The 121,896-nt window shown below is 43.4% G+C and overlaps 1 protein-coding gene and 1 long non-coding RNA gene across 2 annotated transcripts; one reads left to right on the top strand and one right to left on the bottom strand.

Annotated features, from left to right (window-relative positions):
• Positions 1-1,805: 1,805 nt before the first annotated feature.
• On the bottom strand, positions 1,806-74,823 carry ube2g1a (ubiquitin-conjugating enzyme E2G 1a (UBC7 homolog, yeast)). The gene is made up of 6 exons (XM_078225182.1): positions 74,437-74,823; positions 25,896-25,998; positions 12,338-12,435; positions 7,974-8,152; positions 6,679-6,797; positions 1,806-3,767 (listed from the first exon to the last, which is right to left on the bottom strand). Exons 1-5 carry the CDS (start codon positions 74,480-74,482, stop codon positions 6,711-6,713), a joined length of 513 nt encoding a protein of 170 aa, XP_078081308.1. The 5' UTR covers positions 74,483-74,823; the 3' UTR covers positions 1,806-3,767; positions 6,679-6,710.
• LOC144501435 (uncharacterized) lies at positions 73,851-100,970 on the top strand. The gene is made up of 3 exons (XR_013499106.1): positions 73,851-74,347; positions 82,255-82,575; positions 100,502-100,970. It is a non-coding gene; the product is annotated as an uncharacterized LOC144501435 (long non-coding RNA).
• Positions 100,971-121,896: the final 20,926 nt, after the last annotated feature.

Here is a 121,896-nt window from a genome sequence, read left to right as displayed (position 1 = left end):
TACACCATGTAAACAATTAAGCATTTACTGAATTGGCAATCTTTTAAACAAAAGAACCTGTTGCAGTCAAATAAAAAAGGAAAAGATGGATCCATTTGACCCCTCCTCACCTGATTCTAATAATACACACACTGACAATACCAAGTTCTACCTCACCTGTAGATCCCTGCCCTCTCTCGAAAGTGTCAAACTGCTTATCCAACAGCCAGTCATGGATAAGCAGAAATTTCCAACTAAATGTCTTTGTTCCCCATCACAAGGCTTACTCCCATGCTAATAATAGGGGCAGCTCAGTGCCACAGTGGTTAACCTTAGTGCCAGTGCTGGTTCGATTTCCAGCTCAGGTCACTGTATGGAGTCTGAACATTCTCCTCGTGTCTGCGTGGGTTTTCTCCGGGTGCTCAGGTTTCCTTCCAGTCTGAAAGACATGCTGGTTAGGTGCATTGGCTATGCTAAATTCTCCCTCAGTGTACCCAAACAAGCGCCAGACTGTGGCGACTAGGGGATTTTCACAGTAACTTCATTGCAGTGTTAATGTAAGCCTATTTGGTGACAATAATAGTAAAGAAAACATTCTTCTCCCTAGCACCTGTGGCTTGTGTTTGACCAAGGTAAGCTTTCTACCACATCATCTCCACTTGGACTGTCCTTTTCCACATCTGTAGCATTGTCCAACTCCACTCTTTCTACAGCTCATCTGCTGCGGAAAACCTGATACATGCTTTCATTATCTCTAGCTTCTACTATTCAAATACATTTCTGGCTGATGTTCCAAGGCATACCTGCTGCAAACTTGAGGTCATTCTGCTTACCTGTCTCCTCTGTGCTCGTTGACATACGCTGTATTCTGTTTAAGCAATGTTTCCACCTTAAGATTTTTATCCTGGTTTGCAAATCCCTCTATGCCCTCGCCCCTCTATATAGGAACCAAATATCCTCCAGCCTTCCACTCCAATATGTGGCTTAATGACAATTTTTGTTTAATAATGTTTGTAAGCACCTTAAAATGCTAGTTATTCTTGACATGCTGAAACTAAATGGCAACTAGTAGATTAACTACTTACTGTTTGGGGTGGTTAGTCATTAAGTTGCCTGGCATTGCTATATGTTAAAATGCAACGCAAAGTTGGCTAACAATATTAAAGTGCAATTGTGGTTTCCAGAATTGTGTAAAGTTACATCTTAATGAGCTTTTTACACAAAAAAAACCAGTAACTATCAGCAGTACATTTTGCAGCAAAAGTTTTTAATATACACCTTCCACAGGCACAGTTGTACTTAACGCATAATGAACATAGGAATGGCATATTCCTGGCTCAGGTAAGATGTGTTGATGTCTCGGATCACTTGACACATGCACTTTCATTTCACCAGATAGGATTTTATTCATTGGCTCTCACAGATACTTCACAGTGACTGAATAGCATCAGAAATTGTAGACCTGATTAGTCCCTATAGTCAGCATTGAGCCAAACTCATCTTGGAGCTTCAAATCTTGATCTTTAACAGCCATGCGAGTTGCACAGATACAGAACCCAGAAAAATCAGACCATTCAGTGCAAAGAGTTTGTACTATTAGTTCATTAGCAAGGGCACCTATTTTGTGGTTGTATTCATATCCCTTCACCTCAATGCATTTTGAATCTATGGTTTTTAATTCCATATTCTCAGCATCAGCTTTTCTTGGATGCATACACTTTTAAACTAGTTAGCTCAAATTGTCAGGGTTATCCCTTATTGTAGATTTCCCAGAGAGAGAACAGTTAACCTCAATACCCTGCCATTATTTCAAATTTCTTTTAAAAAAAAAATCAGTTCACCTCTTAATATCCAAGGGATAAAATTAAAGGTTACCAACAAAAGCTCCATTCAATCTATACCTTGGGGTTTAGTCTTTGCTTTGATAATACTTTGCATCTTAATAAGTTGTGTATGTACAGCCCTAAAATTCCTCTCACCAACCTTGCATTTCATTTAGATGATACTCATCTGTCCTTATGTTACCTTTACGTCATTACATTTGCCATTAGAATGATTACTAACAGAATGATTTTTGCAATTTTTATTTGTTATAACGCCATCTCATGTCATCCTTATGCAAATTGAAAAGCCGCAGCTCCAGCATTCACCCTCGAGGGCACTATAGTCACTGGCTACCAATTCAAGAGTCTCTTAACCCAATACTGCCTTCCACATCCCAGTTTTCTAACCAGCCTTGGCACAAATGGGAGAATAAAGTCTGTTTAAAAATCAAATAAATCTGTTGCATTTTTCTGCCAGTTCTAAGAGGTTTTAAGTCAAAACCACATATCTGCCATTTCAAAGGCTACTGGATTCAAGGCTATGGTGCGTTCTGATATCAGCACTAACAGCCCAGTGCAGCTCCATTTGAAACTGCACTAGATCCTAAAAAAGGTCACAACATCAAGATTAGAATTAAGCAATGCATTGAAGAGATGAAGGGCTCACTAGTGAAGTGAATCGCAGGAATTAACCTCTTTTCTTTTCCCCAGCCCCCAACTTCCACTGGCCACTGCACAAAGCCCAAAGAAAACCAGGTTTAAACAAAAATAAAAAAGTGCATTAGCACATTTAAAAACAACTAGTATTCATGAGAACTCCTCAGTCTTATGATTGCATTTAAGTGCACTGTAAGCAGAACCTACAAAATACTACAGTGAAGATCTTGTATAGAGTATAGTTTGCATAGAGTTTGATCCATTTGCATTCCTATTTTGTGCAGGCGTTTAAATTTCAACATTTTAAGTGCAATTGAGAGGCTTTACACAATTGAAACTGACAACTCATACTGGAAAACAATTATATTTTGGAAGAACTTTCACTACAGGTGACAGAATTCCAAAAATCAAATTACATGAAAATATACATCACCATTTGTCTTTGTACATCAGGCAGAAAATCTGCAGTATAGCTAGAAAGAATAACACACACACACAAACAGCTTTTTAATATCAAAAGTCCTCAAACTCCCACTTAGAAGGGTAAAAGCCTACACCTAAACACCGTGAAGCCTACTTCAGACACTCCCCACAAAGTCAAGCTCAAGAAAACAATTGCTTCATCAGTTGGGCAGTGAAGACTAATGAGGTCACCTTGGCTAATTTCAAATTCAGGCATAAACTTTAACCCCTTGCTGTAGAACCAAAAGTATCTGCATATTAAATTTGAACATCTGCAAAGTAGTAGTATTTGCGCCCAAAATATTTTAGGCCACAACAGAGTGTTAATGCAGCATCAGAATATCTGGTAATATATTCTCACTATGGAATCTTTCTCACAAATTAATAGATGCTACTTTTAGTTTTACAGTGCAAGATACCTTTTACAAGACTTGTTTGTTTTTTAAATGGTAAACTTAAGATAATTGAATGCACAAAGCCCCCTTGCTAAAATTTCTCAGAATTTACACGATTCTAACTACAAGCAAGCTTTAATTTGGTACAATGCATATTGTGGGTGTCTAAGTACAGTATATAGAATATCCAGATAATGTTGTGCTATGTACAGATCTTTACAATTCCTCCTGAAGATCAAAGCAGTTCACAGGAATCCTGATGCATCATTTTGTTTCCCCCCTCCCCAAGTTGGCACGATAGGCTTTACTCCACAATGAGGATGGCACAATTCACTCACAGCTCCATAATGCCAATCCAGGATTACCAACTTGTTATAGTTTGAAGAGGTCCAACAGTTGGTGGGTTGAGTGCAGAAAGTCAACAGTGCCATGTTGGTTCTTAATTGGAGACCTGTAACTCAGAAATTTTCCATTAGTTATTGCTACAGTTTCGCCAAATACTCAAAATCAACCTCCAACATCTTTCTGCTACGCAGCAAAGAAAATCAGATGTGGCCTCCTAACCACATCAGGCACAATCAAACACAAGCAAGCCACATCTCTCACCAGGAGACCTTCAGAAAAATGTACATCATGGATCTCGTTATTCGGATACTTTTGATTCATTAGTAAGGGACAATGTGGAGGAGAAATGAAAGTCATGGAAATCTACTGTCCCAGCGCAAAAAAATAAATCAGTTAGTTGGATTTCGAACATTGTAATTAATGCATAATGTGATCCAAAGTACATAATTTTTGGGTCCAAAGAATCCAAGTGGCTCCAACTTGCCTGAAAATCACACTGACTACAAGACAGAAATAAAAACGATACCACATTTACTGTTGGAAACTTCAGCATGGCAACTTCGAACTTCCATTTCCCTACAAATAAAATTGGCACTTGCCAATGCTTCCCTAACAGAAGATACCCAGCTTTCATTTACAGGTTTTATTCAAATTTGTTCAATTGGCAATCAGGATTACATCCCATCACCAACTCCAAATATTATTCTTCTACCCTTCCATTGATCCGGGGTGGGCACAGTAAGAAGTTTCACAACACCAGGAAAAAGTCCAGCACGTTTATTTGAAACCACGAGCTTTCAGAGCGCTGCTCCTTTATCAGGCAAGTCCTGAAGGGACAGCACTCCAAAAGCTCGTAATTTCAAATAAACCTGTTGGACTTTAACCTGATGTTGTGAGACTTCTTACTGACCATCTAAGCAGCCTTCAATGTTTACCAGTTGCATGCACAAAATATCATGATGCAAAAAAATATTTTGCTTTTGTGTTTCCAGTGCTTAGGAAAAAAATTACAAGGGGGAAGTGCAAATATGATGGTATTTAATAGAAAAGTGCTGTAACAATTGAATAAAATGCTTTAGAAAAGATTTCACATTTATCTATAGATTAAAGTTCTATTACAAAGGTTTTGGAAGAGTGTGGGGGAGGTAGGGAAGAAAGAACACTAATAAACATTAAGATTTTTCAGTAACATATACATGCATATATCGAACAGTGCACTGGAGGAAGCACTACAAAACAAACATGAAGTCAATGCAGAAAAATGGCATTAAAAAGCAATTTGGCTTTGAACGTTAGTTCATGAACAATATGTCTTTAACAGAACATTTTTCAGATTGTCTCCCATATATTCATTGCCCGTGTCTCTTAGTTAAGTCATTCTGAAGTATTAAAGGAGTTAGCATCCCGATTATGGTGGCATTGAGGTCACATTACTAGACCAGTAATCCAAAGACATGAGTGAAATCTAGAATTAGTTTTGGTGACCATGAAACTATCCAGCTGGTTCACTAGTGTATTTTTAGGAAGGCAATCTGCCATACTTACCTGGTCTAGCCTATGTGACTCCAGAACCACAATAATGTAGTTTCTCAGTGTGGCACTCTCTCAACGTGGTTGCTCTCTAAAATGGTTCTGAAAGCCACTTGGATATATTCAAGAAAGGCAGCTCACCACCACCTTCTCAAGGGCACTTAGGGATGGGCAACAAATGCTGGCCTTGCGAGCACCATCCACATTGTGAATGAATTTTTAAAAATCCTCAACAAATATAGTATTAGTGGAAGCTTTAAGGGATTCTAGTCTCCTAACATGCACAAATTACTTGGATTAATTCACAGGATTGCAAAACATGGGTGGAAAAGTTAAAGGTGCCATTCAATCGCTTGCTCTCAACATTCAAACATGACGTGGGTAAGGTAACTCACATTAGCTTTAAAGAAAAAGTGGCCATTACTTTAAATGTTTCTTGCCTTAAATGAATTATGGTAACCTAAACAGTGAAACATTAGTCAAAAGATTTTTACTTTGGAAGATGCCATAATTTACAGGAATTAAGAAAAAAGTTAATCCAACAGAAAAAAGGCAGGAGTACACTTAGCTTGAACATGTTATCTTAGCTAAGGCCAGAATTCCTTCTCTGTTTTGGAAGGGAGGAGAGTTCAGAGAGCAAAGTTTTGAAAGTACACACTTTCACATGTTGAGATTCCATTGGATTTTAGTCAAGAATATTTGGAAATGTGACATTTTCAATGTGCACACTGCCTGGAAGAAATATCCAGCGGTGCAACTATAACAATTGTTCTTCAAAATTTGGGCTGTATCTAAAAGATTGAATTGCATATCAGAACATTAATAGATGCACACATTGGGAGCAATACATAAATGTACCCTATGGAATCATGTAATGACTTAAGTGCTATTTATATTATAGCATATTGATGCCAGCCAGTATGCTGCAATGATCAGGAGCACGGTAAAGCGAACTTAGTGTTCAGAGATACAAATTTACACAGCACTTCAGTTTTTTTAAAGCTATAAGAATAACTTTCCAACACAAACTTCAGATACTGGAATGTTTCAATCCATGCTAAGCCTGGCTACTGTCTCATCCTGAAAAATCAATGTTGAATAGAAGTTTAAGAGTATTGATATGATTAAATACAATAACGCATACCAGTGAGCTATACTTTGATAATCTACTGTTCGAGCCAAAAGATTAACAATATTCAATACCAAGGTTGTCTGTTTCATTACCCTTCAACGTACTTGCTGTATAATAGTTCGAAGGATCGTCACTAGAAATCAGTGAGTTAGGGCTGTAATTCTCTCTGCAATTCCCCACGCACTTTGAGATTTATACGTCACTAAAGCAAACTTAATCAATTCATAACATCAGGATTGTAACTGCTGTTCAACTCACTCCAGCCACTCAACATGACACAAACCAACCTGCTGATGGTAGAAAAATACCATTTAATCAACATTGTGCCAGATTGACAGTTTTCTGTTTTGCTTACCCAGAAAGTGAAGCTTCCTGGTGAATGAAGTATCACTCGAATGCAGTCTCTTGACTTTTTCTTACACAGCGTGCAACTTTCCTTTTGAATTCACCATTACGGTCTTCCCTCCATTCTTTCTACAAATTACAAGGCAGAACAAAGTAATGGACTCAGCAAAAGCACATCTGTCCCCACAACTGAAGCTAGTGAGCTGCTGCATGATGAATGCAATGGCCCTCTGCTTATCCTTTAACACTGGAACTTCTTTCCTACGGAAGAACTTTTATTTGCACAACATTTCCAAACGTCCAAAAACACTTCAAACAGCATTTAATTTTGGCAGTAACTACAGCCAGTGTTGATAAACAACTGGTATATAGCAAAGCCCCAGTAACTGCAGTGAAATGAATGATCAGATAATCAGTGATGCCCTAATCCCACGAATGAATAACAAACAAACAAGACACCATTGGCGTGAAGTTCAAAGACACAGACTTCAGTGTAGGTGAATTCTTCCCAGGTGTCATTCACAGAAATGTGTGGAAAACATTAGAGATGTTGCAGCATATGGCCCAATAATTCTTCTATTGTCACTGAGGGAATATTGGGAGGTTAACTGCATCACCAAAGCAGGCATTCCTCAGTATGAAGGAATTGAGGAACACATCATTTTTATCTATTTGAATGATGGAACAGCTGATTCCTGTTTCCTGTCATGTGATGGCGAGTTTTCAGACAGCAATACCCCACAATAGCAGGCAAAACAACCACTTCTTAGAAAAAAATATTGCTATTTATCAAAGGTGACATGCTAACTAGGCCTCTAGTCTTTGAATGGTGCTATCTAATTATTAATAGCCACCTGAGAACTCAATTAAAAGATGTCAATTTTAAAACTCCGAAATATCTAATGTTCATGATTTCTAAAATGTAATGCAACCTTAAGTAGTAATGCTGCTAAATTATATTCAAACATTACTCAACCTAGCTGCACTGCCATATGCAAAGCAGTTCACTTCATCCTGCTTATTTTTGATTTCAGATTTTTTAAACTGCTTGGCTGATTTGACCTGGTATGTGAAAACTCAGCAACTTGTTGGTTTATTTCGACATCTAAGCAGGCTCTACTACCAGCAGTTTTGGTTTTGCTGCTACTTATAGTGGAAGCCAATGTTAGTCAGTAGTTTCAGATTTATTCTTTAGTCTGAAAAGGTTTATAAACGACATTTAATAAAACAATAATTAAATTGCTTCTCTTGATCAAATTCCTGATGTTATGTTGCTGAAGCCAAAGTTTCAAACAAAAATCTTACCGCTGCATCTACATTGGCCGGTGAGTCTCCATTTGGATCTGCCAACATTGAAATCACACTAATAAGAATAGTCTCTACAGTGTGGATTGGCAGCCAGCGTTCTTCGGGCTTTTCATATCCATACTTATCCTCCCCAGGTTCATGGAGGATAGAGATGCACACCTCACCATTCTTATCAACTATAGCAGAAAAAAAAGACAGGTTAACTCATGTTAAGGGTATTTCATGGCTGCCAATTATATTGGCACACAAAAAGTCTTTACAAAACAAAGTGTCCTCTTCTTCAGCCACTCAAACCATCAGAACTTCACCAGCACAATCTATTAAGGAATCAAAGCAGAGGCAAATAACATGAAATAACAATCCTTACAGCCAAGTCAGTCTTGCTTCATGAACAGCTGCAGAATACTGTTGCACTGGCTGAATGGACATAGGAAACAATTCCAACTGAAGGTGAAGTGAAAAGCAATTTTTAAAAATGATCTAACATTTCCGTACTGGTTAAGAATGTTGAATTGCATTGTGTAGTTTACTCCTCTAAGAGGACAAAAGACCAATTCACATGATAGCAGCACTCTCCTGAAACCAAGATTGTACAACCTATTTTCTTTATTGCAGGTTAGAGCCAGACACCTGAAAAGGGACATCTTCAACTTCCAGAGGTAGGCTTTGACAAGTGCTGCCTAGTGAACAGTTAGGGCAAGCACTCAATATTGCAAATATTGCAGTAATTTCCCATCTGGTCAATGAAGTAGCAATACACCAAGATAGAACTCAATTACATGCAAACTGAAGTCTGCAATTCCACTCATGCAGTGAGAATGGGGCCACTGTATAGAGTAAATGTGCCAATAGCATTAAACACATTCACAGCGATATAGAAAGCCTCAGCCTGTTGGGCAGGGCTCCAGGAAGAACTGCTCTAAAAGCCAATCAAGTGACTAGATGTATCATTCTATTACTTTTACTGTTACAACAAACAAAGGACAGAATTTTCACAAAAAAATCCAAAGTGTCACAAAAGTCTGAAAACCGGATATTTTGACGCTTAGAAGTTTTTGGGGAAAATTCCACCCAATTGTGGACAAGTCCACACAGTATATGGGAGATCTGTCACCCCCACCCCATAGACACCTCCTGATTGCCAGCCTCCTTATTGCTCCCTGCCCTCTGATCGCCAGCTTCCCAAATCGGTGGCCCCACCACTAGCTCCTCTTCCCTCCCCCAAAACCCCAGTCTGGCCCTGCCTGTAATGCCCCTCCCCTTGGCACTGTCCAAGGGGCACTTCCCCTTCCCCCCGACCTCCCGGGAAGCTCAATGGTCTCTAGCCCTACCAGCAAGGCTATCACATCTGGTTCCCATTGCTGGGGACCACCTGTGATCCTCGCTGGTGTGAACCTTCACTGGTGAGATCAGAAATCTAAGTGAACCAAGATGATAGCGTCCTGGGCTCGCTAAACAAATTTAAACCAGCCTCTGAAAATCAATCTCACGCCGATTATGTCAATAAAGCGGCCTGGGAAGATTGCGACCGGCCGGACACCAGGCAGGATTCCCATTTTTGGCTACCTATTTACATTTCCTGCCCCACTACGCTACTCAACCAGCATAGAAAGGCAGGAAAATTGTGCCCAAAAAGTGTTTGGGGTGGAGGCAAAAGAATGGACAGGAAACAAAAACACAGGAATAGAAAACCAGAAGATTATGGAGACAAGCACTGTGGTCTACTCAATAAATGGCCAAAATGGCTTTGTCAATGTGAAATAGAGTATTTAACGTTGGCCAACTATTTGGGTATGCTAGTGCCCTGCAATGCAAATCGCTTTGTTTCTTCTGTCCTGGTACTCAATCTCAAACATGGCTACAAAAATGGTCAGATCACATCTAACAGCCACTAGATTTCCTGGTGCGCCTGTCGATATCCACTATGTATCAGCGTTTAACTCCATTATATTCCTAATCCAGATTCAAGAGACAGCCAATTGCATCGGTAGTGCAAACCAATTAAAGACTGTTACCAATACCAGTGCCTTCTTGCGTTACAGTATAACTTAACATGGGCCCCCTTGCAAACAGTCTCATCAGTCCTTAATTAATCAAGGGGTGCAGGACCATATCTGTACAGATAAAGGTTAGTTACAATAAACCAATCAACCTGCACTGTGGTGATGTGAAGCTGACATTACATCCCAATATTGGAAGACAGCAGACTGGTATTGAACTTGTAATTGTAAAGAATGGAATGTGACAGATTTAGATTGTAGGATCAGTAGTCACTGGCTTAGGAAAGGAATTGGGCAAATGTGACCATGATAAGTCAATACCCAAGATAAATAGCAAACCTGGCACCAGGAAGCAATTTTTAAAAAAAATCAAAATTCATCATAAAAGTGGACTGTTAAATGAAATCAAGAAGTTAAAACAACAATCTCAATTTTGATTTTGATAATATACATGCGCCACCTGAGATTTGTTGCCCGAAGCAAGTTGTTCTGCCTATAATGTCTGGTGGGAATTAATAGCAGGGTAATCAATAATGGAGACGATGTGCCTTTACTCCCCATTAATAAACCACTAAGTTTCACCGCTCCAGGAACAAGATTGGGGCCTGGTAAAAGAATGGAAGGGATGAAGCGAAAGGGGAAAACGCTGTTGCTGCTGCTTGGGGTGAGCTGGTTGGGCAGTCTCTGGCCAGTGTTGATCTGCTCTGCTTACTCAGTCAGTTTTCATGTTTCCATTCCTAACTGCCGCACTACCTCAGCCTTTCACACATCTTTTGCCTGCAAATGTCTCCATTCAATTATTTTACCCGCTCTCATCTCATGCCAAATCTATTCAATCCTTTAATCAGCCCATTCGCTACTTAAACATTTTACAAGCCCATGTTATTTCCTCTTGCACATTTCACCTGTTGTCTCATTTGACTGGATTGTTTTTATTTCAGGCAGAATAAGGGCCAATGAAAACATTTTCCAGAGGGCCAAGTAGAAAGCTGTTATCTTTGCTTCAATGGTAGTAAGATGTCTAGCTTCAACGCACAAGCTACTGAATATATTCAGAATGCAAGCCAGCCTTTATCATTTTAAGGACTGCGCTGTTTCTCTTAGTACTTCAATAAATTAAGGACTTCAAACCATGAGGCTAATCCTTTATTTTTCACCCCCACCATCTTTGAGGAGTTAGGAAATGGCAATGCAAGAGGGAGTTAGCACTGCTGCCTCAACTCCAGGGACTCGGGTTCGATTCCTGACCTGGGTAAGTCTGTGTGGAGTTTGCACGTACGCCCTGTGTCTGCATGGGTTTCCTCCGGGTGCTCTGGTTTCCTCCACAGTCCAAAGATGTGCGGGTTAGGTGGATTGGCCATGCTAAATTGCCCCTTAGTATCCAGGGTTAGAGGAATTAGCAGGGTAAATATGTGGGGTTACAGGGATACGACCTGGGTGGGATTGCTACCATTGAAGTAGACTCAATGGGCCGAATGGCCTCCTTCTGCACTGTAGGGTTTCTATGAAATATTCTAAGAAGAGTCTCAGTATCAACATTAAGATCAGATAGCTCAAAGTTTGGGACTGGAGCTGCACCTATATCCGATATGCGTGCATCTGCCCAGGCTCTCTCTCTTTGTGATTGCTGGAATGAAGAACAGGTATAACAAATGAACTGTGGCACTGCATGATATACCATTCCAATATATAATCAGTTTTAAACAGCCATGAGCACAAAATCTCCAGCCAGTGATCAGCTTCAGAAAACCATGAACTTGAACTGTGTTCCAAGCTGGACCATGTGCTCCATGATTCTATGAAGCAAAGGTGAAACACAGTGTACTCAAAGGAGCCAAATACAAAGATGCAGCCATTATGGGGAATTTAACAAAAAAAAAGGGGGTTTTGCTTTTAATATTCCCTACCTTCCAGCCTATTGACAGACCTTTTTTTCCTTCCCAGCACTGCACATGCTGAAAATCACTTGCATTAAACTTATTCCAGTCCAGATAAAAGGTTAACTTGAAACATTAAGCTTTCTTTCTCCACAGATGCTGTGCCTGGCCTGCTGAGTATTTCCAGCATTTTCTGTTTCAAAATTCCTGCATCTACAGGGATTGCATGCTTCATTTCTCAGCTTGTTTTTATCTGGTTTCCAAGAATTTAAGTATTTAGGCAGTAATGTGCTGCAGGGCACAACTCACCTGACATATTCAGCACACCATGTGCCAATCTCCCCACACAAAAGGACTAAAATTACAGGAGATTTACATTAGCAGCCTTTGCTAAAATGCAGGGTTGTGTTTTCCCCACATTACCCTCCCGTTTCTTTCCCGTCAATCTCTAGCCAAGCATTGCCAACAACCACTTTATTCTCACCATTTGGATGCCAGATTTCTGTGATGAATTTCATCTTTGGCGGCCTGAGGGGATAGTCTTTGGGGAAGGTAAGATGGGCTTTGAACACACCGCCTTCACTGTGAATAAAGATAAACAGTTACTTTCCATAACACAACAGTCACACTTACTTCAGAAAAAAATATATCAAACTGGGCAAGTCTGAAATTAACCAGCGCTGAGGGAAAACAGGTTAAACCTACTAACAAAACTTTTTGCACAGGTACAAATATAAACCAAGAGCTGGCAACACAACAGCAATTTCACTTTCATGCTGCAGCCAAACCAAGCTACCTTGCTTGTCTGGAAAACAACGTATGCCGATGGCACCACCCCCACCCTTTAAAATAGGCTTCCAACTCCAGCTTTTCCCACCTCAAAAACAGGACAACGAACCAACGTCCTGAAATATGGTCAAGAGGACAAGCTGTTGACAACTATATGGTTGCATCTGTGCAGGACTGCTGAACACTTGCAGGCATTTGGAGATACTCTGTACAAATTTTCTCCATCTGGGCAGGGGGTGGGGGAGGATCAATGAGCAAAACATACAAGCAGCTGAATGTGGGCACATTGGTCCCTAGTCTGTAGTCAGAATAGTGTACACTTTTGGGGGTGTTAATTTATAAAGCATGTCAAATTCTTTCCACCAAGGACGAGGGGTTTTAATTAATTAGAGATGAGCAATGAAAACTAGAAAACCATCTCTTTTCTAGTGGGAAGTTACAGGAGCTCAAAATAGAGTGCGAGAAGGTATAAAAGAGAGAAAACAGCTTTCACTAGCCAACAATTAGAGGAAAATAATTTGACTGACAACTGTGGCTTAGTGGTGGCATTCTTACCTCAAGAATACTGTGGGTTCGACTTGGGACTCCAATTATGACCACATAATCTAAGCTGACACTAAGACATACTGAAGGTGTGCTTGCATTGTTGAAGATTCTATCGGTTGTATAAGATGTTGAACAGTCCTGCCTCAGGAAGCTGGAAAGATCCCACAGCATTATTAAGGAGTTTTCCCAATGTCTGAGTCAACATTTATTCCTCAACCAACAGACCGAGTTGCAAAGAAAATGTTGGACTCAATGTTAACCCTTTCTTTCTCACCCCACAGATGCTGCCAGGCCCGCTGCATTTTTCCAGCACTTTTATTTGAAGTTTCACAAACAGATTATCTGCTCACTATCTGATTACTGTGCATAAATTGATAGCTGCAATTCCTCTAGCAGTAGCTACACTGTGAAAAGTACTTCATTGGCAGCAAAGTGGTTTGGGAATTGGGGTTGTGAAAGGGGCTCCATAAAGAAATCTTTAACTTAAGTCCACAAAAAAGGGAGCAAAGGAAATGTTTAAATTGCAGCTTGCAATTAGAAACAAAATAAGAGGATGGGATTAAGTTGATGGTTAAAGAATTGGTGCAGATGAGGGCAAGATCGGTTGAATGGCCTGTTTAACATCACAAAATTCAAGAACAGAGGGGATGCAAAAAGGAGGTTTATAAAAACACTCAGAATAAGAGTACATGGCATTGGGGGTAATATTAAAATGCATTTACAAATGGAGGAAAAGTGGGCCCACATTGTTTCTGATAATCCTCCTTCCGCAAACAATTGTAAAAGCCAGGTTGATCCTTGCAAGTTTCTTCACATTCTCCTCTTACCATCCAGTCTCACCCTTGTGTTTTTCCTATTGACCAGAATCTCTGCTATTTTGTATTAATTTTACAATGTCTCTTACCTCTTAATCTGTCCATGTTTTTTGCAAACTGGAACTCTTGTCCTTTAGGAGTATAAACTGATTCTCAAATTACATTGAATTCTTTAAATGCCTCCCACTGATCCTTTGTCTTTTTACCCATGAATAGATTTGTTCAATTTACTATGGACAGTCTGTCTCATCCTATTAAAGATGTGGAAATGCCGGCGTTGGACTGGGGTAAACACAGTAAGGAGTCTAACAACACCAGGTTAAAGTCCAACAGGTTTATTTGGTAGCAAACGCCATTAGCTTTCGGAGCACTGCCCCTTCGTCAGGTGAGTGGGAGTTCTGTTCACAAACAGGGCATATAAAGACACAAATTCAATTTACTGAATAATGATTGGAATGCGAGTCTTTACAGGAAATGAAGTCTTAAAGGTACAGACAATGTGAGTGGAGGGAGCATTAGCACAGATTAAAGAGATGTGTAGTGTCTCCAGACAGGACAGCTCGTGAGACTTTGCAAGTCCAGGCAAGTTGTGGGAGTTACAGATAGTGTGACATGAACCCAAGATCCCGGTTGAGGCTGTCCTCATGTGTGCGGAACCTGGCTATCAATCTCTGCTCAGCGGCTCTGCGCTGTCGTGTGTTGCGAAGGCCACCTTGGAGAATGCTTACCCGAATATCAGAGGCCGAATGCCCATGACCGCTGAACTGCTCCCCAACAGGAAGAGAACAGTCTTGCCTGGTGATTGTCGAGCGGTGTTCATTCATCCGTTGTCGTAGCGTCTGCATGGTTTCCCCAATGTGCCATGCCTTGGGACATCCTTTCCTGCAGCGTATCAGGTAGACAATGTTGGCCGAGTTGCAAGAGTATGTACCGTGTACCTGGTGGATGGTGTTCTCATGTGAGATGATGGCATCCGTGTCGATGATCCGGCATGTCTTGCAGCTGTTGCTGTGGCAGGGTTGTGGTGTCGTGGTCACTGTTCTCCTGAAGGCTGGGTAGTTTGCTGCGGACAATGGTCTGTTTGAGGTTGTGCGGTTGTTTGAAGGCAAGAAGTGGGGGTGTGGGGATGGCCTTGGCGAGATGTTCGTCTTCATCAATGACATGTTGAAGGCTCCGGAGGAGAGGTCGTAACTTCTCTGCTCTGGGGAAGTACTGGACAACGAAGGGTACTCTGTCCACCGTGTCCCGTGTTTGTCTTCTGAGGAGGTCGGTGCGGTTTTTCGCTGTGGCATGTCGAAACTGTCGATCGATGAGTCGCGCGCCATATCCTGTTCTTATAAGGGCATCTTTCAGCATCTGGAGGTGTCTGTTGCAATCCTCCTCATCTGAGCAGATCCTGTGTATACGGAGGGCTTGTCCATAGGGGATGGCTTCTTTAACGTGTTTAGGGTGGAAGCTGGAGAAGTGGAGCATCGTGAGGTTATCCGTGGGCTTGTGGTACAGTGAGGTGCTGAGGTGACCGTCCTTAATGGAGATGCATGTGTCCAAGAAGGCAACCGATTCCGGAGAGTAGTCCATGGCGAGTCTGATGGTGGGATGGAACTTGTTGATGTCATCATATAGTTGTTTCAGTGATTGTTCGCCATGAGTCCAAAGGAAGAAAATATCATCGATGTATCTAGTGTATAGCATCGGTTGAAGGTCCTGTGCGGTGAAGAAGTCTTGTTCGAACCTGTGCATGAAGATGTTGGCATATTGAGGTGCGAATTTGGTCCCCATGGCTGTTCCGTGTGTCTGGATAAGGAACTGGTTGTTGAAGGTGAAGACATTGTGGTCCAGGATGAAGCGGATGAGTTGTAAAATTGCATCTGGAAACTGGCAGTTGTCAGCGTTGAGTACTGAGGCAGTTGCAGAAATGCCATCATCGTGGGGGATGCTGGTGTAGAGTGCCGAGACATCCATTGTGACAAGGAGTGCTCCTGATTCAACTGCTCCACGTGCGTTGAGTTTCTGTAGGAAGTCCATAGTGTCGCGACAAAAGCTGGGGGTTCTTTGTACAACGGGTTTCAGGATGCCCTCGACATAGCCAGAGAGGTTCTCGCACAGGGTCCCATTGCCCGATCCGATGGGACGGCCGGGTGTGTTTGCCTTGTGTATCTTTGGGAGGCAGTAGAGATCTCCAACGCGGGGAGTACGTGGGATGAGAGCACGGAGGATGTTCTGAAGGTCCGGATCAAAGGTCTTGATCAGAGTGTTGAGTTGACGGGTGTATTCTTTGGTCGGATCTGCGGGTAACTGTCTGTAGTGTTCCTTGTTGTTCAGTTGTCGGTACACTTCTTTGCAGTAATCCGTTCTGTTCAGTATGACGATGGCCCCTCCTTTGTCTGCTGGTTTGATGATAATGTTGCAGTTGGTCTTGAGAGCGCGGATGGCCTTGCGTTGTGCTTGGGTGATGTTCGGGGCTGTCTTGTGAGTGCGGCTGATGAATTTGGTGTTGACGCACCTCCTGATGGCTTGGGCATACATATCAAGTAGAGGGCAGCAGCCTTCCGGAGGGGTCCAATTCGACTCTTTCCTCTTCGGATGCACTGCGGATCTCTGTCGGCTGTTCCGGTTCATTGGCTGTCTCATTGTGTTCGCTGTTGGCCTCTTGGGGCTTGTGGAAGATTTGCCTGATGAATTCCTCTGTGTCTGCTGCGAGACTGATGGGGTCTATTTTGGTGGTGGGGCAAGAATTGAGCCCTTGGCTGAGAACTTCGATTTCATCTGGTTGAAGTATATAATCCGACAAGTTGACAATGGACTTCCCTGTAGTGGTACTGTTTTCTACTGTGGTACCCGGGGAGGCTTGGTTGCTGCTGGTGGAGATGCCAAGTTTCTCAAGTTTCCTGTTCTTGGTGTGCATGTAGATGGTGTAGTTCTTTTGTCTCGTCTGCTTGGCAGAGTTTCGCAGCTGGTCTGTGTCCTGAGCGCAAGTTGAGAATATGGATTCTATCTTGGTTTCCAGGCTGCGGCGTTTGCTGTAGAGCTGGTGTATGAGGTGTTTGAGGAGTGTGAGCGAGGTGCAATGGCAAAGTCTCTCAGCGTAGTCTGTGTTATAGGTTGACCTGAGTGGGTTTGTGATCTGTAGTCCTTTCGGTATCTTGTCTGCTTTCTTGCATCTGTGTAGAAACTTGATGTCTGTGGCGATATGCGCGATCTTCTTGGAGATCCTCTCCACTTGCAGCCGGCAGTTTGCGGTGTCGATGGTAGTCATGATGTGGAAATGCCGGCATTGGACTGGGGTAAACACAGTAAGGAGTCTAACAACACCAGGTTAAATAAACCAACAGGTTTATTTGGTAGCAAACGCCACTAGCTTTCGGAGCGCTGCTCCTTCATCAGGTGAGTGGGAGTTCTGTTCACAAACAGGGCATATAAAGACACAAACTCAATTTACAGAATAATGAATAATGATTGGAATGCGAGTCGCTGAGCAGAGACTGATAGCCAGGTTCCGCACACGAGGACAGCCTCAACCGGGATCTTGGGTTCATGTCACACTATCTGTAACTCCCACAACTTACCAGAACGTGCAAAGTCTCACTGGCTGTCCTGTCTGGAGACAATACACATCTCTTTAACCTGTGCTAATGCTCTCTCCACTCACATTGTCTGTACCTTTAAGACTTGATTAGCTGTAAAGACTCGCATTCCAATCATTATTCAGTAAATTGAGTTTGTGTCTTTATATGCCCTGTTTGTGAACAGAACTCCCACTCACCTGACGAAGGAGCAGCGCTCCGAAAGCTAATGGCGTTTGCTACCAAATAAACCTGTTGGACCTCACCCTATTAAAGTCATTCTTACCCAAATCTAGTACCCGTTTCACATTTTTCCCTTCCTATTTTGAACACAATCATATTACGATTGCTATTAAAAAGATCCATGCATTATTAGGCTGTTAAAAATTTGATTCATTGCTTGCAATTCAACTGAGCAGACTGGCTTAAAACTAATTCTTAAAGTGCCAAACAACAAATTTCCATTTTGCTTTAGTATAATTACTGCATTCCAAATTAAACACACTGCTAGGCAGAACTGGTGTCACTGTGAAAACTTTTAATATATTCTGTGATATTAAGTTGTTAATGAAACAATCGGACCTCCAGCTCTATATCTGACTAATTCCCAACATACAGTAGCAAGAAATAAGCAACTTGCCAAACCATATGCAGATTCTAACTTTTTCCTGCAGATACCACATTATGAAGCAGCAAGAACCTAAGATGAGGCTACCTGCTGGCTCTCTAAATTGGGAAACGGGTAGGTTGCAACACTTAAATAAAATCTAATTGCATCTTAAAAGATAACAGCATTTAAGCGATTGTTATCGTGGCAGGCTGCTACATACATGCAAAATGCTACCTCCTCCAGGAAAATCAAAAGGGTATTTGAGGACCAAGATCTCAAATCCATTGTTTACTCGGCAATGATCCCCATGACCCTACATGCTTTGAAGAGGAGATAATTGACAACAGGCATCTCTGACAAGCATCATCAATAGCGCTGTCGCAAGACCCTCAAAATCTGGTGAAGCAACCGTTCTATCTTGGAACTCTTTTGTGGTAGGAGACTCCCAGGTAGACAATAGGGTGTCCTCAAAAGCATCCCTGAATAGATCAAATATTCCCACCAACCAAAGTAAGTCCCTGGTTGGAAACAAAGAAATGGCAGAGGAACTGAATAGTTACTTTGCATCAGTCTTCACGGCTGAAGACACCAGTGGGATGTCCAGGAGAGTCAGGGGGCACAGGTGAGTATAGTGGCCATCATTAAGGAGAAGGTTCTGGGGAAACTGAAAGGTCTGAAGGTGGATAAGTCACCTGGACCAGATGGAATACATCCCAGAGTTCTAAAAGAGATAGCTGAGGAAACTGTGGAGGCATTGGTAGTGATCTTTCAGCAATCACTGGAGACAGGGAGGGTCCCAGAGGACTGGAAAGTAGCTAATGTAACACCGCTGTTTAACAAGGGAGGGAGGCAGCAGACGGGAAATTATAGGCCAGTTAGCCTGACTTTGGTCATTGGTAAGATTTTAGAGATGTGGAGATGCTGGCGTTGGACTGGGGTAAACCCTCTGCTTAACCCTCTCTCCACTCACATTGTCTGTACCTTTAAGACTTGATTACCTGTAAAGTCTCGCATTCCAACCATTATCTTGTAAATTGTGTCTTTATATGCCCAGTTTGTGAACAGAACTCCCACTTACCTGATGAAGGGGCAGCGCTCCGAAAGATAGTGGCTTGTGCTACCAAATAAACCTGTTGGACTTTAACCTGGTGTTGTACAAGATTTTAGAATCCATATTAAAGATGAGATCGCGGAATACTTGGAAGTGCATGATAAAATAGGACTGAATCAGCATGGCTCTGTCAAGGGGAGGTCATGTCTGACAAATCTGTTAGAGCTCTTTGAGGAGCTAACAAAGTAGTTAGATAAAGGAGGCGGCGATTTATTTATATTTCCAAAAGGCCTTTGACAAGGTGCCGCATAGGAGACTGTTAAATAAGTTAAAAAGCCCATAGTGTTAATGGTAAGATCCTGGCATGGATAGAGGATTGGCTGACTGGCAGAAGGCAGAGAGTGGAGATAAAAGGGGTATTTTTCAGGATGGCAGCCAGTGACGAGTAGTGTGCCTCAGGGGTCAGTGCTGGGACCACAACTTTTCACAATATACATTAACGATTTGGAAGAAGGAACTGTTGCTAAGTTTGCAGATGATACAAAGATATGCAGAGGGACAGGCAGTATTGAGGAACCGGGGATGGAGGGGGCTGCAGAAGGACTTGGAACGGGTTAGGAGAGTGGGCAACGAAGTGGCAGATGGAATACAATGTGGAAAAGTGAGAGGTTATGCACTTTGGAAGAAGGAACAGGGGATTTATTTTCTAAATGGGGAAATGCTCGAGAAACACAAAGGAACTTGGGAGTCCTCGCTCAAGATTAAGGTGCAGTTTCAGTCAGCAGTTAGAAAGGCAAATGCAATGTTTGCATTCATGTCAAGAGGGCTAGAATACTAGAGCAGGGATGTACTTTGGAGGCTGGATAAGGCTCTGGTCAGACCCCATTTGGAGTATTGAGAGCAGTTTTGGGCCCCGTATCTAAGGAAGGATGTGCTGGCCTTGGAAAGGGTCCAGAGAAGGTTCACAAGGATGATTCCTGGAATGAAGAGCTTGTCATATCAGGAACGGTTGAGGACTCTGGGTCTGTACTCATTGGAGTTTAGAAGGATGAGGGGATCTTATTGAAACTTACAAGATACTGCGAGGCCTGGATAGAGTGGATGTGGAGAGGATGTTTCCACTAGTAGGAAAAACTAGAACCAGAGGCACAACCTCAGACTGAAGGGACAATCCTTTAAAGCAGAGATGAGGAGGAATTTCTTCAGCCAGAGTGTGGTGAATCTGTGGAACTCTTTGCTGCAGAAGGCTGTTGAGGCCAGGTAATTGAGTGTCTTTAAGACAGAGATAGATAGGTTCTTGATTAATAAGGGGATCAGGGGTTATAGGGAAAAAGCAGGAGAATGGGGATGAGAAAAACATCAGCCATGATTGAATGGCGGAACAGACTCGATCGGCCGAGTGGCCTAATCCTGCTCCTATGTCTTATGGAGGCTGACAAAAATGGAGAATATTCATTTAGGAAGGCACCAAACGCATTGAAAGCCTTCTTCGGGATCAGATTTTGGATTTTTTCAGCCATCTCAGAACCCAAACTGGAGTGCAAGTAATTCATATTCATAATTAATGCCATGGACTGCCCAAGAAGAAATGCTACCTACAAAAAAAGCAGGCAATCACTCACTATATTCACTTCCGGCTCAATTTTTAAACCAAAACCTGAACAAAACAAAAAAACAACAAGATTCACAGAGAATGGACATTGCTCAATGCTGAAATGCAGCAAATTGCACAGCACCAACACAAAACTAATCACACTACGAGTCACTGCCTTACAACACAGAAGTCAATGCTGGATTCAAGAAACTCCTCCGCTGCACTATCACAATATATTCAAGATATTTTCCGCATAATAGACTAGCAGTTTATATCTGACTAAAGGGCTTTTAGGTTGTCTGTATCGCTCCAAATAGATTTCCACCCTTTGTCAGACTTTTAAAAAAGCACTAATCAACATAAATGACTCTGTGGCTGATCAAGGTGCACAGCGCTTCACCCATCTTCCCTGCTCTGCACCTCGCTGAAGAAAAAATACTGCATCTTTCCTCATCAATACATCTGAATGAGTGGCATTGACCGTATCTGGTTTTGTTCTTACTTATCTAATCAGTCAGAATATCCCACATTAACTTCTAGTCTTACTCCCACATATTTATTTCTGGAGTCCCAAGAATCCTTAAGACTTTTCACACTTGTGCTGATGGCACTCTGCCACACATCACCAGCACCACTTTAAACACCTCCAGTGAGAAAAATAACCAGTTCTGGATAAGCCCACAATTCCCTGCAATTATAAAGGAGACCAAAACCATTGTGCTTAGTTCCAGTCAAATATTGTCCCCTATTCCACCTCCTCTCCCTGGATACTCCAGCTAAACCAGATTGTTTTCAACTTTAATGCCCTATTTGACCAAGATTCATATATGTCCTCCATCACCACCTTTCATCTCCATAATATAATCAGGTGCTGCCCCTGCCTCATATCATTTGTGCCTGAAATCTATACTGTTACCACCGCCACTATTTGAACGTGCTTGGGTGGCCTTCCATCTTCTACCCGTAAAACCTTTAAGGTCATCCAAACTCACTATTTATAGCTTAATTAATGCATATTTATCCATCAAACCTGTTCTCATGGATCCAAATCAGCTCTGGGTCCATCAACAGACCAATTTTAATTTATCTTTTGTGTTCGAATTCCTTATGACCACATCCCCTCCTCTTTTCGAAGATTTAAGTCGTCAAACGCTGGCCACAGGGTTTTTTTCACCTATTAGTAGCCATGCTTTCAGTTGCTTGGGTCCCGAATGTCCTACCTTTCAGGTTTTTGTTACCATCTCCTTTGGTTTTGTATAATTTTTGTTGGATCACACTTTGAATTGCTTTGAGGGGTTCTTCTACGTTTAAAAATTCTATATGAAGACATTGCTGTTGTAGTTACTACTTTGACTGACCTCTAGCTGGATAGTAGCTGCTAGATGTTAAATTGCTCGCCAATGTTACATATACACAAACACAACATACAATATAATACAACTTCTGCTTGTATTTCCACTCCTTGTGACTGGAAAAGTTAAACAGTAAGACGGCGTATTATATATATGGTCCATCACTCACTCAGAAGTATTTAATTAGTAGTGAAGCACTTTATGCTACAGAGTGCAGCCATGCCTGTTCTAAAAACACAGCAGTGAATGAAGTTATCGGTTTGGTGGCATGTGCCAAGGGAAGAGCAATGATAGGGGCACCATGAACAACTGGACTCCTGCAGATTCGTGAAGTGCTGAGTCAGCTCCAACTGCTTTATTTTATCCAATTTGGAAAGCAAGTTCCTTAGTTGCAACAATGGAATTCCATATAAAACAATCGAGCGAGAAGAAATGCTCAATCTAGTTTGCAATATGTATTTGATCACCTGCAGCATTGCTAATAGTGAAGGTTATGCCGTTTAGAACACAGTTGTGCAAAATATCAAAGATCTCTTGGTCGAACTGCACAGCATTTGAGGGATGGACTTTCACACACATTCTGCAATTCAGTTAGGGGTTTTGCCAAGTTTTTTTATTACATGCTCCTTTATCTATGTGTCCAGATTTTTTCCAACTTCTAAAACCTTGGTAAACAAAATGTGCCACCTTAAAATTACATGTTTCTGGAAGTTGACAGTCTGGGAACAAAAAGAAACTTCATCCAAGGAAAGTGAGAATCAATAGCAGAAAAGCTTGAAAATACAAGATGATAATTGAGCACAAACAGAAGGGAGAAAATTACATCAAGTATTTTCCAAAAATAATTTTGGCTGCCATCTTTGTTTCTCCACCAAGCTGCAGTTTAGAATTAACAATTAAATTTTGCCAGACAAAAAGGGACAGACCTTGCTAATATTTCTTGTGCTTCAGGTGTACATTTTTTGTGCCTGTGAAAACCAGCACAGTAGAAAACACTGAAGTGCAACAAATAGCCATTCATTTTAATCCCGAGAAATTAAAGCCAAAATCAAAAATTAACCTGAGTATTTCAGTTTTAACCCCCCCCCCACCAAAAAAAACCTTCATGCATTTTGGCCAAGGTTTCCTAGATCTTGGGAAACTAGACAGGTAAAAGGAGGGTTGGATCGCTAAGCCTTCACAACATGCTTTGTGGCTCAGCAAGAATAGCAATGTTTCTTCCAGGCCCAACAAGTTTTCCACTCTGCAATTAGTTAACCCTCACCACAACAATCCCTCCCTCGACAATAATAAACAACCCCATCTCTGATCTTTTGGCCTTAGTCATATACACCACAGGAGATGGCCATTCAGCCAATCAAACCATACTTAGTCTCTGTCAGGTAAACCAGTCAGTCCTATTCCCCTGCTTTATCCAAGTGACCCTGCAAGTTTATTTCCTTCAAGTGCCCTCCAATTTCCTTTTGAAATCATTTATTGACAGCTCTGCTTTTAAACTGCATCCTTGTCACAGGCTGCCCCCTGCCTGGCAGGAATTTTAAAATTCAAAATGCTGGTATTTTCAGCAGGACGAACCCATTTTCTGATCCATTCTGTCACAGCACAAATGAACTCTTGAATGATCAGCTTGTGTTTTTTTGTGACTCCTGCATTTAGAACTCTGTCAGACCATGTGCATTTGAGTTACTATTTTGGTTGCTAATTAAGGGTGCATCTAGATTGCAAGCTCAATGTCTGAAGTAATTCCTGGACTCAACCCAACTAGAGAAACTCTCTAGGGAGAAGGCAACCTTACCAATTAAGCTCGTCATTCAGTAGAGTATAAATCCAGTGCATTAAACCTAGTTTATGAAGTACTCCAAATCTAATGGACACTTAATTCTCATTTTAGTATGGGCTGCGTGTATTTACGCTTATTATGAATATCTACAATTGTAATTTCTGGCAACAGTCCTGTACATATCCAGCATTATAAAGAAGCTAGTTAAAGTTCCAGCTAGTCTGTCTAGGAACCTTAAAAAGTCACAGGTCAGTCTTCAATATAAATACATTGCAAAACAGCAAATATGCTAAGTGTGAAGTAATGCACAACAGGAATTAAATGGGCTTGATCTAGAAATCTTACATCCTTAAATCCGAATTTGGCTGGTTTTGTCATAGAAACTGACCTGAAGGTGCTGCTGAATGCTACAGGCCTCAGTTATAATCCTTATCATAAAATCCCTATAGTGCAGAAGAAAGTCATTCAGCCCATCAAGCCTGCATTGACAACAATCCCACCCATTTATCCTGCTAATCCCCCTGACACTAAGGGGCAATTTAGCATGGCCAGTTAACCTAGCCTGCAATCTTTGGACTGTGGGAGGAGGAAACCGGAGCACCTGGAAGAAATCCACTCAGACATGGGGAGAGTATGCAAACGCCACACAGTCAGATATCCAAGACCAGAATTGAACCCAAGTCCCTGGTGCTGAGGCAGCAGTGCTAACCTCTGCCATCGTGCCACCCACATGTTCTCCAGTTTCCAAAAGCTGCTTCTGTTGAGTCTCCTAACCCTCTATCTCCGTACTTCTCTGTTGTTGCTTTATATTGCTGGCCATCGCCATTAAGGTAGGAAGAACCAATGAAAGTGCCATACATCTTTGTAGCATAGAGGTGATATTTACAACACAGTGAAGTTGCAAAACAAAGCAAAATGGAAGAACCTGATTAGGGTACACAACTGGAGGCTAGTTTACTGGAACTAAAGATGTGGAAACAAATTCAATTTCACTCAACTTCATTGGCTACACAAGGATCAAGGAAGGGATTTTTTTTTAAAATTCAGTCTTGAGGGGAGAACCAAAGAGTGTGAAAACAACCTCCCTTCCCCAAAATGAGCAAGATTAGAAGACAAAGCAACAAAGAACATTTAGTGTCACAGCACCACAGTCTTATGATTCCATTTGAATATAATATTACAACTCTTCTGCAGAATTCATCTAACATACCAGCACCATATTAAATAAATCATGTTCATCAATTAATACTCTATATTGGAACAATAACTGCCTTCAGATGCACAGGACCTTGCTTTACAGACCCAATTTCACCCTCCCCCCTGGATGGAGGAGCCACAAATCTATTCATACATAGACATCAATTTGTATATATTAAGGAACAATACAAGCCAGAAATTTTCTCTTCTCTCCACCTTCAAATAAAAATCGCTATTACTACATTAGCTAATAGGGCATTTGGAATGGTTTTACAGTACACATCCCCGAGATGGACCAAAAGGAGTGATTTAACTAATTCCAAAGAATACAGTTTCATCCCCTCAGGTCTTGGCTAGACTGTGTATGAGCTGCTGAAACCACTGGCTTGGTTACAACCGAAGAGGGACAATTTTATTCGAAAGGCTCCTTACAAAACCAGAATTGGTTTAACCAGAATTTTGGTTAAACTAGTGCATTTTAGAGTCACCCATTTGTTATTCCTCCATCAAGAACCCACTGCAAAGCAGCCTAGAAAACCAAAAATGTAAAGCTTTAGCAAGAGTATAGCTCTCCCCGCTCCCACCCCCTCCCCCAACCCACCCACCCAATCTGACAAAAATGCAAACAGGTTATCAGCATGCCTAGGTTTTGCAAACAGTTTTGTTCAGCCTTTTGCAAGACTTCTACGACACGAAGCAAAGCATAATCACCCACCCTAAAATAGGCCATAAGAGCAATACTTACTATAGTGTGTCAGGTGGGCCTATGATAAGCACTTCCCATCTGTATAGGTCATTGTCATCGATCAACCCCGCTGAAAAACCATCAACAGGATTCTTGTTCAGCTCTAGAATGATAAGTATGGAAAAAGGTTACATTTCTAGCAATTTCTAATATTTAATATAAAATTGTCACAGAATACTGTTCAAAAAGGACCCACACCATCATTTACCCTTCAAGTTAACCCTGCAGATGACACTATAAATCAAAAGTCAAAGTCTATTTATGAAAACATAGACTTCAAAAGAATAATATTGTATATGAAGTTATTTTTAAATTGCAGAGATAACAATTGTGGCATGAGAAAGAACCAGCTCAATGCAATTGTATTGTAATGGCCTGGGTAAACATGAATTTGTTTCTCCTATGCTCTTAACCCCAGTATAGACCAAATAGAAACTGCACCCCCAAAGGAAGCATACAAAAAGCATTGGAACAAACCATTCGCTCTCCATCACCCTCAGATAAGAACATAAGAACGTAAGAAATAGGAGCAGGAGTAGGCCATCTGGCCCCTCAAGCCTGCTCCGCCATTCAATAAGATCATGGCTGATCCGATAGTGGGTTCAGTTCCACTTACCTGCCCGCTCCCCATAACCCTTAATTCTCTTATTGGCTAAAAACCCATCTGTGACTTAAACACATTTAATGAAGTAGCTTCTACCGCTTCATTGGGCAGAGAATTCCAAAGATTCGCTACCCTCTGGGAGAAGAAGTTCCTCCTCAACTGTTCTAAATTGACTCCCCCGTATTTTGAGGCTATGCCCCCTAGTTCTTGTTTCCATTGTAAGTGGAAACAATCTCGATGTTTCTGCCCTGTCTAGCCCCTTCATTATCTTATATGTCTCTATAAGATCTCCCCTCAACCTTCTAAACTCCAAGGAGTACAGGCCCAGTCTACTCAATCTCTCTTCATAAGCCAACCCCCTCATCTCCAGAATCAACCTCGTGAACCTTCTCTGCACCCTTTCCAAAGCCAATACATCCTTTCTTAAATAAGGGGACCAAAACTGTACACAGTACTCTAGGTGCGGCCTCACCAGCACCTTGTACAGTTGCAGCATGACCTCCCTGCTTCTATACTCCATCCCTCTCACGATAAAGGCCAACATTCCATTTGCCTTCTTGACCACCTGCTGCACCTGCAAACTGTGTTTTTGTGATTCATGCACAAGGACCCCCAGGTCCCTCTGCACAGTAGCAAGTTGTAATTTTTCACCGTTTAAATAATAGTCCCTTTTCCTATTATTCCTTCCAAAGTGGATAACCTCACACTTACCAATGTTATACTCCATCTGCCAGATCCTCGCCCACTCACTTAACCTATCTATAGGGCGGCACGGTAGCACAGTGGTTAGCACTGCTGCTTCACAGCTCCAGGGTCCCAGGTTCGATTCCCGGCTCGGGTCACTGTCTGTGTGGAGTTTGCACATTCTCCTCGTGTCTGCGTGGGTTTCCTCCGGGTGCTCCGGTTTCCTCCCACAGTCCAAAGATGTGCGGGTTAGGTTGATTGGCCAGGTTAAAAATTGCCCCTTAGAGTCCTGAGATGCGTAGGTTAGCGGGATTAGCAGGTAAAATATGAGGGGGTAGGGCCTGGGTGGGATTGTGGTCGGTGCAGACTCGATGGGCCGAATGGCCTCCTTCTGCACTGTAGGGTTTCTATGATTTCTAAATCTCTCTGCAGACTGTGTCTTCCACGCAATTTGCTTTCCTACCCATCTTAGTGTCATCCGCAAACTTTGTTACCCTACACTCGGTCCCCTCCTCCAGATCATCTATGTAGAAGGTAAATAGTTGAGGCCCCAGCACCGATCCCTGCGGCACGCCACTAGTCACGATTGCCAACCAGAAAAGCACCCATTTATACCTACTCTGTTTTCTGTTAGATTGCCAATCTTCAATCCACGCTAACACTTTACCCCCCAACTCCGTGCACCTTTATCTTTTGCAGTAACCTTTTCTGAGGCACCTTATCGAAAGCCTTCTGGAAATCCAAATACAATACATCCACCGGTTCCCCCGTCAACCGCACTCGTCACCTCCTCAAAAAAACTCCAGTAAATTAGTCAAACATGACTTTCCCTTCCGGAATCCATGCTGCGTCTGCTTGATTGAACCATTCTTATCCAGGTGTCCTGCTATCTCTTCCTTTATGATAGATTCCAGCATTTTCCCCAACTACGGATGTTAAGCTAACTGGCCTGTAATTACCTGCCTTTTGTCTGCCTCCTTTTTTAAAGTGGCGTTACGTTAGCTGTTTTCCAATCAGCTGGCACCTCCCCAGAGCCCAGTGAATTTTGATAGATTACAACTAATGCATTTGCTATTGCCTCTGCCGTTTCTTTAAGTACCCTGGGATGCATTCCATCCGGACCAGGGGACTTGTCTACCTTTAGTCCTATTAGCCTACCCAGCACTACCTCTTTAGTAATAGTGATCGTTTTAAGGTCCTCTGCTATAAAAGCAGAGATGTCTTGCTGCATCTGTACAGGGCATTGGTGAGGCCGCAGCTGGAATACTGTGTGCAGTATTGGTCCCCTTATTTGCGCAAGGATATATTGGCCTTGGAGGGAGTGTAGAGAAGGTTCACTAGGTTGATACCAGAGATGAGGGGTGTTGATTATGAGGAGAGACTGAGCAGATTGGGTTTGTACTCGTTGGAATTTAGAAGGCTGAGGGGGGATCTTATAGAGACCTATAAGATAATGAAGGGGCTGGATAGGGTAGAGGTGGAGAGATTCTTTCCACTTAGAAAGGAAGCTAGAACTAGAGGGCACAGCCTCAAAATAAAGGGGGGTCAGTTTAGGACAGAGTTGAGGAGGAACTTCTTCTCTCAGAGGGTGGTGAATCTCTGGAATTCTCTGCCCACTGAAGTGGTGGAGGCTACCTCGTTGAATATGTTTAAATCATGGATAGATGGATTCCTGATCGGTAAGGGAATTAGGGGTTATAGGGATCAGGCGGGTAAGTGGAACTGATCCACTTCAGATCAGCCATGATCTTATTGAATGGCGGGGCTGGCTCGAGGGGCTAGAGGGCCTACTCCTGCTCCTATTTCTTATGTTATGTTCTCACCTCCTACAGTCCCATGACCGTCTATTTTTGGTATGCTATTTGTGTCCTCCACTGTGAAGACTGACACAAAAAACTTGTTTAAGGCCTTAGCCATTTCCTCGTTTCCCATTATTAAATCCCCCTTCTCATCTTCTAAGGGACCAACATTTACTTTAGCCAATCTTTTCCTTTTTATATATTTGTAAAAACTCTTACTATCAGTTTTTATATTTTGTGCTAGTTTACTTTCATACTCCATCTTTCCTTTCTTTATTGCTTTCTTAGTAGTTCTTTGTTGCTTTTTAAAGCCTTCCCAATCCTCTAATTCCCCACTAATCTTGGCTACTCTGTATGCATTGGTTTTTAGTTTGATACTGTCCTTTATCTCCTTAGTTATCCATGGCTGGTTATCCCTTTTTTTACACCCCTTTTTCACTGGAATATATTTTTCCTGAGTACTGAGAAAAATCTCCTTAAAAATCCTCCACTGTTCCTCAACTGTCCCACCAATTAGTCTGTGTTCCCAGTCTACATTAGCCAACTCTGCCCTCATCCTATTGTAATCCCCCTTGTTCAAGCAGAGGACACTGGTTTGGGACCCTACTTTCTCACCTTCCATCTGTATTAGAAATTCAACCATATTGTGATCACTCATTCCAAGAGGATCCCTCACAAGGAGATCATTTATTTTACCTGCCTCATTACACAGGACCAGATCCAGGATAGCTTGCTCCCTCATAGGTTCTGTAACATACTGTTCGAGGAAACTATCGCGACAGCATTCTAAGAACACTTCCTCAAGTGCACCGTGTCCGACTTGAGTTGACCAATCAATGTGGAGGTTAAAATCCCCCATGATTATTGCTGTTCCATTTCTACGTGCATCTGCTATTTGTTTGTTTATGGCCCGCCCCACCTCAAAGTTATTATTTGGGGACCTATAGGCTACGCCCACCAGTGACTTTTTCCCCTTCCTATTCCTTATCTCCACCCACATTGATTCCACATTTTGCTCCTTAGAGCCTATATCGTCTCTCACTACCTCCCTGATGCTATCCTTAATTAACAGAGCTACCCCACCTCCTTTTCCTTCCCACCTATCCTTCTGAATTGTCTGATACCCGTGGATATTTAGTTCCCAGTCCTGGTCACCCTGCAACCACATTTCTGTAATGGCCACTAGATCATACCCATATGTATTAATTTGTGCCGTCAACTCATTCACTTTGTTTCGAATGCTACGTGTATTCAGGTAAAGTGTCTTTATGTTAGTCTTTCCTACCTGGACCCGATTTGTTAGTGCATTCCTTTGTTTGCATGCTCTGTCCCTTCCTGTCACAGACAGGTTATTCTTCCCCAGACCATCTCCTTGCACTGTGTTGACCACCTCCCTTCTCATACTTGTCACCTTTTTTACTCTGCCTGAGATTAGATTCCTGCCACCTTCTATACTCTGTTCTATTACGTGGTCTGGAAACTTTACAATCCTCTCCTGAGCTCTTATCTCCTTTAACCAATTGAAAGTCCTCATTATTAACCTGCACTCCTACCCTCTCCTTTACCTTTGATTTTCTAATTCTCCATACCACTGAACCCTCCTCCCCCCCACTATTTAGTTTAAAGCCCTATCTACAGCCCTAGTTATACGATTCGCCAGGACTCTGAAGACCATCCCGTCGGTACAGGTCCCATCTTCCCCAATACTGGTGCCAATGTCCCATGAATTCAAACCCCTTCCTCCCACACCAATCTTTGAGCCATGCATTTCCTTAATCTTCTTAACCCTGTGCCAATTTGCTGGTGGGTCAGGTAGTAATCCAGAGATTATTACCTTAAGAGCTAGATATTCTGCAATCAATCATTTACACCATCCACATCCTTCAAATCATAAACTCCTTAGTAATGAAAACAGAAAATGCTGGAAAGACTCAGCAGTTTAGGCAGCATCTGAGGAGTGTTATGATTCCAGTTGGCAGTCACTGAATGGAAAGATCCCAGAATGGAACTCTAGCTCGAAATACTGTAAACTTCTCTAAACAAAACATGGATGAAGAGTGTCACAGGACCGCTAATTAGCTTTGACAGGAGCAAAATTAAACATGAAAAAATTGGATGATACAATGTTCCTTTACTGCCCCCTTAGTTTAACAATTCCACACAAAGTTCCTTTTAAGCACACAAGATGACTGTCATAAGTCATACTCCTCTCTGAAACCAAGTGAATGATCTGTGGATTTCTCCTCAAAATCCCCCCAGATGATTCTTTTACTGAGAGCCACCTTGTCTCACTGAACTCCAGCTTCCACACGAGTGATTTCAAATTCTGCTTTCAAAAAGTCACACTTTATGTTTTCCCTCCGCTGCTTCTATCCAGGTTTCACTTTCAGGTTTTACACCCCTTTCTTCAGGTTTCATTTACCTTAAAAAGGTTTTTACACAAAATCTGAGGTCCAGCTATCGATTTCTACAATTATTTCAAACAACATCTTAAAAGGTGTAGATATCTTTCTGGCCTCATGATCCATTATCTTTTCAACTCTGACTTTACTGAACAGTAATCTGTCTGGTTCGCAGTTTCCTCTTTTCTGTTAACTCCAGATTTCTTGGAAATTTCTCTTCATTTTTCTAGTTTCCTTAACCAGTGGAACTTTAGATTTCTAGCATCTGTTTTCTTAATCTCCACTCCATAATGTGGCTTTCCTTCTAGGTTGAAAGAGATGGCTTCTCTTTAGCCTTCTAAAACCAAATGCTTCCAGCAGAGCTGCCTTCTCTCATTACCTATCTCCAACTGCAATCAAATTAGCTAAACTAAAACTTAAAAACTTCTCTACAAGGCCCCCACAGTTGCTGATATTTACTCTTCACGCTGTAGCCTGCATAATAAAATCACATTTGGAATTGAAACCAACCCTCACAAATACAAACACATTTGTCCAGCATGAATCTAATCTAAATGTCTACCGTTACAAATATAAATCCCTTAAAGTTACCTTTATTTTCCTAACTGGAGAGAGAAACTGAGCAAACATAGAGTCTGTATCATACGGTCTCAAAACATTAACTCTGTCTCTTTCCACAGATGCCGGACCTGCTGAATCTTTCCAGTATTTTCTGTTTTTAATTTCATATTTCCAGCATCCATGTATTGTTTTGTAAACTCCTTCGGATGGGCAACATATTCAGGTATGTTCCTGACTCAAAGGCAACAATCTAGAGAGACTGGAGTTCAACTTTCCTCAATCTTAGCCACTGAGCAATTTATTCCCTAAATGAAAATCTTCCTCTTCTTTTAAAAATAACTGTCAAGTTCTCTACAGATAATCCACACCCACTACATTTCAGCAGTTTGTTCTAGAGGGAAGTTAACTTGGCCCAAAAGTTAAAGATTTTGTTAGGGAAATGCAGACTTTGAGGCTACAGTCCCAGCTAGCTGCTAGACAGGGAAGAATGCATACAAAAAAAATCATAAAAGCCAACACAGGTGAAACCAAAACTGCCCACAAATTTGTACAATATGTGCGACCATTCTCCCAATTGCGCACAATCCCTCCCAACCATACTTTAGCTTAGAAAGTTCAACCATGTCATAGAAATCATAGAAACCCTACAGCACAGAAAGAGGCCATTCGGCCCATCAAGTCTGCACCAACCACAATCCCACCCAGACCCCACTCCCATATCCCTACATATTTTACCCATTAATCCCTCTAACCTACGCATCTCAAGACACTAAGGGGCAATTTTAGCATGGCCAATCAACCTAACCCACACATCTTTGGACTGAGGGGGGAAACCGGAGCACCCGGAGGAAACCCACGCAGACACGAGGAGAATGTGCCAACTCCACACAGACAGTGACCCAAGCCGGGAATTGAACCCAGGTCCCTGGAGCTGTGAAGCAGCTAATACATGTCCCTTCCATGCATTCATTTTTCCAAACTAAATCATCAAATCAGCCTTACTGTTGCAGAGTAGAGCTTTTGGTCATCATTCTTGTCACTTCTCTGCAGTCTCCAGAATCTAGACAGCCTTCATGTGCATGGACGCATATTATACTGATGCCCTGTTGACCAATACACACGCCACATGTGGTGAATTGGCAACAGGCAATTGATACTGTTCAATTTTAGAGGCACATAATACTCAGACATGTTAAACTTACAATGCTGGGTATGAGTATGGGTGTAACTCCAGACCACGACATATCAGTCTCTAGTTAAACAAGGAAAATCAACCACATTGCTGTTAGGTAAGAATCATATATCAGAGAGACTGTAATTATGTTTATCAGAATATTTAGTCATTGGGTTTCTAGTGGCTCAGAAGCTGAAGGGCCATGTGTTCAATGAAATAAGGAAAATATTCCACTTGGTTCCTTCTCCATTCCTGTTCTAAGTGCTTCTAAATTATGCATTTAGATCCGCTGGACTGTTCTGTGAAATGCTGTGAAAGCCAGCTTTTGGGAGGTCAGCAGTCCGATTATTTACAAAATTTTCTTTGGGAATCTAGTGACACAGGATGCTAACTAAAGAACTTGGTTTTGTTTAGCTGGTAGTTTTCACGAAACAGATGAGAGAGTAGCGAACAGCATTGCATAGATACCGATTAGGGTGAAAATATGCAATTTTAGCAAGCTGCGGCGATGCAGCAACATCCAAATGCATTCAGCGATCATAATAGATCTGTTAAGCGGCTGAAAAGAATAGGGTGCTTTTGGCGTTAAAGGAGAGATTACAGGAGGTTGGCCACAAGCCAACAGTTGATTAAATATCCAGATGCTGTGATGGAAATGGCAGGTGACAGAGCATAAGCAACGCGAGAGTCAGAGTGCAGAAATCAATACGGAGGATCTGTTGATTCTTCTCCTTCCAGAGTCTCCCAATATCAATTCTGCTAAATGGAGACAGTTTTTTTTAACTTCTTAAATAAACTGAAGTACAGTCAGAAACAAAACACTTCAGTTAACAGATTGTCACCACCCTTTGAAATTGTGTACATCAGGCTTGCTGAACACATGAATTGCAAAACCTTTTGAAGCTACTCCTCTGGTTCTGGCAGTGAATATATTGGTCTTGATTGCTAATGGCTTAAAACTTCAATCTTATTTTTAAAATATTGCCCTTTTGTTTTATTAACATTTCTATCTTCTGTCAAGTGGTGAAGTTTGGCAAGTAACAAAATCCAATTCGACAACACTGCTCAAATATAAGCATATAAAAGTCATACCTAAACTAGCACTCTTGATACAAGACCAAACTAAATGTCCTGGAAATACAACCTGAAATTCCATATGCCTTTCCTAGAACTCGCGTATGGTTTGAACATAAGGTCATCATGATCCCCACAATAGTTAGGTACCAGAGCATTTACCCCTTTTACCAGTCTTCCACATTAAGCATATTTAAACAGCTGAGTTTGATGCTTTAGCTTTCAATTACATTCTCCTGTTAATAGTAGGGCGGCACGGTAGCACAGTGGTTAGCACTGCTGCTTCACAGCTCCAGAGACCTGGGTTCGATTCCCAGCTTGGGTCACTGTGCGTGGAGTTTGCACATTCTCCTCATGTCTGTGTGGGTTTCCTCCGGGTGCTCCGGTTTCCCTCCCACAGTCCAAAGATGTGTGGGTTAGGTTGATTGGCCATGCTAAAATTGCCCTTTGTGTCCTGAGATGCATAGGTTAGAGGGATTAGTGGGTAAAATATGTAGGGGTATGGGAGTAGGGCCTGGGTGGGATTGTGGTTGGTGCAGACTCGATGGGCCGAATGGCCTCTTTCTGTGCTGTAGGGTTTCTATGATAATACAACAGTTTACAGGAAGAAAGCGCTCAGGATAGACCTCGACATAATTCAGTGTCTCTTTAGCAAAGATCACAAAATCAGAACAAGGAAGAATAAGTTAACTGCTATTTGATGGTATTGCACTGGTAGGAGAGCATAACATTGAGCAGAACATTCAATGTAGAATCTCTACAGTGCAGAAATAGGCCTTTTGGCTCATCGACTTCCGAAAGAGCATCCCACCCAGGAACCCCTCCCCATAACTCTTTGCATTTACCATGGCTAATCCACCCAACCTACACATCTTTGGAGAAAACCAGAGCACACACAAAATCCACACAGACAGTCACCTAAGGCCAGAATTGAATCCAGGTCCCCGGCACTGCAAGGCAGCTATGCTAACCATTCTGCCACCCTGGTTAGTAAATATTGTTAAATTGGTCAGACAAAGTAATCTTAGAAGCTATTATAAATAATCATTTTCAAGTTGATAAACTGGTGGTTTTTGCAACAATGCCAGCAACTCATTCTGGCAAGAAATCAACTTGAACTGCAGTACGTGTAACTCATCTTCATTGTGAAACTACGCAACAGTGCGATGGTCTGTACAGCCTACATAATGGACTTAACATTCACAGGTTGGTGGAAAATTATCATCCTTTAACAACTTTAAGAACAGCAAGTTAATTTCAGCGAATGACTGCCTAACTTTCTGGAGAACCTCCACTGAAAACATAGTTTTGTCAGAGAAACGCAGCCAAGGAATCAAACCTCGGCTATGTGCCTGAAAAGGTTAGGCTTGCATCTGGTTAATGTTGTTCTTTAAAAAGTCACTCATTCCCATAGGTTTCAGATGATGATTAAATTCCTTTAGCGAGAGAGCGCACACACAAAAGTGTATGCAATCATCTGATTGCCTTATTGCGAAAGAACTTTGCACAAGGGACATTTGGGGAAAATATTTAAGAGTTCACAAGTTTTGCAAGTTGTGCTGGCAGGCTAAACTAATTTTAATGCAACACTTGGCTGGCAATGACATGCTTTCAGTGTAAGAGTTTCATTATCTCAGTTTAACACCACCAAATTATTTGCAGCATAAACTGAAAGTAGCAAATTGATTCTAAAATCAGGTTAAACATGTGAATTGCTTAAAAACGACCATTTTTATCATTGGTAGCAACAACCCTATTCCAAACATAGTACATGGTATTGCACTCTGCAGCATTGCACATGTAATTATACGATAACATAATATACAAGCCATGTCCTCTGCATTTCATAAGCATGTTTACATAATGAAAATTTTTGTCAGCAAACTTTGGAAGGGTGTGGCTTCGGTACATTGGGAGGATAGTTTTCATATAACAAATCATCTGATGTGACCACCATTAGTTTCATTTATAACCAATCCACACTATGATAATTCACCATTACAGATAATTTTCATATCACATTTTGTTAATTTGAGTCAAAATGTAGAATCAGTTGCTGTGAAGCCAGAATGAATGATTTACAGGCCACCTGAACCCCTGCAAAAAATAGTTAAAGCGCCAGGCAGAGAAAAAGATCAGGAATTTAGAGGTATATGTAACATGGGTAATGCCATAATCATGGGGGACTTTAATCTTTATACGGACTGGACAAACAAAGCCTGCAATAATGGTGCAGGGTAGGACTTTATGAAGTGCATTCCAATAAGCTTTCTAGACCAGTATGTAAAAGAGCCAACTAGAGAAAAGGGGTTATTTTAGATCTAGTAACCATTTTTACATCTTTTATTCCCCCTTTATTGGAATAGGAGGCTCCAATGTGGTTGAGCAGAAGTAAAGCATCAATGCAAAGCCTTTGAAAGTGTTCTAAAAAGAGCTTTTAAAGTCATTCTTGGCCCTAATTGCTACTCAGAAGCCATACACAATTGTATTTGGACCACATGAGAACAGTTGTGATCAAATCTGTCACTCTTTTGTGCCAGTGCTGCCAACCTCTAAACTTCATTACTATTACCTGAAGGTAGATCTCACAGCAGCTACCAGTTACAGACTTCAAAACAACTAGCTGAATGAAGGTCAGAATAATCCAATTCCATACCACAACTGCAAAACAAACTCTACTGTGTATTAGACTTTGAACTTTGATAATGTAAGACACTAATATGGTAGGTACATTATTCTATTCTGCTTTTTCTGCATTTTTTTGTCTTTTGCTTGTAATGACTGATTGTAAAAGCCTGCTTAATGGCCACAACAGAAGTTGATTTTCACACAAATAAACCTTTGAATTAAGAAAAGTTTGTTCATAACTTGAAATAAAAGACACTCTTGGATGGGTGATGATGAATTATATAAATCGGGTTTGAGAGTGAATTTATCAAGTCCAAAATTAGGGTCTTAAATCAAACAGAGCAAACGACGTATTGCTAATAAGGGAAGTTAAAGATAGTATTAGCTTAAAGGAAGAGAGAATGACAATGGTACTAAAAATATAGTAAGCCCGAGGATTGGAAGGATTATAAAATTCAAAGATGACAGCAAAGCTGATAGAGAAAATAGAATACAAGAGTAAATTAGCGAGAGAGAGACCACAAATTTCAAAAAGACTTCTGCATCTTACTTGGGAGGAGGTATTTGCAGCCTTAAAGCACAGTAAGGGGGATAAATCCCCTTGGCGTGACCAAGTGCATCCTCAGAGCTTGTGGGAGGCTAGGGCAGAGATATTTGCTTCATCTCTTTCCACTGGCAAAGCTTCTGAAGACTGGAGGGTGGCTAATGTTGTTCCACTGTTTAAGAAGGGTAACAAAGACAAGCCAGGGAATTACAGGCTGGTGAGCCTGACATCAGTGGTGGGTTACTGGAGGGGATTCTGAGGGACAGGATCTACCAACATTTGGATAGTAAAAATCTTATTAGTGGTAGTCATGTCTGATGAATCTTAGAGTATTTGTACAATGTACAATTCTGGTTTCCTTCTCAAAGGAAGAACGTGCTTGCCCCAGAGGCATTGCAGAAGCTTCACTAGATTAATTCCTCGGATGAGGGGAATGGTCTATGACAGGACTCTGCCAATATCCTCTGGAGTTGAAGACAGACATAATCTTGGAGAGATACACGATTCTGAAGGGGTTTGACAAGGTAGTTGCAGAGAGTATGTTTCCCCTGGCTGGGAAATCAAGAACATGGGAATCCAGTCTCAGAAAAATGAGAACATTTGGAATTCTCACCCTTATAGGATGCTCATAAGCGAGCAGGGGTGTGGGGATAGCATTGGAAGGTGCAGCCAAAGTAGAAAATCTTACCAAAAATGGTAGAGCAGGCTCAAGGGGCTGAATGGCCTACTCTTGCTCCTAGTTTTTGCACTCATACAGCAACACAATGCAAATTTTATCTAGATTTTACTCATTATTCAAACTGTTATTTTTCATGCAAATTTATGGTAAAGCAGCAAATCAAATCAGCCATGCAGAACTCTTCCATCTCATCTCCCTTTGCTATCCGCCAGTGTACTGATTACAGATTTAAACAACATACTTCAGAATACGATTGACAGCTTCTCCGTAAAATTGAGAGAAAATCATGGTCAGTAGGTAGTACTCTCGCTCAAGTCAGAAGGCCAGAGGTTCAAGTCCCACTCAGTGACCTGAGCACATACCTGGGACAGGACTTCCCAAACTGGGGTCACAGGCTCTGCAGTAGCAATGGCTGCTAAAAAAACTCCAACAGCTGAGAGGCCCCTCTAAATGCTTGCTTTTATTTTTAAATGGTGGGATGATTGAGGCCTGAGACCGGCTTCAGAAAACAAGCGAAAAGAAAAGTTTCTAAAAACATGAAGCTCAAAACCTCTGCCACCTCCCCCCACCCCGATCCTTTGAGGGTGGCCACGTTAATTGCGAAGCCTTGAAGTGGGGTCCCAGTGGGGAAAAGATTTGGGAAGCACTGATCCGAGAAGATATTTCAGTGCAATGTTATAGATGTGACATGACCCTGTCTGCTTCCTCAAGCGAATGTAAAATTTCCAAAGTATCATTTGAATAAGATCTGGGGAAATGTCCATGGTATCCAGTTAATATTTAATTATAGAATCTCTACAATGCAGAAGGAGGCCACTCAGCCCATCAAGTCTGCACCAATAGCAACTCTACCCAGGGCCTATCCCCCTAACCCCACATTTACCCTGACACTATAGGGCAATTTAGCGTGACCTCGCCTGCACATCTTTGGAGTGTGGGAGGAAACCGGAGCACCTGGAGGAAACACAAACAGACACGGGGAGAATGTGCAAACTCCACACAGGCAGTGATCCGAGGCCAGAATCAAACCCGGGCCCCTGGCGCTGTGAGGCATGATGTGGAGATGCCGGCGTTGGACTGGGGTAAACACAGTAAGAAGTTTAACAACACCAGGTTAAAGTCCAACAGGTTTATTTGGTAGCAGAAGCCACACAAGCTTTCGAGGCTCTGAGCCCCTTCTTCAGGTGAGTGGGAATTCTGTTCACAAACAGAACTTATAAGACACAGACTCAATTTACATGAATAATGGTTGGAATGCGAATACTTACAACTAATCCAGTCTTTAAGAAACAAAACAACATTAAGGACGGTCACCTCAGCACCTCACTGTACCGCAAGCCCACGGATAACCTCACGATGCTCCACTTCTCCAGCTTCCACCCTAAACACGTTAAAGAAGCCATCCCCTACGGACAAGCCCTCCGTATACACAGGATCTGCTCGGATGAGGAGGATCGCAACAGACACCTCCAGACGCTGAAAGATGCCCTCATAAGAACAGGATATGGCGCTAGACTCATTGATCAACAGTTCCAACGCGCCACAGCGAAAAACCGCACCGACCTCCTCAGAAGACAAACACGGGACACAGTGGACAGAGTACCCTTCGTTGTCCAGTACTTCCCCGGAGCGGAGAAGCTACGGCATCTCCTCCGGAGCCTTCAACATGTCATTGATGAAGACGAACATCTCGCCAAGGCCATCCCCACACCCCCACTTCTTGCCTTCAAACAACCGCACAACCTCAAACAGACCATTGTCCGCAGCAAACTACCCAGCCTTCAGGAGAACAGTGACCAAGACACCACACAACCCTGCCACAGCAACCTCTGCAAGACGTGCCGGATCATCGACACAGATGCCATCATCTCACGTGAGAACACCATCCACCAGGTACACGGTACATACTCTTGCAACTCGGCCAACGTTGTCTACCTGATACGCTGCAAGAAAGGATGTCCCGAGGCATGGTACATTGGGGAAACTATGCAGACGCTGCGACAACGGATGAATGAACACCGCTCGACAATCACCAGGCAAGACTGTTCTCTTCCTGTTGGGGAGCACTTCAGCGGTCACGGGCATTCGGCCTCTGATATTCGGGTAAGCGTTCTCCAAGGCGGCCTTCGCGACACACGACAGCGCAGAGTCGCGGAGCAGAAACTGATAGCCAGGTTCCGCACACACAAGGACGGCCTCAACCGGGATATTGGGTTTATGTCACACTATTTCACATAAATATTTCTGCTTTTTTCCTCCTGAGTCTTTATCATGCGATCCTAGAATCAGAATTTATGTCACACTATTTGTAACTCCCACAGTTGCGTGGACCTGCAGAGTTTCACTGGCTGTCTTGTCTGGAGACAATACACATCTTTTTAGCCTGTCTTGATGCTCTCTCCACTCCCATTGTTTTGTTTCTTAAAGACTGGATTAGTTGTAAGTATTCGCATTCCAACCATTATTCATGTAAATTGAGTCTGTGTCTTATAAGTTCTGTTTGTGAACAGAATTCCCACTCACCTGAAGAAGGGGCTCAGAGCCTCGAAAGCTTGTGTGGCTTCTGCTACCAAATAAACCTGTTGGACTTTAACCTGGTGTTGTTAAACTTCTTGCTGTGAGGCAGCAGTGCTAACCACTGTACCACCATCCCACCTTTATTTATTCTTCAACCAGCATCACTGGTTGAGTTAACCATGAAAGCAGCTTGTCCACTCATGCAATGCATAAGCCTGCAAATGGTGGATAAAAAGCAGCAGCTTGATCAGCATATATAAACTTCATACACTACAAGGGAAACACAGCATCTGCCACATTCTGCCATTTGTAGTGGATAAAAGAATATGCCACGGCTACGGGTGAGGTGGAATAATGGGACGCAGAGGGAAGAGGCGCAAGAAAAACATCAGTACTTCCTATGGACAAGATTCTTTTTAATGATGTGACCAGCATTTATTGACCATAAATATTATGACTGCTGTTGGCCGACGTATTAATTTAAATGACTACACTTAATAACTGGTCATTTTATTGGTTGTGAAGCAGTGTGTCTATTTCATGGCCTGAAGACACCCAAAGTACAAGCTCTTGCAGAAAAGCTGGAACTACTGTTTTTGTCAATTTTCTGAGCAAAATTCACCAATTTGACTTGGAACCTGAAAGCAATACAGATTTTAGGTTGAGAGAACATGCATAACTATGCCTCAGAATATATATTTTTAAAAGTCACCAGTAAACTTTTGCTCAAACTATAACATAAATATCACAGTTTCTCCGGAAGGAGGAAAATACTGAGAATAGAGGGTGATAGATTCCAGCCCACCTTACAGCAATCTCCATATTTCAAAGCTAAAAGCTTGCACATCCCATGAACTGTCTAAAATTGAAGGTAGCAAGCACATTTGGAGAGATAAGACAAGCCAAACCTTGTCTTCAGATTAAAAAGTATGATTTCTGCTGTACACCAAGTCAGAGCAGAGGACAATTTGGACATCACACGAATAGACTTTAATCAGATCATGTTAGCAGAAACCAGCAAATTAAACAAAGTCAAATATAGAGAATCCTTGGTACAGATATATTAATGTATCTAGCACTTTGCATGCCATCTTCATTAGGTCCTTTCATCACAAAACGGACTGCCATCATACTGGAGACTTTTTAAATACTGCTTTATTCAGGGATGATGAAATCAAGTGCAAATTGAGGTTATAAAGTTCTCTTGCTCAGATTCTGCTGCTTTAGTTGGACGCGCCCTTGGAGTGATCAGTAATATTCCAATCTTATAAACAAATTGCATTTTACCTAATTTCATAGCTCATTCTGGAGCTATGGCAGGAGGCAAGCAGAATCTGAGGGGTCAAGTTGGCCCCAAGATGACATGCTTGTCAAGAAGGCAAGCAAAGCCTCTGTCAGACTCAAAAGGTAATTACAGGTATACATTATCTGTATGATCAGCCAAGCCAGTTCTGATTCACAAATGTCTAAATACCCAAAGGTTTAGTTCAAGATTACATCATAAACTAAACACACAGGATTAATACTCTTATGTTGGTGCTCAAACTTCTGCAGTGCCTATATACAGGATCCCACAGGCCTTGACACCAACACATTCAAGTGTCAAATACAGTGGATGAGGAAAAATATAGTCCATTATCAGATAAATGTAACCTGTGGATAACTTAGTACGACTGAGTGTGATTAACGAGGCTAAGTGTGGGATAGGTATCCATACACATCAAGCAGCTAATCAAGTCAAAACATCTCTGGCACGTGCTGAGTGGCCAATCTCGGGTCCGGTCAGGGACTTGCAACCAGCAATGTTAGAGGATATCCAGTAACATCTGCTGAAATTTACTGACCTGGAGTAGACACAAAAATCTTGCTAAGCGGTAGTACTTTAACTCAAGTACCTACTGAACACTTTATTCAGCCACCAATAGAGAACCATGGTTTATCATTACTAATATCTAGTGGCCTGAGAAAGCACTGCAGGCATTTAGCAGCTCACATGGTGGCTTTCACAAGTTATTATTGAAAATAAGTTACTAGCACACTTCTAATATTGAAGTGGTTTGTCAAGAATCAGAAACTTGGCAATACACCCAGCCACGACATTGCAGGAAAGTGTGGTGTAACTTAAAGGAAGGAAGAGGTAGGAAGCAGGATTCAACTAGGCAACTCCAATGATACAGGCCTAATGGAGACTGGAGGAGAAAGTGAAAACTCACAGCAGGGTGCACGCTATGGCATTCACAATTCCACTTTCACTGCCAAATGCCCTTGGATTCAATACTGAAATCAGTACTTAGCAGCTATGGCAGGCAACAAGACATCTCTCTGGACATTAAGTAACACCATGATGGATACAAGAATAATCTTGGCTGAAGACTGTAACAAGCAATATTTAAAAACTTGCTATTTTATGTAAATATCTTGTGAAACTAAAAAGGAAATTTGTTCAATCCATTCCGACCTGTTCAGTCCATTCCAATCAAAGGCTGACATTGGAATTTTGCCTCTGACGTTTGTATTCAATGCAGATAAATTCAAGAGGTAGCAGGAAGCGGGATGGCATTTAAACATTGTACATGTGCTACAGAATACATAGGAGGAGGCAGTGCTGAGTGGCATTGTCGCTGGACTAGTAATGCAGAGACCCAGGGTAATGCTCTGGGGACCTGGCAGATGGTGAAATTTGAATTCAATAAAAACTGGAATTCTTACCTAGTCTGGCCTACATGTGACTCCAGATCCACAGCAATGTGGTTGACTCTTACTACCCATCCCTGAGGGGGGATTTAAGTGCTGGCTCACCCAGAGTTACCCGCATCCCACAAACAAATTTTTTAAAATATACACATCAGCAGCAACTGCAATATAGTATTTATTTCCTTCTTTACAATATAAAAATAAATGGTTAGAAATTAGAAAAATAAGCTAAAACTGCACAGCATCATATATTAATCTACTGTTGCAATAGATGAAGATGATCTAAATATACTGAAGGCTGGCTTCAGTAGATCAACCGATCATGTGTTGATTACCAAGTTAGCAACTTCATCACCAAAACTCAGCAAAGCAGGATTGGCACTCAAAAGTACAAAAAAACTCAAGCAAGTGTTACTCAAAACCAAGAAAATGGTCAGAATTAAGAACATTGCACATCTCAAACTCCATTTTCATCAAAATATTCAACAGCCCACCACATTTTATTTCAATTAAGTTTATTTATTAGTGTCATAAGTAGGCTTACATTAACACTGCAACCCCCTAGTCGCCACACTCTGGCACCTGTTTGGGTACACGGAGGGAGAATTTCGCATGGTCAATGCACCTAACCAGCACGTCTTTTGGACTGTGGGAGGAAACCCAAGCAGACACGGGGAGAACGTGTAGGCTCCGCACAGTGACCTAAGCCGGGAATCGAACTCAGCCCCTGGTGCTGAGAGGCAGCAATGCCAACTACTGTGCCACAATGCTGCCCATTAGGAGCCCTTCATCCGGCTGATTATGTTCTGTGACAGATCAGCACAAGAGGTAGAGAATAAAATAAACAGCCCAGTCTCTGCACTGTACCCAGCTGGTGTTACTGCATGCCAGAAAGTAACACAAGTGGAAAAATGCAGGTAAAAATCCAAACCTTACTGTATCAAAAATTTGCTACATTTAATGCAGGCAAAAATCCAAACCTTACTGTATGAAGAAATTGCTACATTCAACTTTGCATTCGCAAGAAATTGCACAAGCAAACTCACGCTGGGATCCATGTCTCCTTTCACCATTAACATTTTGATTAAAACCCAGCCAGAAAAATGATTCTGGAACAGCTCCAGAGTTGATTGCATGGAGTCAAAACATTCATTTCATAGTAGTAATCACTAAACACTCATTTCAGGAAATAAAGCCAACCCAATGGGAAACCAACTGCAAAGGAGGGCAATGGTAGGCTCCAGTAACCATTTATCATCCATCCCTTTTCAAAAGCAAACTGCTCCTCCAAAGATGGTCCAAGTTCCAAGGATTACAACTGCAAAAAGTTGGAATATTTCAAATGGGCCAAATGAGTTTTATACTTTTGTAGGACTGGATGTTCTGCCAAAGGGAGTGAATGACTGAAAGCCTCAAATTGTATGAAATATTGTGGGTGGGAAACCTAGCTTTTGGACAAAGCAGAAAAGCACCATGCCTGAAAGAAGCTCTCAGATAAAGCAATGAGAATCAATACCAACATTTGAGATAGGATTATATTTTACAAGGTCAGTTCAGGTCATCACTTGCAATGGGGCAATACCAAATAGTTCCTTGTAAATCTGAGGTGCAGAACGCCTGTGAAAATTGTAACAGGCAGTCCTATCTTGGTAACCATCTAGATTTATCTTTCACAGTGTACAGTGTTGCACAGAATGCTGCTAAAATGGTTATACTGCATTTGTACAGCATTAAATCTCTCCAGGTTTGTGTTACCTGAAACTACCATCGTAGAATTTTACCTAGAAATCATAATTTTCCAAAGGTGTGGGGATTTGATTTCACTTATATATCCGGTTTTGGGCTTAGATGTCCAAAGATGTACAGGTTAGGTGGATTGGCCATGTTAAATTGCCCCTTAGTGTCAGGGAGATTAGCAGGGTAAATATGTGGGATTATGGGGATAGGGCTTGGGTGGGTTTGTTGTCGGTGCAACTTGATGGGCCAAATGGCCTCCTTCTGTACTGTAGGGATTCTATGAGATCGACTTGTTAAGTAGATAACGGTCCCATTTGTTCATCAAACTTAACATATGGCCAGTCACTGATGTAGCTATGAGGAATGGCAGATGGTTATCATTTTAAGTCTAGATTATAGGAGCATGACACTTTTGGGAAGAGAGTGATCATTATTTTACAGCTAGCTGGTACTAAGTTATAGAAGGAAGATGTTCTGCTTTCATACCATATCATTCAGCAAAGTTCCTGTTTTGAATTTGTTCACAATATCTGCTTCCACTGAAGTGCTACAAATGACCAGAGATGCAAGGAGAGGTGAATGGATTTAAATGATTTACACAGCCTTGGTGAAATACATTCCGTATGATTCATTTTGTTAAAATAATGTTTCTCTTTTTATTGTTCTGTAGACCAACACTATTTTGGTACCTTTCATAGTGGCTTTTCCATTCCCAACACTTGAATGTACTATTGCCAAGTTTGTGGACGACTCAAAAAATAGGTGGGAAGGCAAGTTGCAAGGGTGACACAGAGTTCTATAGAGGGATATAGACAAGTTAAGCAAGTGGGCAAAAAAATGGTAGTAAAATGTGAAGTTATGCACTTTGGTAGGAAGAATAAAGGAGCTGAATATTATCTAAATGAAGAAAGACTGCAGTAAGCTGCAGCACAAAGGGATTTGGAGGCTCTCCGACAGGATTTGGAGGTATTAATGCATACATCACAAAAAGCTAGCATGCAAGTTCAGCAGGTAACAAAGGCGGCAAATGGAATGCTAGCCTTTATTTCGTGAATGAAGTATAAAAATAGGGAAGGTCTTGCTAAAACAATGCAAGGCACGAATTAGACCACACCTGGAATACTGCGAACAGTTTTGGTCCCCTTATTTTAAACTATACTGATATTGTGGGCAGTATAGAGAAGGTTCACTATATTGATCCCAGGGACAGAAGGATTTTCTTATGGAGGAGAAGGTTGGTTCGGCACTCATTGGAGTTTAGAAGAATGAGAGATTACCTTATTGCTTTCCCTTGTGGGACAGTCTAGGACCAGAGGGAATAATCTCAGAATAAAGGGTCGCCCATTTATAACAGAGATGAGGAAGAATTTATTCTGTGGGTAGCGAACCTGTGAAATTCTTTACCACAGAGGGCTGTAGAGGCTGGGTTATTAAGTATGTTCAAGGCTGAGGCAGACAGATTTTTTAATCAGCAAGACAATCAAGGGTTATGGAGATAAGGCAGGAAAACGGAGTTGAGAATGATCACATCAGACCAGTCATGATTTTCACCGAATGGCGGAGCAAACTTGATGGGCCAAATGGCCTACTTCTGCCCCTATGTCTTAGGGTGGATTAATTGTTAAATTAAAGCTAACCAATGTGATACAGCCCAAGACCAAAGACATTTAATTTTTAAATCAAACTTCCCATCTTAAATTTTTAGTTTATCATGATTCTTATCTTCACATCACAAATGGAAAGTGGTCTTATGTATAAAAAAAGGTACCATAACATTCAAAAGGCCATTTTAAAAATCTTAAATATGTCAATAAACCATATAATGAATACTGGCAACCATGGCAATACATGAACAAAAAAAAAATCAAGCAAAGAGAAATTAAGCTCATGACAGGTGGATAAATACAATGGAGAACCAGGCTGAATATAGAATGTTCAGAGGGGAATTGACAAAGCAAATAAGAGAAGCCAAGAGGGAGTATGGAAAGAGACTGACATAGCTGAGATATTAAATGAATGCTTCTCATCAGTCTTTCCCAAGGAAGATGCTGCCCAGGTCATGGTGACAACCTGCACCTAGCTATAGTGATCTCTTGTGATTTATAAGACACTTCAGGAGGGTATTTAAGGGTCACCACTTGAATCCTATGTAAATAACAGCTGGTGCACCTCTGCAGTTGACTGATTCATAGAAACCCTACAGTGCAGAAAGAGACCATTCAGCCCATCGAGTCTGCACCGACCACAATCCCACCCAGGCCCTACCCCCATATCCCTACATATTTTTGATTTACTGGACTTGAATAAGGATTTTACTGGACATGAATAAGGATTTTACACTGCATCAGTTAAATATAAATAGCAGGAGTGGACCATATAGCCTATGGAGTCTGCTCCACCATTTAATAAGATCATGGCTGATCAGATGTAGCCTTAATTGCACTTTTCTGCTGGCACCTCATAATTTTCTGATTCCCTTGTAGATCAAAATTCTGTCTAACTTCACCGCAAATATATTCAATGGCACAGCTTCCACTGCTCATTGGGGAACACTAATGGGTGGAGAAATTCCTTCTAGTCTCCATCTTAAACGTATCCTAGTTCCAAATTCTCCGACAAAGGAAAGCATCCTCTCAGCATCTACCTTTTAAGCCTCCTCAGAATCTTATATATAGGACAAGATCACCTCTCATTCTTCTAAACTCCAATGAGTATAGGCCAAACTTGGTCAACCTTTCCTCATGACAAATCCCTTCATTCCAGAAATCAGCCATGGGAACCTTCTCAGAACTCCTTCCAATACAAGTATATTCATTCTTAAGTAAGGCGACAAGAACTGCATATAGTATTCTAGGCGTAATCTTAATGTCCTAACTGTAGCAAGACTTGCTTATTTTTATACTCCATCCCCCTTACAATAAAGGCCAGCATTCCATTTTCTTCCTAAATACCTTCAGCCATGATCTTATTGGATGGCAGGGGAAATTCCAAGGGCCAAATTGCCTATCCCTGCTCCTATTTCTTACTTAATCCTTGAAATCTTTCAATTTATTTGCTTCATTTCACAAGGTGAAAACCATGAGCTTTCCAAAAGTTTGAAGGGCCAATACTGGAGATAAATAGCATGATTATTCATCCAAGATGACAGAAGGAGGCAAGAAAATGAAGTGACAATAACAGGATTTTAAAGACTGAATCCTATAAAACCAAAGTTTTGACAAGAATTAGAATGTGTTAAATGTTATATTCCTGTTCAGAAGTGCAAAGGACAGACCCAGAAATTATGGGTGGGATAGACTTATTTCAGTTGTTTGTGTGAAGGATAAGTTAAGATATGGGCGAGATTTTCCGGCCACGTACGCCCCAAGACCAGAAATCACTGCCCGAGCTTAGTGGACCTTAAAATGGTCCACCGAATTTTCCAACTTGCCTGCTGCAATTCCCACAGCAGGAGAGATGGAAAATTTTCAGCCATGGGTTGATAACTTAGCCAAGCACAACTTAGCTTTCTTGAGTCAGCTTAATTTTAGTTTGAATGTGCAATCCTAAATTCAATTCATATTTTACAGCCCAGTTGAACGTTTAGAGCAAGCTTATTTTTCCATGATTCAAAAACTTTTGGAGGGTTCAATTTAACTGTCAGGTAAATCTATGTTAGCAAATAGTGCCAATAGCTCCAGTTCATGGAGACTTAACACACTTTGATAAGTTATCTTGGGAAGTTAGGGGCTGCATATGTACGTAATAACCTGTAAATTGAACTAGTCAGGATTGCATCCTCTGCCAAAATGCATTACAGAATTTCTAATACAACTGAGGATGCTTAGACAGCTGTCTGAATACAGCCTCAAAGTGAAGAGGTATATAGAATTCAATACAGAGCTACTTAAGTACAAGAAGTTTACTGATCACCATGGTAAAAGTGAGGATGTCTACCTTGCTGCCAAGTAGCCAAGTATAGAAAAGTATTATACTAACTACAAGTAGTCACCTAAGCAGGAACTAAAGTGACAAGCATATAGGGTACAACGAAACAGGATCAGTTCCAATTGACAACTAACAGTGGTCAAATTGTCTCTTTTTTGGCTTCCTCAAGCCCAAATTCCATCTCCTCCACATTGTACAACTCCCAGTTTTGGCAGATTATGGCTACAATCCTGCTACACCCAGTGATGAATAGAGGATGACAATTAAACAAAGAGGCGGCAGCAGTGACTTCACAAACATCTCCATTCAGAATGGTGGTAGAGTCTAGCACATCATTACAAAAGGCATTTGCAACCATCTACAGCCAGGAATGCAGAGTGGATGATCTATCTCTGCCAGAGATGTCCAGTATCACCATATACACGTCTTCAGCCAATTCAATTCACCCCATGTGATAGCAACAAACAAATGAAAGCACTGAGTAAAGAAAAGGTTATTGGCCCTGGCTGTAGTGCTGAATTCAGTTGAATGCAGTAGAGGGAAAGGAAGCCGCATCCCCTTTTTACAGCACTATCATAAAGCAGGTAAGTTTTACAAAAAGTTAGGAAACTGGAGGGGGGTTTCATTCTTCTAACTTTTCCTGGGGACTATTCCTATTAAAACAGTCGAAACCATCCAAAGACTGGTGATTCAAGTTGGAGTACTGATTGTTCCCAATGCAGGGCAATTGCTATGTAATCCTTATACAAGGACTTCTGGGGAGGATCCCCCAGTCAAATCTTTGGGATTTCCTCTCCATGGTACAGAGATCAGAGGTTATGGGCTAATGACACTAAAAGAGTGGATAGTACAGAGCTTTGTCCCCTGATTACACAAGATTTAATGGTAAGCATAACGATCCTCCATATGAGTCAAAAACTCCATTCCTGTGATTTGACAAACTTCCTAAATTTATATCGATGCGTATCCCTGCCCAGCAAGAAAGTAATCTCTGGCTCACCACTAAATAATACCGTATGATAACATGTAGCTATTACAATTTCGAGTCTAACTGTCACACCTACACACACTCAAGGACCAACATTTTATAATGTTTAAAATCTTTTATACCAAATCACAGTGGAAGCTTCCTTGCCTCCAAATGGTTCGAACAGTTTGGGCGTAGCTCTTCAATCTATTAAAGCATGGCTTCCTCAACCTTCACACAGCTACGTAACTTACCTCTCGAAAAGCATGAAGTATATAAATCATTAAGTACATTACTAAAGTGGTAATTCAAGGACAGATTAATTGAATCATTAGGTAACCAAGGTCTTACATTACAGCTTTGTTCCTCAACATTAAAGCTGCAGTTCTGTGTTTTGAGCTTAGTGCCGACACAGAGCATTACTACAACTGAAGAAGCTGCTCCCAGATCAGTCACAAAAGAGTCACACAGACCAGAAAGAATCAAGACCTCAATAGATGCAGGGCCTAGGTGAAAGGAGGAACTGATAGCAGTTGGGAACAAAAACTAAAACTATCCTGCAAAGCACAACAAATATGACTCAGCTTCACAGCAATACTTCCCAACAGGATGCAAGTAAGTAGGAAGTAAGCAAGCATGAAGGTGGCAGTTCCTGATTGAGTGAAGCATGGAAAAAGAGGTAATATTGGATAGTGAGGGAGGTGATGCTGGTCTGACCTTTTACAAGATGTTGTCCGAGAGAAGGAGCCAGAGACCAGCAGCGGGACACGAGAACTGAAACCTGGAAGCATTAATTAGGTGAGCAAGCATGGGAATGGGACGTGATTTTAAAGGTTTTTTTCCCTCTCTGTGAACACAGACAGTAGTTACCGAGGAGGTATGCAAGCACTATATTAAATTTATAGTTTAATAGTAGCACAAGTTCCAAAGGTTGTGTTGTCAGCGTAGTGCCAAGGTCAAGGACACCTCCTCAAGACTGGAGATAAATTTGGGAGTGGGAGGGTTCTCATGGTCCACAATGTCAGGTAGGACTAAGAAAAAAAAAGGTTCAGCCAAGCAAGTACAAGCAGATAGGGGTGAAATTGCAGAACCACAAAGAAGATCTGGAGTACTACCTGAGCCATGAGCGAATTGGATGATTGAAAGATGATCAGAGTGTTGAATAGGTGGGAGAAATGGATTTTGATTCACAGGGCACTGGGGAAAGTGGAAGCTGTACTGTCGGGCCAGCCGTCAACTGATCAAACTGGGACACAGTACTGGCAAACCGTATAACTAGGGCTGCAGATAGGGATTGAAAATTAAATAGTTGGGCCCGGAGCAGAAAGAGGGTTCATGTGAGAGGAGAATTGGAAAGTTTAATGGGGATATCAGGGCAATAGTGCAGGATAATGATGACCAGATTATGACAGGAAGGCACAGAATATAAAAACATAACTGTGCACCAGAAATAAGATCAGAGTAGGCAAAAACAGTAAAAAGACAGAACTTTAAGGGTCTTTACCTGAATGCTTGCAGCATTTGTAACAAGATGGATAAATTGATTGCACAAGTAGAAACAAAACAGTATCATATGATGGTTACCTTGGCAACCCTCAATATTCAAGAGTATTTGACATTTTGGGAAGGGAGGTGGGATAGCTCTTAAGGATGAGATAAACCAAGATATTATTCAAATAGTGATAAATTATCTTGGTTCGGAAAGTCAAGATATAGAATCAGTTTGGGTGCAGGATAAGAAATAGGAAAACAAAAAAAAAGGGTAGATGTAGTTTATAGGTTCCCTAAGAGCTACACAATAAATCAAGAAATAACGAGGGCTTGCAAGAAAGAATCAAGGGTGACTTTAATCTTCACATCGGACAAATCAAATTGGCAAAGGTGCCCTGGAGGATGCGTTCAGAGTGTATTTGGGACAATTTCTTAGAACACCACATTCTGGAACCATCCAGGGAACAGGCTATTTTGGACATCATAATGTATTGCTGAAGAGACTTTTTTGTCACAGCTTTTCATGCACTCATCGTGTTCAATCGTGTCATGGTGGATACTCTGTTTTCAGTTGAAACAAGTGGCAGCCATTTGCTGGTTCATTCCTCAGGGCAATATCTTGCCCAGAATCAAGCTGCCTGGTTTAAATCTCAAACAATGCTTGGCAGCTGTCAGTCACCATCAACTAGTGTATTCTCCATAGCAATGCTTCGATCAATCAGAATCCACTTGCAAACCAATCAGCACTCTCTTTTCATATAGTATACATTTATTGATTTCTCTTATGTTGTATCCTTACAAATGTCACGAGCTTTGACAAAAAAGTTTTTTCAGCAAAACTACCAAATCTCATTGGACATTAGATGGCATTTTACAACATCGACAATGGTTTCATGGTCATCTTTAGACTTTTAATTCCAGATTTTTATTGGAATTCAAATTCCAATCTCTGCCATGGTGGGATTTGAAACCAGATCCCCGAGCATTGCCCTGGGTTTCTGGATTACTAATCTAATAATAGCACTGCATAATTGCCTCCCTTAACATGAATTCGGTGAATAGGTGAAAATGGAAGATGGCAGAGAAGCAGTGATCGAAAGGAGTTATTTCATAACTCTCAATGAAAATATATTCCATTGAGAAAAAAGCCTGATGCACCCACCATCCATGGCTAACCAAGGAAGCCAAGAATGATATCAGATTGAAAAAGGCATACAGTGCTGTGAAGATTAGTGGAAGGTCACAAGAATGCGATGACTAAAAAATGGGGAAAAAATTGGGAGTGAGAGAAAACTAGCAAGAAACATAAAAATAGGCAGAAGAGTTTTACTAGTATCAAAATGGGCAAGACTGAGAAATTAACAATGGGAATTGAGCAAATGGCAAAGGTTTTGAACAAGTATTTTGGATCCGACTTCACAATAGAAGACACAAAAGGTAGGATTTTATGGCCTTGCTCGTCCCGAAGCTGTAAAATCCCACCCAAGGTCAACAGACCTTTCCATGTTCTGACTCCTGTGGCGGGCGGGTGGTAAAATTCCGAGCAAAGTATCCCAAGAATAATAGAAACTTCAGGGGCAAAGGGGGAAGGAAGAACTTAAAACACTATCGCTAGAGAATAAGTAATGGGAAGCTAATGGACCTAGATCCTATGGCATTGAAAAGTGGGTGTATTGATTGTAGGATTCCAAATTTCCCTTGATGCTGGAAAGGTCTGAATTGGAAAACACAACTGTAACGCTTTTTTTCAAAAGGGGGAGACAGAAAACAGATTAACAGGCCTATAGTTTCCTAACAACTATCATTGGAAAAATGCGAGAATCTAATAAAGGCAGTAGCAGTGGATTTAGTAAATTGCAATAGGATCAGAGAGTCAACATAGTTTGGTGAAAGGGAAATCTTCCTTGAGAAATTTGGAGTTCTTTCAGGATGTAGCAAAGAGGGGTGAATAAAGGGGAAACCAGTAGATGTAGTATATTTGGATTTCCAAAAGGAATCTGAGAAGGTGCCACATAATGATTACTACACGCGAGTTTATGGCATTGGGAGAGATATAGTAGCATAGGAGGAGGACTTGGCTAACTCAAGATAGAAATAAAACCAAGTGCTGAGAAAACACATGGAGAGAGAAAGAGTTAACGTTTAAGAGTCCAATCTGACATCTTCAAAACAGGAAACAGTTAGGATAAATGGGCCTTTTTCAGGATGGTAAACTGTGGATTGCCCCAGGGATCAGTGCTGGAGCCTCAACTGTTCACTATCTTTATGACTTGGAAGACGAGACCAACTGTATTGTAGCCAAACTTGAATTATGAAAGCAGGGTGCGATACGGATATGAAGAATCTGCAAAAGGCATGTTAAATTGGTTAAACAAGTGGGCAAAAATTAGGCAGGTGAAGCATAACGTGGTGTTTAAACTGTCCACTTTGACAGGAAGAATAAAAAAGTAAAATATTATTGAAATGGGGAGAGAGAGAGAGAAACACAAAAGATTGCTGGAGGACAAAGGGATCCAGGTGCCCTCGTACAGGCGTCAGAAAAAGTCAGTATTCAGGTCTAGCAAGTAACTGGGAAGGCATACAAAATGTTGGCTTTTCTTGTATGGGAGATGGAGTATAAAAGTAGAGGAGTCTTGCTATAACGGCTCAGGACATTACTAGAGTATAGTGTACAGTTTTGGTCACACTACTTGAGGGATCTTCACTGTCTAGGTCGACATGCCCAGGTGAACACATCAAGGTACTATGAAACTCTCAGCGTGAGTCAGTACTCATGAAGGTTAGGAAAGAAATAGTAAAAAGGTGAGGAAAACTTTGCCGGTATTAAAAAAAAATCAATGCTAATAAGGTGGCCACAAATACAATTTCACAGATTCCATCAAATATTCAGTTATTTGTGCACCAATTCTTTTTTAGATGTGTGGAAAAAGTCATCTTTGAATTGCAAACATTTAAGGTTGCAGTGAGGAATACAACTCTAACACTGACATTTTAAAAGTTGTTTTGTGCCCAGGTTCTCAACTTTCCTAAGTTAGAATCAATGAATCACTACAGTGCAGGAGGCGGCCATTCGGCCCATTGAACCTGCAGCAACAACAATCCCACCGAGGCCCTATATATCCCGTAACCCCACATATTTACCCTGCTCTTGACACTAAGTGGCAATTTACCATGGCCAACCAAACCAACCCACACATCTCAGGGAGGAAACTGGAGCATTCGGAGGAAACCCATGCAGACATTGGGGGGAGGGGGGGGAAAACATGCAAACACCGCAGAGTCACCCAAGGCTGGAATCGAACCCAGGTCCCTGGCAGAGGCAGCAGTGCTAACCACGGTGCAACCGATGTTGTAGTGGGCTAATTAGGTTAAGTAGAATCAAATAGCTCAGTTCAGTTGCCTCTCATCCTGCATCATAACCGAAACTGCAGTTTCAGCTTTCAGCAGTTAAACTTAACTTCAGACTTGCCGAACATAACTGGACAGAGGACATCAAAGGTCTGTTAAACCACAACCAATGTTAAACGAGAAATTAAAAATTCCCACTTGGAACATTTGAGCAATAAGTGCAGACTATTGCAGTGAGTAACACAATAATTATTTTAAACTATTTACCATCTCTAGACTGCAATATTATATATTAATTGTAATGCATTCCTTCCTCCTCCTGTCTATCAAAACCCAGAAATTTACAAGTACCAATGGCTGGAATCTTCCTTCAAACAAATGCTAAATACTAAAGTTCAAGCTATGCAACCTAAAGAACAGCTCCACCTCAGTTACTGATTACATTCCAAGGTTGAACATTACTGTGGTAGCACTGAAATCAGTGCAGTAAAACGGTGCCACTGGTATAGCTAACATACAGATTGTCAAAAGGTATTGAAGTCTTGTGCATTTTTATGAGCTGCATTTCAGACTAAATGAATCAGAATAAAAAGTGCCCTGGCACAGCATGAACAGAAGAATGTGCAGTTAGCAAAGTAACTTGTAAGAGATGGCATTTTGCTGTATTCCGCATTAGATTCAATCTTGATCATCAGCAAGCAATTCTCAAAGCAACTGCACCTTGGCGTATTCCTTCACGTAGAAGAAAGGATTTTAACAGAGAATAAAAAATTATGATTTGAACTTCATTTCACTGAAGATTGAATGTAAACAGGTGGAGGTGCACACAGGGTGAAGAAAAATAGCTGCCCATACTGAGAACTGAGAATTTTGTTGGTGAATATTTGAAACATCTGAATTTGGGATGCAAGAAATTAGGATAACTCATATTGCTCTAGTTTAGCATTAGCAATTTTACTCCCTCGCACCCCCACCCGCCCCCCCCCCCCAAAATAAACTACCAGAAGCCTACTGTGGAACTGCTTACAACAAATTACAATATGCAAACACATGCTGACAACACAATGCATAATAAATCAAAACTATATTCAATAATCAAAACAACCCAAAGCTCTGGTTGTTTTCAGGTCTCAAGAATTGTATTTTGTTATGATTCTTCATTTAATACTGATTCTTTATTTTTGATCTATGCAGCTTTCATCGATTAGATAGTTTTTAAAAAAAAACTTGACAGGCTGGCAAGTGATTATCAGCCAACCACCATGTTTACGTGATGATTTGGAATGCAACAGCCAAGACCACACCTCCAGACATGACATCAAAGCAACATGCCAAGCAGGTTTCAGCTGTACAGACCAGTGATCAAGACCTGAGAAATGAAATAAACATGTACTTTATATCAAAGACCATATAAAACATGCATTCCTGAAAGTCTCAATGGATTAAAGTGAAAATAATCATTTCCAAAAGACAAATACATTTATGGCATCAATTAAGACAATTTTAGTTTACGTGAAAAAAAATCTACAAAAATACATGTTCTGTCTAGTTTCAGTCCCCAGATTTAGCACTACAGAATAGCCCATTTCACATTTTGGTGCCTCCCAGATGAGTCATAGCTTTCCAAATGCTAAGAACCCATCTGGATTTGTGCCTGCTACAGTCATCACCATCACTGCCAATACAATGAAGTGGCCCAAGCAATTAGCCTTCATACCAGGTTAATCAGAAATAAAAACAGAAAATACTGGATAAACTGAGCAGGTCTGGCAGCATCTGTGGAGGGAAACAGTATTAATGTTACTCTGTAGAAGGATCATTTAGATCTCAAACATTATTTGTTCCTCTTCACAGATGCTGCCAGACCTGCTAAGTTTACCCAGCATTTTCTGTTTTTATTTCAGATTTCCAGCATCTGCAGTATTTTGCTTTTATTAGGTTAATCTGCAAGATGATTTAAATTAATGCTGCACTATCTGCACAGAGAACCTCATAGAAGACTCAGAAGGATTACAGCACAGAAGAAAGCCATTTGACCCACGAGTGTGTTTTGCAAGGGCAACTCAGTTAGTCCCATTCTCCCACAGCCCTGCAAATTCTCTCTTTTCAGATGCTTGTCCAATTTCCCATTGAAAGTCATAATGAACCTACCTCCAGCACACTAAGACACTGCATTCCAGATGCTAATCACTCAATGCATTAAAAAATTCATGCTGCCTCTGTCATTCACCTTGTAATCAGCGTCCACTGGTTCTCAACCCTTCTGTCAATGACAACAGCTTCACTCTACACTGTACACTCTACACTCCCCTTCTTGATTTTGAATACCTATCCACATTGCAGAAAGTTCCGGTCATCTGTCTTTTCCCCACAAGTCTTTTCTGCACCCTTTCCAATGCCTTCAAGTCCTTCTTAAAGTGTGGACTGCACAGAATTGGACACAATATACCAGCTGGTGCCAAACTAATGGGTTACAGAAGCCCAGAGTCCCATAAGCCTTATTCACCACTTTCTCAACCTGCCTTGCCCTTTCAATGATTTGTGCACATTCCAGTACCTGTTCCTGCTTGAGAATTATACCCTTTATTTCATATTGTCCTTACTTCATCTCCCTTCCAAAATGTACTACATCACACTTCTCTGCATTAAGTCTCATCCACCACAGATCTACCAATTCAGCAGCCCAACTTCTCAAAATCTGTCACGATCCTGCTCAATACTTCCCAATTTTGGGTCATCTGCAAATTTTGAAATTGTACCCTTTACACTCAAATTATTAATATAGACCAAGAAAGACAATAGTCCTAACACTGAGCCCTAGGGAACCTCCACTGTATACAGTCCTCCAATCCCAAATCAGTTCTGCCCCTCCTCTTAGTAAATCAATTTTCAGGATTTATATGCCACAGAAGGCTTTTGTATCCCTTTTGTATAGCTGTCAGTTTCCTTGCTATTCATTTCCCTTTTTAAAAAATGCGCTCATGAGATGTGGATGTCACTGGCTGGGCCAGCATTTATTGCCCGTCCCCAATTACCCTTGAACTGAGTGGCATGCTGCACCATTTCAGAGGGTATTTTAAAGAGGCAACCACTTTACTGCAGATCTGGAGTCACATATCGGCCAGATCAGGCAAGGATGGCAAATTTCCTTCCCTAAATGACATTAGTGAACAAGGTGAGTTTTTACAACAATTGACAATGGTCTCATGGTCATCATTAGGCTTTTTCTAAAACTCCAGATTTTTTTTTAAATTGAATTCAAATTTCAACACCTGCCATAGTAGGATTTGAAGCCAGATCCTCAGAGCAGTACCCTGGGTGCTGGATTACTAGTCCAGTGATAATACCACACACCACTGTCTCCCATTCACTTCTCCTTGCCTTTTTAATATTCAGTCTGGTTCTCACTTGTATTATTACCCTTACGCCCATCATATGCACCATTTTTCTGATTCATAATATCTCTATCATCATAGAGATTGGAGGCTCTGGTTGTCCTACATTTCATGGAGATGCGTTCTCCAAGGCGGCCTTCACGACACACGACAGCGCAGAGTCGCTGAGCAGAAACTGATAGCCAAGTTCCGCACACATGAGGACGGCCTAAACCAGGATGTTGGATTTATGTCACATTATCAGTAACCCCCCCACAGCTTGCCTCCTGGACTTGCAGAATTTCACTAGCTGTTCTGTCTGGAGACAATACACATCTCTTTAACCTGTGTTGAATGCTCCCTCCACCCACATTGTCTGTACATTTAAGACCTGGCTGGCTGTAGAGATTTGCATTCTAATCATTATTCTGTAATTTGATTTCTGTGTCTGTTTGCACTGTTTGAGAACAGATATCCACTCCATCTGACGAAGGAGCTGTGCTCCGAAAGCTTATGGTATTTGCTACCAAATAAACCTGTTGGACTTTAACCTGGTGTTGTGAGACTTCTTACTGTCCTACATTTCCCCATGTGAGAATGCTTACTGCACCCAAACCACCTCATTAAAGGCACCCCACAGTTCCATTACAGTTTTGCCCAATCTTTGGCTCTAATTTACCTGGGTCAGACATGTTCTCACTTCAATTAAGTATTTTGACTTGAGATAGCTCCTCATTCTTTTCCATAACTAACCTAAATGTTGGTATTTCATGATCACCATCCCCTAAATGCTCCCCCACTCCAGAACCTAAGGAACAAGGTTAAAAAAAAACGGCGTTATCTTACAAACATACATATAAATTAAGAGCAGGCCACCTGGCCCCCTCAAGCCTACCCCACCATTCAACTTCACATTCCTGCCCACCCCCGATAACCTATCACCCCCTTGCTTATCAAGAATCTATCCTTAAAGATATTCAAGGATTCTGCCTCAACCACGTTTTGGAGGAGAAAGTCTCACAACACTCAGAATTGTCCCTAATCTCTGCTTAAATAGGCGACCCCTTATCTTTAAAGGAGTGACCTCTAGTTCTAGATTCTCCCGCAAGAGAAACCATCCTTTCCACATCCATCAAATCCCCTCAGAATTTTAAAGGTTTCAATCAAATCATCTTTTACTTTTCTAAACTCCAGTGGATACAAGCCTAGCCTGTCCAGCTTTTCCTCATAAGACAACCCACCCACGTCTAAGTAATCTTCTCTAAACTGATTCCAACGCATTTACATCCTTCCTTAAATAAGGTGACCAAAACTGTACACAGTATCCTTATGCCAAGAATACCAGAAACAACCTTACAAAAGGATAGATACCTTTGGAGAATAATATCCTTTGGGAATAGCATGTTCAGAATGGATCTTGCATCAGATCTGTCACCATAAGGTTTCACAGGCTGATCCCTCGGCCCAACAATAGGTCCCCACATCCAAAATGGCAACTGCCAGATTAGTGATTTTGCTGCTTCACCTGCTCCACAACACAATCAGGGCAAAAATGAACAGTAACAAAGCTAGTTTATATTATAAATAGACTTCCAATGAAAATGGGATGTAAAAAGGCCCAATGTTAATAAAATTCTGTAGAAAAACAAAAGCATTATAAACTCATCCCCCTCCACCCCCACATAATACCACTGCAAGTATGTCTACAAAGGCTTCAGTAGTTCAAGAAGGTCCAATCACCTCCTCAAACTCTGGATAAATGCCATCTGAACAGTACAGCAGAATACTGCCACATCCTTGTGTAGTTCACTACAGAAGAAAAATTCCTCAGAAGCAAGATAAACATAACTGAAAATTATTTTGCCAGTGCCACAATTACTTCTGAAATCTTCAGTGCTGCACTTTAGGGCAGCACAGTAGCTAGCACTGCTGCCTCACAGCCGGGACCCAGGTTCAATTCCCGGCTTGGGTCACTGTCTGTGTGGAGTCTGCAAGTTCTCCCTGTATCTGCGCGAGTTTCCTCCGGGTGCTTCGGTTTCCTCCCACAGTCCGAAAGATGTGCTGGTTAGGTGCATTGGCCATGCTAAATTCTCCCTCAGTGCACCCAAACAGGCGCCGTAGTGTGGCGACTAGGGGGTTTTCACAGCAACTTCATTGCAGTGTTGATGTAAGCCTACTTGTAAAAGTAAAGTTTATTTATTCGTCACTTTAAAAATTCATGCTTGCTCCTGTTTATATTAATTTATTTGCTGAAGTACTACAGACACTACAATACACATAATTTATAAATTAAAGAGATTTTGTCTGAACACTACAAATTCTTCCCTCCCCATAATTAACTACAGCCTGTAATGCAAGATCAATAAAAAAAACAATTCTTTTCCAACACTCCTGTTGCTCACTGAACACTGATGTGCAGGAGAAACAAGTTGCTCTGCCGTAGTTTTTTTTAAGTGGGGAACACCAGTACAACTCTTATACAGGCATAAGGACATGCTCAATTTGGAAAATCAATTTGACAGTAACCACTGTATATTTCCTCCACCATGCTGTTAGCTATTAAAACTGTGTTTAATAGCTTGAAGTGCAAAGAACACCAGTTGCAGTTTTACAGTGGCCGATTCAGTTAGATTCTGTGCTGGCTGAGATTAACTGTCCAATTGTACAATTGTTCCTCATTACAGCTGCTTATTCAAGCAGATTAATTTGATCTGGCTCGAGGCCATACTGCAGCTGTGGTATTGTGTCAATATTCTACTGCACAGCCACTTTCCCCACAGTATTCCTAGAACTGACAATGTCCAATTTGCAAAAATTCAGAAGTTGAATTAAAATGCCCCACCAGAATTACAAGCAGCAGGTTCATAAGCAAAGGTTTCCAATGCCAGGCTTATCAGTGGTTTCATCAGAAACTATGCTGGACCGCACAGGGCAGAAACAAAACAAGTTAACCCAAGTTTGGTACACGGAACAGTTTTGGGAGAGGCCAGCTTTTCTGCTTCAGTCAGCAGACAAAATGGTGAGAAGGGAAAGCACAGCTTTCAAATTAAAGCCGGTAATAAAGTGGAACATCCAGTACCTGCCATTATTAGCAAGACCCTTTTAAGATATCTTGGGATATAACAAAAGTTGGCAAATAAGTTATACACTGTTGTATCAAAAGAAATTGAACAGGTTGAGGCTATTTTCTGTAGAAACAAATGGTCGAGGGGCAACATGATAAAGAAATCTTTAAAATGATGATCACGACAATAGGGTAGTGTAGAGGAGATATTCCCACTCCCAGGAGAATCCAAAGTTAGGGGCCATAGATAGTCACCAAAAATAAGAAAGGAATCAGAAGAAATTTCTTTACTCAGAGTGGTTAGAATGTGGAACCCATTACATCATGGAGTAGTGATGTGAATAACATAGATGCAGTTAAAGAAAGATAGATAAGCCAAGCTTGGGAAGGAGGGATTATAGGGTTATGATGATAGGGCGAGATAAAGCAAGATGGGAGGCTGCATAAGGGAATGCTGGCACAGACCTGTTGTGAATGGCCTGTTCTGGAAAGAGGGGGTTTAAAGACAACCCTCTGACACTGCAACCAACTGAAGGCCTGAGGGTATGTTTCAAACAGGGAAACCTAGATAAGGAAACCCAACTTTTAAAAAAATAGATGCTGCATCATATATTTAGCATTATTGCCAGCACCTCCAGAAGCAGCAGATACAATGAATCTCAATTCAACTTGATTAAACAGGAAGATATGTTAAAAGTATAAATACATATTGAAGCATATTGCATGAACTTGTCATTTTGATAAATTACATGCTGGCAAGAACATCAAGTTGTTTTGAGGTTTTTTCCTGCTGCTGAGGCAGAGGTTACTTCAATCACAATTTCTTAAATCTTTCCATTGTGTATGGAGGAATGACAAGCAGAAGACATTTAACATCAAGCATTGGAAAGGGGAAAACAGCTATGAAAGAAAACAAAATAGTGTTAGTGTACAGAATAATATGAGAGAAAGTTGGAGGTACAAAAATCAGTGCAAATTCACAAGGATCAAGAGCGAAGGTGAACAGACTAGTCTTAACAAAATGGATTATATGGAATATATTTAACATATTCACCAAGCTTTGTGTAAAACATTAGCTCTCCTTGCATCACTGGTTCTCATAGCACTTTAGTGGAAGCAGACGTTGTAAACAAATTCAAAATTGGAACTTTGGCAGAAGTGATTCTTATGAAAGCAAAGCATCTTCCTTCCATAACTTAGTACCAGCTACCTGGAAAATAATGATCACTCTCTCCGCAAAAGTGTCATGCTCCTATGATTTAGACTTAAAATAATAGCCATCTGCCATTTCTCTTGGGTGCATAAGTGAATAGCAATATATTGGGGGGAATTTTCCCATCCCACCCACCATGGGAATCATGGTGGGCGAGGGGGGCTGACCACGCAAAGTGGGTGGGGAGGGGGGATTTTCTGGGTTTGGGGCAAACATGACCAGAAAACCCCACCCATTAAATCTGATGACTGAATGGAGCCTTTAACTATTGAACAAGTAGATATCTAAGCCACATAATCATCTGAAAGCAGATATATACCTGGAAATCAAATCCCCACACCTTTGGAAAATTATGATTTCTCGGTAAGGTTCTGCGATGGTAGTTTCAGGTAACACAAACAGAGAGATTTAATGCTGTACAAATGCAGTATAACCATTTTAGCAGCATTTTGTGAAACATTGTACAGATTAGTGAAAGAGAAATCAAATGGTTACTAAGAAACTGCTCAATACAGATCAACGATTACCAATTCAAAGAAATCTGCACCATCAAGGGTACTAAAAGAGATGGCGGGGGAAATAGCAAATGCACTAGTGGTAATTTACCAAAATTCGCTGGACTCTGGGATGCTTCTCGCAGATTGGAAAACAGCAAATGTGACGCCATTGTTTAAAAAAGAGGTAGACAAAAGGCAGGTAACTATAAGCCGGTTAGCTTAACTTCTATAGTAGGGAAAATGCTTGAATCTATCAAGGAAGAAATAGCGAGACATCTGGATATAAAATTATCCCATTGGCAAGACGCAGCATGGGTTCATGAAGGGAAGGTCATGTTTGACGAATTTGGTGGAATTCTTTGAGAACATTACATGTGCAGCGGACAATAGAGAACCTGTGGATGTAGTGTATCTGGATTTCCAAAAGGCATTTGACAAGGTGCCACACCAAAGACTGCTACATGAGGTAAAGGTGCATGGTGTTACGGGTAATGTATTAGCATGGATAGAGGATTGGTTAACTAACAGAAAGCACAGAGTGGGGGTAAATGGGTGTTTTTTTGGTTGGCGATCAGTTGCTAGTGGTGTGCCTCAGGGATCAGTCTTGGGACCGCAATTGTTTACGATTTACATACATGATTTGGAGTTGGGGACCAAGTGTAGTGTGTCAAAATTTGCACATGATACTAAGATAGGTGGCAAAGAGCAAAGTGTGCAGAGGACGCTGAAAGTTTGCAAAGGGATATAGGGATAGGGTCTGGTAGATGGAGTACAATGTTGGTAAATGTGAGGTCATCCATTTTGGTAGGAATAATAGCAAAATGGACTATTATTTAAATGGTAAAAAATTGCAGCATGCTGCTGTGCAGAGGGACCTGGGTGTTCTTGTGCAGGAATCTCAAGGAGTTGGTTTGCAGGTGCAGCAGGTAATTAAGGCGGCAAATGGAATTTTGTCCTTCATTGCTAGAGGGATGGAGTTTAAAAACAGCGAGGTTATGTTGCAGCTGTATAAGGTGCTGGTGAGGCCACACCTGGAGTACTGTGTACAGTTTTGGTTTCCTTACTTGAGAAAGGATATACAGGCACTGGAGGGAGTGGAGGAGATTCACTAGGTTGATTTCAGAGTCGAGGGGGTTGGCTTATGAGGAGAGATTGAGTAGACTGGGGCTACACTCTTTGGAATTCAGAAGAACGAGGGGAGATCTTATAGAAACATAAGATTATGAAGGGAATAGATAAGATAGAAGCAGGGAAGTTGTTTCCACTGGCGGGTGAAACTAGAACTAGGGGGCATTGCCTCAAAATAAGGGGGAGCAGATTTAGGACTGAGTTGAGGAGGAACGTCTTCACAAAGGGTTGAGAATCTGTGGAATTCCTTGCCCAGTGAAGCACTTGAAGCTACCTCGTTGAATGTTTTTAAGGCAAGGATTGATAAATTTTTGAACAGTAAAGGAATTAAGGGTTTATGGTGAGCGGGCGGGTAAGTGGAGCTGAGTCCACCAAAAGATCAGTCATGATCTTATTGAATGGCGGAGCAGGTTCAAGGGGCCAGATGACCTACTCCTACTCCTAGTTCTTATATTATCATATCGATCTTCCATGTTTAATACAGCAGATTAAACTTTCCAGGAACCTTTTGTCACCTTATGGTCACATTTGACCAGACTTCACATCAACTGCAGCCAGCTCTTTTTTGTGTTGAATAGTTTTGGCCAGCTGCTGGGGAGTGCACAACTTACTCAAGTTTACCTACATGGAGGCACCAATCTCACTCGGGCTCCCTTGCAGCCCAGAGATCAACTCAGTGACACCTCTTTGCAGCACCGTGTACTGGTACCACAACAGAATGTCTCAATACTAGCAACGTCAAACAGTAAAGTTTTTGTCTGCCTAATCAACAGATCATCCCAATTGAATCAGGCATTAAATGGAGCGACGAAAGAACAGATAATCTTTGGAACCTCTTCAGAAAGAGATCTATAAGACAATATATCTTTATCTTCAAACACTTTTTCCCTTGGGGGGAATAGGATGGGAGTGGAAGGACTAGCAGGCTGTTTATCAACCTGTTTGAACCTGATCACAACAACGCTTTTGGAGGTCGAGTCTCAAAGTAGAACTTGAACCCAGAGCCTTGTGGCTCAGAGGCAGGGGTGCTACTGACTGAACCACAGGACCTCCTGATAGCACACAGGAACAGACTGAAATTGTCTTAATTGCAATCTATGGGAACCTGTGTCATTTCACCTCTTCATCTATTCTTCATACCCCAGCTTGTGGTTCATGAGATGAAAGATGACTCGAGCAAAGGTGGAAATAATGAGGACATTTAGCCTGTGACAGAATGCAATGAATACATCTGCAGGGGATGGGAAATTGACAGTGTAATTTGTAAAAAGGATAAAACTACATGCAAAAATTCCTCCAGTCCAATGGTTTAGAAAGTGTTTATTATGAAACCTTCATAAGCAGGCAAAATGCTAAAAGCACTTTGCAGTCACAGCAATTTAAAACAAACTGGACACTTTTCAATGAGGTGGATTCCTGGTACTAAGTTATAGCTTTAAGAAAGCATAATGCATTTTTCAATACAAGACAAACATATTTATTTTTGCCATAGATGTTCATGTGGATGGTGTAAAACACAAAATGCTTACTAATCATAATGTGTGAAATAGCATTAAAATTTTAGGCAGTTTTGTTACTTCAGACTAGGCATCTACAGATATTTCTGAATTAGTATCAAGTGGCCTCTAATAACCCACTCGCATGACTCATCACTACCATAGGATTCGAAACAAAAGCTTTGGTCAAAGTTACCTGCACCCAAGTCTGGCAAATCCTTGGGGAAATTGTAGTTTCCCACCCTGGCCTAGTTCAACCAATTCCAAATAAATCAAAAGTCAATTTTCAAACAGGCTATGTGCTATCTGTCTCACAGTCAGATTTACTTGCTGGACTGTTAGGCACATTACTGCAGCTTGCATTGCAATGTGATCAAAGTACATCTCAAATCATACAAAAGCAGCTTTTAAAAAGGGTTTGCGTTTCAAAGGATAGTCTAGAAATTTACGACTAACACCTGTCTCTTCTTTCTAATTTGAACTCCAACACCTCAGCCAAATGACTTTTTACACAACTATGGACTGGACTGGCAGGCTATTCAGCCTGGAGGTGAATCTGAAAATTTGACTAGTCAATTTGACAGCCACACACTTTCAGCTGGATCACAAGTTAACAAGTGAAATTCCTGGTATAAGCATCTGCAAGTTGTAACACTATTATACTGCTTTGGTAAAGATCAGTTAATTAATCTTAGACAAGTTCAATTCCCCAAATTTACTGAACTTGTAGTGTTACACAGTAGGCAGGAGAATAGGAAGCAAGAGCAGGCCATGCAGCATCATTTAATTAGATCATGGCTGGTTTGTATCATAAATCCACCTGATGGATTAGCCTGTTGGAAATGGTCACTGCCTAGCACAAATATTACTGTGATGTGGAGATGCCAGCGTTGGACTGGGGTAAACACAGTAAGAAGTCTCACAACACCAGGTTAAAGTCCAACAGGTTTATTTGGTAGCACAAGCCACTGGCTTTGAGCGCTGCCCCTTCATCAGGTGAGTGGGATTTCAGTTCACAAACAGGGCATATAAAGACACAAACTCAATTTACAAAATAATGGTTGGAATGTGAGTCTTTACAGGTAATCAAGTCTTAAAAGGTACAGACAATGCGAGTGGAGAGAGGGTTAAGCACAGGTTAAAGAGATGTGTATTGTCTCCAGCCAGGTCAGTTAGTGAGATTTTGCAAGCCCAGGCAAGTCATGGGGGTTACAGATAGCGTGACATGAACCCAAGAGCCCGGTTCAGGCTGTCCTTATGTGTGCGGAACTTGGCTATCAGTCTCTGCTCAGCGACTCTGCATTGTCGTGCGTCATGAAGGCCGCCTTGGAGAACGCTTACCTGAAGATCAGAGGCTGAATGCCTGTGACCGCTGAAGTGTTCCCCAACAGGAAGAGAATACTCTTGCCTGGTGATTGTCGAGCGGTGTTCATTCATCCGTTGTCATAGCGTCTGCATGGTCTCCCCAATGTACCATGCCTCAGGACATCCTTTCCTGCAGCGTATCAGGTAGACAACGTTGGCCGAGTTGCAAGAGTACGTACCATGTACTTGGTGGATGGTGTTCTCACGTGAGATGATGGCATCCGTGTCGACGATCCGGCACGTCTTGCAGAGGTTGCTGTGGCAGAGTTGTGTGGTGTCGTGATCACTGTCCTCCTGAAGGCTGGGTAGTTGGCTAAATGGTCTGTTTGAGGTTGTGCGGTTGTTTGAAGGCAAGACGTGGGGGGTGTGGGGATGGCCTTGGCAAGATGTTCATCTTCATCAATGACATGTTGAAGGCTGAGAAGATGTCGTAGCTTCTCCGCTCCAGGGAAGTACTGGACGCGAAGGGTACTCTGTCCGCCGTGTCCCGTGTTTGTCTTCTGGAGGAGGTCCATGCAGTTTTTCGCTGTGGCGCGTCAGAACTGTCGATCGATGAGTCGAGTGCCATATCCTGTTCTTATGAGGGCATCTTTCAGTGACTGGAGGTGTCTGTTGCGATCCTCCTCATCTGAACAGATCCTGTGTATACGGAGGGCTTGTCCGTAGGGGATGGCTTCTTTAACGTGTTTAGGGTGGAAACTCGAGAAGTGGAGCATCGTGAGGTTATCCGTGGGCTTGCGGTACAGTGAAGTGCTGAGGTGACCGTCCTTGATGGAGATGCGCGTGTCCAAGAATGCAACCGATTCTGGAGAGTAGTCCATGGTGAGTCTGGTGGTGGGATGGAACTTGTTGATGTCATCATATTGTTGTTTCAGTGATTGTTCACCACGAGTCCAAAATGTCTGCTAAAACAGCCTTGCTGGGGGCATAGCAAGTTCAGGAGCACTATTGCCAGAATGGTATCAGGATCCAGCCTTCTCCTGAGGTCCCCAGCTTCACAGATTATGCTCCCATGTTTGGACATGGCCAAAGGAAATAGAAAGCTATCAAATCCTTAAATTCTCAATAAGACCATTGCTCATTGTTTTATATATTCAAACAATCCCCCTTCCCCTCCTGGTCAATCCATCTTTCATGAGGTGTGGTGCAGTTCTCCAGAAGGAGCCTACATAGAGCTCTCTATGACTGTAACATGACCTCCACCCTTTTGTATTCCAGTCCTCGAGATAAAGGCCAGCATTTTATTAGCTTGTACCGATCCACTAACCGCAAGCTGCTTCTGTACTTGCACCCCTAAATTTCCCTGCTCACCCACAGCTCCTACAATCCATCACTTAGTTCACAGGCCTCACTTGCCCCACATTGAACTCCATCTGTTACAATCTTGCCCAGAGTCATAGAGTTCTTCAGCACAAAAAAAAAGAGGCTTCTCAGCCCTGCTTCATGCGCTTATCAAATACTTAAATGTTGCGAGGGTTCCTGCCTCTACAGGAGTGAGTTCAGGCAGTGAGTTCCAGATTCCCACCCGAGTGAATAAGATTTTCCACAAATCCCCTGCCCCTTTCCTTAAATTTATGCATCGGGTAAATTGACCCCTCTAAGGGGAAAGTTTCTTTTCCCTACCCTATCCATGTTCCTCAACTTTATACATCTTGATCAGGTCCCCCTCAGCCTTCTCTGTTCTAAGGAAAACAACCTTAGTTATGAAGAGAGGGCGGTTAGGCTTAAAAGCTCCAGCTCAGGCAACATACTGGTGAATCTCCTCTGCACCCTCTCTAGTGCAATCACATCCTTCCTGGTTGCCTGAACAACTGGTTTGTGATGCAGAGCAATGCTAACAAGGCCAGTTCAATTCCCATACCAGCCGAGGTTACTCATGAAGGCCCGCCTTCTCAACCTTGCCCATTGCACTGACCGAAACCACAAGAAACTACAAAGGGTTGTGAACGTAGCCCAGTCTAGCATGCAAACCAGCCTCCATCCGTTGACTCCACCTACACTTCCCGCTGCCTCAGAAAAGCAGCCAGCATAATCAAGGACCCCAGACATCCCAGACATACTCTCTTCCACCAGGAAAAAGACACAAAAATCTGAGGTCACATACAACCAACTCAAGAACAGCTTCTTCCCTGCTGCCAGGCTTTTGAATGGACCTACCTTGCATGATTAAGTTGACCTTTCTCTAGCATAGCACCCTAGTTATGACTGTAACACTACATTCTGCACCTTCTCCTTTCCTTCACCCCTATGAACAGGATGCTTTGTCTGCATAGTGCACAAGAAACAATACTTTTCACTGTATACCAGTACATATGACAATAATGAATCAAAAAGGTGTGGTGATCCTAAGGTTAAATCAGCACCAGTCAACTCCCTTTTGGTCATCTGGGACTATAGCAACTTTACCTTTTACCAACAGTGAGGGGACCAGAACTGCACACACTACTCCAGCCATGGCCAAACAAGCGTTTTATACAGCTCCATCGCTCTTCTATTCTATGCAGCAAATATCCCATATGCGTTCTTAGTCACTTGTTCTGTTGCCTTCAGCATTCTGTGGACAAGCACCCGAAGGTCCCTCTGTACTTCCTAGTGTCCTATTGTTAATTGTGTATCCCCTGGTGCTGTTGGTCCTTCCAAATTGCATCATCTCACACTTTTCAGGGTTAAATTCCATTTGCTATTGTTCTGCCCACCTGACCAGCTCATCTATTTCATCCTGTAATCTAAAGCTTTCCTCCTTGCTATTTACTGCACCACCAATTTGTGTCTTCTACAAATCTACAGATATTACCTTCAACTTTCACTTCTAGATCATTAATGTACACTACAAACAGCACTTTCTATAGTCCTCTAGGGCTTCCACTGTTTTGAGCCCCCTATATCTGCCATAAGCCTCCTTTTTTTTGTAACCAATCTGATATATCCCTTGATATCCAGGGTTTTCTGGACTTGTTGGGTCCACCCTTTACCTTTACATGTTGGCCCTGTACTTTCTCAATTTCCTTTATGAATGACTGTTCTGATGTGGATGTTCCTAAAAGTAGCTGCTCCCTGTCTGCTTTGACCAAACCCTATCTTATCGTGTTAAGAATTGGCTTTATTTCCAGTCCATCTTTGTCCTCTTCCATAACTATTTTAAATCTTACCAAGTTATGATCACTATCACCGAAATGCTCCCCCACCTACACCTCTACCATCTGCCAAGCTTCATTCCCTAAAATTAGGTCAAGTACCACCACCCCCCACCCTTGTAGGACTTTCAACTTGCTGGCTCAAAAAACTCTCCTAGATGCACTTAAGAATTCCACGCTCTTAAGCCTTTCACACTTTGACTATCCCAATTAATATTGGGGAAGTTGAAAGCCCCTTTTGTTTCACACTTCACTGCTCTTCTCTCTCTCCCTGACTGTTTGGGGGTCTATAGTTTACTCTCAGCAAAGTGATTGTCCCCCGCCTTTTGTTTTCCGGTTCTATTCATATGGCCTCAATTGAGAAGCCTGCTAAAATATCGTCACTGCAGTAATTGACTCCTTGATCAATATGGAACAACCACCCCCCCTCCTCCCTTCTCCTCCTGTGATTTGCTGAAGACTCTATACCCTGGAATATTAAGCTGCCAGTGCTGCTCCTCCCTCAACCACGTCTCCTTGATAACAATATCATCATACTCCCATGTGCTAATCAACACCCTAAATTATCTGCCTTACCCACAAGATTCCCTGCATTAAAATAAACACCATCCAGTCTTATCATATTCCTGTGTGCCATAACATGTCTACTTTCACTCTACCTTTCAGACTAACTTGGCTTTTCTTCTATATTTGACTGTGCATCAGTATATCTCCACTCTGTATTCCATCCCCAGCCAAATTAATTTAAACCCCCCCTTTCAAACAGCACTAGCAAATGTTTTGATACATCAATGTCCCTTTGCAATTTTCTGCTCCCACCCATATGGATGTTACCAGGACTGGAAGGTTTGAATTATAAGGAGAGGCTGGGACCTTTTTCCCTGGAGCGTTGGAAGATGAGGGTGACCTTATAGAGGTTTATAAAATCACGAGGTGTATAGAAAAGGTGAATAGCCAATATCTTTTCCCAAGGGTAGGGGTGTCCAAAACTAGAAGGCATAGGTTTAAGGTGAGGGGAAAGATTTAAAAAGGACTTGAGGTAACTTTTAAGAGGATGGTGCATATATGGAATGAACTGCCAGAAAAGTTGGTAGATGCGGGTACAATTGCAACATTTAAAAGACGTTTGGACAGGTACACGCATGGGGAAAGGTTTAGAGGAACATAGGCCAAACAGAGGGAAATGGGACTGGTTCAGTTTAGGAAACCTGGTCAGCATGGCCAAGTTGGGCCAAAGGGTTTGTTTCCGTGCTGTATATCTCTATGACTCTATACTATTTATTGTGCCACCTAACTCAGCATCATCAGCAAACCTGAATTAGTGGCTCCTTATCCCTTCACCCAAGACATATATAAATAATGAAAAACTGTGACTGCAGTGCAAATCCCTGGGGACACTTCTGGTCACATCCTGTCAATGTAAAAGTAGCCTTCATTCCCATGTCTCCTAGCTCCAAGCCAATAGGTTTGCCTTCATGCACTTTCGTTAACAGTCTTTTAGGTGGAACTTTATTCAATGTCATATAAACAAATTACTTCCACAGATGCTTTCTTATCGACTTCATCAGATATCTTACCTTTTACAAAATCTTGCTGGTTCTCTCTATCAACTCATTTGTCCAAACACTCAATCACTCCATTCCTAATCATATTCCCCACATCTGATGCTAGACTAATAGGCTTATAATTTCCTACTTTATCTCTGCCTTCTTAAAATAGTGGAGTGACATTGGCTGTTTTCCAATCCAAGAGAACAATTCCTAGATAGGTGTGTTTTGGAAGATGACGATTAATGCATCAACAACTTTTCTAACCTGCTTCCTTTAATACTTGGGATAGAAACCATCAGATCTTTGAGATGTGTCTATCTCCAACATTAGTCTTCAGACTACTATCTGTTTCAAATAAAATTTAGTGAATCTAGTTAGTGTCTCCCCATGAATTATTTTTCTTCAAAACTCAAGCACCTTTTACTCATCCTCTATGAAGACAGAGACAACGTAGCTATTTATTAAGTCTGCCACTTCCTTAACTACCCCTTTTCTCTTATAGTAAAAGTGTTATATTTGGTATCTAACTTTTCCTCATCTTTCTTTCCTTTCACAGTTCTAACCACTGCTGTTTATATCTCTCTCATCCATGAGATCTCTACTGTTATAACAGCAAATTACTGCAGATGCTGGAATCCTTGCTTTTGTGCTCCATGCCTAGGATTCCATGTCCTCTGTCAACCATGCTCTCAAGCCATCCTGCCACCTTCAATGATTTACGCACATATCCACCCAGGTCCTTCTGCTCCTGCATACCCTATAGAATTGTACTTTTTATTTGATGTTGTCTCTCGGAACTCTTCCTACCAAAATGAATCACTTCACACTTTTCTGCATTCAATTTCATTTGCTACTCGCCCACCCATTCCATCAACCTATTTGTTTTTGAAGTTCACACTATCCTCATCATGGTTCACCATACTTCCTAATTTTGTATCATTCACAGTTTTGAAATGGTGCCCTGAACATCAAGATCATTAATACAAATATATAAAAATTATATTTCAGGAAGAGCAGGGTTCCTAACTCAGACCCCTGGGGAACTCCACCATAAACCTTCCAATCTGAAAAGGATTGAGGGGCAAATCACATTATAGCAGGCACATTTGCACTAGACACTGTGATTCCACTTCACTTAGGAACTTAGAATTCAACCCATCCACACCCCATATGGGTTTCTATTTCAAAGTACTTAAAGGATTGGCTGCATCCTATCAATTTTATCCCACCACAGCATCTCTCAGGATCACAGAAACCCTACAGTGCAGAAGGAGGCCATTCGGCCCATCGAGTCTGCACCGACCACAATCCCACCCAGGCCCTACCCCCACATATTTTTACCCGCTAATCCCTCTAACCTACGCATCTCAGGACTCTAAGGGGCAATTTTTTTTTTTAACCTGGCCAATCAACCTAACCCGCACATCTTTGGACTGTGGGAGGAAACCGGAGCACCCGGAGGAAACCCACGCAGACACGAGGAGAATGTGCAAACTCCACACAGACAGTGACCCAAGCCGGGAATCGAACCCAGGTCCCTGGAGCTGTGAAGCAGCAGTGCTAACCACTGTGCTACCGTGCTGTAAAATAATATCTTCTTAGTTCATAATCAACCCCCATTCTTCCTTTGGCTCTCCTATTACTATCAATATGGCATATTTGGAATGTCACTTCCAGCCCACTTCAGGTCTTGAGCACAATCTTCAGCACAACACTGAGGAAATGTTGTATTGTCATCCATCAGAGGAGATCAAAAGATCAAACCACCTGGTCAGGCACTATTTAAAGATCAGTATCATGACCAACATTCTGTGCCAGAATTCCAGAATACATCCCACATAGTCAACAACTAGGACTCCTCCATTGGGTTCTTAGAACAAACCAATGTTCTAATAACTCAAAAACAAACTTCAGGCATTTGTACTGTTTTGTATGAACACAATGCACCTACCCAGGAGAACACTAATATTACTTTGCACGGAAGGAGGGAAATATTCAGTAAAACTTAAAATTCCCATTGAGAAAGAGACACCTTATGAAATGATCTAGCCAATCCTTGCCTATGAGAGTACAATGCTAGCAAAAATAGTTTTGCCGGTGTGAAGTGATAGCGAATAGATTCTTAAAAATCAGTCCCTGCACTTTGATTTAAAAACAAATGGTGCATTACTGAGCCAGTTGGTGAATCATTGTACCAAAGTGCTCTGGGGCTAGGTCACCCTACCAGAGTGCTCTGGGGCTAGGTCACCCTACCAGAGTGCTCTGGGGCTAGGTCACCCTACCAGAGTGCTCTGGGGCTAGGTCACCCTACCAGAGTGCTCTGGGGCTAGGTCACCCTACCAGAGTGCTCTGGGGCTAGGTCACCCTACCAGAGTGCTCTGGGGCTAGGTCACCCTACCAGAGTGCTCTGGGGCTAGGAAAACACTGGAGAGAAAAGAAAGTTGGCCCCTTCTCCATTGGGGGAAAAGAGAAAGGAACTGGAGGCAACAATAGAGGCACAAGAGCTCAGGACAGCTTTGCCTGTACCTGACATGCTTGGCGCCATACGCATGCGCAAGCCGGTCCATGTGTGTCCGGGGGGGGGGGGGGAGGGGGGGTGACTGGGAGGAGAATAATTTTTTTTTGGGGGGGGGAACACGACGGAGGAAAAAAAGAGGTAGCGTAACCGGACAAAGAAACGGGGCCTGTGGTTTCAAACGAGAACCCCGGCGCTCATGATGGTTCCGAATAAACCGTCCGTGGAGACACGGGACGGGCGGAGTTGCTGAGGCGCCGGTTGTGCGACGACGGTCGCCATCGAGGTAGGTGGGGGAGTGGGGGGGATCCCGGCGGCGGATAACCGGGGCGGGCTTCCCGTCCCGATCACATACAATCCCTTTTATATTTTTACCTGCCAGCTGCCTTCGCAGTAAGAGTGCCGACTGCGGCTCTGTCATGTTGAGCGGGTTTGAAGCGCACAAAGGCCGTTATTGTGAATCTCTCCGTTCTCTCTCGCTGTGGTGATCGGCACCCGCTCTCCCCCCTCGCTTCGCTTTCTCAACTTTCAGCTCGGCCGGCCTGCCCCACGCATGCGCGCTCCCCTCAACCCAGCCCTGCCCGGGGCCGCCCGCACAACCGAACCTGTTGGCTGCAAGGGGGAGGGGAAGCGCGCCCTGCTCCTGCTCCCGCCCCCTCTCCCCGTCCCATTGGTGGATCAGCGTCCGCCTGGCGGCAGTCTCGAGATCCGATTGGCTGGGCCGCCAGTCAATCAGGCCGACGTCCCGCCCTCTCCTTCCCCGCCCCCCCACTCGCGGCCTGTGCGTCAAGTGTGGCTGAGACGGCTCCTCCCTCAGCTCCAAATTTGGTCGGAATGGCTGAGGACGTTGCAGATTGGTAGCGCAATTTGTTTCCTAAATTAATTGCCGAGTGCAGCAAGCGAGTGAGGGTTTTTTTTTTCCGCTCGCGCCCGCTGCTGACGAAATCCGATCCGGCCTCCGATTAATCTGCACTGAGACGCGCTCGGGTGTTAACATTTCAATGACTGATTGGTGCTGTTACCCGCTGCTAACCTGTCCACGTGCCTGCTGTACATAAAGCAGAGGAATCTACTTGCCGAAAGAGTCTGGCTAAAGGGACCACATTCACTTCATTTTCCTGCATTTCACCACTGCCTTTCATACAGGGGAACACTGGAAAAATTTGATTAGGAACCATAGAATAGAATCCCTACAATGCAGAAGGAGGCCATTCAGCCCATAGAGCCTGCACTGACTCTCAGGAAGAGCATCTTGTGCAGTCCCATCTCCTGTTCTATTCCCAGGACCCCATGCATTTAACCATGGCCAATCCACCTAACCTACACATCTCGGGACACTGGTGCAATTTAGTTTTGTTTCTTAAAGACTGGATTAGTTGTAAGTATTCGCATTCCAACCATTATTCATGTAAATTGAGTCTGTGTCTTTATAAGTTCTGTTTGTGAACAGAATTCCCACTCACCTGAAGAAGGGGCTTAGAGCCTCGAAAGCTTGTGTGGCTTTTGCTACCAAATAAACCTGTTGGACTTTAACCTGGTGTTGTTAAACTTCTTACTGCAATTTAGCATAGCCAATCCACCTAAGCTACACATCTTTTGGGTACTAGGGGGCAATCATTGCCAATCCACCTAACCACATCTTTTGGGCACTAGGGCACTTTAATATTGCCAATCCACCTAACCTACATATCTTGGGACTGTGGGAGGAAACGGGAGCACCGGGAGGAAACCCACACAGACACGGGGGTGAATGTGCAAACTCCACACAGTCACCCAAGGCTGGAATCGAACCTGTGTTCCTGCTGCTGTGAGGCAGCAGTGTTAACCACTGTGCATCTTACCCAATGAGGGCACTAACCAATCACCCCCCCCCCCCAGCAAAAAACACATTTCTTGTTCTGATGAAAGGTCTCTCTTCATTGATGCTGTCTGGCCTGCTGAATATTTCCAACATTTTTAAATTTTACATTGCTGGGCAATGTCCCCTTCAACCCCACTGTGTTTATGCCAGTACTTGAAACTGTAAAGTCTAGGGTGGCATTCCTGGAGTCTGCAGAAATTAATCTGCAGGACACTGCTGCAAGCAACCTAGGAAGTAATTTATAGGCTCATTAAGAAATCTTTGAATGTTCTAATTTGTTCATTACGTAGACTATTTAGCACGGTAGCACAGTGGTTAGCATTGCTGCTTCACAGCTCCAGGTACCTGAGTTCGATTCTGGGCCTTGGGTCACTGTCTGTGTGGAGTTTGCACGTTCTCCCTTTGTCTCCGTGGGTTTTCTCCGGGTGCTCTGGTTTTCCCCCACATTCTGAAGGATATGCTGGTTAGGTGCATTGACCCGAACAGGCGTCGGACTGTGGCGATTAGGGGAATTTCACAGTAACTTCATTGCAGTGTTAATGTACGCCTTACTTGTGACCGATAAATAAACTTTAAAAAACTTTACTTTAGACTTGAGCTCGAGATTTCAGAGCTTGAGTGTAAGCTCAAAGCACTGAGCTGCATCCGGAAGGCTGAGAGTTATGTGAATAGTTTTTAGACGTGGTCACCCCACAGCTTAAGGAAGTACAGTCAGAGAAAGAATGGGTGACCACCAGAAGGGAGGCAGGCAGCTAGTTAGGAAGGCCCCCCAAAGTGCATCTCACTCAATAACTCTCTTTTTTGTGTTGGCAACCGGTTTCCTCTGTGGAGTGCAGCCAGAGCCAGGTTCACGGCACTGTGGGTGGCTCAGCTGTACATGGGGAGAGGAGCAAGAGTAGAAGAGCAATAGTTTCGGTACTCAATAGTGAGGGGTGCAGACAGGCATTTCTGCAGCCAAAGACATGACTCCAGGTGGTGTGTTGCCTCCCTGGTGCCAGGGTCAGGGATGTCACTGAACGGCTGCAGGGCATTCTGAAGGGAGAGAGCAAACAGACAGAGATCATGGTTCACAATGGTATCAACGACAGGTAGAGCAATGAGGCCCTGCTACAGGAATTTAGGGAGTTAGGTAGCAGACTGAAAAGCAAGATCTTAAAGGTTGTTATCTTTGGATTACTCCCGGTGCCACGTGCCAGTGAGTATAGGAATAGGAGAATAGAACAGATCAATGCATGGGTGAAGAGATGGTGCAGGAGGGAGGGTTTTAGATTCCTGAGTCACTGGGTCTGTTTCTGGGGAAGATGGAACCTGTAAAAGTTGAACGGGTTGCACCTAAAATGGGATGGGACTAACATCCGTGCGGAACATTTTGCTACTGCTGTTGGGGGTGTTTAAACTAAGTTGGCAGGGGGATGGGATATGGCATGGAGGTAGAGTAGGGGATGATGTACAGCCAAATATAGAAGAAAAAAACTAGTCAGTGTGGAGTGATTATAGACATGTTAAAGCACAAGGGATTAGCAAGGCATGGCTAGATGGCATTTATTTTAATGCAAGGAGTCTTGCGAGTAAGGCAGGTAAGTTAAGGATTTGATTTGATTTATTATTGTCACATGTATTAATATACAGTGAAAAGTATTGTTTCTTGTGTGCTGCACATACAAAGCATACCATACACAAGTGGAAAGGAGAGAGTACAGAATGTAATGCTACAGTAATAGCTAGGGTGTAGAGAAAGATCAAGTTAATGCGCGGTAGATCCATTCTAAAGTCTGATGGAAGCAGGGAAGAAGCTGTTTTTGAGTCGGTTGGTACGTGATCTCAGACTTTTATATCTTTTCGCGACAAAAGAAGGTGGGAGAGAGTATGTCTGAGGTGCGTGGGGTCCTAGATTAAGCTGACTGCTTTTCCGTGGCAGCAGGAAGTGTAGACAGTGTGAATGGATGGGAGGCTAGTTTGAGTGATGGACTGGGCTTCATTCGTGAGCCTTTGTAGTTTCTTGCAGTCTTGGACAGAGCAGGAGCCACACCAAGCTCTGATACAACCAGAAAGAATGCTTTCTATGGTACATCTGTTGAAGTTGGTAAGAGTTGTAGCGGACATGCCAAATTTCCTTAATCTCCTGAGAAGATGGAGGCGTTCTTAACTATAGTGTCAGCATGGAGGGACCAGGACAGGTTGTTGGTGAAGCTCTTGACCATTTCTGCTTCGTCCCCATTGATGTAGACAGGGGCATGCCCTCCACTATGCTTTCTGAAGTCAATGACAATCTCCTTCGTTTTGTTGACATTGAGGGAGAGATTATTGTCGTCACACCAGTTCACCAGATTCTCTCTGTCTCATTTCTGTGTCGTCATTGTTTAAGATCCAACCCATAATATTGGTGTGAACAGTAAACTTGAAAATCGAGTTGGAGGGGAATTTGGCCACACAGTCATGGGTGTATTAGGAGTATAGTAAGAGGCTGAAGACACTGCGTTGCGGAGCACCAGTGTTGAGGATGATCGTGGAGGAGGTGTTGTTGCCTATCCTTACTGACTGCAGTCTGTAGGTTAAGAAGTCTAGGATCCAGTTGCAGAGGGAGGAACCGAGCCCCAGGCCACAAAATTTGGAGATGATTCTCCGAGAAATAATAGTGTTGAAGGCTGCGCTGTAGTTTATGAATAGGAGAATGACATATGTGTCTTTGCTATCTAGGTGTTCCAGGGTTGAGTATAGGGCCAGGGAGATGACATCTGCTGTGGACTTGTGGTGATAGGCAAACTGTACTGGAACCAGGCAATCTGGTAGGCAGGAATTGATTTGTGCCATGACTAACCTTTCGAAGCACTTCATAATGATGGATGTCAGAGCCACTGGACGATAGTCATGTTGATTAACACACAGGAATATAATATTATTGCTATCATAGCAACAAGGGAGGGATGGGACTGGCAGCTCAATATTCCAGGGATAGAATCTTCAGGAGAGAGGGGGATTGTAAAAGAGGAAATGGTGTCGCGGTATTGACCAAGGAGTCAATTGCTGCAGTAAGGAGGGATGATACCTTAGAAAGTTCCTCAAATGGGTAGAATCTAGAAACAAAAAGAGGGCAATCACATTGCTGGGAGTGTACTATAGGCCCTCAAACAATCAGGGAACAATAGAAGGGCAGATATGTAGGCAAATCTCTGAAAACTGTAAGAATAATAGGGTAATGATGGTAGGGGATTTCAACTTCCCCAATATTAACTGGGATAGTCAAAGTGTGAAAGACTTAGATGGGCCTGAATTCTTAAAATGCATCCAAGAGAGCTTTTTATGCCAATACATAGAAACTCTTACAAGAGAAGGGGCAGTGCTGGACCTCGATGTTGGGAATGAAGCTGGGCAAGTGGGGGAGCATTTTGGTGAGAGTGACCATAACTCAGTAGGATTTAAGGGAGTTATGGAAAGGAATAAAAGTAGAGCGGAAATGTTCTGAATTGGGGGAGGGACAATTTTAATAGGATAAGATAGGATCTGGCCAAATTTAAGTGGGAGCAGCTACCTGTAGGAAAATCTACATCAGGCAATGGGAATCATTGAAAAAGGAAATGGAGAGAGAGTACAGAGCCAACATGTTCACATGAAAGTGAAGGGTCGAAGCGACAAGTCCCAACAACCCTGGATGTCGAGGGATAATGTGGAGATGCCAGCGTTGGACTGGGGTAAGCACAGTAAGAAGTCTCACAACACCAGGTTAAAGTCCAACAGGTTTATTTGGTAGCACAAGCCACTAGTTTTTGGAGCACTCAGGAGTGCACTTTTCGGAGTGCTCTGGACAAGTCTTCTCTAGTCCAAAGATGTGCGGGTTAGGTTGATTGGCCAGGTTAAAAATTGCCCCTTAGAGTCCTGAGATGCGTAGGTTAGAGGGATTAGTGGGTAAAATATGTGGGGGTTGGGCCTGGGTGGGATTGTGGTCGGTGCAGACTCGATGGGCCGAATGGCCTCCTTCTGCACTGTAGGGTTTCTATGACTTTAAGCTGGTGTTATGAGACTTCTTACTGTCAAAGGATAGCCAGATTTGGATAAGGAAAAAAAGGGAGGTTTATGGCGGATGCCGAGGGGACAAAACAGCGGAAGCCCTAGAGAAATATAGAAAGTGCAAGGGGTTACTTAAAAAAAATTAGGAAGAGTGAAGAGGGGGCATGAAAAAACACTGCAGGGTAAAATGAAGGAAAATCCAAGGGTGTTTTATAAGTATATTAAGGGCAGGAAGTTGACCAGGGAAAGAGTAGGGCCCATTAGGGACCAACATGGCAATTTATGTGTGAAGCCAGAAGATGTAGGTGAAGTTTTAAATGAATACTTTGCATCTGTGTTCACTATGGAGGAGGATGATGTCGATACAGAAATCAGGGAGGGGATTGTGATTTACTTTGAGAACTTAATATTGAGAGGGAGGAGGCAGTAATGCTTTTAATGGGCCTAAAAGTGGATAAATTCCCATGCCCAGATGAGATATATCCCAAGCTGCTGTTGGAGGCAGGGAGAAAATTGCAGCGGCTCTGACAATTTTCAAGTTTTCTCTGGTCATAGGAGAGGCGCCAGAGGGCTGGAGGACAGCTAATACGGTACCATTATTCAAGAAGGGAAGTCGGGAAAAAACAGAAAATTACAGGCCTGTGAGTCTAACTTAAGTGGTAGGGAAACTATTGGAAAAAATTCTGTGGGACAGAATTAATCTCCACTCGGGGAGGCAAGGATTAATCGAGGATAGTCAGCATTGTTTTGTCAAAGGGAGATCATATCTTACAAATTTGATTGAATTTTTTGAGCAGGTGACTAGGTGTGTAAATGAGGGTTGTGCAATTGATGTAGTCCAAATGGACTTCTGTCAGGCTTTGACATGATCCCAAATGGGAGGTTGATGAAGGAGGTAAGAGCCCATGATATCCAGGGCAATTTGGCAAACTGGATCCAAAATTGGCTTTGTGGCAGGAGGCAGAGAGTGATGGTCGAAGGTTGTTTTTGTGACTAGAAGTTTGTGTCCAGCGGTGTTCTGCAGGGATCTATGCTGGGCCCCTTATTGTTTGTGGTGTATATTATGATCTGGATGTGAATGTAGAAGGTATGATAAGTAAGCTTGCAGATGACACAAAAATTGGTGGTGTGTAAAATAGTGAGGAGCAAAGCCTTAGATTACCGGACGATATAGACATGCTGGTTAGATGGGCAGAACAGTGGCAAATGGAATTTAACCCTGAAAAGTGTGAGATAATGCATTTTGGGAGGACTAACAAGGCAATGGAATACACAATGAATGGTTGGACACTAGGAAGTACAGAGGATCAGAGGAACCTTGGTGTGCATATCCATAGATCTCTGAAGACAGCAGGACAGGTAGATAAGGTGGTTAAGAAGGCATATAGGATACTTGCCTTTATTAACTGAGGCATTGAATATAAGAGCAGGAAGGTTATGATGGAGCTGTATAAAATGCTGGTGCATTAGTTCAGATTAAAATCAACATGATATCAGTTATACTGCCACACATTTTTAGTGGGAAGGTAAGTAACAATAAAGGACACCGGCTACAGACAACATGGTGCTGACAAAACATTCTGCAGAAAAACATGATTAAAATACATTTCCTAAAGGCACAATACCATCACATTAGTTAAACACTATATTCCCATCACAAATACATGCTGGTTTTCCTTAATAAATCAGAATTTGCTGAAGTGACTAGCAATTATTGCTTCTATTGTATACCCATCACCAATTTAATATTTAACACAAAGGTGCAATCTCTAGTGATGCGGCAGCATCAATACTACAGTGGAAAGTCAGCCTAGATTTGTGCTTAGATCCTGGAGGTGGTGTGGGGGGTGGAGTAGCTTCTTCCCAAATTTCCCTGACCATCTGCGCTTGACATCAAGACAATATTACACTGAGTATGGCATCAAGAAGCTTGAGAAGAATGAAAGTCAATGGGAATTGTGTGGAACTTCTTCACTTGTTGAAATCATATCTATCACAAACACACTTGTGTTTTTGGAGAGCAATCATCTCAGCCCCAAAGCATCACTGCAGGAGTTCCTCAGGGTGGTGTCCTAGGCCGTACCATTTTCAGTTGCTTCACCAATAACCTTCCCTCCATTATAAAATCAGAATTGGAGATGTTTGCTGGTGATTGCGCAGTATTCAGTACCATTCGCAACTCCTTAGATACTGAAATAATCAGTGCCCACATCAGCAGCACTCAGGTTTGGACTGACTGTGGCAAATAACATTCACATTACGCAAGTGCTAGAAAATAAGCCCCTCCAGCTTAGAGAATCTAATCATTTCCCCTTGTGATTCAACAGAACTACCATTGATGAACCTCCCACCATCAACATCCTGTGCTTTGACCAGAAAATTAATTAGTTGAACCACATAGATGCAGCGATTACAAGAGAAGGCTGGAGCAGCTTACCAGAGCGCACTGGAGCTCCATTCTGGCCTGTTCAATTTCAAGCAATGTGGCCTGCCAAACCTGGACATTCAAGTGACTGATATTGAAAAATGCTGTGAAGCTGCTCAGATACAATCACAGAGGCTGGATCCTCCCTGCATTTACTGCTAGTGGCTCACTAGGAATCAGAGAGACATCAGCCGGTGATTGGACAAGCAGCAAGAGTGGGGAGGTAAGTATTGAAGAAGGTTTCAGGGTCTGGAATGCAAGGTAGCTGGAGCAGTGAAGCAGGGCCCAGGCAAGCCTGCTGGAGCGGCAGAACCCACTGGCTTCCGAGGAAGTGAGTGACTGGAGACTGAACAAGAGAGAGAATATGAGGGGACAGGTTAAGAGAGTGTGAGGGGACAGGGTAAAAGAGAGTGTGAGGGGACAGGGTAAAAGAGAGTGTGAGGGGACAGGGAAAGAGAGAGTGTGAGGGGATGGGGGAGGTTGTGGTGGGGAGAGAGAAAGTGGGAGGTAAAAACATGTGGCAGTTGGTAGAGTGTGGGAGGAAGGCAGAGCATGTGGTGAGGGGAAGAGAGAGTACGTGAAGGGTTGGGGAGTGCGAATGTGTGGGGATGGGAGGAGAGCGAGTATGAGGGGTTGTGTGGAGAGAGTGAGGTTGGGAAGAGAGAATGGGAGGGAAAAAGTGTGTGGCAGGATGTAGAGAGTGTGTGGGGGGGAAAGAGAGAGTAAGGATGAGGAGAGTGAATAAAAGCAAATTACTGCGAATGCTGGAATCTGAAACCAAAAGAGAAACTCCCTAAAGGATCATCTGGACTGGAAACGAAACCTCTTTTCTCTCCTTACAGATGCTGCCAGACCTGCTGAGATTTTCCAGCATTTTCTCTTTTGGTTTGAGGAGAGTGAAGGTGGGGGAGAGCATGATTTGCTGTGATGGTTTAAGGATGTGAGACGCAGTATACAGTTTATATTCCCTGCTGGCAGCTTCACATGGAATTTACAGCACACTATCAGGCCATTTAGCCTATCCCATCTATACTGGTCTTTTTATTCCACACAAGCCTCCTCCCACCCTTCTTGATCACACTATCAGAATAACCTTCAGCTTATAATTGCCTCATGTGTTAACTTCCTGGAATGTATCTATACTAGAATCTTATCTATACTGTCATAGAATCATAGAGGGAGATCTTCCGCCCCTTCCTGCTGGTGGGATTTCCCAGTCCTGGCCAAAGTGACCGCCCCCCGCTCCCCCGCCATGGCAGTGAGGTGGGTGAACCATACAAAACACCATAGACCTTGGTGGGACCAGAAGATCCCGCCAGTGGCCAATGGCGAGCCACTTCTATGGCTGGAAATACGCCATGGGGAGGGGTCAGAAAATCTTGGCCTAAAATGGCTACAGCACAGAAGGAGGCCATTCAGAACACTGTCCTTGTGTCAGTTCTCTACAACACCATCTCAGCTACATCCACTCCTCGATCCCTTCCCTGTAGTCCAGTAAAATCCTCTCTCTTCAAATAATTATTCAGTTCCCTTTTGAAAAACGTAATTGAATCTGTCTCTACCACATGCTCAGGCAGTGCAACAGGATTCAGTGTAATTTATAAATTGTTTTTTCACCTGTCCTGCCACTTTTAATGATTCATGCACATATGCACCCAGGTCCCTCTGCTCCTGCATTTCCTTTGGAATTGTACCCTTTATTTTATGTCACTTCTCCTCATTTCTCTGACCAAAAGGTATCACTTCACACTTCTTTATATTAAAATTAATCTGCTCAGTGTCTGCCCATTCCACCAGCTATCTGAATCCTCTTGAAGTCTATCACTAACCTGGTCACAGTTCACAATACTTCCAAGTCTTGCATCATTTTCAAATTTTGAAATTGTGACCCATACACCCAAGTCTAAGTTACAAATAAAAATCAAGGAAAGCAGTGATCCCTCCATATACTATCCCCCAGTCAGAAGTTAAGGAAAATCTTCTGTTTTTAATAGGGATTGAATTAAATAATTAAACTTGCATAATGAAATTCTAGCTATGCTAAAGACTAATGTTTCAAAATACCACATGCTTTGAACTAAAATGCCTACTGGCACAAGTGGTTTTCCCTTAAAAAGCATAGTTTCATTGATGTTTGGGGTCCAAAATGATTAATGCAAAGGAAAAGATGGTAACGGTAGATTTAGAAATGATATGGCCAACACATTTTCTTACAGCTCCTGCACGTTGAAATTTCCCATTACACCACTGGAGCAGAAGTTCTTAAAAATTGCATGAGCTGACATTTGTGTGCCTGGTTTGCAGAGTGGCACTTACATTCATTGCATGAATTTGCTTTGTCCACATTAGGCATACGCGTCACATCAGTAGGTTGGGCTGTGAGACACTAGTGCTCCTTCATGGGGTTCTGGTGCCTTCTGTGGTGGTCCACGCTGGTGCCCTTCTCAATGGGAAGTGGCTGGCAGTGCCCCAGCTGTTTTGCTGTGGCAAACTGTGCCAAGGCAGATTAAATTCATACCTGAAAACTTCGCTGCCATATACACAGCCACATGCCCTTCAGAGACTGTGTCCAGGTATTTATTACCTCTAGATTTTCCTATTCCAGTGCACTCATAGCTGGCCTCCCCTAACATCTGTAAACCTGAGGTCATCCAGCGTTCTGCTACCTGTATCCCAACTCATACCAATTCTTGTCATATGTTTTCTCTTCGCTCACTGAGGGCTGCTAGTTAGATAATGCCTTGATTTTAAAATTCTCATCCTTGTGTTTTAAATTCCTTCCTGGCCTTGTTCATCAGGCTCTTGTTAAGTGCCTGGGTTGTTTTATTATACTAAAGGCGCTATAAATGCATTTTTTTGTTAAAGATTTGAGTAGTTGTTATTTCTGACAAGCAGCTGTTTTTGAACATTTAAGATTCACATTGCACCACGTGTGACACTCTATGAGGTTTTCTTCATCACATTCCCTGTGTAAGGTTCAAAACATCGGTGAAGGTAGTTAAACTCTACCTTGAGCTGACTTTGCAGCATTTAGCAAGGCCAGCTGACCACTCTGCCAGCGCCTTACCTTGTGCAATGTTCCAGGATCACTACATCAGCCCTACAATATCCTGAGACTGCAAGCTTCTAATGAGCTGTGTCTTTTTTAAAAGAGCAATTATTATGTCAGTTTTTGCTCAGTCGTAGCACTGTCGCCTCTAAGTTAGAAACACATATGTTCAAGTTGTACTCCATACTTGAACCATAGAATCCTTGTAGTGCAGAAAGAGGCCATCCCACTCAGGCCCTCCCTTCCACCCTATCCCTGTAACCCCTCGCATTTACCATGAATAATCCACATAACCTGCATAACATTAAGGGGCAATTTAGCACGGCCAATCCACCTAACCTGCATATCTTTGGACTGTGGGAGGAAACCGGAGCACCCGGAGGAAACCCACACAGACATGGGGAGAACGTGCAAACTCCAAGCAGTCACCCAAGGCCAGAATTGAACCCAGGTCCCTGGCGCTGTGAGACAGCAGTGCTAACCACTGTGCCACCATGTTTGAGTACATAATGCAGGTTGGAAGTTGCTCTTCAGGTAAAATATTCCATGGCATTATTCAGAGAAAAGTAGGGGAGTTTTTCCAGTGCCCTAGTCAATGTTTATTCTTCAATCTACACCTAAAACAGATTGAAGGTGAATCTAGATTATTTGGTGATTTGTCTCATTGCTTTTTGTAGGATGATGCTGTGCACAATCTGGTTGCCTCGCTTCCCACGTTACAATAACAATTACCTTTCAAAAGTACTTAATTGGATGTCCTGAGGTCATGAAAGGCACTTTATGAATGCAAATCTTTCCTTTTTATCTACTGCCAGTTATATAACACAGTTATAGACTTGACACTGCCATCAATATCTCAAGCAATAGCTCAGATTCCAATATATGATATCACATCCGTTGAATTGATTATCTCAATCATTGGGCTGCACGGTGGCACAGTGTTAGCACTGCTGCATCACAGCACCAAGGACCTGGGCTTGGGTCACTGTCTGTGTGAAGTCTGCAAGTTCTCCCCGTGTCTGCGGGGTTTCCTCTGGGTGCTCCGGTTTCCTCCCACAGTCTGAAAGACGTGCTGGTTAGTTGCATTGGCCATGCTAAATTCTCCCTCAGTGTACCCGAACAGGTGCGGAGTGTGGCAACTAGGGGATTTTCACAGTAACTTCATTGCAGTGTTAATGTAAGCCTACTTGTGACACTAATAAATACACCTTAAATCAAAAAAACTGCAGCCAATTCACAAGTGAAAGTTGGATAATGAACTATCTTAGGCGGCCCTTATCTAACTTCTTGTGGCTACTTCTGGAGTGGCATTGGCAGCTAAGACTGGTGTAGCTTCTCTTCCTAACTTTTCAGCTCAGGATGTGGCATAGCTCAAGGAAACCAAAAATGGGGAAGTGGGGAGCTAATAGTTGTAGACTATTAGCACTCTTTTGTTATAGGTATACCTACTTCCACTGAAGTGTCTGAGAGGGTCTATTAAACAAAACAAATCAAAAATCACATTTGATCATGATAAGACCATATATAGAAGTGCCTCCTGACATTTATATAGAATTCTGATCAGAAAGTAGGAACCTAGAATCTTCTGCTTGCTGAATTAGTCTCGAATTCCATCACCACCTACACAGCCAATGCTTGAGAATAATCCAGCCACTAAATTTAAATCCCTATTTTGTGATCAATTTGTATGCTCCCTTTGCATCTGGGACCGGCTCATGCAAATAGTTTACTCTAAGCCAACCACAAAGAAAGACAAAGATAGAATTGGACTTTCTTTATTATTTCCTGAAGAATACAGTATTCTCAAGCCAGCTGTTTTTATTTCGCATTAAGCTTTCTTTTCAGACAAATTGTCAGATGTGAGCTGGCATGATGCTCCTTTCTACTCCACATTCAGTATATTATAAAATCTTACCTTTTAGATAGCGCTGCAGTGGAAGAGCTGATGATAAGTCACTTCTGCTCAGAAATGTCTGGTTGGTTCTGTACCTGTGGTTCCATTGTAACTATGGTTACAACTTTAGGTAGCAGCCTGCAGCAGTCCCTTTAAGGATTGCCTTTGAGACCACATGTAAACCACAAAATACAATTCGCTTGGCAATGCTGATTTTGCAAGCTCCACCAACAACACCAACCCTCACAGTACAGGCTGTGGATTACAGGCTGTGCAGAACAAGCCTCATTATACTTCTGAAATCCTTTCTAATCTCACATTTGATAGCGGCCTCCTCTGCTAAAGTACTACTTCTCCACATTAAATGGACATAAGGCTGGAAACAATGTTCCATTTAGAGTTGGGTTGAACTTTATTTTAGCGTCAATCTGTGCTTTCTTTGGCACTTCACAGGTTGTTGATATTGAAATTTGACTTTTTTGCCTTGCAAGACATAATTGCAATTCATTTTTCGACAATTTTCCACCCGCTATCTTGGAACAAGCAAAATCTGTCAGAGGTTGGAATAATGCTCCAATAATTGGAAGAGGAAGAGGGCACAAAAATCAGAGGTGGTCCTGCACCTTGTGTTATGTACACAAACAGAGAGAGAATGGAACCCACCAGCACAGGCCCATAGAGTAGAATTTTGCGTCTCCCGGGTCGGCATGCACCCGGCCCAGAAGTACACTAAATAGCGCGTGATGGCACAGGCGTGCATCCCAATGTCAGCACATGGCTGCGTTGTTTCGTTAGGCAGGTGCGGATTGGGCGCACACCTGGCTATAATTAAATAAGTGAGGAAGAGGATTAAAAACCGCAGTTAACTGGAATTTAACGTTGCCCGGTGATATTAAGCTCGTCGCACAAGCAACAAGGGCGCACGGCCCAACCGTAATTAATCATTTTTATTTTCAATGCTAGATAAAAAGCTACAATGACTGAGGAGTTAGGCGTTTGTAGTGGTGAGGTGGTGTTCTGTAGTGTGGAAAGTGTGTTTTGTGTGTTGCCATCATCAGAGTGTTGAGTGTCTGACACCAATATGACATGATGTGGAGATGCCGGCGTTGGACTGGGGTAAGCACAGTAAGAAGTCTCACAACTGATTTGCATTCTAATTAGTATTCTGTAACTTGATTTCTGTGTCTGTGCACTGTTGGAGAACAGAGACCACTCCATCTGACGAAGGAGCAGCAAGCTCCGAAAGCTTATGGTATTTGCTACTAAATAAACCTGTTGGACTTTAACCTGGTGTTGTGAGACTTCTTACCAATATGACATACAGTACACGTCTAGCTTGAGTGGAGTATGATATTTAAAGTGATAAATTCAGCAATGTGCAAAAGAGTTGATCCACACGGCTCTTAAACATAACATCTCAATTTCAAGTAAATCATTAGCACGCAGTGTGGAGCCCTGCTTGTATGGCGTGTGTCTTAAGCTTTTGGGCTTCCCTCACCACCCACTCCCACCGCTGACAGTGGCAGGGAGGCAGGTTGCAGTTCTCATTGTCCTGGTTGCACGGATGACCATGGGCAGCCATCCTCCAGTTGGTGAGGCCTGTGCAGGCATTGCTCAGGAGGGTTCATTTGATGACTTGGCCGGTCAACGCTCAGTCGCCGTGGACTCTTGGGATATAGGGGAGACTGCCAGAGAGACAGAGGAGCTGGTGCTCTGGTCCGAGGCTCTGTGAGAAGAGTCCACAGAGATAGCAGCCACCTTGTTTGTCATTCTGAAGTGAGTCCTCACTTGCCTGCTCACCAATGAAAGATGGGCAACCATGGGTGACACTGGCTGGTGCAGATATCCACTCCATCTGACGAAGGAGCTGTGCTCCGAAAGCTTATGGTATTTGCTACCAAATAAACCTGTTGGACTTTAACCTGGTGTTGTGAGACTTCTTACTGTGCCTCCTTTTCTGACAGGCATTTACCTTCTGAGGTTAGTGCCTGTGTGAGGGCTTGTAGGTCTAAATGCAGCCCTAGTAACATGCCATTCCGATGCTGCAGCTGCCTCTTCAAGAGAGTCTCCACCATGTCAATGGATGAGGCTGTGCGATCGGAGCTGAGGGTCACCGTAGCATTCATGCTCTGCAACGAGACCCCCATGACAGAGACCATGGTACGTAGACCCTCACGGATCTCCGCCAGACCTGCCTGTGCATCCCAGGGCATCCAGCATTTACCGCCCTATGAACGATTCCAGAGGGTCATCATCTCCCTCAGACTCAGCATGGCTCTTGCCCCCAGAAGTCCTCCTCCGACCACTGGCGCACTGGACACTCCCTACCTCTGCCACCTGCTCATGTGAGCTTTAAGTGTTCTCACTGCAGTGCCCTAGCAACGCACCCAACACGGTCATGGCCAGCGGTGTGGATGTATCTGTGCTGAGATCTGGTGTGTTTTGCCTGCATCTGCCGATGTCTCGGGTGTCAAGAGGGGGTCGTCTGCCTGCTGGCTGGCTCTAATGGACGGTTCATCTGAGAGGTTACATTCATTAGTCATCTCACACAGTTTGACATCGCAGTGCATGCTGTCCATCGTGATTGCCATTAGTCACAATTAGGCTTCTCAGAGCCCAGCGCATAAATGGAGCAGAGCCTCTGTCAACACCTTCATCCTGAAAGTCATTCACTTCAGCCCAAGGGCTCTTACCTTCCTCAGAAACACTCGCCTCTCTACAGCCTGATGACCTTCCTCCACGCTTACCCTCCAACTTCAGGACTCCCAGTTCATGGTTGGTGAGGATCGCCAGGTTTGGCATCCCTCCACCAGTAACAAATCGCTCCCCATTGTTGTGACTCCATGGGTGGGATTCTCCGGCCGGGCTCACCTCAAGACCAGAAATTTCCGCCCGAGATCAATGGACCTTTGCATCGTCCGCCGAACTTTCTGTCCTGTCTGCTACAAATCCCGTGGTGGGCGGGATGGGAAACTTCCACCCATTTCTCCTGCATGTCAGTGTAGAGCTCCAATAAGTGCTGAAATGAAGGTCCTGCCCACTGACCTCTGCTGCCACCTTGCTCGATGGCTTCTCGGTGAGGTGGGGTGGCATCCTACTCCCATCCCTCTGCATCAAAGTGTCCCTCCTGGCTGTGACTGCCTCAACCAGGGTTCAGAGACAGTCATCCGGGAAACGGAGCACTTACTGGCTGCTGCTGTGGCCTCCTGCTGCTGCCACGGCTCACACAGTATTCTTCTGTTGCTTGTGGAGGCTGCTTTTGAAGTTCATGGTGAGCTGTCATTTGACATGGCACCTGCAATACTTCCACTCCTGCTGGACCAGCTACACTAAGTCAGCAATTCGCACAAGTGCCAACCAGCATAATATTGTGACTTCCAATTGGATGTGGGCAGGAATGGGATTCACTTCCCAGCCCACCGAGCGCACCCATCAAGGGTGAACTCCTACCTGTGCAGTCCTTCCTAAGCTGAGGAGACTTATCATTGGCACTTCCATTGCACCAAGGAGGCTATCACAGAGCTAAAACATTTTTTGTCGAAAGAAATCAGCTTTTCCCATTAGCATTAAACTTTTAGACCACTAGAACCTTCCAAAGCACAACTGGGAACATGTGCCAAATCAATCAGTCAGCCATTTACAGATACATCTAGCAATGATGGAAGTCTTTCTTTCTAGGGATAACATTTGTCACTTTACCAGAGGATTTAAAAAAATCAAGTAGACAGGGCACTGAACTTACATTTTAAGTTTATTTATTAGTGTCACAAGTTGGCTTACATTGCACTGCAATGAAGTTACTGCGAAAATCCCCCTACAAACCACACTCCAGCACCTGTTCGAGTACTCTGAGGGAGAATTTAGCATGGCCAGTGCACCTAACCAGCACCTCTTTCGGACTGTGGGAGGAAACCAGAGCATCCGGAGGAAACTCACGCAGACATGGGGAGAACGTGCAAACTCCACACAGACAATGACCCAAGCCAGAATTGAACCCAGGTCCCTGGCGCTGTGAAGCAGCAGTACTAACCACTGTGCCACCGAGATGCCCCACCAGATGACATGATTCTTATGCAGGGCATCATAGAAGACAACCAATTTGACAGGTAAATAACCCATTAGTTATTTATAACATTGCGCAGGCAATAACATTGATTTCAGTGATTACCTCAGCCCTCATAAACATGTTCTGTGCAAATTCATAAAAAACACCAAGATAGATAGAGTGGGATAATAGGTAAGTAGATAAAAAGACAGGATTAAAGTTAATGGAAACAATGATAGTAAATTCATATTTGGGGGAAAGATTTAATATCTGTAATTAGATAAATTGTACAAGATCTATTCCATTCTGTAGAAAGAGAAGAAGACTTTCTTCTACCTAGGTGAATGAAATTCAATGTAATTATTTCATACAAAGGGTGTAATTGGTTCTATTTTATCATCAATCTCACAGAGTAGAGAGATCAAATGACTCCTGAGCACTAATGTGGAATGATTGAATATTATAGGTCTTCACTGTCAGTGAGAAGCTTTGGAGTCCTCAGGTGTCTCTGTGCAATACAACTTAGTATGCCAGAGGAGAAAGACTGAATGATCAAGTCTGAAGACTGTGGGTTGCTTCTTCTCACTACTATATAATTTCAATATCTACTATGCAGCACAACATTATCATGTTATTTCAATACCTTAAAAAAATCATGAAAAGCACCAAGGTAGAGTGAAATAATAGATAGGTAGACAAAAGGACAAGATTGAAGTCAATGGAAAAGACTCTCGATAATCATGTACAGTGCAAAACAGGTTACTGATCCATTATGCACTTCCTGTCCTGGCAACCTCACCCACAATGCTCACAGTAAACTTCCAATAGTAACAAAATAAACAGAACTCCAACCATAATTCCATCCTCCATTTGCATAAATGACAAAGGCCTCCTAGCCCAGCTCATTTCACCCATCCCAGAATGACATACAAACAAACATATTATAAGCAAGAGTAGGCCATTCAGCCCTTCGAGCCTGCTGCACCATTTCATAACATTGCCTACATTATACCAGTGACTATAACTCAATAGTACCTAATTGGCTCTGAAGCGATTTGGGACATTGTGAAATGTGCTGTATAAATGTAGGTTTTGTTATTCCTTCATTACACCTGCATGCAGTTGGCAAAGTGAATGCAGCAATGAAATTGGAGGTCCAATGTTGAGTCTCTCAGGATAATTAATCACAGAGCAATCAACTGATGTTAGGAAAGAAATCAATGCATGTATAAAACAATTCTGCTCCACATCTGACCACTTCCCAATATTCCCTCCAACTTCCTCCCCAACACCCCCTCCTCTAACCTCCCTCACCCACACTTCAACCTCCCAACCAATCTCCTTCCCAAATCCCTCGGGGCGAATTTTCCACGTTCCACCCGCCTCAGGAATCATAGCAGGCGAGGGGGCAGACCATGGAAAGGTCTGTTGATCTCGGACAGGATTTTCTGGTTTTGGGGTGAGCGCAGCTGTAAAATTCACCCCTGAGGTTTCCCTCCAACCTTCTCCCAATGCTCCCTCCTAACCTTCTAACCTCCCTCAACCCCCCCCTCTAACTCCCCCTAACCTCCTCCCAAACCCCCCCAACCTCTTCCTAATCTCCCTCACCTACCCATGACTGTCCTCCTAACAATGCAGGGCCATAAAACCAATCCCAGAGTAAACATAAACAACCCCCATTTAAGCTGTTGAAGTAGCAATAAAAGGACACCTCCAGTCAACCCGGTAACAAATTACATCAACTGAGGCTAAGCAAACACTGAAGCTGTGAGAGCTACAGAGATCATGATTTTAAAAAAAACCTTTCTTCAAGGTACACTAACATCACACAAAGCAAAGTTAATCTCCAAATAGAACAGAAATATGGAATACATTTAAATTAGGCAATTACAGTACAGTATAGAAGTGACTTTAAAATTGCTGCCTTGTCTGCAGGCTTCTCCCTTGCAAAGACCTCTTTAAAACACCAATTTTATAACTGGTTCCTCAAGCGCAGGTACTGTACTGTACAGAGCATTGTACAGCAAAGAAAAAACAAAGTCCACAGAGTTCCTCAACTAATACAAGGTACAATGAAAAAAGTTTTAAAATGATGTTTAGTTTAGAACAAGGGGAGTACTTGAAAATGCAGCAAAAAAAATGATATTCCTCAAATGTACCATATGAGTATTTTCACAGAGGAGAAGGACCTGGGTGGATGTACTGCGGGCGTGCGGTGGACCGAAAGGATTGAGCATGTGGACTTTAAGAAAGAGGTTGTGCTGGAATCTTTGAATGGCATCAAGATAGATAAGTCGCCGGGTCCGGATGGGATGTACCCTAGGTTACTGTGGGAGGCGAGGGAAGAGATTGCGGAGCCTCTGGCGATGATCTTTGCGTCGTCGATGGAGACGGGAGAGGTGCCGGAGGATTGGAGGATTGCGGATGTGGTTCCTATTTTCAAGAAGGGGAATAGAGATAGCCCAGGTAATTACCGACCGGTGAGTCTAACCTCAGTGGTTGGTAAACTGATGGAGAAGATCCTGAGGGACAGGATATATGAGCATTTAGAGAGGTTTAGTATGCTCAAGAATACTCAGCATGGCTTTGTCAAGGGCAGATCGTGCCTTACGAGCCTGGTGGAGTTCTTCGAAAATGTGACTAAACACATTGACGAAGGGAAGGCGGTAGATGTGATTTATATGGATTTTAGCAAGGCGTTCGATAAGGTCCCCCATGCAAGGCTTCTAGAAAAAGTGAGAGGGCATGGGATCCAAGGGGCTGCTGCACGGTGGATCCAGAACTGGCTTGCCCAAAGGAGGCAGAGAGCGGGTATAGATGGGTCTTTTTCTAAATGGAGGTCGGTCACCAGTGGTGTGCCCCAGGGATCTGTTCTGGGACCCTTGCTGTTTGTCATTTTCATAAATGACCTGGATGAGGAAGCGGAGGGATGGGTTGGTAAGTTTGCCGACGACACGAAGGTTGGTGGGGTTGTGGATAGTATGGAGGGATGTCAGAAGTTACAGAGGGACATAGATAGGATGCAAGACTGGGCGGAGAAGTGGCAGATGGACTTCAACCCAGATAAATGCGTCGTGGTCCATTTTGGCAGGTCAAATGGGATGAAGGAGTACAATATAAAGGGAAAGACTCTTAGTACGGTAGAGGATCAGAAGGACCTTGGGGTCCGGGTCCATAGGACTCTGAAATCGGCCCCGCAGGTGGAGGAGGTGGTTAAGAAGGCGTATGGTGTGCTGGCCTTTATCAATCGAGGGATTGAGTTTAGGAGTCCGGGGATAATGATGCAGCTATATAAGACCCTCGTCAGACCCCACTTGGAGTACTGTGCTCAGTTCTGGTCGCCTTACTATAGGAAGGATGTGGAAAAGATTGAAAGGGTGCAGAGGAGATTTACAAGGATGTTGCCTGGATTGAGTGGCATGCCTTTTGAGGATAGACTGAGGGAGCTCGGTCTTTTCTCCTTGGAGAGACGAAGAATGAGAGGAGACCTAATAGAGGTGTATAAGATGTTGAGAGGCATAGATCGGGTGGACTCTCAGAGGCTTTTTCCCAGGGTGGAAATGTCTGCTACGAGAGGACACAGGTTTAGGGTGCTTGGGGGTAGGTACAGGGGAGATGTTAGGGGTAAGTTTTTCACACAGAGGGTGGTGGGCGAGTGGAATCGGCTGCCGTCAGTGGTGGTGGAGGCGAACTCAATGGGGTCTTTTAAGAGACTCCTGGATGAGTACATGGAGCGTAATAGGATGGAGGGTTATAGGTAGGTCTAGAAGGTAGGGATGTGTTCGGCACAACTTGTGGGGCCGAAGGGCCTGTTTGTGCTGTAGTTTTTCTATGTTTCTATAAGGACAAAATGACACAACCACAAGCGAGACTCGACTCACAGAATCACCGGGCAAGGTTGCGCGATGACGTCATCATGTCAGACACATTATGCTGCTCGCACCCTTTAAAACAGGAAGGGGCTTAAGGCTCCGAAAGCTTGTGGCTTTTGCTACCAAATAAACCTGTTGGACTTTAACCTGGTGTTGTTAAACTTCTTACTGTGTTTACCCCAGTCCAACGCCGGCATCTCCACATCATGGCTTCAAATAGAACCCAGACATAAAACATGAAACCATTTTAAATGAAGCCAATTTAAAAGGGGACACTTAAACAGGGACTCTCTATATTTTCTTGGAGGGCAAAGGTTGGAAGGCTGTAAATGCTCGTTGAGATCCTTGATGGTTGCTCAGAGAACTGGGATAATTTACATTATATGGAACTGGATAATAAAGCAATGCATAAACAGACCATTCGGCCTTACTGTTCCATATTGGGTTTTTATGCTCGACATCAACCTTCTTTCATTCTTCCTCATCTATTTATTCCCTTCTCCCTCATATAGTTATCAGTCTTCCCCTTAAATTCATCTGTACTCTTCACTTCAATTAATTTCAGTGATAGCAAATTCCACATCCTCACCACTCACTGGGTGAAGAAGTTTCTTCTGAATTCCCTGTTGGATTTAATTTCCTATGTTGATGGCCTCTAAGTTTCCTCTTTCACTAGAAGCATGCTATCTGTGTCTATGCTAACTTTTCGTAATTCAAAAGATCCCTATTAGGCCATCCCTTCAGTTATTTCCCCTCAAGAGTTACCCAGTCCATCCATTCCTTCTCGATAGCCATACTGCTGAAGCATCTTCCCTATAACTCCCCTTGGCACCCTCTTCAGGGTCTTCACACACCCATTTTAGGCCTTCATTCCCCCATCCCACTCCTCCCCTCGCCGATCCCCTCAGTACCCCCAGATGGGTTCACCTCGTTAAATGGTGGGGCAGGCACGAGGGGCTGAATGGCCTACTCTCGCTCCTATTTCCTGTGTTCCTCTGAAAGGATTATGACAATACATTGGATCACATTCCATAATCCCAACCTGAGCTGAACTGTTTTGATGCTACCAAGCAGAGGCTACGCACTTCCCAACAGGAAGGGAGGAAAATCAGATGAGTCAGTGAGTCAAGATACTCTTACTGCAAAAACAAAAGTTCTCATTAACTCCTTCTCTTCCCAGAATATATGAACATACAGATACACACATAAATACACACATCACACAGGTACATATAATGCTACATACACAGACACACACATATACCAGTGTGGCCAACGCTTGCAGAGAAAATTAATGGACACACTGGCATGGGGGTACTTTGACCAAGGGCAGGGGTTCCTGCCAGGGTTGTGAGTGCAGGGGGTAGAGAAGGTTCCTGCCTGGGCTGTGAGTGCAGAGGGTGGGGTGGGGAAGGTGGCTGCAGGGCTGCGAGTGCAGGGGATGGGGAAGGTTCCTGCCTGGGCTGTGAGTGCAGGGGGTGGGGAAGGTGGCTGCCAGGCTGTGAATGTGGGGGTTGGGGAAGGTTCCTGCCTGGGCTGTGAGTGCAGGGGGTGGGGAGGGGAAGGTGTCTGCCACAGCCAAGGCTGTGAGATCATTTAAACAGAAGGAGAGGGAGTACTGCGCATATTCGAGATTTATAGGACTGATTTACAGGAATAGCAGCAGTCTGGCAGCATTCGACCTGGGACACAGGACAATGGCCTCAAATACAGTTCGATCCTGTAAAATAAAGAACGGTTGCTCACCCTGACAGATACAGGCAGAACCACACAACACTCAGAAACACACATCCAGGTATATACATGCACATACACACACACAAATACATAGATACATACCCTTCAGCAATCATAGCACTGTAGTCTGCAAATCCTCCGAGGATATGTGAATCCTCAGCTGTAAGGAAAGTCAGTCAATGTCAATACCCACCAGCTCTTCCCAAACATTTAGAAAAACAATTCATTTCAGAATGACACAAATTGGATCTGAGGTTTTGTGAGGTGCAGCATAATAGTGGTGCGGTGAGCACAGTCACTCGCACACCTTGGTTGTGGTCCAGGCAATCATATAAACCAGTTTTGGTATAAAAACAACTTTAATGCCTTCTATTTTTAAAGAGATCACCAAAATTAGTCTTCATTCTATGAGTCATATTTTATAGAAACACACAGCCATTTACACTCAGCACTGTCGACACGCTGTGTGGGGGAGACTTTCATCTCAGGCAGTGTAAAATCGTCAGCCCATAAAATCAGGCTGTAAATGGGCGACTGCTTCACTATCCTTTTAACAGTACTGCCATGATAAATTTATACCTCAGTCATTGATGTGTAGACTAAAGCAAACTGCTGCAATATGTGGGGCGGGAGACTGAGATTTGCTCATCAACCACAGAGTGGTGTAGTTGTGGGAAACACAAGTTATAAGTCAGCTTCAGCGAGGCCTCTTAATTCACACAAAAATATTTGGAGGGGCACAAATGTGGGGCATCTTTGTTACATTATTCCCTTTTGTCTTCAATGTGGATTTTTAATGGGATGGAGGGTAGCTCTGCCCGAGTGGGAATTCTACAAAGTGGTAACAGATTTTTGTGGTTTATTTCATAAAAGTTTACAATGTTTACACTACGGATGAATTTTCCACGACTCCAAAGTCACCAGCAGGTGGCTCGATAGAAAAACCACTTGCACACTCCCCCTCAGTTTTCAATCCATTGGAATGAATGAATGGGTGGCACTGGTTAACATTGGTTAACAGTGTTGCCTCACAGCACCAGGGATCCAGATTCGATTCTGGCCTTGGGTGACTGTGTGGAATTGGCATGTTCTCCTTGTGTCTGCATGTGTTTCCTCAGGGTGCTCCAGTTTTCTCCCACGGTTCAAAGATGTGCAGGTTACATAGATTGGCCATGCTAAGTTACACCTTAGTAAAAGTAAAGTTTATTTATTAGTCACAAATAGGCTTACATTAACACTGTAATGAAGTTACTGTGAAAATCCCCTCGTTGCCACACTCTGACGCCTGTTCAGGTACACTGAGGGAGAATTTAGCATAGCCAATGCACCTAACCTGCACATCTCTGGACTGTGGGAGGGAACCAGAGCACCCTGAGGAAACCCACGCAGACACGAGGAGAACATGCCAATTTCACACAGTCACCCAAAGCCAGAATCGAATCTGAATCTCTGGTGCTGTGAGGCAGCAGTGTTAACCAGTGTTAACCAGTGCCACCCATTCATTCATTCTGATGGATTGAAAAGTGACCCAAGCTGGGAACAAACCCGGTTGCCTGGCACTATAAGGCAGCAGTGCTAACCACAGATGTGTAGGTTAGATGGATTAGCCATGGTAAATGTGTGGGATTTTGGGAATAGGGTGGCGGTGTGGGCCTGAGTAAGGTGCTCTTTCGGATGGTTGGTGCAGACTCGATGGGTCAAATGGCCTTCTTCACTATAGAGATTCTATGGTTCTATACTGCCCATTATGCCAGTGTTGACTCATGGAAAGAGATCTCCAATTAGCTCCACTTCCTCTGCTGTGTCCCCATAGCCCTGCAAATGTTTCCCTTTCCAATATTTATCCAACTCCTTTTGAAATTACTGTTGAATATGTTTTCACTCCCTTTCAGACAGTGCATTCCAGATCAGAACAACTCGCTGTGGAAAACAAATCTCATCTTCCTCTTTGTTTCTATTAATGGATTCTCTTAAAGATAATTTGCTTCTTTTCTGCTCGAAAGAAGCCATTTCACAAAAAGAGAATTTACTTACCAAACAGGGCTTCCATCAATGGACAAAGAGGAGTTTGAGCATTCTGAGGTGGAAAACATTTTTTTTATTCAAAAGGCCAAGAACAAAGATCTTTCTTGGCAAGAAGAAATGATCTCTTTGAGACAGACAATACAGGCAACAATGGCAACACTGGAAGCTGTAGCAGCAGCTTAATTTGGGAACAATTTTCCCTGAACCATACCTGACACTAGAGCAGAAAGTCAGACTGCACAGGTCCCTGGCACTCACTGAGATGCAGTTTTTCTTGATGCACTCTGCACATGAACACAGCGACAGGAGTAACCTGCTCTGCTGTTCAATTTGATCATGGCTAAACTCACTTTTACGCCTTTGTTCCTTACCTCTTGATATATTGAAAAAAAACATCAATATCAGTATTGAAAATTTCAGTTGACTCCAAGCATCCATCTGGATTGCAATAAGCTGAAAAGTTGTTGTGTTTGTTCCATTTGGGATCCTTGACTAATTGCAGGGGCCAAAGCAGTAGCCACCAACAAAAGGTAAACCTTTCTCTAAAAATAATTCTTGAAAATGCTCCTGTGGGGTAAGATGAAGCAGGAGTGCTCTACCTGTCTTCAAAATATTCAAGTTCTCTCCACCCACCACCAACCACATCATGGGCCCATTGCCACTCCTGTACAAATCCGCCAGTATTTACCTTAGGACTGCTGTTGTCAATACAACTAATATTTAATTGTGTTAAATGAGCAAGCTATCAGTCGAGGCCTCCAGCACCTTAGCCAAATTATGTAAATATCGCTGAAGACCCATTTCAGACTTACCAAGGGCCTCCCAGTTGAAGTAAGCGCCTCACTTGTTATCCATCCGAAAATAGATCATAATCAATTTCTTGGCCAATGTTTCTTTAAGGTACACAGTTCAATTGAGAGTATCAAATGCCAAGAATATCACCTTCAGTGCTCTTATTTCTTTCACTCTTCTGTTCTTTTACCTTCTTTGTCCTGAGGTTAGTGACTCATTGTCCTAGAGAATTGTCATTGATGTAATATGTTATCCATATAGCCGTGCATTGGGTCTGAGTTGGATCTTCAACAACCACACCATCTTACTTTATGCTAGGTATGACTCCAACAGGTGGAGAGTTTCTATCCTCATTCCCATTGGCTCCAGTTTTGCTCAGGCTCCTTGATGCCCACACTCGGTCAAATGCTACCTTCATGTCAAGGACAGTCACTCTTACCTTCTCTCTTGAGTTCAGCTCTTTCGTTAATGTTTGGACAAAGGTTATAATAAGGCCAGGAGTTGAGTGGCCGGAGCATCAAAGAGGAGGTTCTTGGTGTGTTCGGGCCACTTGATAGCACTGCAATCCACGTGGTGTAGGTATACCCACATTGCTGTAGGAAGGAAGTTCTAGGATTTTGAGCCAGTGACAGTGAAGGAACTGTGTTTATCATTCCAAGTCAGGATGGTGTGTGGCTAGGAGGGAAACTTGCAGGTGGTGATGTTCTCATGTTTTTGCTGCCCTTGTTCTTTTAGATAATAGAGATCGTGGATTTGGAAGTTGCTGTTGAAGGAACTTTGGCAAGTTGCTGCAGTGCATCTTATAGATGGTACACCCTGCTACCACTGTGCACAGGTGGTGGAGGGAGTGAATGTTGAAGGTAGTGGATGGGGTGCCAATCAAATGAGCTGCTTTGTCCTGGATGGCGGAGGAAGATGGCGCCGCAACGAGGTGACTTCTTGCAAGCTGTGCCCAGCACACCTTTTAATTCTATCTTTTACTCTTGTTCTATGCTTATAAAACTTCATTCTAACTCTTTTAAACTCTCTAACAATACTTTAATTCAATTATCTTTCTCTACACCCTCGCTATGACTGTAACAATACATTCTGCACTCTCTCGTTTCCTTCTCTATGAACGGTATGCTTTGTCTGTATAGCATGCAATAAACAATACTTTTCACTGTATGTTAATACATGTGACAATAATAAATCAAATCAAATCAAAATCGTCTTGAGTGTTGTTGGAGCTGCACTCAACCAGGCAAGTGGAAACTATTCCATCACACTCCTGACTTGTGCCTTGTAGATACTGAACATACTTTGGGGAGTCAGGAGGTGAATTACTTGCCTCATAATTCCCAGCTTCTAACCTGCTCTTGTGGCCGCAGCAAGATTCTTGTCAATGGTGACCCCAGGCTATTGATAGTGGGGGGATTCATCGATGGTAATGCCGTTGAATGTCAAGGGGAGATGGTTATCGCCTAGCACCTAGCTACTTACCAGCCCAATCCTGAATGTTGTCCAGGTCTTACTGCATTTGGACATGGACTGTTTCAGTATCTCAAGAGTTGCAAATGATACTGAATATTGTGCAACCAATATCCTCACTTCTGACTTTATGATGGAAGGGTGCTCATTGATGGAGCAGCTGAAGGGCCTCGGACACTACCCTTAGGAACGCCTGCAGCAATGTCCTGGAGCTGAAATGTTTAGCCTCCAACAACCATGTTTGTTTTGTATTCGATATAACTCCAACCAGTGAAGAACTTTCCCCCTGATTACCACTGACTTCAGTTTTGCTAGATGATGTCACACTTAGTCTCTCGCTGTAGGACGATCTTAATTCCTTACTCAGTGATAGGGGGTGGGGATATTTGCAGGGGTTGTGAGGGTTGTCAGGGTTGCATTGGCAGCACTTGTCCCTACACAGTGCTGTAACTTGGAAGAGCCTACAGTCAGTCACTAATGAGATTCTGAGGCCCCGCCTGGACAAAGTTAAGATATTTATTTGACTATTTTCAGCTCTTAAAGGGGCCATCTGCGGGTACTGCCATGCTCAACACCCTCCAGGATCTATTTCCTTTTTCTGGGGGACTCTGGGGCTTTTCCAAAAGCTTTGACAGGACTTGCTGGTTTGTGAGAAGTTCTCGACCCAATTTCCAGGGTTTTGTGTGTCCTCCATGGATACAGCCCCCTAACAGAGTAGGAGCAGGTGCAACAACCTGCATTTAGCACCACACCCAACAGAACTTTAGAGAGCAATTTAAACACTGCAGAATCCTGGGCGTACCAATTTCGGCCTTAATTCTTGTCCTCATCAGGTAAGGAATCAATTATACAGCTGGGTACCAATCAGAATCTTGGGCCATTCCCATCAACTTCTCTTGACATTTCTTTTAACTGAAAAATGAATGGGCATGCTGGCTTTCCTGAAAATTTCCTGAAATGGTGAGCCTGATTTTGAATGATGGCTTGGGCGGGGGGTGGAGAATACATTTATATAGTCCTTTCACGACCACTGGACATCTCAAAATACTTTACAGCCAATGAAGGATTTCTGAAGCGTATTGTAGGAAATGCAGCAGCACAGATCCACACAACAAACTCCCACAAGCAGATTGTGATAATGATTATCTGTTTTTGTGATGTTGAATGGGGTAAATACTGACAAGGACACCGGAGGGGAGGGAAACTCCTTGCTTCAAAATAATGCCATGGAATCTTTTACATCCACACCAGCAGGCATTTCAGACTTTGGTTTTAACCTCTCATTTGAAAATGGCACCTCTGTAGGTAAAAAGATAAAGTCACCACTGTCCCAGATGACCATAGGCTGCTCTCCCCTTTGAGGGGGAGAGTTGACTGGTGGTGATTTAACCTGAGGATCACCACACCTCAGGCGAGGGGCAGGGAATGAGAAGGCAGAGGATTCATGAATAACCTCAGCTGGTATGGGAATTGAACCCATGCTGTTGACGTTGCTTTGCATTAGGAACCAGCCATCCAACCAACTGAGCTAAGCCGACTAGAGAGGCACAGCATAAGGATTTACCACCACATGATGGTGTCCTGAGCCAGTGTATTGTACCCTATATAAAAACCTCCAGTGGCCCCAGGCATGGCGCATTTGTGCAATCTACAGTCACCTCCAATGAGTTTCACTGTTGGCAGAAAGATGTAGCAGAAGAAGGCACAACATTCCTGCAGGGCTGCAGGAATTTCCCAGGTATAAGATCTCATTGCTGCCACCCATAACCAAGTGATGGTGGAATGGGCAGCGATAGAGAAATGACTGGAGGAAGAGCAAGGATAACCACTACAGCCTTGATGAGAAACCCCCGATTCTCAGTGGGGGTTACTTAATGAGGCTCATTCTGCCATCAGAGCCGAGGCACTGGGCCGTCTGCTTTCTCATGTAGAGGTTTTCTTGCATGGATTGGTGAGTGGAAGGGAGGGGCATCCAGGATCATTCTAGCCTCCTGGATGTTCTCAACATATTTTCTTTCTGCAGAGGTATCACTTAAAAATCTGTCTAACTCCTCCTTAAATTTATTCACTGTCCCAACATCCACCGACCAGGTTCATCAATGCTTCTATCTCCTTAACTCTTTGCCTCCAACCATATCTGTGCTTTCTGTTTTCTCCTCAGCACTCAAAGTGGACTGTCAAGTTAAAAACTCCACCATTTCTTTTTCTTACTCTAATTCGTGGTTACCCTGAGTGGTATTTACTTCACTGCTAAAAGTGGTGTGTTTACAGTGTCAGGGGAAGTTTCTTGCTTCCTACCAGCATAAAAGACAAGCAGACATGAGTACAGTACAAAAGGCAACACAAGCTTTATTCCCTGTCCAAAATAACAAAACCACAGGCCTGGGGGAAGACAGCTGCTAGCCAACTGCTTCCCCTGGCCAGTGTGCGCTTTACAATTTATAGGGTTTTGGACTTCGCGCCAAACGTATGGTAATGGGCTCATTCAAAGCGGTTGCTGATAGCATGAATGGGACCCACGTGGGTTATTGTAACGCTAAGCAGTGACACAATAGCGAAGTATTGAAAAGCCATTATAGATAGGTGGAGTTGATCTGTGGCTAATGGTGAAGTGATCCTATTTCCCCTGGGTTGATCTCTTTCTGGAGGGTTCCCTTTGTGATGTGAACTTCTTGCATAATCTAATCAGTTGGGCTATTGTCTATGTTTCCCTGCCTGGAGTCTAAAGTGATTAAGCCTGTCTGAAGTGATTAGGGGGTGCAAGGAGCCTCTCCATGAGTCATCTCATTGCTGTGAGCTGCTGACAATATTTCCCATCATTCATTACCAGGCAACATAAATTCGATATAAACGTGTAAAAATGTCCATGATATTAAGCATGAAAGTCGTCTTAAGCATAAAAGTCATCCCCTTCAACAGTAAGTGAATAAAATCGCCATAGTCCCAGATGACCATAGGCACTGACTGGTGGTGATTTAACCTGAGGATCACCACACCTCGGGCGAGGGGCAAGGTTCAGAATGAGGGGCCTCCATGAATAACCTCAGCCGGTACGAGAATTGAACCCATGCTGCTGGCGTCACTCCGCATGACGAACCAGCTGTCCAGCACCTGAACTAAACTGACTCTGAGTATTGAGAAGCTGGCGCTACTGGATATCCATGTGCAAGGGTATTGAAAGTGCCCTTTAGCTCAGTCAGTGTTCCCAGACACATTTGATAGTTTCTGCAGCACAGGGTACATGTGACACAAACATTCCCTCACAGATTCCTATTTTGATGGTTTCAAATTATATTGATGCTGTTAAAGAATTTCATTGATTTTGTTCTGAAACTCACTCCGCAGACTCATACGCAATGTTTAATTGATGTATGTTGAAAGCAGCCAACAACTTTACTTGTGTCACTGTGTCCTGTTTTAGACCAGTTACAAATACCAGTGTGATTTCTTGTAACTCAAACTGTCACCTGACCTCACGGGTGAGGATGACCTTTTAATTGATTGAGTCATGTAGTTGGGTGTTGATTTCCAAGCTGCTTTCTAAAATTGTTTTTTCGGATAAGAATCTGTGCCGCACAAGAGATCAGAGTTGGAGGAACACGAAGATTTCAGAAAGTTACAGACAATATTCTCTCTAAGTTGCGTGGTTAAGTGCTCCATGAGCAGGCCGTGCACATGTTGGGCCCCTTTAAATTATCGCATCTGGGTGGCCATGCAATAAGTTTAAAGGGCTACACAATGAAACAAATCACCTGCACACTCCAAAGCCTGAATTTTTCAGATAGTGGGGACTTGCCTCCCGCCATCCAAAGAGACTGACTCTTGACATCCTGCTGACTCTGACTGCCCCACAGCCAGTTTCCTCACCAGTGACTATTGATTGCAGGCGAGACTTCCATCCCCTCACTCAGGAGAAAATTCCGCTTTAGAGAACTCCAGGCCAAACTGATTAGCTGGCACAAAAACAGGAAATGCTGGAAAATCTCAGCAGGTCTGACAGCATCTGCGGAGAGAGAATAGAACCAACGTTTTGAGTCTGGATGACCCTTCATCAGAGCTGAAGACAAGGAAAATCAGACAAGATTGATACTGTGAGGGTGCTGTCGGGTGGGGGGCTATAATTGATAGGAATGGCATAGACAAAAAGACAAAGGGAATGTAAATGGTGATGATAAAGGTTGAGAATGGTGTTAAGAGCTGTCCTTTTGTCTGATTAGCCGGTAGCTCTCCATTCCCTGCAGTGACAATGCTGCAGTGCACAGAAGAGGAATTACACCAGCCTGCCTGAGCCTAACTGCTGGAGGCCGGAGGACAAGATAAGTCTAAGGGCTTCCAGGATGGGGAGGCCTTGGGATGGTGGGGGAGCTGTGATGGGGGGATTGAGGTCTTGAGGGAATGGCTGGGGACAGAGATCCCGAGGTCACCGGGCCTTAAAGGGAGTGTGCCCCCCAAGCAGAAGAGGGTTTTTGATGGAGACAATTCCACTCCTGTCTGCCTGAGATCTAAGTTTAATTCTTTCCGGCTTTCGCCCATGAAGGTTCGGTGTTCCCACTAGACATAAAATTAAGGGAAAGAAAGGCAATCCCTTAAATGGCATTAAGAAGTGTAAACAAAAAACCCAAGTATTCAGGAATTATGTCAAAGGCAGGTTATGTTCTTACAACTTTTTAAAACTGTCAATCACTGCCCTGAGCAGCTGTGTCTGCAGAGCTGACTACTCTGGCAACTTTTGGAATTCAACCAAACATTCATAAGAGCCACAGCTATCAGAGTATTAACTTCCAGTTCCAGAACACTTGTAAGCGATAGACCAGATAGTAGTCCATTTCCCTTTCAAATCAGATTGTCTGTCAGTGATTCAACAGCAAGGCTGTTTTTTTTAAAAAGTAAAAGCTATCTGGATATTTAATTCCCAGTCCAAAACATGACAGGAGAGTTTACCAGCCCATTTTTGTACAGTTTGAATGCATTATGGCAATTTCTCTATTGGGAAAAGTACTGTAATGCATGTCAACACTTAGACAATTCTGGTCAATGTAATGATTGACCTACCTTTGCAAGATAGAGCCCAATGACCAATCACTGCATTAAAAATATTACAGTACAGGATCTAATAACGACATGAGAAGGTGTCAAACTATTTTATACTTAACTGTCCGAATGTTCCTGACTTGTCAGCAAGCAACGATCTTTCCAACGAGACTCAATTGTTTTTTTGGACTTCCAAAATCCATACGAGTATTTGACAATAGTGTGGGGAAGGAGATTCAAATTTCCTATGGTCCTCACAATGGCAACAGTAACCTCATAAGAGGTGTGTGTGTGGGGTTTACACCCAACGCCCTATGAAAAAGAGGTCGGGAAGGCAGAAGAAATATTTTCCAGCAAAACAAAATCTGAGTTCAGTGTTACACGATTCAGTTCCTACTTCCATTGGGAGATGAACATCTTGCCTCCAGAGAGAGTTGACATTTAAAAAAAATAAATCCTGGAATATAACCCAAAGCCTTAGCTAAGAATTTTACCATCCCTATCCACCTCAAATATCCTACCAATCTTGACTGAATCCAATAGTTTCCCTCTAACAATATCAATTATATCCCTTCAGATACCCTAATTGTAATAAATAGCCCTCATTCTTCATGCCAATTCTCTTAAGCTAAGATCTGAGGTAAGATATCATTCTGGTCTCCCTACTCGACTTTCTACAGAGCCTAAGTATTAGTGTGGAGACTGAACTGAGACATAGTACTCAAAGTATGGATGCACCAAGTCTTATAAAAAGTATGATACTTTTTATTTTATATATGATGCTCTTAGAAATACAATCAATTCTATTGGTTCCTGTTGCTTAAAAAAAAATAATGTTTGGTAGTTTCATCAAGACTCGTGGCAGTATTTGTTGGCCATGAAAGGAGCTTTCATCACACAGCGCAACGAGCTGATAATCAGCCAAGGAATCCTTCTATCATCTCCCCACTATTCACCAAAGGGGGAAAAAAGTGTGTGAAGATGCGCTTTATACATAATCAAGTAGCTGTCTGTTGTCCCAGGGACTGCATTGCTTATTTCATGGTGCCTTTGGGTTTCACATCTGTAGCTATTCACACTTTCATAACACCCATCTGCCTTCATAGGAACAGAAATTGAACTCTGCCTAAAAGGGTATCTCACTGACTATCCTTCTGATGCTTTAGGAGGAAGAAGATGAGTTCAGATGGCATTCACTTCAGGCTTAAGCGGCTAGGATGATTGCAACTCAATATTGCAATTATATGACTTTTCTGGCAAAGAGTCAGTACGATGGAGAAGAGAACCTGTCTCAATAAGTGAGAGAAAAGCCACTCATGTAAGTTTCTGAGCATCCAGTATGCAGTTCCCTTGTATTGTGTGTTTGGTTTTGATCGGCGTCAGGGGCATATATGTTGATAGGCATCAGGACATAAACACTGATATACATCAAGACATATACATTGTTAGACATCAAGGTATATATGTTGATAGGCATCAGATATATACATTGATATACATCAAGACATATACATTGCTTGACATGTCAGCATATATATTGATATGCATCAGGGCATATAAATTGCCATATCAACAGCACAGTGCTATAACATGCATTTGGAAAGTGTACGTTCCATATATGTGATGCTCCAGCAAGACTAACAGACTGCCGATCTTATGCAAGTCTAACAGCATCTGTGGAGAGAGAATAGAGCCACTGTTTCGAGTCTAGATGACCCTTCATCAGAACAGAGTCAGGTCATCTAGACTCGAAACATTGACTCTATTCTCTCTCCAAAGATGCTGTCAGACTGCTGAGATTTTCCAGCATTTTCTGTTTCAGATTCCAGCATCTGCAGTATTTTTCCTTTATCATACTAATCTTATGCATTGTACGGCAACATTGGAAAATTAAGCAACTGTCAGCAGACTTGGCTTGACAATCTTGCTGAGGCTAGCAAGATTCTCCTTCACTTGCTCCTAGGATTTGGTCAAAGGTGGGACAATATTTGCCCAAGTTTCAGAAATTTGACACATTTCAACCAGGCTCATGATAGGACAGAACTGGCCCAAGGGATTGGCAGGTACTGGCTGCCTCTACATCTTACATTGTTTTGATCAAAAAAACTGAAGGAGAAGATGACATTTCCAGTGTTGGCTAGCATAGGGACCAGGAACAAAAACAGAAAAAGCTGGAAAAACTCAGCAGCTCTGGCAGCATCTGTTGAGAGAGGTATAGAGTTAATGTTTTGAGTCCATATAACTTCTTCAGAACTAAAGCGAGGGAAAGATGTGATGAATTATATACTGTATAAGAGGGTGGAGTGGCTGGAGCAGAATAGAAGGTGGGAGCGAGGAGAGATTGCAAAAACGATGTGTAGGTCATGAGACAGAGGAAGCATTAATGGCAGTGTGAAGCGCTATAGAAGGTGGCTTAAAGGTAAGAGATGGGGAAGTGTTAATGGGAGAACAAAGGTCAGAGCTCAGTGAATGCAAAAACCAAAGAACATGTGAAATGGCAAACAACCAGAAGGTTGGGGCTATGTTTGCAGACTGAGCGAAGGTAATCCACAAAGTGGTCACCCAGTTTGCGTTTGGCCTCCCCAATTTAGAGAAGACCACATTGGGAGCAGCGAATACAGTGGACTAAATTGAAGGAGGTGCAAGTGAAACGCTGCTTCACCAGAAAGGAGTGTTTGGGGCTTTGAACAGTGAGGAGGGAGGAGGAAAAGGGACAGGAATTGTACCTTCTGCGATGATGCCAAGGGAAGGGAATGAGGAGTTGGGGGTGATGGAGGTTAGGGATCAGGAAGACAAGTCATCTGCTCTGGGGCAGAGTGGGAATAGAACCAAGGAAATGAGAGATGAATCTCATGGACAACATCAGTTTGAGGTGGTCGCTGGAATTTACTGCCCCACCCACCACAAAATCTAAGCGGACAAGGGGTGGACAACGGAAATGTCCGGTGACCTCGTGTGGGATTTTCTGGTCTTACTTGAGCGAGGCTGTAAAATCCTGGCCAGTATGTCAAGTACGCGAACTACAATAGCAGAAACTTTGGACTGATCACCAACAGCCTTGTTTCACATATCTGGGGGGAAACTTTAACTCACTCTGCTGGACTGGATGGACCAGGTTAGCAACTCAATTTCTGCCTCCATTTCACTGATTTTGATGCCATTGGTTTTGGAGAGATCGGCCAGTAGATAAAGACTCTTGCTGAAGCTGTTTCATGCCAGATCAGAGAAGTTGGCAGCAATTGTTGATCCACCAGAAGGAACTCTTCAGTCGTAGGCAATAAAATAAAACTTACTCCAACTTGTATATCAAAGAAAACAGTTTAATAAAGAAATTTCATTACTCCAATACTTGGGGCCTCACCCTGAGCCGCTCTAAGTTCCCACAAACCCCAGCAGCTTCGTATTTATACTGAGTCAGCTGGTCAGCTGATCGCCACATCATTTTGTTATTGGTTACATTGTTTACCGGGTCAGCTGACCTTTACAGCATATACCATTGGTCACACTACAACAGATCAAATGTTATCATTGGTTACATTCTAACAGCATTTGGAAAGGCCAAAGAGGCCTAAATGGCCACAAAAAAAACCTTGCAGTGCAGGCATGTTCCTTCTCAAGACACCAAAAAGAAAGATACTCAAGCAAAGATCTGGTCTCCCCATGTCATCCTCCTACCCCGACTTCTTTCCTCCAGTGAAATTAGGATTGCTGATCTTCCAGGTTTGTCCCAGAGTGTCCAGGCATTTAAAACTAATGTCCTGACCACGGCAGTAAAACCAACAGGGCATGAACAAAATGTGCATCTTTCTTATTTTCTTTGAACACTTCCATCTATTGGTTATAGGAATATTGGAATTGGGGCAAAGGGTGACTTGACCAGCTAGCAGTTGGAAGTGGGAGTGGTAAAACTTCCAGGAATATGTCCAACCAGACTCGGAAACCCTATCTGAGACCCTTTGGAAATCCCTCTACAAGATTCACCTCATTGCCGGTGAGCTTTACCTTGGTCGTCTGGTGGCCATGAGATGCCCCAAAATCCCTCTTCTGCTGGCGGGCAGCCAACCTGCTGAGAGTAGATGAGGCTGTGCACGAACATTCCCCAGGCCTCAAACTTAGACCAGTGGGTCCATTCTGTAATTGTGTCCTCTCTGCCCAAAAATGGAGTGGAGCTGAGGGCAGGGGATTAAATCATCCCCAATTTCTTTTGCCTGTGTAGCTTCCTCCCAGTTAATGATGTTGCCTAGGATCTGGCATACAAAGGATCAAATTCTGTATGTAGGCTTGTTGTAACATGCAGAAATCTCCCGAGTCGTTTGCTGTCAACAACAAGCTTGGTCAATCCTAAACAACATTTATTGATAGACTTTTGGATAACCAATGTCTTTTGATCTGCAAAATGACACACCAAAGAAAGTAATGAACCACTCTAAATGGAGGGCGTTCCAATAGTTACGTGACGCATGATTTTGTCAAGAAGTAAAGATAGAAACTCCACATGACTAATACAGGGAGCAGAATCTAAAATGAATTGCAGTTCTCTTTACTGCCAATGGATGGAGGTAGAACCCTTGGAATGTATAGTATTCAAAACAGGATCATGGGTCGGATTCTCCCAAAATATTTTTAAGTGTCGCATTCATGTAAAAACGATAATAAATCCCACTGTTTTTTCAGTGGGATTTTCAAAATGAATCTCCCACACTCTGCAATGCAGAGAGCACTAGTGTGAATCTCACAAAAAATCCAGGGGGGGGGGTGGTGGTGGTGGGGGGGGGGGGGGGCGGGGGGGGGGGCGGTGATTCTCCCAGCCAACTGCGCCGGGAGACTCAAGCGGAGGCCGTGTAGCAGGCTCCCCACTGGCACCATGGCCTCCGTGAGTCTCCAGCCACCAGATTGTCACAAGTAGGCTTACATTAACATGTAACATTAACAAGCCCTGGATTCTATTCCTGCACAAGAGGCCGGTAGCATAGCGCTGAGCAGGTCACTACACATGTGCCAATCTGTCAACGCCGAGATTGGCGCATGCTCAGTCATCCTGCACTGCCGGCCTCCCGATTATTGGCCAGCTTGATCGCTGGCCTCCCTCTATCACTGTTGAATGCAGAGTGGCAGAGGGAACCCCCCCACCCCTGCCGTCGCTTGGTCCCGGCCCATTAAGCCCCGATGCCTTGTGGGCAGTGCCAATCTACTCCCTGGGCATTATCACTTTGCCCCTTGGGCTGTGCCAGGGGGTCAGGCTGTGACTGCCATGCTGGCAAAGTCCAATGGGCAGCCCCCCTCACCCCCGACCTCCCTGGGGGGGCCTCCATGGCCGCCCCTTCACTCCAGCAGGGTCGGGTCACCCGCTCCCCAAAATTCGGGAGCTATTGTAAACCCCGTTGGAGTGAAACACACCTGGCAACTACAGAGATTCTAGCAGGCCCGGTGGGCCCACCAATGATATTCAGGCTGGCACAGTGGTCAGCACTTCTACCTCACAGTGCCAGGACCCGGGTCAATTCCTGGCTTTGGTGACTGTGTGGAGTTTGCACGTTTTCCCCGTGTCTACGTGGGTTTCCTCCGGGTGCTCCGGTTTCCTCCCACAGTCTGAAAAAGACATGCTGGTTAGGTGCATTGGCCATGTTAACTTCTCCCTCAGTGTATCCGAACAGGTGCCAGAGTGTGGCGACTAGGGGATTTTCACCGTAACTTCATTGCAGTGTTAATGTAAGCCTACTTGTGACAATCCGGTGGCTGGAGACTCACAGAGGCCATGGTGCCAGTGGGGAGCCTGCTACACGGCCTCCGCTTGAGTCTCCCGGCGCAGTTGGCTGGGAGAATCACCGCACCCCCTGCCCCCCCCTCCCTGCCGCCGCCCCGCCCACCCCCCCCCCCCCCCCCCCCACCACCACCACCACCACCACCACCACCACCCCCCAACCCCAGAAGTGTATTCCTGGCAATTTCATCGCCTGACCAGCTTCCACACTCCAGCCATTTGTTGACCAACACATTCATCTTTGTGACCCACTGCCTTCCTCCCCTCCCAAGGGGGGGAGGTTTAACACAGATATCAGAAGGACATATTTTACACAGAGGGTGGTGGGGGCCTGGAATGCGCTGCCAGGCAAGGTGGTGGAGGCGGACACACTGGGAACGTTTAAGACTTATCTAGACAGCCATATGAACGGAGTGGGAATGGAGGGATACAAAAGAATGGTCTAGTTTGGACCAGGGAGCGGCGCGGGCTTGGAGGGCCGAAGGGCCTGTTCCTGTGCTGTATTGTTCTTTGTTCTTTGTACATCAATTGGAAAACAGAAAGACTCATTACCCAATTGGAAATGTTTGTCTGTCAACCAAACAACCTTTTATTGCCATTTTCAATATTTCAATATCTGGTAAAGAGAAATGTTCAAAGAAATGTTTTTTAAAAAAGTATCCTTTCTAATGTTCCAATGATTTTTCTCCAGGGTTATACACAGCAATATTCTGGAGATTGATCTTCAATTCCTGGAGACTCCAGTGGGTTGGCAACCCTAGTTCCCAACCCTATCCTGTTCCAGCATTCCCACTTATGAATAGAATTATACAGCCAACAAAGCTGACATATTGTGTAAGTGATGATACATTGCACTCAAATCCACATACACTTTGTGTATCTAGACAATTTTGCTTTTCTATTCACCATTGTAACATTTAAAATTGGCCAAATTAGCAAAAGGATAATCAGTCTGCATGTTTTTTATGGTTGGCTGTACTATCATTAGATGGGGAACCCTGAGCATTTTCGTCCTTTTCCAAACACACGGTTCTTGAAACCAAAACACCGAGGGGATTGCCTGTGGACCACTCCTGGTCTGTTGACCTCAGTATGAGACCAGGCTGTGCATTCACCCAGTGGAGAGCTGCTTCAATAGGTTCCTTGGGTTCGAAATCTTGATGAGTCATGGTGTCACATCACCCAATTTCCAAATTTGGACCATGCCGGACTACACACTATGTTGGCTGCGCCGTTCTATTTATAAGTGGGAAAGTTGGAACAGAACTTCTGATCTGTTCTACATAATACAAACTCCAAGTGTTCGAACTCCATCCATTGGCAATAAGTAGAACTACAATTAATTTTGTAACCCGCTTCCTGTACTGAGATTCTATTATATTTACTTCATGACGTGACAAAAACATATGTCATATTTTTCAGTGGACTGCCCTTCATTTAAAGTGATACACGGCTTAACAAATTCACAAGTTGCTCACCAAAGATCAAGGGCAGCATGGTAGCACAATGGTTAACACTGCTGTCTCACAGCCCAAGGATCCGGCTTCTATTCTGGCCTTAGATAACTGTCTGTGTAGAGTTTGTACATTGTCCCCGTGTCTGCGTGGGTTTCCTCTGGCTGCTCTGGTTTCCTCCCACACTCCAAAGATGTGCGGGTTAGGTGGATTGGCCATGGTGAATTGCCCCTTAGTGTCCCAAGATGTGTAGGCTAGGGGGATTAGCGGGGTAAATACATTGGGTTATGAGGAGAGGGCCTGGATGGGATGCTCTGTCAGACTCGATGGGCTCCTACTGCACTGTAGGGAACCAATAATTCTATGAAATTTAAGTCAAGAAATACGACTCATCCATATTTGTTCATGCAATGTGGGAGTCACGGTGAAGGCCAACATTTATTGTCCACCCCTAATAGCCCTTGAGAAGGTGGTGGTGAACCAGCTTCTTGACCCACTGTGGTCCAGGTGGTGTAGGTACACCCCCAGTGCAGTTAGGGAGGGAGTTCCCCAATGACAGTGAAGGAAAAGTGATATATTTCCAAGTCAAGATTTTGTGTGAATTGGAGCAGAATTTACAGGTGATGATGTTCCCATGTGTCTGCTGACCTTGCTCTCGTAGATGGTAGCAGTCACAGGATTGGAAGGCGCTGTCAAAGGAGTTTTGAGTAGCTGTCACAGTGCATCTTGTAGATAGGCTGCTACTGTGTACCAGTGGTTGGGGAAAGTGAATGTTTAATGTGGTGGAAGGGGTGTCATTGAATGTCAAGGGGAGATGTTCAGATTCTCTCCTGTTGGAAATGGCCTTGCTTGGCACCTGTGAGGCATGAATATTATTTGTGATTTCTCCGCCCAAGCCTGAGTGTTGCCCAGGTGATGCGCGATTAAATCACTCGGGAGGCTAGATTGTACCCGGGAAATAAAGGCTTTTATTATTGACAAGAATGGAGCACACTATATACAATACAATCCCAGACTAAAGGGTCACCAGGCAGTGCAGTGACCTTTATACTTCCCCTGGTAGGCGGAGCCAACTGGACTGTACCACAGAACAATATCAACAGGTAGAACAATATCAACAGGTAGAACAGCTCAACCCTAACACCAACAGTAACGACAGTAACATATCTACAAACCCCATAGTGCTGACCATCCATGGCTCAGCACTCATAGTGGTAACCAACTATGGTTCACCACATTCACCCCTCCTTTAAAACAAAGGCCGGCGGGGCAAAAAAAAACAGAACAACTGTTCATATATTCACAAGCTCAGTCGTATTGGAGGACCGCACCGTCTCTGCGACCTCCTCAACACTGGCGGTAACGCCGGTTCTGGTAACCGTGGTGACCTACTCTCCAAAGCGGTGTCCAGTGACTCCTCCAGTTCCTCACGGACAGGTGGACCACGAGGTGGCGACAATCTGCTGGACTCGGGCACGCCTCGAGGTGGTGACAATCTCCTGGACTCAGGCAAGCTGTGCACGGGAGTAAGAGGATTAAGTGGTGGTCCCGATACTGCCCGCGCCGTGTCAGGAGGGGAGATAAGGGTCGGGGGGTCCCTAACTAGGGGTGAGGAAGCGACTGGGGTTTCCAAGTCCCCTGCAGGCGCCAGATCTCGAATCGAGACCGTGTCCTCTCGCCCGTCAGGAAATGCCGCATAGGCATATTGAGGGTTGGCATGGAGGAGATGGACCTGTTCAACCAAAGGGTCGGACTTGCGGGTCCTAACATGCCGCCGCAGGAGGACAGGTCCTGAGTGCGTCAACCAAGACGGTAATGAGGTCCCAGAGGAAGACTTCCTAGGGAAGGAAAACATCCTCTCATGTGGAGCAGCGTTGGTTGCCGTACACAGGAGTGAGCGGATAGAATGGAGTGCATCAGAGAGTACCTCTTGCCAACGGGAGACTGGAAGACCTTTAGACCTCAACGCCAGTAAGACAGCCTTCCAGACTGTAGCATTTTCTCGTTCAACCTGTCCGTTACCCCTAGGGTTGTAACTTGTAGTTCTACTTGAGGCAATCCCTTTTGAGAGCAGGTATTGCCTCAAGTCGTCTCTCATGAATGACGAGCCCCTATCACTGTGGATATAGCTGGGGTAACCGAACAGGGTGAAAAGATCCCGTAATGCTTTGATAACCGTGGCAGTGGTCGTATCAGAACAGGGAATGACAAAAGGGAATCGTGAGTACTCGTCAATCACATTGAGGAAGTACACGTTCCGATCTGTCGAAGGAAGGGGGCCCTTGAAGTCCACACTCAGTCTTTCGAAAGGACGAGTGGCTTTAATGAGATGTGCCCTGTCAGGTCGGTAGAAGTGCGGTTTGCATTCAGCACATACCTGGCAGCTTCGGGTTATGGACCTGACATCCTCCACTGAGTAGGGTAGATTCCGGGCCTTGATGAAATGGAAGAGCCGAGTGACCCCCGGATGGCAGAGATCATTGTGGAGGGCCTGTAATCGATTCTCCTGCACACTTGCACATGTTCCACGTGACAGGGCGTCTGAGGGCTCATTGAGCTTCCCTGGACGGTACATGATATCATAATTGTAGGTGGAGAGTTCGATTCTCCACCTCAAGATTTTATCATTTTTGATCTTACCCCGTAACGTGTTGTTGAACATGAACGCCACGGACTGCTGGTCCGTGAGCAGGGTGAATCGTTTTCCCGCCAAGTAATGGCGCCAATACCAAACGGCCTCCACAATGGCCTGGGCCTCCTTTTCCACCGCAGAGTGCCGAATTTCGGGGCCTTGGAGGGTGCGAGAGAAAAAGGCGACGGGCCTGCCCGCCTGGTTAAGTGTGGCGGCCAGGGCGAAATCAGATGCATCACTCTTCACCTGAAAGGGAATGGACTCATCAACAGCGTGCATCGTGGCTTTTGCGATGTCGGCCTTTATCCCTTCAAAGGCTAAGCGAGCCTCTGTTGCTAGGGGAAAGGAGGTAGACTTGATGAGCGGATGGGCTTTGTCCGCATAATTGGGAGCCCACTGTGCATAATATGAGAAGAAGCCTAAGCATCTTCTCAGTGCTTTGATGCTAGTGGGCAGGGGAAGTTCCAGGAGGGGACGCATACGGTCTGGATCAGGGCCAAGGACCCCGTTTTCCACCACGTATCCGAGAATTGCTAGGCGGCGCTTGCGAAATACGCACTTCTCCCTGTTGTAGGTCAGATTCAGGCGAGACGCAGTGCGTAAAAGTCTAAGGAGGTTGGCATCGTGGTCCTGCTGGTCATGGCAGCAGATAGTGACGTTATCCAGGTACGGGAAGGTAGCCCGCAGCCCGTTCTGGTCCACCATTCGGTCCATTGCACGCTGGAAGACCGAGACCCCATTCGTGACGCCAAAGGGAACCCTTAAAAAGTGATAAAGACGACTATCCGCCTCAAAGGCCGTGTATTTTCGGTCCTCTGGGCGAATGGGGAGCTGGTGGTAAGCTGACTTCAAGTCAATGGTGGAGAACACCCGGTACTGCGCAATCTGGTTGACCATGTCAGATATGCGCGGGAGAGGATACGCATCCAGCTGCGTATATCTATTAATGGTCTGACTGTAGTCTATGACCATCCGGGGTTTGTTTCCAGTTTTAACCACCACTACTTGCGCTCTCCATGGACTAGAGCTAGGTTGGATGATCCCTTCCCTGAGGAGCCGCTGAACTTCAGATCGAATAAAGATCCGATCCTCAGCGCTGTAACGCCTGCTCTTGGTTGCAATGGGCTTGCAGCCTGGCACGAGATTCTCGAATAAAGATGGTGGGGTGATTCTGAGTGTCGAGAGGCTACACGTGGAGCGTGCTGGGCAATTTGGAGGCTGCTGTGCTCCCACTGAAAGTGGAGGGAGTGGCCCATCGTACTGCAGGGTTACACTCCTCAGGTGGACCATAAAGTCTAGTCCCAGGAGCATCGGAGCGCAAAGGTGCGGTAACACAAGGAGCGTGAAGTTCTCGTAAACTGTGCCCCGCACCGTTAGGTTGACCACGCAGCTCCCTAGCACGGTAACAGACTGGGACCTCGACGCCATCGAAATTGTCTGTCTGACAGTCCGTACTCGGAGACCACACCGTTTCACGGTGTCAGGGTGAATGAAGCTCTCCGTGCTCCCGCTGTCAAACAAACAATGAATTTGGCGTCCATTTACCTCTATGCCCATCATGGACTTGTCGAGCCTGTGAGGCTTGGCCTGGTCCAGGATGATTGACGCCACCGTTGGGTCTTGGGTGCCACTGCAGGCAGCTGAGATGGTTGATGATGATGACCCCTGCTGGTCGTCCGCGGTCGGTGCCGACCAAAATGGCTGCGCCCATGGATCGCATGTGGTTGGTGGCGCTAAAAGTGGCGGCCCCTGCAGGTCGCACGTGTCTTGCGTCTCCGTCGTCAGGAATGGCGGCGCTCTGGAATCGCACGTGGTGGAAGACCTCGAAGACACTGGAGACAAGGAGACAGGCTCAGGAGAATCACACGCCGCACTGCTATGTTTGGAGAGCGGTTTGGTCCTGCAGACTTTGGCTATAATGCCCTTTCTTTCCACACGCGGAGCACAATACCGTTCTAGCTGGACATCGCTGCCGAGGGTGTTTCACCAATCCACAGAAGTAACACCGCGGGCCTCCTGGATCTGCTGCCGTCGTCAGGTCCGAGGTTGGAAACACAATCGCGCAGTTTTTCGGAGCCGCTGAATAAAGTAGAGTCGGTGGCTGTACTTGCCACGATGTTCCCACGTGGTCGGTGGGGTACGTTTCTAGACTTCTGGAGGCTGTCTCCATAGCGTCGGCCAATTCTACTGTCTTAGCGAGGTCTAGATTACCTTGCTCTAGCAGCCGAAGGCGAATGTGCAACGAGCCGATTCCCACCACGAACGCATCGCGAATCAAGTCGTTCGTATACTGGGCCGCCGACACTGGTTTGCAGTTGCAGGCTCTGGCTAGCTGCTGAAGTTCACACAGGTACCGTTTTGTCGTTTCGCCGGGCTGCCGCCGTCGAGTGGCTAGAAGGTGTCGAGCATGGATCTCGTTTGGCGGTTTGTTGTACCGTTTCTTAAGTAGTTCGATGGCCCCTTTGTAGTCTTGGGCATCGCGGATTGATAAGTATACTGTGTCGCTTACCCTTGCGTGGAGGACCCGCAGTCTATTGGCGTCATTTTGAATGGCTGTTGAGGCATCGATGTAGTCTTGAAAACACTTTAACCAATGGTCGAAAGCGTTCGACGCTCCTGCCGCACATGGATCTAAAGTAAGCCGATCGGGTTTCAACATTTGCTCCATGGTTTTTTTAAAAAAAATTTTTGTCAGTAATAAAATTGATGCGCGATTAAATCACTCAGGAGGCTAGATTGTACCCGGGAAATAAAGGCTTTTATTACTGACAAGAATGGAGCACACTATATACAATACAATCCCAGACTAAAGGGTCACCAGGCAGTGCAGTGACCTTTATACCTCCCCTGGTAAGCGGAGCCAACTGGAGTGTACCACAGAACAATATCAACAGGTAGAACAGCCCAACCCTAACACCAACAGTAACTACAGTATCATATCTACAAACACCCATAGTGCTGACCATCCATGTCTCAGCACTCATAGTGGTAACCAACTATGGTTCACCACACCAGGTTTTCCTGCATGCAGGCACAGACTGCTTCAGTATCTGAGGAGTTGCAGATGAAACTAAACATCGTGCAGTTATCAGCAAACATCCCCACTTCTGACCTTATCATGGAAGGAAGGTCATCACTGCAGCAACTCACAGTGTCAGGGACCCGGTTTCAATTCCAGCCTCAGGTCACTGTTTGTGTGGAGTTTGCACTTTCTCCCCATGTCTGCACGGGTTTCCTCCGGGTGCTCCGATTCCCTCCCACAGTCCAAAGGTGTGCAGGTTACGTTGATTGGCCATGGTAAATTGTCCCTTAGTGTCAGGGGGATTAGTAGGGTAAATATGAGGGATTACAGGAATGGGGCCTGGGTGAGATTGTGGTCGGTACAGACTTGATGGGCCGAATGGCCTCCTTCTGCACTGTAAGGATTCTGTGATTCTAAGATGATTGATGCTAGGGCACAACCCTGAGGAACTCTTGCAGTGATCTCTGGGGTTGAGATGATTCTCCCCAAGCTGTGGGCAAGCTGTGACTTGCAATCCCCTTGTGTGAATAACATTACAATCCAATTTTTAACCCCCAGCACATCTTGTTGAAATTCATGACAGTTAGATAACAGGAGAGTTAGTTGTTTTGAAGAATGTTTCTCACATGTTTCTCGCGCCTTCCATTGTCTGCTTTGACATCCAGAATTTTTCAAAAGTATTGAGGAAAAGATCTGGAATGCAGTTGGTTTATTTTCTCCAGCAGTTTCCTGATTTATATCCTTCACAGTTTCTCTCATACACCCATTGTATAATACACAAAGGGACAATACTACCCTGTTACAGCAAGGCTAAGCTCATTGTAAACATTCAGCACTCTTGGTTCATTATCCACTGCACATCTGGGAGTGCCAGAGAACTACTGCCAGCATCTATTAAAGAGCCGCAACTGTTTGGGGATCATGACTGTGGGCAGGCAAAACTGAGAATTATCCTATCCAGTGCCAATTATCCTGAAGATTAAGGCATTTCTGAATGGAAGGCAATAAACAGAATTGAAGAATTGTTACAGAGCAGAGGGAGGCCAATCATCCCATTGTGTCTGTGTTGGCTCTCCATAAATTTCAGTTCATTTTATGTCATGCCCCCGTTTCTCCCTACATGCTCTATGAAACAACAGGACATGTTTCTCATTGCTCATGTTGTTCCAAGATGTTGTGAATTGTTGAAGCATTAGTGCATTGCCCTTGTGGCCTGTTTACTGAAGAAAGCAACAAAACCAAAGAATGTTGCTCTCACAAGGTACCTAAAAGCTGCAAGTTCACACACACATAAAGGGGGCAACTGAAGTCAATGGAAATGAAATCAGGGAAAGGTGTAAGAAGGTTTAATCCTGATCATTTCCTGCCAAGCAGTAAAATTATTCACTCAAAGACAGGAACAGCAGGTCACAGTACTGTAGTTTCACACAACAGGTCACACATCTCCAAACAAACGTGACGTGACACACTGTGACCAATTCAAACAAAAATCATGTGATTATGGGAGTAATTTAACAGCGCCTGATAGTTTATTACAGGTTATATCTCTTGGCCAACCCATTATACTCCTCACTTGATTCTCTTTCTTATGGAAGTTAATGGATTGGAAAATGCAATTTCTAATTGAAAGGTAATACTTTATCTGCCTCTACCCACACTTTCAGGCAATGCATTCTGGATCCTAACCACTCGCTGCATGAACACTTTGGTTCTTTTGCCAATCACCTTAAATCGGTGTCCTCTGGTTCTTGGTTCTTCCACCAATGGGAACAGTTGCTCCATGTCTACACTGTCCAGACTGTCATGATTTTGAAAACCTTCCATCAAACCCCCTCCCAACCTTCTCTTCTCCCCAGCCCCAGCTCCTCCAATTTATCCTCATAGAATTAGAGAATCCTCACAGTGCAGAATTTAATTGGCACCGACAACAATCCCACATATTTATCCTGCTAATCCCCCTGACACTATGGTCAATTTAGCATGGCCAATCAACCTAACCCGCACATCTTCATCCCTGGAATAATTCTCATAAATCTTCTCTGCACCCTCTTTAAAGTCTTCACATCCTTCCTGAAGTGAAATGCCCAGAATTGGACACAATACTCGAGTTGAGTCCAAACTCATGCTTTAATAAAGGTTCACCATATCTTCCTTGTTTTTTTGCTCTTATGTCTCTATTTATGAAGCCCAGGAACCTGTATGCTTTATTAATCTCTTTCTCAACCTGACCTGCCACTTCCAATGATTTGTGTACATATACTAAATGTATGCATTAAATTACATCTGCCACATGTTCTCATACTAAACTCTGGGGAACGTCACTGCATACCTTCCATATAACCATAAATGTATTGCCCTTATCGACCCCTCTCTTACCACATCAAAACTCAATCAACTTTGTCTTTAACAAATCTGTCTGGCTTGCCTTAATTTCAGTAAGAAGTCTCACAACACCAGGTTAAAGTCCAACAGGTTTATTTGGTAGCAAAAGCCACTCGCTTTCGAAGCGCTGTTTCTTCATCAGGTGAGTGGGATTTCAGTTCACAAACAGGGCATATAAAGACACAAACTCAATTTACAAAATAATGGTTGGAATGCGAGTCTTTACATGTAATCAAGTCTTAAAGATACAGGCAATGTGAGTGGAGAGTGGACAATGTGATTAAGCACAGGTTAAAGAGATGTGTATTGTCTCCAGCCAGGACAGTTAGTGAGATTTTGCAAGCCCAGGCAAGTCGTGGGGGTTACAGATGGTGTGAC

The sequence above is a fragment of the Mustelus asterias genome, chromosome 12, assembly GCF_964213995.1.
Source record: "Mustelus asterias chromosome 12, sMusAst1.hap1.1, whole genome shotgun sequence".
Lineage (NCBI taxonomy): Eukaryota > Metazoa > Chordata > Chondrichthyes > Carcharhiniformes > Triakidae > Mustelus > Mustelus asterias.
This window is presented reverse-complemented; position numbering and strand designations above follow the sequence as displayed.

Bases quoted from the DNA above. Each gene is read 5' to 3' on its own strand.
- ube2g1a (XM_078225182.1), bottom strand. From the start codon at position 74,482: ATGACAGAGCCGCAGTCGGCACTCTTACTGCGAAGGCAGCTGGCAG. The intron at 8,153-12,337 runs GTGAGAATAAAG...TTTCTGCTATAG, and splicing joins AGAAATCTGGCATCCAAATG to TTGATAAGAATGGTGAGGTG. The intron at 6,798-7,973 runs GTAAGATTTTTG...TGTAATTTGTAG, and splicing joins CGGCCAATGTAGATGCAGCG to AAAGAATGGAGGGAAGACCG.